The 108,994-nt window shown below is 29.4% G+C and overlaps 5 protein-coding genes and 1 long non-coding RNA gene across 11 annotated transcripts; 3 read left to right on the top strand and 3 right to left on the bottom strand.

The window, feature by feature from the left end:
* The first annotated feature begins 4,712 nt into the window (after positions 1-4,712).
* Positions 4,713-13,039, top strand: LOC140671213 (uncharacterized). The gene is made up of 3 exons (XM_072902410.1): positions 4,713-5,278; positions 10,861-10,992; positions 12,295-13,039. The coding sequence occupies exons 1-3, from the start codon at positions 5,179-5,181 to the stop codon at positions 12,321-12,323; spliced, it is 261 nt and encodes an 86-aa protein (XP_072758511.1). The 5' UTR covers positions 4,713-5,178; the 3' UTR covers positions 12,324-13,039.
* A 15-nt stretch (positions 13,040-13,054) lies between these two features.
* Rept (RuvB-like helicase 2 rept) lies at positions 13,055-16,523 on the bottom strand. 2 transcript variants are annotated; one of them, XM_072902405.1, is made up of 7 exons: positions 16,288-16,523; positions 15,696-15,803; positions 15,173-15,607; positions 14,652-15,084; positions 13,570-13,838; positions 13,387-13,492; positions 13,055-13,322 (listed from the first exon to the last, which is right to left on the bottom strand). In XM_072902405.1, exons 1-7 carry the CDS (start codon positions 16,291-16,293, stop codon positions 13,285-13,287), a joined length of 1,395 nt encoding a protein of 464 aa, XP_072758506.1. In that variant the 5' UTR covers positions 16,294-16,523; the 3' UTR covers positions 13,055-13,284. The 2 variants fall into 2 exon arrangements, with proteins under 2 accessions (XP_072758506.1, XP_072758507.1); XM_072902406.1 differs by having other exon boundaries at positions 13,056-13,319; positions 16,288-16,522.
* Positions 16,524-19,889: 3,366 nt separating this feature from the next.
* Positions 19,890-32,984, top strand: Nup98-96 (nuclear pore complex protein Nup98-96). 2 transcript variants are annotated; one of them, XM_072902389.1, is made up of 20 exons: positions 19,890-20,043; positions 21,390-21,450; positions 21,525-21,752; positions 22,242-22,484; positions 22,715-22,915; positions 22,995-23,078; positions 23,168-23,344; positions 23,627-23,754; positions 24,037-24,355; positions 24,444-24,624; positions 25,112-25,223; positions 25,324-25,464; positions 26,100-26,383; positions 26,509-26,741; positions 26,920-27,162; positions 28,166-30,440; positions 30,678-30,989; positions 31,190-31,287; positions 31,636-31,885; positions 31,958-32,984. In XM_072902389.1, the coding sequence occupies exons 2-20, from the start codon at positions 21,420-21,422 to the stop codon at positions 32,151-32,153; spliced, it is 5,736 nt and encodes a 1,911-aa protein (XP_072758490.1). In that variant the 5' UTR covers positions 19,890-20,043; positions 21,390-21,419; the 3' UTR covers positions 32,154-32,984. The 2 variants fall into 2 exon arrangements, with proteins under 2 accessions (XP_072758490.1, XP_072758491.1); XM_072902390.1 differs by lacking the exon at positions 19,890-20,043 and adding an exon at positions 20,138-20,344.
* A 2,664-nt stretch (positions 32,985-35,648) lies between these two features.
* Positions 35,649-90,368, top strand: Stol (voltage-dependent calcium channel subunit stolid). Of its 4 annotated transcripts, none has more exons than XM_072902396.1 (24): positions 35,649-36,917; positions 38,808-38,889; positions 39,191-39,301; positions 41,329-41,545; positions 44,836-44,967; positions 63,111-63,716; positions 65,787-65,923; positions 66,091-66,171; positions 66,370-66,450; positions 66,766-66,840; positions 67,122-67,136; positions 67,294-67,401; positions 67,480-67,551; positions 67,743-67,884; positions 68,020-68,241; positions 69,181-69,280; positions 69,866-69,898; positions 76,197-76,301; positions 76,466-76,578; positions 78,463-78,599; positions 79,071-79,243; positions 81,624-81,829; positions 82,137-82,431; positions 88,463-90,368. In XM_072902396.1, the coding sequence occupies exons 1-24, from the start codon at positions 36,817-36,819 to the stop codon at positions 88,755-88,757; spliced, it is 3,639 nt and encodes a 1,212-aa protein (XP_072758497.1). In that variant the 5' UTR covers positions 35,649-36,816; the 3' UTR covers positions 88,758-90,368. The 4 variants fall into 4 exon arrangements, with proteins under 4 accessions (XP_072758497.1, XP_072758498.1, XP_072758499.1 ...); XM_072902399.1 differs by lacking the exon at positions 35,649-36,917 and adding an exon at positions 36,924-37,394; XM_072902397.1 differs by lacking the exon at positions 67,122-67,136.
* On the bottom strand, positions 53,472-54,389 carry LOC140671214 (uncharacterized). The gene is made up of 2 exons (XR_012047690.1): positions 53,978-54,389; positions 53,472-53,874 (listed from the first exon to the last, which is right to left on the bottom strand). It is a non-coding gene; the product is annotated as an uncharacterized lncRNA (long non-coding RNA).
* Positions 90,369-102,532: 12,164 nt separating the features above from the next.
* LOC140671212 (uncharacterized) lies at positions 102,533-104,800 on the bottom strand. Its single transcript, XM_072902409.1, has 2 exons — positions 103,511-104,800; positions 102,533-103,430 (listed from the first exon to the last, which is right to left on the bottom strand). Exons 1-2 carry the CDS (start codon positions 103,609-103,611, stop codon positions 102,863-102,865), a joined length of 669 nt encoding a protein of 222 aa, XP_072758510.1. The 5' UTR covers positions 103,612-104,800; the 3' UTR covers positions 102,533-102,862.
* Between the last annotated feature and the right edge of the window lie 4,194 nt (positions 104,801-108,994).

Raw genomic sequence — 108,994 nt, 5'->3', positions numbered from 1 at the left:
CTTACATTATTACTGTTTATTGCATTAGATTCTAGCTTTTATTTTCATAAAGTAATTGTAAATACAATTTATTTCTGTTTATTTTTATTTCGTGTTTATATACTGGGACAAAATTAAAATCTGTAAATTTAATGAATTATTATTATTCAAATTTACTTAATAAGTTATTATTTTAAATATCATATTTAGTAATTAAAATTAATAAGGAATTAAATAAATCACCTTGTACATTGACCTGTGGATGAGTGAGAGGAGTATAATAAAGAAATTTCACTGTATGAGGAAGGAAGAGAAACAACAGTCGATGGCATTTCCCTTTCCCCAAGAAGGGGTGCTTAGGATCGATAAATATATGTATAGAGGAAGGAATATGGGAAACGTCTGACAGCGGGAAACTCTTAGGGATAACTACTAACAAGGTGATTCAACTCAAACGAACAAGCTGTACTTTAATCTCTATCAGTAAATCGACTATGCGTTTTTACGCTAAAATAAATTTTTCCGCGTCAGCGATCAAGAGATATAATTAACTGATTGTGAGATACGTTGATTAAAATTGTTATATAGATAAATTTATATAATTAATTGGAAACATTACGTCATTTATATTAAAATGTAAAAGTGGCAGGTAATTTGCGCAGTTTGCCTCTATCAAAAATTTTTTTTATGTACCAAATAAAAATGGGATGAATTAGGTGGTTTTTTTCCCTAAAATAAACTAGTTAAATAAATAATAATAAAATAAATAAATATACATTACATGCAACGTGTATTACATACAAATTATTGTATATGAAAAATTAATAAGACACATCTATACATAAATTCTGATCATTTTTAGAAAAAAAGTTTTAAGTTTACAAACTTTTATATATATATATATATATATATATATATATACTACGCAAAAAAAATTAAAGGGCTAAAACTAAAAATCTGCTCTTTAATACCCAATTAATGAAATGTTAGGATTTTTTTTTTAATTTGGTATTTCTTAAACAAACTTTTGAAAAATTTGTTTAATCGACGGACGTCACTTTCTTACAATATAATTTTGTAACGAATAGAAAAAATTAAAATTTATTTAAAGATTCTAAAACTAGAAACTTTGAAACGCTTTTTTATTGATCTTATTCTGATTTTCTAAAGAAAGTCACAATTACTTGAAAATTAGCCTTTTTTGAATGAGGAAAGTGGCCCTTTAATTTTAAAATAGGTTGACTTTTATATAACTTTGGAACGTTCATTTATGGTGAAACTAATATCCCTATCTTTTTTTTTTTTTTTTTTTTTGAGCCAAACAATTTTTGCCTGGAACATTTGTTATATCATTTAAAACAAGCAAGATATTTAAAATGATCAATTTAAATGAATCACCCAGAATATACGTATGTAGTTCATTAGCTAGCGTTTAACATACATACTATATTAGCTGAAGGAAAGGCAAAACCTTTAATATTTCTCTCATATATACATTTTTAATATAGGTATCTTTAAAAAATTAAAAGAGAAGATCTATTATATTAATGGAAAAGTTAGATAAGTTTTATTATTATTATTAATTTAATTTAATTTAGTTATTATTAGTTTTTGTTATATCTATACTTATATCTATATTATATTCTTAGATTTGAAGCTGAACATCATCAGTATCAGAACATAACAGTATCAGTTTTAGGTTTTAAAAACATAAGTATTTGGCGATTAGTTTACCATCGTAACCTACTTGTTGTTTTCTCTAATACAATATACCTAAAAAAATACTCATCATATATGTATAATTATCACGAACGACGAATAGATGAAAATATTTGTCTTCTTCTATAACCGTTACAAATGTGCAGAAACTCTTTCAGAAATTGAATAAAAATAGTTACATGTTGTTACATATAAGCGCTATGATTCAAATATAATTTAAGAATTCATCAAATATTCGACTAAAGATAGTCTAGGTTAATTTTTCGGCGACAGTAAAAATACTCGTCATATGATTAAAGATGAATATTTCAATAATGTGGTATAGACATTGATTTATTCACATTGTTAAATTGATAGATTAAATTCCGATATGGCATATAAAATTTTTGGAATATGTTATAATCAGTTCTGAAACGCGGCATTGATCATATATTTCTAAAATATAAATTTTTTATTCATGTGCATGTATGTGTGGATTTTCTTAATTCTTAATGAAAATTTAAATATCTTATTATGATAACATATTATATCAAAATTTATTATAAATTAAGTATTAAGTAATGTAAGATAATAATAATATATTTTTCAAGTTTTATTTCAAGTAATTATTTATAGAGTTTTAAGGGGAAAAAATTAATAATTTTAAATTTTAACTAATTTAATAATAAATAACTAAATTAATCATAAAATTTTAACTAAATTAATAATAAAATAATTATTTTTCAAGATCATATGAAGATCAACTATTTTTCATTATTCTAATTTTTTATATAAATCGATTCTTCTCAATATTTCGCGTAAAAAGTTAAGATAGGATAGCCAAAAATTAAATAGTTTACGAGAGTGTTTTATATTTTAATTTACACATGTCATAATTTTACATAAATTATGCAATATTTTATAAAATATTTATTTTTCAATAATTTTACCTCAATACTTTTATGCATAAAATAATGAAGAGAAGCAATATGCAAAAAAACACATGTTATTTTTGAGAAAAGCAGTATATAAGTTATTTTACTGGATAAATAAAATGTGCATTAAAACACTTCTTTGTACAATTTTTTGAACGAATAGTCTTGACCCTCTTTTTATCTTTCTTGAAAAATGATTTGTTAAGAGAGATTTTGTTAGCCTACATTATCAATTGGCCAATTGAATATTATTATCTTCATGTTAACATGCTCACTGGCATTCGTCGATATTTGGATATATTTGCGATGCGTGTTAATAGAATCTTTCTAATTTTTTAAAAGTTTTTAACTCACTTTCATTCAAATTGCATTTATAAAATTATAAACTTTTATTTTATTAAAATTATTAACTTTTATATTTTAATTCATAAACTTTTTAAAAATTAATATATTCTTTATATACAGGGTGTCCCATTTTAATTCCTCCAGTGAAATATCTCAAAAAATATGGAAAATTCGAAAAAATATTTTAGACAAAAGTCGTATGGTTTCTAGGGGAACATAAGATGGTGCCATTAGTTTGATCTTGAAGAGTCACATGAAGGTTACGCGAAGGTCATTTTGAATTTCTTAAGTGGAACACCCTATATATTTTTGCATATTCTTGTAGCTTATCTCGAGAGCTTTCCAAAACACTATGATAAAATGTTTTTTCATTAAACACTTTTCGAGTTATAAGACTTCAAAGTTGCAATATTTTGACATAAAATACAAGATATCTCGTAAAATATTCATTTTTCAATTATCTTACCCTAATACTTTTATGCACAGAATAACGAGACAAATCAATTGACGTAATTAAAACACATAATTATGTTAAAGTAAAAATGTATAACTGTTAGTTGCAGATTCAGATTTTTTCTTAAAGATAACTATGTGTTTTCTTTACACCAATTGATTCGTCTCATTATTCTGTGCATAAAAGTATTAGGGTAAGATAATCGAGAAATGAATATTTTACGAGATATCTTGTATTTTATGTCAAAATATTGCAACTTTGAAGCCTTATAACTCGAAAAGTGTTTAATGAAAAAATATTTTATTATAGTGTTTCGGAAAGCTCGAGATAAGCTATAAGAATATGCAATAATATAAAGGATGTTCCATTTAAAAAAGTTGAGGTAACTTTCACGTGACCTTCAAATGACTCTTCAAGGTCAGACCAATGGTACCATCTTATGGCCCCCTCGAAGCCATACAACTTTTGCCTGAAATATTTTTCTCTCCCAGGCTTGGTTTCGAGATATTCGACTGGAGGAATTAAAATGGGACACCCTGTATATATATATATGTTAAAGGACATTTGTTGCAAAAAATAAAACAAATGGCAATGAGTTTAATATCTTTTTAGATATTTTTTTCTTTGTTTTATTATATAAAAAAAACGCTGATAAGGGGCGGACTTCATTAGTTTTGTTGATAGTTTTGGTGTTTATTTTCAAAACTGCTTTCAACTTAATTATTTGCAACTTGAAAAAGTAGAAGAGATGTCTGCGAGCAAAACTGTCGTCACGTGAATAGAAAGCTCGAATAAAGTTATATATATATATATATATATATATATATATATTTATATACATATGCACCATCGTTTCACCTCCAAACTGAATCCTTTCACTTTTTAACCCAATTTTCATTGTTAGACCAAGATTGTGTTTCACGTCTGTTGATTACTGAACTATTTGTAATTAGTACGATATTGTTGATATGATCTCTTCTATTTTTTTATTATATTTTTTTTAATTAAATAAATAATAAGTAATTGATTCATTCAATTCTATCCTTAATAAAATTGTATTTTGAATTATGAATATACGTAATGAAAAATTAACAATAATAAGTTTAATGTAATTTATTTCTTTTATTTTCCATGTATACGTTGGCGGAGAAACGAATGACATATGATTAACACAAATCCTTGACGCTCCCTGGCCGTTGCTTACGGGCATCTTGCTTTTGTCACAGTTCACTTTCGAGCGGAATAAGCTGCGTAGGCGTAATGACGAATAACTGTTTAAAATAGTTTTTACTCATATTTTCGATCAGGAAGTCATATAAAGTAAATCGCGCAAGTTGCAAAAATATCTTTAGAGGGAGGAAGAAATGAATTTGTTTTCTTTCAATTTATCATGCAGCAACATTTTCCTTGATAAAAGTTACATTTGCCTTTCTCTTATGCGAGAGAAATATTTGTAAATTGTACGATGACGTTTCTTTGCGAATCTTCCTCCTCTTCATCATTATTTTCCATCACTGACGTGCCAGAATAAGATGCGGTGGATTTACCACAATCGCACAACCGCGATCTCCCATGGATTGCGCCAATTCCCTTATTTCCACGTTTCCCCACTCGTGTTTTCATCTGCTTGGGTCCATGGAGAGAACGTGCGCCGAGCATAGTATCGTATCAAGTACCAGCGTGAGAGGTGTCAAGTGCCTCGCGATAAAAAAATCTTTTTCGAGAAATTTCCTTGAATTCAACAATTAGTCGCGGTACATTTCAAATATGAGGGCTCCTTGGATCGTCGTTTTTCTTTGTCTTGTCGTCGCGATATATGCCAAGTCCATGATATACAAAAAGAACGAGGACAACGTCTTCGAGCCAGGTAAGCAAATAATTTGTCACTTGTTTGCGCGAACATTGCTAAAGAGAAACTAAATTTGACATAAAACATATGCAGATATTTCACAAAAACTAGTTTAAATATCTTCCTCTTATTTCTCACTTTCGCTTGAATGTACTATAAATATTTCCTGTGAAATCTGAACTTTCGTTAGCATACGAGATGTAATAACGTTGTAGTACATATGTATATGTACAATGCACGTGTTTTCTAATGTATGTATTATAATGTATGTACACACACGTCACTATAGTTTTAAAAGAAAACAATAAAAAAGTCCATTAGACGTGCTGCAATAAAAATTCCATGAGAAAAGTTATATAATAGCAATTTTGACGTTTCGTAAAACCTATTTATATTCAACGGAGATAAGAAAAAGGATTTTCTTAACTTGCGTAATTCGTGTTATTGTTCCAAAACCAATTAAATAGAACACAATCAAAAAAATAACATTTTGTTTCTCATATAATGTAAACGCGATGTTTAAAAAATAATGTTTTAATATTATGATAAATTTGTTTAAATATAAAAATTCATATTTTGTTTTTTAATTAAAGCATTTTATAAAATCATATAAGCAACATATGCATCTGTATGGAGAAGTGGATATGGAAAGAACTTTCACCGTAATTATCGTTAGAGCTAATTAATACAGCGCACTTTCCCGCGCAACTCTCATATACATACATTATTAATATCTTGTGTATCTTGACAAGAAATACATAATAATAAGAAAAAAGCTATTGTCAAAATATTACTAAATATTAGATTACGCAAAAAAAATTAAAGTGCTACTTTCTTCCATATAAAAAAGGCCAATTTTCAAGAAGTTGTAACTTTCTTAAAAATAATCGGAATAGATCAATAAAAAAGATCAATATTCAAAGCTTGAAGTTTCTAGTTTTAGAATCTTTAAATGAATTTCAATTCTTTCTATTCGTTACAAAATTATATTGTAAGAAAGCGACGTCCATCGATTGAACAAATTTTTCAAAAATTTATTTAAAAATACTAAATCTAAAAAAACATCCTAGCATTTTATTAATTGGGTATTAAAGAGTAGAGTTTTAGCCTTAAGTTCTTCTTTTACCGAATGTTCTATGATTTTTTTTGCCCAGATATTTATTATTAAAGCAAAATCGAACTATTTCCTTTGAACACTTATAACTAGTAAAAAATGATTATACAATAATCATTAATTTAAGTTTTTAAAATGTACAAAAAAAACTTAATACTTCAGCCTTTTATATGAGTAACTGGAATGTTTTTTACTTGTAAATGTAGAGTTCATGAAACTGTTAGTGTTTTTTTGATAACTTTTGTTGATTTAAATAAAAAAAAGATAAAAATGCAATTTTTACTTGATTTGTAAGTAACAATTACATTTTAAAAATAAATAATGATTGAAAGAACGATAAGAGCATTTTAAAGTGCTAACTTTTTTCTTTAAATTGCTTTTTTAATGATTATTGTACAATTATTTTTTCATTATAAGTGTTCTAAGTTAATAACTCGATTTTGCTTTAATAATGAATATCTCGGCGAAAAAATCATAGAACATTTGTTAAAAAAAGAAGTTAAAACTCTGCTCTTTAACACCCAATTAATAAAATTGTGCTAGGATTTTTTTTTAATTCGGTATTCTTGGACAAACTTTTCAAAAATTTGTTTAATCGACGACGTCGCTTTTTTACAATGTAATTTTGTAACGAATAGAAAAAAATGAAATTTATTTATTTATTCTAAAACTAGAAACTTCAAGCTTTGACACACTTTTTTATTGATCTTATTCCAATTATTTTTAAGGAAGTTGCAACTATTTGAAAATTGGCCTTTTTCTATATAAAAGAAAGTGGCCTTTTAATTGTTTGCATAGTATAAATCAATCATCTCTTGAGACTTCCAAATCCGTGTGAGCTGATATTTAACAGACGCAAATAAAAAGCTTTTTGAATGATTTGTTATTCGCGACAAAATTATGCCCATTTAAAAATATAATTAGAATTTAATTTGATTTTAATAATAAAATTTAATTCAATTTAAAATTCAAAAATACTACACATTTATAAATTTTATGTGTCATGTAATATTTGAACACGTAAAATGTAAATGAGAAAATATGTATCAGGATGTATATAAAGGGTGTCCCATTTTAATTCCTTCAGTAAAATATCTCAAAAAATATGGAAAATTCGAAAAAATGTTTCACACAAAAGTTGTATGATTTCTAGGGGAACATAAGATAGTGCTATTAGTTTGATCTTGAAGAGTCACATGAAGGTCACGTGAAGGTCGTTTTGAATTTCTTAAATGGAACACCCTATATATTATTGCATATTCTTGTAGCTTATCTGAAGACCTTTCCAAAACACTATGATAAAATGTTTTTTCATTAAACACTTTTCGAGTTATAAGGCTTCAAAGTTGCAATATTTTGAAGATATCTCGTAAAATATTCATTTTTTGATTATCTTGCCCTAATACTTTTATGCACAGAATAACGAGACAAATCAATTGGCGTAATTAAAACAAACAATTATGTTAAAGTAAAAATGTGTAACTGCTAGTTGCAAATTCAGATTTTATCTTAAAGATAACTATGTGTTTTCTTTACACCAATTGATTCGTCTCATTATTCGAAGTAAGCTACAAGAACATGTAACAAAAAATAGGTGGTGCCATTTTAAAAAATTGAGATGACCTTCACGTGACCTTCAAATAACTCTTTAAGGTCAGACCAATGGTACCATCTTATGGCCCCTTCGAAACCATACAACTTTTGTCTGAAACATTTTTCTCTCCCAGGCTTGGTTTTCGAGATATTCGACTGGAGGAATTAAAATGGGACACCCTGTACATATATATTTAAAACATGTGACGCATAAAATTATAAACAGAATTCTTGACTTTTGTCGCAAATTTAATCGTCTAAAGAAGTCTTAAACGGAAATGATGATGTCAGTCAGAATAACAAGAGTGTTTGATCGTAGCATATATTCAAATCCATATATTATATTTTATAAGATTGGAAGGCCTTTATATTGTACATTATCGATGCAAAATACTCAATGTCGCATCCGACACTTTATATTTTATACACATTATAAAATAATAAATTTAACGAATTTCAAATTTTCGCTCCAAGAGAAACTGTTCCCAACTTCAGTCACGTCAATATTTTCATTAATTACCGTAGTTTTTTGACAATAAATGCGATCAGGTTAGAAAGGTGAGTTATTAAATACAGTAATACATACATACATTTGCGCGTGGGCATAAAATATGCCAATAACATTCTGTATCATCCTTGACTTGTGTTATAATGAGAGAAAGAGAGAATGTAATGAGACAGAAATAGTCAATTTTTTACATAATTAAATCATTATTTAAAATTAATTGTTTAATACAAACAAAATATAAATTGGCTAATGAGAGCCCAAGCTCAGTAATTAGTGAGCGTACAAAATTATTTATTTTATTATTAAATATTTACTATTCTAATACATTTGACAACCTCATTAGCCAATTTATATTTTGTTTGTATGTATTTAATTTTACAAAATTGTTTAATTGTACCAAAAAAGGAAGTTTTTTTTTATATAATAAATTATTATTTAAAATTGTTTAATTGTATCAAAAAAGGAAAAAGGAAGAGAAACGATGCGTTTTTTGTAGATAGAAAAAAGTGTAAGTCATAGTTCAAGCGAATGATTCGTATCAGATTTCTTAAAATCTACATAAAATACATGTATATTTGAATTTTGTGATATTTATGCTTTAATATAAGGATGTAACTATTATATAATGTGCGTACTTATATGTTATTATGATATATGTGTAAACGCGACATCTATGTTTGCCATTTACATCAGATGCAAATGCCAGTGAAAATATATGAAACTCATAATCGTTATGTCACTCCCTCGCATACCACAGCGGTAATTAAATTCAATAGATGTTAGACCGATACTCAATATACAGGGCGTCAATTAATTCGCGTTCACTAAGTACATAGCCATATTTTTATCAAAAGTTGAAAAATCTTAAAGTTTTTTTTTTAATTAGTTGCTTTAATAAAAGAGGATTTATTAAATTTATTAAATAAGTTTCAATCAATCAGCTTTTTTAAAATATAAACTTCAATATGTCTGCGCGCCGGATAATATGCAGCCATACATGTTATCAACTGTGCGGCTCTAATGATATGCCCTGGTATGTCCATTGAACGAATGGCTAATCGCATATATATATATATATATATATATAAAAGAATATGAAGGAATATTTTAATGGATATTTCATATTTTTTGTCAAAAATATGTCAGAATAAAGCATAAAATATTTTGTAAATCATTCATTTTTCGACTCTTTTGCTCTAATAATTTTTTACGCCAAATATTGCAAAAAATTCATATAAGAAAACTATGATAGTTTTATTTGAAAAAATAATGATAACTTTTATATTACATAATTATAAATTTATATATAATTTTATATATATATATATATATATATATAAAATTATATATAAATTTATAATTATGTAATATAAAAGTTATCATTATTTTTTCAAATAAAACTATCATAGTTTTTTTATATGAATTTTTTGCAATATTTGACGTAAAAAATTATTAGAGCAAAAGAGTCGAAAAATGAATAATTTACAAAATATTTTATGCTTTATTCTGACATATTTTTGACAAAAAATATGAAATATCCGTTAAAATATTCCTTCATATTCTTTTTGTCTTAATAATTTTTTGTATAGATATAATGAGATAAATCAATTCGTGTAAAGAAAACACAGTTAATTAACAAAAAATTATATTAGTTACATTATAAATTGCAAATTTTTTAAAATAATAAGAGTACATTTTTTTACACTAATTTATTTTTGCCAAATATTACGAGAAATTGATTCAGGTAAAAAAAATTATGATTTCGTTTAAAAAATTATTAAGAAGCCTCTGAGAGTCACAAACAAAATAAAAAAGAATCAATCCGATACACCCTTCGGAAGACACCCTTATACTTATAAAACTTATCCTCGATAATTTAAAAAAATTCTCTCTTTGTCAAAAGTGTCAAAATTTGTTCTATTTCTCCTTTGGTACAAAAGAGCTTCTGAGAACCACAAACAAAATAAAAAAAGAATCGATCCGACACACCCTTCAGAAGACACCCTTACACTCATAAAACTTACAAAAAATTGATAAAATATTACTGTTAAAAAATGAAATTATTCTAAAAGTGCGCTGCACGACAAATTGTGATATTGCAATCTTTTAATGAAATTATTCTGCAACCTTCCTGTGGGATATAGACAATTTTCTATCATTATTTGTAATCAATTTTTCTTGTTAACGTTAAGGCCATTATAATTTTTTAGATATAAACAATTAAAAAAGAGAAGTTTTTAGTATGCGTATAAAATTTTAAGAAACAAAGGAAAAAGTATAAAAACAATAAAAATTCATTAACATGCTATAAATAGTGCTAATTTTAATTTGACATTTATACATTAATAATTAATAGAATTATTAATATAATTTTTTTTTCTCTAGTAATGATACCCGTATCATCCACCGTAATTCCATTACCTGTGTACAAGGTAGGGTATGGCTTAGGATTCATATCAAAAGATAAGAAGACCCAATTGTCGTTCAAACCGGAAAATAATATAAAGCTGATAACCAGTAAGTATTAATTTGTAGTGTATGTAAGTTAGATTACCAAATTTTGTTTTTGTGATGAAATTCTTTCCGTCATTTTTTTTGCAATATGGGTAAAATTGAAAGCTCTGAATTATAACCAAAATAGAGCATATAAATGTTTTTTAGATGTTTTGAGGGTATTTTTTCCGGGGAGCAAGTGCATATCATTTTGATGTGAAATGATATGATGACACGCATTTACTACCTGGTACTATTTAGAAAATATTTTGTTATATTTCTCATATATTTTTATAAGACATTCTAAGAAATAGCAAATAAATACTTCAAATTATCCTTAAAAATATTCTTAAACATTTTATTTTAAAATTTTATAGATGTCTACAAGACGTCTGTAAAATATCGTCATTCTTGAAAAATCCATAATACATCTAACAATAAATTAATCTAGAATATATTATTAAAGTATTTTGTATATGTTTTTCAAGGTTAAACTTAAGTTAAATTGAAAGAACGAAAAAGACATTTAAAACCCCACCCAATAATGGACATTATTTATCTACTTTATGTTATACATGTCTACCAATAAGATACCCTGCATATATTTCTCACATTTCTTCAAATTTCAACTCTTTAATTAAAAAAAAACAACAAATTATTTTTCTAATATTATTTTCCAATTATTTTTCTTATTATTATTAATATAATTTCCAGAGTAAAAGTTCCGGGTCAACTTTGAACCATGTGATATTTTTCAATTACTCTTTCTTATTTTTTTTTCGATTTGTCCATACAACTAGATTATTTAAGAGAAAGAAAACATACATGATCATATTTTATGTATAATCTATAATATATATATATCTATATTTATATTTGAATGTCTTTTTTCTCGAGTATAAACTTTATAACATCTGAAGAAAGTCTTAAGTATCCATTCTGGACATTAAGAATAACATATTGAAAATATATCCTGTAGTTATCAAATTTAAGCCACTATTTATTGGACATTTATAAGTCAAATATATATTGATGCTTTTAAATTAAATTAAATATTTTATATATAACTAAAAGGATGTACGCGCATTATAAATATTTGTAAAAATTTCAAAAAATATTCTATACATATCTTGTTAGGATATATATGTTTCGGACATATTCAAAATGATCCTAATAACATTTTGTGCTATCTGAAGTGTCTAATTCTGGAAAAATATTCAATTTAGATTGCATAAAGAACATGTGGATGCACGAAAATAAGTTTTCTACATTATTATGTAATGATTTTTCATAATATTTATGTGATTAATGTCAATTTTTTTCCAGTCAAGAAAGTCCAGGAAAAGAAGACGTAAATGTACTATTAAGCTGCATTCTATATCGTAGAGATAAATATTGCGTTTAAATCAGTAAAGTAAATGTACCTCATTCATTATATAGAATCATATACAATAAGATTTTCTTATAGTAAGATCCTATATGTTTTTCAATTCATTTTTAAACTTATTCAGCATCAAAGCAAATGCAGATTAAAACATCTAAGCAATGAAAATAAAATACATGTTGTATCTATTTTATAGTTAAGAGAAAAACTTCACACCAAAAACATAATATACCTCCTCTATAAATGTTATTAATAATTATCAATTATTAATTATACCTTTATTATCAAAAAATGAATTATTAAAGTGTAGCTATTAAATCAAAACTAATAAATGTAATTATATATCTAATTATAAATATGTAATATCTAATTGTAATATTTTTAACATTCGAAGATTCCGAAGTGTTTTATCATTTTTTTATTCAAAAACTGTACTAATTTTTTATAGGTTTTTTTAATAAAAAGAATTTTCATTATACCGCCATTTGTTAACGCAAAGATAGGCAATTTGCAGAATGTGTTATTGGCATCACCCACATTTCTGAATAAATTTTGAATAAAAAATGATAAAATACTTGAGAACCTTCCTTTGTAAGTATTATTTAAGCAAAGAAAATATTTACATCTACCTTACTAATTGTAAACTATAAAATACACATTCAAATTTATTTATTAAGAGATAGAGAAAATAATGCAAATATTTATTTTTGATAAATTTGTTGTTATATATAATTAACATACAAGAATAATAATACTCTTGTGCTAATAAAGTATTATAGTAATAGCATTAAGAAGTCGTGTAACATAAATGTTTTTACATTTAATAAAAAAATCTTGTTATAATTAATTTTGTAAATTATAGATGTGAATAGATATGTAAAATATAGAGAACTTGGTAAAAAAATTTCGAATTATGTGCTATTTTAATATCTCTACGGAGAAACGTCCATACCTTCCCCAGTTGAAGCTGCTGAAACAGTTAAACAAACTTTATACATGTACGATAAACATTACAAATAATTAAATTTACTTACTGAATTCATTGAATATAAAATCATCTTGATAGTCCTTTAAAAATTGGGTAGATCTATGTTCATCAAGAAATAAATTATAAACACGTCTTACGTCTTCAATACTGACCTGAATATAAATTAAAGATTACCATAATATATTGCTAAACACGTGATGTGATAAATTCTAGCACATATGCTACTTACTTCTGTAGCCTTTCTTCGACGACTAACAAGAGAAGCCGTCGTAATTAATTGTATTGCGTATCTTAATGACGTTTCCAAAGCAATTCTTGTTAATACCGTCAGGGCATCATCAGCCATTTCGCAATCTTCTTCTTCGCATCTTATTTTCAAAATTTCCTTCAGCTCTTTTTCTTGATATGGACTTGTTGGAACAATAATCATACGATCCAATAAGTCAATCGGAATACCATGAGGACTCTTATAATTTGTGCCTCTGATTCTCGTAATACCTATGCAATTATATCATATAAATGTATAGTATATATATAAATGTGTAGTATATATATATATATATATATATATATATAATATATTAACATATTATATAGTATATTATTATATATATAATAATATATAGTATATATAGTATATAAACTAACATTAAATAGTATATATATATATATATTATATATAATAATATACTATATACAGGGGTATCCGGTAATTGGTGAAAACCTTGTTAATGACAGATTCTTGAGATCATTTGAAGTCGATTTTTCCTCAGCGAAAATATCGAGAGACATCATCCTTTTTGCCAGTTTCCAATTTCTATTATTATATATCTTTATAATTAAGCTTGAATCTTGAATTAAAATTCTATTAGAGTAAATTATATCTGAAATTAACTGAAGAATGTAGTGTTGGTAATTTTTTAACTCCAAAAAGTTTAGTTTGCGAAAAGCGTCTCTTTTTCAATCGATTATAACTTGGAAATTATGATTTGTAGTGATGCCTCGAGATTTTTATTAAAGAAAAATCGTGTTTAAATAATCTCAAGAATCTATCATTAACAGGTTTTTCATCAATTATAGGACACCCAAAGTATATAGATAGAATATATCTATATTCTATCTATATATATAATAATATATTATATAATGTATACATATATACATATATATACATGTATATATATATATATATATATATATATATATATATATATATATAGTATTTGTAATAATATACTATATAATGTATACATAACAATATACTATATAGTATATTTAATAATATAGTTGATTATTTCAATTTTTTTGTACCTCTATTTGTTGCCATGATCACAACTGGAGCCATTTCATTCTCCAATGCTCGATTGAGAAACGAAAAACACTCGATATCCAACATATGTACTTCATCGATGAAGAGTACACCCGGCACAATTTCTGCCTTGCCCTCCTCCCGCCATTCGGCAACCTTAGCGTTTATTTGATCTCGTACTTCCGGTTTAATCTCTCCGGTATCTCCGGAGAAAAGCGCTAAGAATCCATGAGTTCTGCTATTTATTACATCAATTTCGTGTAAAGACACCGTGTGGACAACTTCCTTGCGCTTCTGTAATTCACCCTCGGGACATTGTACGAAACGTGTTTGCGCACCAGTTGCGTCATAATCTCGAGCTCTAGTGAAAGAACGGCCGAGCCTGTTGATCTTTCCTGTTGCTTTATCGATTGTTATAACATCACCAGCTTGTACCTAAAAATAATGCAAAATCATAAATTATTTAATATAAAAATTAATTATTATAAAAATTATATACAAAAATTATTTAATATACACTAACTTTTTCTTTCATTAAGCAATCAATCATTTTATTTCCTAAATCATAAATTGTTTCCATCTCAGTTGTTTTTAATGTTAATTTGCCAACTTTTACTCCAACTCCAGTTGCCGGCCTATCGACTTGGATCTCCACAACTTCACCTTCTATAATTTCTGTTTCTTCTTTGATTCTGACCCCGATAGATTTTCTAATGGCTTGAGTTAAGGCTTCCGTTTTACTCATTTCTAAAGAGTAAATTTCAGAACCAGCCATCGATGTAAAAGGAGTATCTATGCCTAAGGCTTGTGCCATTCCCATAGCAATGGCTGTTTTCCCTGTGCCAGGTTGTCCAGCTAACAAAACTGCACGACCTGCTATTTTGCCATCTTTTATCATCTCCAGAATAACGCCAGCAGCCCGACGTGCCATAAGCTGGCCAACCATACCTTGAGATACCTAACGTAGTATATAATTAAGAATTACATAATTTAGATTACTTTATTATTTATAATTAATAAAAATGTCTTTGTGCAAGTATAATTACATCACGAGCTTCTAAACTATCATTCAATCCTAAACCTCTGATGTGAGAATGAGCACCAATACGCTCAATTTTAGTAATTTCACGAACGTCTTGGACATTAGTAATAACCTGAAATAAAAAATAATAATTGAACACATGTAAAAAATTTTCAAATTTATATTATATATAATATATTTTATAATTCTATAATAGATTATTAATAATATATTATAGAATATGTACGTAATTGAGATGAAATTGATCAAATATTTAGTTGCTATGCCAACTGATATAAAGCATATAATTGATATTATCAATTCACATTAAGTTTTTATAAAAATTGAATTAAAACGAAACATATAAGTACACTAATGTTTTATACAAAGCAAAAAAAATGATATTTTAAATATATCAAGGCAACCCAAAAAAGTACCAACATCGCAAATAAAAGTAACCTGCATTTATTGAATTAAAAAAGGTTATAACATTATGAAAAAGTTTTTATTATTTATTTAAATAATCATAAAGTTAATTGTAAAGAGTAATAAATTTATTTAAATAATCATAAAGTTAATAATAAAGAGTAATAAACTTATTTAAATAAAAAACTTACCGCCATATTTAATAACAACACATGTACTTATCACTAACGAGACAAACGTGCATGAGCTGCACGAGTTACGAGCTGCTATTTTGATCAAGGAAGGAGTAGTCTAACTTTCGGGGAGGGGGAAAGGGCACTCGTTTGACATTGACCACAAATTCAATTGATGTTCCTAAAGCCATTCCATATCAAAGCCTTGTGTTCACGAGATAGGCCGGTATTCTTAGTCCGTTCTTATATTCAAGCTCGTCTTAAGTAAAGTCTTAAAATTCTATTCGGCCATCTGATTGGCTAAACGTAATCTTAAATCGACTAAAAACATGTCTTAAAATGATCTTATATATAAGAACAGACTATAAATACCGGCCATAATACTCGGAGAAATGTGTAGTCAATGGCCTTGTTTACACCGACATACTTTGATACGCGTACTAAATACTACTGGCCAATCATAGCCATTCCATTCTTTAGAAGACTGGCCATGATTGGCTAGTCTAGTACTTAGTACGCGTATCAAGTGCTCGGTGTAAACTAAATTAATGGCTGCGTTCAGCAGAAAAAGCAAATCAGTGAGCGCTTAGTGATTCTTTATTGTGATTGGTTCTTGCATTTAGATCTTCATTGGATTTAAGTGCAAAAACCAATCACAATAAAGAATCATTAAGCGCTCACTGATTTGCTTTCTCTGCTGAACGCAGTCAATAAATCTGCCGCTTTTACGTGAAAGCTGCAACTTGATTCGCTACACATTTCTTGACAAAAAAATTAAAGGTAATTATCCCGAAGAACTGCCTCACCTCGGATTTTGATCAAAATAGGCTTATTCGACGCGTTTTGGCTCGAAACGAACGGATCTGACAGAGATAATCGTCGCTTTACCCCGCGAACCGAGATATTAATTATTAAAAATGACAGATTTCACGATTAGAAAATGACTAAATCTAGCGATATGAGCATGCGCTGCGGTCACGAGCGCATGCGTTTTAGTAACTTACATAAAATTTTAAATAAATCCTTTTTAATTTCAATATGTAAATTTTTTTATGTTGCTATGCAAGTTGCAAACCCATGTGGAGTCGTATATGCATTGCAAAGTACATGCTTAGATGGGAGTGCACAGGGGGACGGGGGGCGAAGCCCCCATAAAAAAATATAACAAAACTTGAGAGCGTAGAAACTACCAACTGACAGTACTGTGTGGAAGTTTCAATGTAAAATTTTAATTCAACCTATGTCCGAACTCTTACACTATATTTATAATTTTTTATTCATAATCTTACAACATAAATACTGAATGCATCGATGCACGATTCATTGAACCATTTGCCTAGCAGCGCTTCAGTCAAATAGCATTTGCTTAGAAAAATAGCATTGAAACTTCTACACAGTACTATCCCTTGGTAGTTTCTACACTCTCAAGTTTTGTTATATTTTTTTATGGGGACGGGGCGAAGGCCCGTCCCCTTATGCACTCTAATCTAAGCATGTACTTTGCATATACAATTCCACATGGGTTTGCAACATACATAACTACATTATTAAAAAGGATTTACATGTTAAAATTTCGTGCACAGTGCTGTTAAGTTACTAAAATGCAGGGTTGGGAAGTAACGCGTTACTTGTAACGTCGTTACCGTTACAGTTACTTTTTTCGGTAACTGTAACGGTGTTACAAATTTTGTTTGTAACGGAACAAGTAACTTCGTTACATTTTTCGATAACGAGTAACAAAATTAAGAGTTACTTTTATCGTTACTTTCCAGACAGCACATATCTTTAAAAATGCTTAAAAGACAGCTTAAAAAAGTCTTATTATTTTTTAAATATTTTTAAGATGTCTTTTGACCTTTCTGTGCAGTCTAGAATTTTTTTCAAATATACTTGAATATACTATACTTTTCGAATATAATTTTCAAATAAAGAAACATAGATATTTTTTGTTTCATGCATATGCGCGCATTTTATATGGTACATGTAACATATACTATAGATACTTGTACGCATATGCGTGAAATGGAACTTAAGATTGATAAGAGTTTTGAAACGCAGTATCACATACTTAGAAACTGCTGGCATCTCTTTCTAGTATTTGTCTACTGTGTAAAAAAACATTTAAGTAGACAGATAATTCAATGATTAGTTAAAAATTCGATGTTATAAAAATTATCGTATCGTATTAGAATTTTAAAATAAAAAAAATTGAAAAAACGCGAAGAAAGCGATTTTAACCATATATTTACCAATCTATTGAAAGTAAATTAACAATAAGAAAATTATATTATTTTGGTTACTGTAAAATAATGTTCAAAAATTTTTAGTGCTTAGTGTAAAAATTTGATCTTGTATTAGTGTAAAAATTTTTATGTACAGTTTGTATTGTACACAAAAAAAGTAACGGAAATTGTAACGATTCGTTACTTTTTGAGTAACGGTAACGGTAACGAGTTACTTTTTAAAATTAGTAACGAGTAACGGTAACGAGTTACTTTTTGGAAAAAAGAACGATAACGGTAACGAGTTACTTTTATAAAGTAACATTTCCATCTCTGCTAAAATGCATGCGCGCGTGACCGCAACGTATACTCATATCGCTAGATTCAGTCAGTATGACAGATTTCCTAACCGTGAAATCTGTCATTTTTAACAATTAATATCTCGGTTCGCGGGGCAGAGCGACGATTATCTCTGCCAGATTCGTTCGTTTCGAGTCAAAACGCGTCGAATAAGCCTATTTTGATCAAAATCTGAGGTGAGGCAGCTCTTCTGGATAATTACCAAATTAAATAAAAGAAAAAACATTTCTCGGACAAAATTCTCGTGAAAACAAGGCTTTGGACCGGATTTACAATTAAATTAAGGCTCTAAGAAATTGATCAATGAAGGTGATTCCACAATAGCTGTCGTAAGTCGGATGTCGGAAGAGTTGACCAATCACAGTTGACTTTAGAGAAGAATAATCGAATATGATTGGTTAACTCTTCCAACATCCGACTTACGACAGCTATTGTAGAACCGGTCTTAACCCGCAAAACATTGATCAATTACATTTGAGTATTCTTCTCATATTCAACTATCAGGCTGGTTCCACAATAGCTGTCGTAAGTCGGATGTTGGAAGAGTTAACCAATCATATTCGATTATTCTTCTCTAAAGTCAACTGTGATTGGTCAACTCTTCCGACATCCGACTTACGACAGCTATTGTGGAATCACCCTCATTGATCAATTTCTTACGGCCTTAATTTAATTGTAAATCCAATCCAAAGCCTTGTTTTCACGAGAATTTTGTCCGAGAAATGTTTTTTCTTTTATTTAATTTGGTCATAAAAGTTGACCAATCATATTCAATTATTCTTCTCTAAAGTCAACTGTAATTGGTTAACTCTTCCGACATTCGATTTACAGCTATTGTAGAACCAATTTAAGGCTTAGGCTACACCTATTGTAGATCCTACTTTAAGGAGATTCTACAATGGAGGAGCAAACCTTAAGCCGTAAAAAATTGACCAATAACAGTTAAGTGTGAGAAGAATAGTCAAATGTGATTGGTAAATTTCTTACGGCTTAAGGCTTACTATTGTAAATGCGGCGTTAGTGATGTGACATATGGGAACACACATCATATGGAAGTTTGTCGGGCATGCCATTTCATGTGATTTCGTGAAATGTAATTGCGTACAACGGCTTGTGTGTCAAATTTGCGAGACAATCGTGAAAAGTTATGCGCGACGATCCTCATGCGTGAATTCAAGTGACTTTTATACGGGTAAGTGAAAAAATTGTCAATACATTCGCAACCGAAGATAACGATTAAGTCAAGCATCACTCTGCTAAAGTGATGTTCTCTAACAATAGAAGACACTGGGCTAACGAGTTCATAATCAAAGTGGGAGCTAAGTGCGTATTACACGTTCTTATCTCTGTAATTGCTGATAAGGATATTCTATCGATTTTCGAGAAACTGAAAATACTCCAAAAAAAGTTATCATTTACCTTTTTTTTTTTTCGTTGATAACAATAATTTTTTGCGCACAATATTGTTGTGATAAATATTGACATTAAGCATTGTAAGTATTTTGTTAACACAAAGAACGAGAAGATTAATTCTTCATTATTTATATTGATATGAATTGTTTTATACTTTACAAATCATAGAATGTTGATATTTTTTTATTTGAAAAGTTTTCTGAATATTAATAAAGCATAATATCTACCTGTTTCATGCATTAATGTTCAGAATAAATATAAATATTGTATTTATATCTGTTATTAAACTTTAGTACACACAGTGTTACTGTATATATTATGTAATTAGTGCATTTAATACAAAATTAAAAAAATACTTATACATAAAATATATGACTTTTAATACATTTATCAAACATATTCTAGCTGATTCTATTCATGTCAATGGGATTATATTATAATTATTTTATGTTAGTAAGCTTTATTGTAAAATGCATATATAATTATTTTTAAAATTTTAATAAATAAAAATATATGAATTTTTAATAAATGAAAAGGGATGAATTTTTATAAATAAAAAATATAAATTTTACTAATGTACTTTATAACACTTTTCTATTACTATTATATGTAATCGTTATCTTGCACATATAATTAGTAATTGTATATTATATATTATAACGTAACATCTTTTGAGATTTTGATTGTAATGGTCAATGTATTAAAAAGAATTTATGAAAATTATTTTAAAATATTACAAGTTTTATGAATAATGTAATTTGATAGTATATATATTTAATATATATTTATACTTTTTTTTAGTACTAAAAAAATTAGAATCTAAAAATGTTTCCTTAATCAATATTTTAAAATGCTACTCAAAATTTAATAACAATTTAATTAAATATTGAGTATATATTGCTAAATTATATTATTCATAAACTTGCTATAATTTTGTTAAATTAATAGCTAGCATTAACAAATGGGAGATTGAATTATTAAAATTATTGTGTATTAAAATTTTAGGGATTGACATAACTTTTAGTCTCTCTTAGAATACAGAAAATTTTTATAATAAATATAATTAGTTGATATATATATGAGTTAATTTAAATAACATTAATTTTAAATCTATGATTATTTTAGATTACTTAAGCAAGATTCTGACTGCAAAATATGTTTGGGCAAACTGGAAATACATCGTTCAGTATGTATATAAATAAATATCATCTAAAAGTTTTCATTAAAGGAGATTTTATTAAAATGTGCATTTTTTTTTAGGTGGATTTAGTACAGCAACGCAAAACAGTCCATTTGCTCAGTCTGCATTTGGTAAACCCATTACTACAACAAGTTTTGGTAGTGGCGCAGCACCTGTCTTTGGTAGTAACAATACTTCATCACTCTTTAGTTCTAAACCTACAGGTTCTACCACAGGTGGCTTGTTTGGCAATACCACAACGCCACCGGCATTTAGACAGCCAACTAATACGCAACCATCATTTGGAGGTAGCAATTTATGAACTGCTTCATTTGCATGTAAACTAAAAAGTATCTTTACCAAGCATATGCATTTGAAACATCAGTTGTATATTATATATCTTAAAAATATATTTGACTGATGTGATTTAAACATATATTTAACAATCAAATTGTGAAGAAATTTTCAAAAAATTTGGCAAAAACTCTAAAAGAGTATAATATAATAATTCTTAAATTTGTAAATAAATTCCAAAAATTATTCAAAACATTTAAAAAAATATATAACAAATTGCAAATGTAAACAATTAAAATTGGTTTAAAATAATGTTTATATTATTGTTTCTTCAAAATAATGTAAGCTTATTTTATTTTGGTATAAAAAAATTTCGCAAAAACTTTAAAAGAATATAATATAATAATTTTTGAATTTGTAAATAAATTCCAAAAATCATTTAAAACATTTAAAAAAATATAAGTATATTTTTGAAGTCTAATAAAATATTTTTATTTTTATAGGTTTCGGGACAACAAACACAAGCACTAATCTCTTTGGTACTCAACAAAATGCAGGCACAAATCTTTTTGGTACAAGTACAGGAACTTCTGCATTTGGTCAAACAAACAAACCTGGTAGCTTCAGCTTTGGCACAACATCAGGAACTAATTTATTTGGACAACCGCAACAGAATACTCAACAAACCACTCCATTTGGTCAAACTAACACTACTACAAATACAAATCTTTTTGGCACAACTGCAGGTAAATTACAAATATAACTAATTTTGTATATTAAATAGAAAACCTGTATATTTAATAGATATTAGAAATATACAAGATATACATATATATAGAAATCTACATTATAATTATAAATTAATCAGTATATTAATTATCTATATTATTAATATTAATTAATAATAATTATTATAATCTATAACAATAATATCTTTAAAGTTTAGATTATTATATTTTGATTTCTTTCTGTACAGGCTTTGGCAATACTAATACTACCACTGTACCAACTGGCACTGTAGTGAAATTTACACCTGTCATTACAACTGATTCTATGTTAAAAAATGGAATTTCACATAGCATTTCTGCACGTCATTGTTGCATTGCATCCATGAAGGAATATGAATCAAAATCGTATGAAGAATTACGTTTTGAAGATTATCAAGTAGGAAGGAAAGGTATATTGTAATTTATTGAATTCATAATTGTGAAAAAAAAAATGAGATAACTAGAATATTAAATTTTTTTCTTAAACAGGTCCGCAAACGGGACTTTTTGGAACACCCGCACAGACATCGCCATTCGCTAATACAGCAGCTGGTACTAGCACAGGTGGAACAGGTAACTTATAAAATATTTATGTTTACATATTTCTTCCAGTCAATACTTATTTAAAGTAAACGGAGCACTAATTTACTTTGTTGTTGAAGGATTTGGGTCAATGACTGGATTTGGCACCACCAGTCAATCGGGATCAACCGGATTATTCGGGAAACCTATTACTAATTTTGGAACACCAGCAACTACAACAACCAATAACTTTGCATTCAATTCCACACCTACCACAAACTTGTTTGGTACTAATACTCAAACAAAACCATTTGGTAGTAAGTCATATTATTTATCTCGGAAAATATAAATTATTAGTATATATTATTTTTATATATTTTTATATTTTTTTTTTATATTTTAACAATTTTTATGTATTTTTAGTATTAATTTTATATAATTGAAAAATTGAAGATGTTAGATTTATTTTGACCTTCTGATAGATGTACTATTCCATTTATCTTAATTAATAATATTTTTTATTTTATATATTAATATAAAATATGAAAACTATTTTTTTAAGTATACAAAATATATAAAATATAAAATTTTATTCACAGCAGCTGCCCCGACGCCGCTTTTCGGTACCAGCAATACTAATCCTACTACTGGTACAGGTTTTGGTAGTATTAATACTGGACAGAGTACAGGTTTTGCATCTGCATTTGGTTCTACACAACCTAACCAGGTAATAAATGATATATGATGTTGCATGTAAAGATCAAAATTATTCAATAATAAAATATTTTATAGCTTTTTACATTACAGTTTACATATGATATAACAAATATGTGACATTCTTTTAATTTCAATAATTTTTTTTTGTTGACGAAAAACAATTTGAAACATTCGTAATTAATATGAATAATTTGTATTATAACAAAATTTGCAAACTAATTACTATGCTTTGGCTTTTATTTGCTTAGTAAAATTATTTATATTATTTTATGCATTTTTTTATTTATTGCAGAGTATTGGACTATTCAATCAAAACAAGTCTGCTTTTAATATTCCATCAACATCGACTAGTACTGGTTTTACTAGTTTTGGCCAGCCAGCTACAAATAATACTACTACTCCATTATTCGGTAACAAAACCAATACAACTGGATTTGGAACCAATACAACGTCTACATTTGGTGCTGGTGCACCTTCCACATTCGGAACTAATACAGGCTTCAATTCTGGTTCCAATACCGGATCCTCATTGTTTAACTCGTCGTTTAAACCAGCTGGTCAAACGTCAGGATTTTCTTTTGGAGTTCTACCTGCATCTTCAACTGGACTTGGTAAGACTATATATATATATATATATTTCAATTAATTAATACTTTGCTACTTAATTTCCAACTTTATTAATATTTTAACATTATACAGGCACAAATACTTGCTTGAGTTTAAATAGTGGCTCTTCATTATTTGGTCAACAAAAACCAGGGAGTTTGTTTGGAAATACTGGAAGTAATACTTCATTTAATAATCCTGGGACTTTTGGATCTTCTACCTTTGGAACAAATTCTAATATATCTGGAACAGGAATGGGTTTGCTTAATGGAGGGTAATGCAATGTTTACATATTTATTTTTTAAATAATAAATTTTATTTCTTTGGATTAGAAAAGTTTTTTTTGTTTTAATTGCTTAAATTTTAATAATTATCTGTACTAATGTGCAAATATGTATAGAGTGCCTTTACAATTTGCATTCCTAATGTTAATGACATTTTTCACCTTAAATGACATGAAAATCTCATGTAAAAAAGAGGAAAATGTCAAATGACTATTATACTTTTTAAATGGGAAAAGTTGAAAGTTAACAATTTAAGAATACATATATATATATATACATATATATATCGTTTATATATTTTTTTAGTATTTTTTAATATATATTATATTAAAAATTAAAATATTGATTAATACCGACATAAAACAATTTTATCACATAAAAGAAATAATCTTTAATTAATCTTCTTACTTAATGTGTGTGCGTGTGTATTCATAATTGTGTGTATGTATATAAATTAAATAAACATTTATATTTTAGAATGGTATCTAATCAAACTAAAACAAATGGTTTAGTACCGGTGCATCAACAAATCTTAGCTCTGGTTTCTGCACCATTTGGTGATTCACCATTATTAAAGAATCTTTTACCAGTAAGTATTTTATCATTTAGAATGATTATATTGACAGCAAATAAAATAATGTTAAATATTACAGTCTGTACAGTATTTTCGATTTTTTTTATTTTTCTAGGCATCTGGAAAGACCGAAGAACTTTTGAAACCTACAAATCCAACATCAAAAATACTTAGTAGTCCACATTACAAAGTTACCACTAATAATAAATCTCCAAAAATCAAGGCGAAAGTTGTTAGCTCTGTACAACTATCTAAGGTAAATTTAATAACAAGTTTATTAATTTAATAAGTTACTAATTTATTAATATGAATTACTATAACAATATAAATTTAATAATAAGTTATTTTCTATTTTTTTTCAATCAATTCTTTATGATTTAGAAGAATAATTTTTGAGTTGTTAAATGTTACATTTAATCTCTGTAGAATGATTCTAAATTAAGTGCACTTATCTGTCTATAATGAATAAGTTTAATAAAATTGAAATTATTAGTTTCTTTGAACTTTTGTTCTTTGTTTGATAATTTGCGTTTCATTTATTTAAAATAATGACACTTTATTTTCCTGCTAGTGAAATTTACCTATAATAGTAGTTTTTATTTGATTATTGTCTTATCTTGGAAATTTTAGGAATAAAAAAAATGTTTATCAATTTCATCTAAAATTCAATATTCTTTTATAAATTTCTGAGGAAGCACGTAATAGATAACCATTTGAGAATTGAAAAAGGACTTTTATGTTTTTTCATTTTAGCTTTATTTAAGCTTATTTTTAATTACATTGATAAATGTATTATATTTTTATTAAAATGCAATAATTTATTTTGCCTATAAAATATTATATGTTTTCTATTAAATGCAATAATTTATTTTTAATAACTTATTTTTCTAGAAATCTTTGTTTGATGGTCTCGAAGAAGAAGATCCTGTGTTAACAGAAGCTTTTCAACCCCGGCCAAATTCAAAACGTTTGGTATTGCGACCAAAATCGACAACAAATTCCTCGGTTCAGTCTCTTACAGAAAATGGAGAATCTGTGGTGAAAAATAATTCCGTGGATGACAAAGCAGATACATCAGATATAGCACACAATAACAGTATCGAAGTTAATAACAAAGAAAATCACAGTCAAGATAATAATCGGATTGCAAATGATCGACGATTATCTACATCTTGGTGAGATAATAATATTTATGTATCTTTAAATTCTCTTTTTTCACATCTTTTAATTTTTTAGTTAAAGAAATTATTGTAAAGACACATTGTTAAGAAAATGTATAAACAATTTGAATAATTTGCAGGTTGAAGTCATCACTTCCAAGGAAAAGCAAAGTTCCAGACGATGAATTACTTGAAGCTCAACGATCACCATTTTCTGCAACAAATGTACCCGAAGAAGTGAATAACACGGTGGCGGAATTGAGACCGCAAAATAATACATCAAATCATTCCGATACGATTAATTCGATTGAAGTGCCGTTAAATTCTACTTTCGATGATAAAAGCTCCGCAAATCTTACCATGCAAAATGCAGGTAAATATTTTTCAAATTAATTAAATAGAAATTTTTCTAATAAAAGGTTTAAAAAAATAAAATGATAAAATATTTTAAATTAATAAAAGATTTTTTTTTGTAATAAAGAATTTTTATGATACAAGATCGCTTCAAATGTGTCTTTTTTTTTAATTTTTATTTTTGATTTTTTTTTCAGATTCAAGTCAGGAAACAAGTGAAAATTCATTTTTGATGTTGCAATCAAATTGGAATTTAAATATGGCTAAAGTTACATTACGACGAGCGGGTTATTATACCATTCCGCCGCTCGATAAATTAGACGATTTCGTTTGTGGTGAAACATGTATCGTACCAAACTTTACCATTGGACGTGAGGGTTATGGAAATGTCTATTTTCCAGATTCGTTCGATGTGTACGGTTTAAATCTCGATGAAATCGGTAAGTCGTACAGATATATTAATTTACAAAATATCTGTTTCCTGGAAAAGCATGAAAAACCTGAAATTCTTTTTTGGGATTTTTTTGTGTCTGGAAAGATGAGGCATTTTTCATGGAATTTTATTGGGACTCAGGAACTTAGAAAGAAAATTCTCCTTAGAAAAACATGGAAATTATATATATTTCAGGGATTTTTTGTATCTAAAAAAATCAGAGAACTGTCATGTAATTTTATTGGGATTTAAGGAATTTAAAAAAAATTTATCTTTGATAATTTTACTTCTATCTTAAGCAATTGACAATCAACCGATAAATTATATGTTTAAAATATATGTTAAAAATCCACTGATGAATTATATATTTAATATATATATATATATATATATATATATATATATATATATATATATATATATATATATATATATGTGTGTGTGTGTGTGTGTGTGTATGTATGTCTATACATATATATTTGTTTATATATTTAATGTCTTAACAAATTATATGTAATATATTAAAACATATTGAATTTGTAGTACATATTCTTAATTTAATTTTTAGTGATAAAAAAATGAAAATGTTATGCAAGAGAAAAATCCTTATTTTATGAAAATTATTCAATTTTATTTCAATACATTTGCAAATCTAGCACTTGTGGCTTTATGTTTTTTTATTAAAAATCCATATAATAAAACAACTTATTTTAAAAAGTTATAAAAAAATGCTTAACATATTCTTTTTACTTGGAACTTTGAACAAAAATATCTGGAGATCGGAGAGAATTTTCAGAAAATATTCTACAAGACTTGAATAGACCTTGAATTTTTTAACATATACAAATTACTATGATATAATATATATTATTCTAATTTTACCATATAGTTATCAATTAATTTATATATTTTATTACGATGTATTAATCTTTAATTATTTTGTTCTTTAGTTTAAAGTAATTTAAAGTAGAAATCATATTAAATGATATTTTACATTTTTTTTATTACAGTTCACTTCCGTCACAAGGAGGTAATCATTTATCCCGATGACGAGAAAAAACCACCGGTGGGACAAGGTTTAAATCGAAGGGCACAAGTTACACTGGATAAAGTATGGCCGCATGATAAATCACTACACGAGCCGATCACAGATCCGCAACGACTTGCCGTGATGAATTATGAGGGAAAACTGCGCAGAGTATCCGCGAAGCATGATACCCGGTTCCTCGAATATCGACCTGAAACTGGTTCCTGGGTATTCAAGGTTGATCACTTTTCCAAATATGGTCTCAGCGATTCGGACGAAGATGACAGTCAAGTTCCGCCAGCTTCGGAAGCGAAGAAATTAAAGGGCTTTCCCATTCCTTTGCAAAAAGGAAAGATTGCCGATCCATCAGCGGCAACGAACAAAGATGGAGCGATCAATGGAGCGATTAATGGAACGGTCGGTGGTGCAAAGGTAGACAACGCCAAGCATTCGGACATTGAAAACAATTTTTTAGGGGAAAGTCAGAATCGATTTGGTCACGACGATCGCGATAATTGGGATATGGTTGTTCGTCCAGCTAGGGATACTCCGGTCGGCCGTTCTGTTTTTATTTCTAGAGATTATAGTTACGAAAAACGGATGACCGTCAGCCCGGTCGGTGATAATGCTCGAGTCGCTGGTACGGACAGTCACAAAGTACAACTTATGAAGGCGAGTTTCTTCGACACAAACGATGAGGAGGAAATCAACCAGGATATATTTCCTTCCGTACAGAAAACTCTTACCCGATATTTTCCTGATGTTACGGAAACTAAGAACGACGAAACCCTGTGCAACGCTACAACACACGCGTTGCGATCAAGTATCATCATGAATGAGATACCATTTACCATGAGCCCAGAAAATATACTCTCTATATCGGGCAAAAAGTTGCAGCTGTCGCGTGTCAACGCAAAAGAGAAGCAAGCAATTATCGAGAGAGTAATTCCACCAACTGCGGTTACTCCAATCACGAGCGTATTGAAGTATCACTATGAAATTGTACCGCTCAAAGAATCAAGGTTGAACAAATTGCGATTTCGCTGCATTGCCGACACTGGTATACAGATGGGTAGAATGTTCCGGCCAAGTTGGGGAGCTGGCTTGACATTATTGTCCTTAAGCACGCAGGAACAGGCAACTAAGGTGCAACTACAAAGCACATTTAGTCAACTGAGCCATTATGTTTCCGGTCGTTTAGCCGATGATACTACATCAACGGCGATCGTTCAACGTTTACAGATTCTGAGCGGTGACGAGCACGACATGAGAATGTTCAAAGATAGCATAGAGCGTCACTTGAGGATCCAGCTGGATCATTGTGTGATGGGTCACGAGGGGGATTGTCCCATCTTCAATGTAGCGACCGACAGTGCGAATAGTGCGTTGCAATTACATTGCACGTTGGCTCAGGATCTCACGGACAAAGAACAACGATTGAACGAGAACGTCAATGATGAACATCGTAGCGTCGCTGAACGATCGTTTCGTCAGTACGCAAGTATTGTGTGGAACCTGTGTGTGGCACTCTGGGGAAATTATCCTGATCAGGATGTGACTGCCAATGAGGAACATTATACTGTCATGATGAGGAGGGAAGCGGTAAGCGAATGGTTGAAAAACGTGGTGCAGAAAACGGTCGAGCAGGAAATAAAAAATGTCGACGGCGAAATTAAGAATTCTCATGAGAAGATAATACTATCGCTGCTCTCAGCTTGCAAGCTCGAGGATGCTTGCCAGGAGGCACGAAGTGCTGGAGATCATTGTCTGGCGTTACTGATGGCGCAACTACGTGGCGGAATGCCGGTCAAGGAACTGATCAAGCAGCAACTCGCGTTGTGGCAACAGACCGACGTGGACGAGAATCTAACGGTCAATCGTCTGAAATTGTTTATGTTGGCGGCGGGTGAACCGCTCATCTCTAGCAAGCATGGAACTATCAATGTGTGCGAGGATCTTGATTGGAAGCGGGCTTTTGCCATTCATCTTTGGTACCTGTCGTCGCCAACATGCTCTATCACGGACGCCTTGGATCTCTACGAAGTCTCTTTCAATGCGACAGAGTATGCTCAAGTATACGCGGCGACGCCAGAACCTGAGTATAGAAAAAACGATTATGACGCCGAATTAAGTAATGGCAAGCAAATATACGATCTCTGCTTTCATCTGTTGAAATTATACTGTACGGGAAATCACGATCTGGGAGAACTTTTGAATCCGCTGTCCTACACCGCCAATCCTTTGGATTACAGACTAAGGTAACTTTAAACTGATGACATTATTTATATAACAACAAAAAATATATAATAGGTTGAATCATATAATAATTAATTCTAGCACGATTAACAGGTAAGAAGAGATCAGATATGGTTTTATTAATAGGTGCAATAGAAGTCTTAATATTGAAATATGTTAGTTAAATTTGGAAGAAAATGCATGGTTGGAAATATTGAGGTGTATCAGAAATATTTTTAATGTAGAAATATTTTTGGCAGCTGGTTGATACAACAGATACTCGTAGCTCTGGGTTATACGCATCTTTCCGATCATGTTGCCGCGTTAACGCATACCAATTTTGCAACCCAATTAGAGGCATACGGACTTTGGCACTGGGCGATCTTTGTCATGTTGCATCTACGAGATTCGTCTAGACGACAAATTGCTGTACAAGATCTGCTATTACGTCACATAGAGATAGACGATTCTCCGGAATATGTGAAACGTGAACAATTTCTGAGGGAAGAGCTTGGTATATCATCAGTTTGGATTCATCAAGCTAAAGCTATCAAAAGTAGCATTAACAAAAGGTATTTAGCATTCATATTTTATTATAGTCATATTAATCATATTTTTATTATAGTCATATTGCATCCCTAAAATTTGCTCCTGGGCGTAAAGATAGTACTTGATTAACCCAATCAGGATAAAAGAAATACACATATTATCGATTCAAAAAAATTTAGGATATATTTACAGAATTTCAACATGCAATTTTCATTTTTTGCAGATTTGGTGAAGCAGCTTGGTATTACATTCAGGCCGAGCAATGGACTCAAGCTCATGAAATTATTATAGAATATCTGGCAGCTGATGCAATAATAAATGGTAATATTATTTTATTTTCTTTTTTTTTTTTTATGTCGCGTTTCATAAACAAAATGATAAAATTAAATATTGGAGGGGCGATTTGACTGATTTCAATGATCCTGTAGTATGTTATGAAGTCAAGGAAGTATCCTCACTTGGATAAACATTAAACGTCGTTCACTTCTAATTTTCAATGCCTACCAATGTAGTACAGAGCTTGTTGATTTCAATTATGTCGATTAGACTATCGATCGACTATCAGCAGAACCTACGATAGAGCTTACATGTTTCTAGATCATTGAAATTAGTAAAGTCATGGTCTTTAATATTTAGTTTTACCCAAACAAAATGTTCTATTTTTTTCAGAAAACTACGACTATTTGAAATCATTGTTAATCACACTAGTACCAACCGAATGTAGCAGTACAATCAACAATTGGGCATATCAAGGGCAGCTCCTGTGGGAATATATGGAAATAACTAATGAAATTCAAAATCTGTTAAAGTCTACTCCGGATTATCATGGATTAACTTATCAACTGGAAGCATTAAAGCCGCGATTAACGAGCTTGTGTAATAAGATTGATCAATTTCCATGTCCAACTGCTAAACATAGGTATGTCGGTACATATTATTTTCAAATTATTATTTTCTCAGTTTATACTAATAGAATTTTTCATATTTTTAGATTATGTCAGGCCGAAATTGCAAAGAGGACTCTACATTTGGCTAGAAATCTGTTATTATTGCAGAAAAATGAAAAGAGATCTGTTACAAAGTTGTTAGTTCGTCTAATATCTCAACTACCGTTACCGGAGGATTATGCGCAGCAAGAACTTCGACCCATCGTTAATATGCGCGTAACTGAAGTAATGTCGCAATGAATAACACATATAAGTTAATTTATTGATTATATAGTAAAACTTTTACGTCCAATGTAACAGAAGCTACGATGATTTTTAATATTTTTTTTGTACACAATTAAGTTAATTATCACACAAACAAGTATAAAGTTTAGTTCAAAACTCTTTAACAATCCTGATACAGTACATATATATATATATATAACAGATTACGATATAAAATAAACTCACGTGATTCATACAGTAGGAAAAACTGAAAATTATAAAAACTTAGCAAAATATATTAACATGTGATACCATTTAGATCTTTTTTACATTTTTATTAATTCGCGCACAAAATTATTAAGTAACTTAAGAAGTGTATATGATGATATGTATAATGCAATCCAGTAGAATAGAATGTAGTTCAGGCTGAAAAATGCGCAGGAGAAATTCTGTATTCTTAAGAAAACTTTTTTCATACATATATTTTTTTGTACAATATATTATCATCTGATAAAGGAAGTTACATTGGATATCTTTTGAAACATTGTTCAAGATACAACTCTTTTGCAATGTATTTTGCATGTATTATATAACATGTATTAAATAATCATTACTTGTTCGTGTATTAGTTACTCATTATTAGATATTCAAGCACTTCTTTTTTAATTAACAAAATTTAGATAAAAGTGTGTTATGAACCAATTATAAATTGTTTTCTATTGATTTGTACATTATGCTAAGTTGGAAATATTGAAAGAGATGTATTTTGAAGAATTCTTGACGTAGTGTTATGTGCGCGTAAGAATTTTTTTCAATATTGGTGAAACTGATACTTTTATGAATAAAAAAAATTATAATAGTGAAAAATGATAGAATACATTTGTATAAGGAATATTTATATAAATGAAATTAAGTTTTTCACTCTTTAAAATTGAAATCAATAAAATGTCCTTACATACGCACACGCATACACACACCACACATCATATACAGAGTGAGGAAAAAGTATGGATAACATGAAAAATCTTAAAAAATAAAATTTTACAGAAAAATGTTTCAGACAAAAGTTGTACGGTTTCGAGAAAGACATAAGGTGGTGTCATTGATTTGACCTTGAATAGTCGCTTAAAGGTTACTTTTAATTTCTTAAATGGAATAACACCCTTTTTAATTGCATATTTTTATAGCTTGCCTTGAGGGCTTTTTAAAATAATAAAACTTTTAGTTAAGAATTTTTTGAGATATTTTTAAGTTTATTATGATATTTTTTAATATAAAATATGAAATAAATGAAAAAAGAAATGAATTGATCTTGCCTTAGAGTCTTTTCTGTAAAACTTAAATTTTTCGAGATTTTTTTAGGGTTTCCATGCTTTTTCCTCAATCTATACATGTATAGATACTCACTGCTTTTTCATATAGGTAAAAGTGTAAATGGAATACATTTTGTAGACAGAAATATAAATAGAGTACAGTATAGATTATATAAAAATATATAAGTGTTATACAATTTTCTCATTCAGATTTACTATTTTAAGATACATAACGTTTAAATCTGCTTTTGCATATTTTTTGCAATGAACTTGTCACTCTTCAGTACGAACAGATCTGTAAAGTATATACATACTTGAAAAATTTTCGATGAATATCTATTTTTTAAGTCTCTTAAACGTATATCTTAATTAATTTATTCCATTTATAAGAAAAAAATATTTAGACAAAGTTCTTTTTAAAAAATATATAATTAATATTTTATGTATAAAAATGAATTTCTTAACAAAATCTAAATACATATTTCGCTTTACTTTATAAACTCGTTTCTTTAATAAATTTTTAATTGTGGATTAAAAAAGCTCAATATCTCTTAAATGTATATTTTTAAAAAATATTTTGATATTAGTATTTTTTAATATATGAATTGAAAGGAGCTTACAATATCGAATGTGTATTTTTAGAAAATCATATATTTTTGTTCGGGAGAAAATCGGTATGTTTACCTTAATATCTATTCTATGAATTAACAAAAAATTTTTTTTCTACTTTATATAAGATTAATTATCGGATTTAAATGGTTTTAAAATAAAAGTTTTTATCCATGTGTTTTACAAGAATATTTGCATAAATTTTATCTATTAAAATCAAAATACAATATTTGTTAAAGTAAGTATATATACACATAAATAGTTTTATTTAAGAACCGTTTAAATTCGATAATTAATCTTATAAAGTAGAAAAAAAGTTGTCCATACCACACACACACACACACACACACACACACACACACACACACACACACACACGCGCGCACACGCACACGCACACGCACACGCACACGCACACGCACACGCACACACACACACACACACACACACACGCACACGCACACGCACACGCATATACATATATATATATACATATATATATATACATATATATTTGCTTATTTACTTACATAAAAATGTAATCAAACAGTTATTATAATTATTAAAATCAGAATTGTATTTAGTACAAAGTTATACAAGCTAATTATTTATTATTCTAATTACTATATCATAATTAAATATTTTGGGAAATTATTTTCTATAATGAAGAATCAACGAGTGGTCAACAATTAGTATTGCGCCGAATATAAAATATTTTGTTATATGTACATAGATTTTGATTCTGAATTTTATCTCTAAATAGCTTCCCCTCGATAAAAAAAGATTTCTCACGTCTCAGCTCTATTATTATACAATCTGCTCGCATAACGCTATTCCTGCCGTACTTGGACAAGTATAATATGATGTTACCTCACCTTGCCGTCAGGAAAAGCTCTCTCGCTGTCTTTATGTAAGATATAGATATATGTTAAATCAATGATACCGGGCTTGCGCCGCGTTAAACTCCCGTAACGTGGCGTAAGGTTGGGACTGCCACCCCCGCCAACGGAACAGTGCCGGGCAGCCTCTCCTCCCTCCACCATCACCACTTCCACCATCTTCTGCCGCTTTTATCCTTCCTATCTTCCCCCTGCGTGTTCCATATCCACCACCTGCCACCTATACTCTTTTCACGCAGCGTACTCCATTCTTCCCTCTTGCCTTTCCCATCCTCCGATACCGCAACTCGCGAGACTCTAAGCTTTTGCGAAACGAATCGCAAAGGCCGAGAGAGCTTCAACAAGTTTTGGCGATTCCAATTTAGCTTTGACCGCTACTAACATTATCGGCGTTATCGCTATCTCCAATAAGAAGTACAGATCGAAAAAAAAAACATTTATTAGATGTCTATTAAACTAAATTAGACATCTAACTATTCTTCCTGACCTGTCATTTCTTTGTGTCATGTGCGCTTCTAAAGATCAGTCCTTTATAACTTCTTGCAGCACTGCCGTAGAAGTAGTGAAAAGATTCACACTTCTCCTCCTCTTCCCTTTCCGTTGGAATAACGTACTCCCAAAATGCTACGAGCTGGCTTGTGTTGATCGTAGACATAGTAAAGAGTAATGTGCGCGCGCGCCGAGCTACTAGGAGGAGGGGGTGATGGTGGAGGTGGGATATGGGAGGTGGTGGCGGCGATAGTAGTGAGGGTGGAAGGTGGTGGTAACGGCGGAGATAGTAGCACGACGCACGACGTAATACGTCGCGGCGCGCGTTTCTGCGCGATTTTTTATATCGCGCGAGCCAAGTCGAGGTGGACTCGTTCATGTGTCGCGAAGATCGTGCGTCGAGATTTTGATGGTCGGTTTACGTTTCACTCCTTTTATTCACTCACGCGCTACTCGCCTTTTCCGCTCGCGCGGAGACTGCCACTCTCTGCCCGCTGAAGCTCCGCTCCAATCTCTCTCCTTTCCCGCCGCTTTCGACCTTTCTTTCGTTCTCTATTTCACTCTCTTGCATCCTCCTATCCCTTTCCGACCCCTATCGCATATACCACCCATCTTCCATTCTTTCTAGTTCTCTGCGCGTTACGGCGTGAACTACTATTGAATTCGCACTACACAACGCGGCGCCGCGAACTACCGGAATAGTGAGTGGTGAATAAATCGCGTCGTCGACAACGGAGGCAGCGGAGGCGTAAAGAGAGAATATGCTACCTTCGCCAAGCGCGATGAAATCATGTGGTCGCGCTCGGCTCCGGAGGAGGCAGTGACATTTCGGACGCACACGTTCCGGAACGATACTTATAGCCCGGAACGCTGCCATCGCCGCCTTTCTCCTTCCGCCTTCCTCCGTTGAAATGATCGAATCGACGGACGGACCTGTCATCGTGGCGCATGTAGCGTGGACCACTATTGGCGAAAATGGAAAAACATCGGGGATGAAGACGAAGCTTTATCACTGTGTGTGACTCCGATTTTGCGACTTATGCACATATATTTGTACACACGTGCGAGCGAGTGACAGGTCGAGAGTTACGAATTCGTGAGTATTAGTGAGTAGTAGGCTAGATGCGCTTGAGATTGATTCGGAGGAAGAACGAGAGGAAGAAATCCGAACACGGTGGCGACCTATGGACGATGCGCGAAGATCATTAAATCGACGAGCGTCGAGCCGGTACGTCGTTGGTCCCTGGTCCCTGGTTCGACGATCGATCGCCAATCACACGAAATTATCCCGAGGAAAAGGGGTTTACGCAGGCTACGCGCCAAGAACAACGAGAAAGGGAGGAAGAGAGAGAGGAATTCGAGAAATAATTGTTGAGAACTGTTGAAATAATGTTCCTGCGCATTGACGACAGGCTACTACGTTTTGGGATACTGTTTCTGTTGTGGATAGGGTCGAGTTGCCAGCAGGAGGAGGACATACCCCATAATGAGTAAGTGCTCGCGCGCTTAAGTAATTTTTTGTACCTAGCAATTAAACGACAGAGGGTATGAAAAATATCCGGTAAGCTTGTGCATCGTCGGACATCGATGACGTATGAGGGGCCTAAAAAACAAAAAGGGAAGATATGAGGGATGGTGGGAAAAGTGGAGGGGTGGTGGCGCGGTGGATGTGTGAGCGATCGGACGGATGGGGTGCATAAAGCTCGACGAGCAAAACTCGATAGGGAGTAGAAGGAGCGCGAGGGCAAAGGCGAGCAGGTAGATGAAGGCGAGAACGAGCATGCAGTAACGGGGTGGGGAAATAAAGGAGCGCACGAGGGAGGAAAGGAGGGCGAGTAAAAAGTAGTGAAGAGAGGGGAGGGGGGTGAGAGAGAGGAAGACGAGAAACGTTGTGAGCAATGTTAGAAGAAAGACGAATATGTAGGATTGAAGGGGAGAATGAGATGGAAAGAGAAAAGTAAAAGAAGGTATGAGTGTAAAAGGATATAAACGTGAAAATCTAAAAGAAAGATACGTTGGACTCTAGAGAGAAAAAAGAAATACGAAGAAATAAAGAGAGATGAAAAGAGAGCCGGATTATATGCAAAAGGCGTGAAAAGAGGCATCGAAAAAGGAAGATAGAAAGGAGGAGTATTAATCGGTTATTGGTTATATGCAGGGTCATTCAGATCACTCGTGTTAGTCGTTTTTTTTCAAAAATGAAACATCACAGGAAGTTAGGGAAAAATTTTTCATTACTAAAGGACACTCAAAATAATCATTGGTGATGGTTCCATTTTTGGGAACAAACAGAAATAGGTGTAGCTGGGGTCAACTTTAAAATTTTAAATAGGAACATGGCTCGAATCAGATATCATTGGATCGAGCTTGAAAAAGAAATAACTTTTACTACAACTTAATTTAGTTATCTCTCAAAGGTTTCGAGAAAAAAAAAAACATTTAAATGTATGGATCAGACAGCAGACATCTACATTCAAATGTTTTTCTCGAAAGAGATTCTGTAAGAGATTGAATTAAGGTTTCATAAAAGTTGTTTCTTTTTCAAAACTTTATCCAACGATATCCCACTCGATCCATGATTCTATTTAAAATTTCAAAACTGATCCTAGTTACACTTCTGGTTTGTTCCGAAAAGTGCAACTAATGATTACTTTGGATGCCCTTTAGTAATGACAATTTTTTTTCTAACTTTCTAACGTCCCCTTTTTGAGAAAAATAACTGGCACGGTCTGAATTATGTATAAATAAATGGGAAATGAGATATAGAATGAAAATAATTCCAGCGTGAAAAGATTTAATGTAAAAAATTAGAAAAAAATTTAATAATTTTATTTCTTAAGTTTAAAAAAACAGTTTTTCTCCAAGATTTCAGCAAATGACAAATGCGCAAATTATATAATTGTTTACATTGAAATTGCAATGGAAAATAAATTGCTGTATTCTTAATTATTTTAATTATTTTTTATTATAATTTATAAAATAAATTTTGCATGAAGGACAATATCTCGCAAATTTATATTTCTTTACCTCGAAGATTTTTTTATGTATATGTATCACAATTTTAATAAACAGAAATGTGTAGAAATATATGCAATATTTACTGCATGATTATGATTTTATGACATGATTAATTATATTTTTTACATAAATAAATGAAATCAGTGCTCTTTTAAATATAAATTAAGAACGATAAATAACAAACGGCCTTATATTTTTTATGAATAAGTTCCGATATTTAACATAAAACAACAAGTTAATATAGAGAGCGAAAACTTTCAATTATTTATTTCAAATATATTTTATTTTCTATTGTAAAGGTCTCAATTTTTGATGAATGTACATTTATTTGAAACATAATAATATTATCATAATTATTACAGAGTGAAAAACTGGGCCTTAAAGTTTGGCGTGGACTTATGGGAGTTTGGTAAACAAGTAACTAAAATGAGCGAGATACAGAGAGTAAGCTAATTATATATTATATATATATTTATATTATTTATTAATTATATGTATATTTAATATTTAACATATATTTAATTATAATTATAATAAATAAATATATTCATTAAACGAATCATGTATAAAGATATTGCAATGTTGTGTACTAAAAGTTTTATTTTATACATATTTTTATAAGATATGTATAAGAAGATAAGTTATATTTTAGAATTCTTTCAAATTATATGTATGTATACTCTTTAATGGAAATCCTTATGGTTTTATTTCTCTTATGCATCGATTTTTATTACTTCACATCTAGAAATATCATGAAATGGATGCAATCGTCGTAAAAAGGGATGGTCTCGTCCTTGTTCGGGAAATGGCCATGGAAGTGAAAAATATGATGGACTTTAAAATGAACGCTGTGATGGTACGCCAATACATACATATCTCTTTCGCATATATCTTATTTTTTCTTTAGTGCACATCATTTTTGTATTCTGTTTATAAATTATATTATATTAAATTAGATATGTGCTCGTACAACACTGTGCAGGCTGTTGTAGATTGAAAATTTTCACCTTATATGATGTTCTTTTTTTCTGTGAGATTCAGAAAACTATTCCGTAAGTCATTAAAAGTGAGATTTTTGTGACGAATAATATGAGAGTTCAAAAAGATTGGGAAAAGTGATAATCTTCTTAACTTTTGAATATATTTTTAACTTTTTAAAAATAAATTCATTGTCCGCCGATTTTGAAATATCTTCTCAAACAGCATAGCCAAAAAAACATTCATAGGACATCCCAAATATATTTTTGAAAGAAAAGATGTCTTCAGAATAACCTCTGAACATCTTTTGAATATGTATGCTGTCTGGGAATTATTTGTATGCTAAGAAAAAATGTTCAGTTTTTTACAAAATGCAGTAGCAGAATTTATTTGAATAAGCAAAAAACAAATCTAGTGAAAAATTATCTTTAGTAGAAATAAATTAATATAAACTTATATTTACATGTTTTATAAGATATGATAATTAATGGAGCTTAGATTATAATATATAAAAAATACACATTGAATTTAATAGATTATACAAGCTGATCTTTTATAATATTCTAAACTTTTTTAAAGGAAGTGAGTATCTTTGAATGCGAAAAAAGATGGATGCGGTAAATTGTTTATCATAAATTACTCGACATAAATATATAAATAAATAAATTTGTAGTAATAGTTTCTAGTATATAAATTTACGAAAAAAATAAGATACTTAAAGTTGCGAGAAAATTTGTTCATCAGGATATACATTTATAATAGAAAAAAAAATTTTTTTTGTTTTGCTAGAAATTTTAGAAAGCTTTGACGATTTTTACATAAAACTCAAAATGTATTATACAGTATTTTCTTCTTTAATACATTTTTTATCGATTATAACAAAAATTTATTTTTATTTATTAATATTTATTATATTTCTTCTTGAAAAATAAAGATAGAATTGAGAAAAAATAGAATTTTGAAAAAAACCCGTTTAAAATTTTACAATATATTTTCAACATAATAAAAAGTTTCAAGTTTGACTCATTGTCAGAACTATTCTTGATTTCAGAATGTGATGTGTTAAGAAGTTTTTCGATAACGGACAGATCCTTACCTGTTGATGATATAAAAATAGATCTCTTCTCAAACGAACATGTTGTTTCCACGTCTTGTTTAATATTTTATACAGAGTGATGGCTTTTTTATACGAATTGACATTTAAACTATTTATATTCAAATATATTTTTAGTATTTATGATGAAATGTTGCTGTATTTTTAAATATAAAAGTGCAGATTTTCAATTTTTGCTCTGGAACAGCTTGATTAATCAAGTAATAGTAAAAGAAATCTTTAATATATACAATCGATAAATAATCAATATATATATATATACAAGTTCCAGAGCAAAAATTGAAAATCTGCAGACACTTGTGCAATACATTTAAAAATACAGCAATATTTAATTATAAATATTAAACATACATATATTATAAAATTAATTAATTAATTAATAATTATAAAAATCTTAAAATAGTACTTCTATCATACACAAATTCCACTAAACTTCTCTACAAAAAGATTAGCTCGAATATTTGAATTAGATATCAGTTCTTGGTGAATATTTAAATAATAATATATATATTTAATATCACACAGTCTTAAACATCCTAATGAATAAACTTATAAATATGTTACGTTATATGATATAATAAAAAAATTAATAATATATATAACATATATGGAAAGGAATGCAAAACCATATAAACACAAAAAAAAAAAAAACATTGTGAAATAAAATTAAAATTTTTCTTTATATTTGATATACAAAATTTTAGATAAAAATCGATACATTTGTTGTTGTAAATATAGGCGCAAATAACTTGTAATTTTGTGAAATATAACGTAATCTATTACATTTACAGAGATTAGTGGAGAGCGCCGAGCAAGCCGCGGTATCGGTGCCAAAAGAAGGGAATGTATCACCTAAGTATTACGCTTCGCATCGACTCAATAACTTTGTTACTGATGGAAAGGGCGGCGCGCAGGAAATGTTCCTCACTGCAAATCGTCATTTTGACCATTTAGCAGTGAACGTTAGTTTGTCTGCCGTGCTTTTGCCAAGTGGAGTTAAAGACAGTGGTGAGTAATGCAATAGATAATTCTAAAGAATTAACAGGGTTGAAAAGTAATGCGTTACCTTTTTTTCGGTAACCATAACAGTAACGGCGTTACAAATTTTGTTTGTAACAGAAAGAGTAACATCGTTACATTTTTCGATAACGAGTAACGAAATTAACAGTTACTTTTATCGTTACTTTCCAGACCGCACATGTCTTTAAAAGATGTTTAAAAGACGTCTTATTGTCTTTTAAATATCTTTAAGATGTTTTTCGGGCTTTCTGTGCTGTCTGGGATTTTTTTGAATATACTTAAATATACTATACTTTTTTTCGAATATAATTTTCAAATAAAGAAACAGAGATATTTTTCGTTTCATGTATATGCGCGCAGTTTATATAATACAAATAACATATATTATAAATACATGTGCACATATGCGTGAAATGGAACTTAGGGATTGATACGAGTATTGAACTGCAGTATCACATAGACGCTACTGGAATCTCTTTCTAGTATCTTTCTACTTTGTAAAAAACATTTAAGTAGACAGATAATTTCAATGATTAGTCAAGAATTCGATATTATAAAAATTATCGTATCGTGGTAGAATTTTGAAATAAAAAAAATTGAAGAGACGTGAAGAAAGCGATATTGACCATATTTAAATCTATTGAAAATAAACTAACAATAAGAAAATTACTTTATTTACATTTACATTATCTAAAAGTGTTTAAGGATGTTTGGTACTTACAATCGGAGCAAAAAGTAGTCGAAATTGACGACTATATACTTTTCTCATATATCTTAATATATGATTATTATAAAGATTGCATAAAATCTTATTATTTATTCATAGCTAGAGTGTAGAAATGTATTTTCGAACTTCTGCTGCTTTTTTTCAAAGAATTTTTGTGTTTCTTAAATTATAATGAGAAACTTTTATCATTGACGGTACTTCGATTTCAACATTACAGCACAAAATTTGAATTATAAAAATAAAAGAATTTACTCGTACAGAGTAATTTAAAATGTTAGAATAAAAATTATAATAGTGAATAATGACAAAATATAGAAGATTTTTAACTATTTTTTTGATAAATTTAATAATTTGTCATTTTTCCGAGAAGAAAGAAATGTGGCAACATGGTAATTTTTCATAAGTTGGTCAAATTGCAAATTGATATATGAGGCCTAGTAAGCTTCTCGCTTACATGTTTGTATATAGAAGCTTCTTCAGATGAAAAGATAGGTTATTTAAAATGTCAAGTGAAGGCTCAGCTGAATGCTATGTTGCCACGTTTTCACAATAAATAATATGTCATCTCGGATAATAGGACGAAATTGAGAAAATTATATTCAATATCTTTTGAACTAGTCAGTACTTGACCAAAATTATGTGATTAAATATTTCCTCTATATTTAAATTAGACTTTTGCAAATTTTGCATAAATTCCTATTATTATTTCTATCTATTTTAGCTTTTAAATCAACACGATCACAGGTTTTTTATAAGATAGAAAATCTGTAATCGTATCAATTTAAAGGCTAAAAAAGACAGAAATAATTATATTTATACTTATTTATATAAATAATTATATTTATAATTATATTAATAATTTTACTTATAATTAGATCCACAAAATAATTATATTTATAATAATATCGACGGGTAAATTCATTGCAAATTAAAATCGTTATAACTTTTGATTGCTTCAGTGAATCAACTCCAGGTTTTTTTATAAGGCTCTGAACATGTTGCAGAACAATCTGTGCAAATTTTATTAAATTCCTATATTTTTAAAAATACGTACTAAACATCTTTAAGATAGCTTGTTTACACTTTTTTCAAAAGTTTCTCTTATTTAAAATAATTTATTATTATCAAAATTATTACATACTTTATATCTATAGCGATATCACTATCAAAATTATATCATTTTGATTACATTAATGTAAAATAATGTTTAAAAATTTTTAGTGTTTAGTGTAAATTTTTAATTTAATTTTTTTGATCTTGTATTAAAAAAGTTTTTATGTAAAGTTTGTATTGTATACAAAAAAAAGTAACGGAAAAATTGTAACAATTCGGTACTTTTTAAGTAACGGTAACGAGTTATTTTTTGGAAAAAAGAATGGTAAGGATAACGAGTTACTTTCATAAAGTAACTTTTCCAACTTTGAGAATTATGATATAAATAAATTAATAAATGTGGACATTCGCGAGAAAGTAGCGTACGAAGTTAACATTTAGTCTTTAAATAAGCCGTTTGAAATAAATGGTTTGAAATAATTGAAATAATAAGAAGTATGAGAAGACTTTAAGATGTAGTTACAAAGATACGTGAGGCTAAAAATTGGAAACTTGTAAGAAATTATGATTTTCTTGACATTTTCGCAAAAAATCTCCAAATTCTGATAATTTGTTATTAAGAAAAACATATGGTACATAATTTTTCTAAATATGTGTGTATAACTATACCCTTATTAACGTCTAATGTGATGGAACATCATCATATTGAAATCATTTATTTTGACATATTGACAAATTTATTTCTTCCAAAAGAATTGTTCTCTTATTTTGAAGGAATGTTATGTATATTTGAGCATTTATTGGATGATTAAAAATGAATTAATAATCCTGTCGTTTATAATTCAGATATTAATATCAAACATTAAGATTTTAATTTATTAATGTCTTTGTCGCATTTAGTAGATTATTTTTAGTCCAATAATGCATATTATTGTTTTAATAATATAAGCAAATTATTGTTTAAAATTGCTTTATTATTGAATATAATTTCATTAAATAACACATTTTATGATACTGTTATTCATTTACTCATGAAATAAATAAAATAAAGTGTAATAAAGATCTTAATTCTATTTCAATAATTTCCTTAAGTATTCCTGTAACATTGGATTCAAGATTATTTCAACTGAGTCTTTTAGATTTGTCTTCTTCTGCTTTTATGGCATTAAAATAAAAATATACTGCTTCATGTAAAAAACAAAATAATTTTAATATAACGTTGAAAAATAAAAAAAATTTTTTACATTATTAAATTCTACATAAAAATAACAAAAAAAGAAGTCTTTTTTTATTATTTTTTTTCTCAAATGTATGCAATACATTTTATTACTTCGAGGCCGACTAAACGCCATTCTGAAAAGACCATTGATTAAGAAATGGTGAGAAATGTTTGTATTTTTTTAGAAGAGCCTTGTGGGATGTAGCCACTCGCTTAGCATGAAAAAATAATGTAGTTTGGCTTAATTATTTTTAGTATAAATTGATCATTTGTTTTCAGAACGTGATGTTGCCTCAGGCATTCAATGGAGCGAATATTTAGATCTCTTGTTTGTTAATAATTATGAGAGCGACCCTACATTATCATGGCAATATTACGGAGCAACAGCAGGATTTCTACGTCGTTTTCCAGGTATTTATATATGTATACAGATTATATCAGAATAGGATGTTTTACAAGCAAACTGGAAATAATTCCTCATGCAAATGCAAATGGAAAATATAAAATAAATTTTTTTTTATATAATATCATTTTATATAATTTAATAATAACAATAATTTTATGTAATTTAACATAATTTATAATATAATATAATATCGTTAAACCGATTTTTCGTTGATGTGTGCAATTTGACTGGTAAAAATCGAATATCATTATACAAAACTCTTTTTGTTCGTACTTATAAACAATGTCATAACTTGGTATGGATCAAATAATAAATAATCACACAAGTTTGAATAATTCATTTATTTTATTAAATTACAAATTATTGAAAATGTCATTCTTCTGATTGCATACAAAGTATCGTTCGGTGAATTAAAAAAAACGTCAACTGATTGCAATTGTTTATTGTTTGTTTACAATTATTCTTATAATTGTCCTTTACAAATAAACGAACAGAAATGATTGCATGTAGATCAAGATCTTTTACGTCGATATACACTGTTAATTAAGTGTGCACGTATTTAAATCTTCAAAATCAATTTGTTCGAAAAAGCAAAGTTTTCGGTTTGAAAATATTTCATTCTATTCTTTCGATTTGTATTTACATGAGAAATCAATATTTCGCTTGTGCTATAATTTTCGATACATCATGTATATAAGTCATATTTATACTTATATGTATAGAGGATGTTTTCTTTAATTTAAACATTTATAATATTTTTGTTGCTTTTAATAATACAAAAGAATGTCGAGGGAGAAGATTGTTTATTTTAAAAATATTATGATAACAATTTTTCCCCTTTTTTTCGTCTTATAAGATTTTAAATTGTCCATTTTTTTAAAATAAAACGACACATTTTTTGACTCATTGTCAGTATATCGAAAAAAACAAATATTTTGATTAAAATATTTATTCGAAATTTGTTCTTTTTGTATTAATACATACTAAACAATGTTCGAATTTCGTTAAATGTTCGAAACAATGTATGAATCCGTCTTTGGGATGATCTCAATGACTCTTTATGAAGACTTATACAAGGTGCCCTGATAAAGATGAGCAATCTCTCGTGGGCAAGTAGAGCAGGTAAAAATAATCCCATAAGTTTCTATAAAATTTGTTTCCATAATGCATTTCCATCGAGACACTTGTCTCTAAAGTTCAAATTTGAGAATCATTTTTCTTAAATAATTTTGATATTACTTTGTAGATCTTAATAAAAATGTATAAGAACTTTTTTTATTATTAAGTGAAAATCTTTAAAATAGTGTGATAGATTTTTGATATCAGAACCAGAATCAGATCACCTGTAAATCTTTTAACTTACAAAAACTTTAAAACCGGCGGGATTTTTTATTTTTAAATTATGCTTTTAGATTTTTCACATATTTCTCTAAGAAAAAGATATTCTTGTTAACTTTCGTTAAAATTATAATTTCAAAATCATCGTTCTTTTTACTGTTATTTTAATTTCTGGGAATAAGATGTAGTCAAACGCTGACAAATTTAACGAATATGATGGATGTTAAATCATATATACTGGTCTTTTGACCAAATATTCCCGTCCAGCGATGATCTTGTGAAGCACATATGTGGCGTAGATCTTCCTTTTGTTGAAATTTTTCATCAAAATGTCATAAATTGTATCCTTGGACATGCTGAATTCTTTAGCAAGAGGTTTATGCGTTACATTTGAATCAACAGCAATAATAATTTTTTCAATGAGTTGGTCCATGATCACAATTTTCGAACAGACTTTAGATTGACATTTGATATCTTCCCTTTAAAACGTCTATATTATATGAAAACTTGTACGCGACAGATAATTATCATCACAAGCTTAACGTATTACAAACATTGTTTAATATTTCCAGTTCATTAAGGATGTTTCGTAACTATTTTTAAAAATATAGGAGTTTAATAAAATTTGCACAGATTGTTCTGATACATGTTCAGAGACTTATAAAAAAACCTAGAGTTGATTCACTGAAGCAATCAAAAGTTATAAGGATTTTAATTTGCAATGAATTTACCCGTCGATATTATTATAAATATAATTATTTTGTAGATCTAATTATAAGTAAAATTATTAATATAATTATAAATATAATTATTTATATATATATTAAATAAGTATAGATATAATTATTTCTGTCCTTTTTAGCCCTTAAATTGATACGATTACAGATTTTCTATTTTATGAAAAACCTATGATCGTGTTAACTTAAGAGCTAAAATAGATAGAAATAATAATAGGAATTTATTCAAAATTTGCAAAAATATAGTTTAAATATAAAGGAAATATTTGATCACATAATTTTGGTCAAGTACTGACTAGTTCAAAAGATATTGAATATAATTTTCTCAATTTCGTCCTATTATCCGAGATGACATATTATTTATTGTGAAAACGTGGCAACATAGCATTCAGCTGAGCCTTCACTTGACATTTTAAATAACCTATCGTTTCATCTGAAGAAGCTTCTATATACAAACGTGTAAGCGAGAAGCGACTAGGCCTCATATGTCAATTTGTAATTTGACCAACTTATGAAAAATTACCATGTTGCCACATTTCTTTCTTCTCGGAGAAATGACAAATTATTAAATTTATCAAAGAAATAGTTAAAAATCTTCTATATTTTGTCATTGTTTACTATTATAATTTTTATTCTGACATTTTAAATTACTCTGTACGAGTAAATTCTTTTATTTTTATAATTCAAATTTTATACTGTAATGTTGAAATTGAGGTACCGTCAATGATAAAAGTTTCTCATTATAATTTAAGAAACACGAAAATTCTCCGAAAAAAAGCAACAGAAGTTCGATAATACATTTTTACACTCTAGCTATGAATAAATAATAAGATTTTATGCAATCTTTATAATAATCATATATTAAAATATATAAGAAAAGTATATATTCGTCAATTTCGACTACTTTTTGCTCCGATTGTAGGTGCTAAACATCCTTAAATCAACAATTAATATTAATGAAAAGCCTATGTATGAACAACGATTGGATTTATATCAAGTAATATCAAGTAAAAAAAGTTATATAAAAATGTTCTGGCTAAAAAAAAGACAATTGAAGATTAATAAAATAATACAGTCAAATATTTTTGTTGATTCTATAAAAGTGACATAAAAAATCGAGAGTTTATTTTTTTCAAACCTCATCTACACGTGTCTGTCGAAACATGAAATTGAAATCACAGTCTCGATTCCATTTCTTAAGAAATTCTTTTACTTCTGTTGATTAGAAATGGTCCTCAATATATCTAATTGTAATATCCCTGAAGAAATAGCCAAACTATAGTTTAGAGACAGGTCTTTTGTCTTCTATTTAACAATAACAGAAAGTTATTAATTTATTACACCAATTGATTCATCTTATTATTCTGTGCATAAAAGTATTAGGGTAAGATAATCGAGAAATGAATATTTTACGAGATATCTTGTATTTTATGTCAAAATATTGCAACTTTGAAGCATTATAACTCGAAAAGTATTTAATGAAAAAATATTTTATTAAGTGTTTTGAAAAGCTCTCGAGATAAGCTACAAGAATATGCAATAATATATAGGGTGTCCCATTTAAAAAATTAAACATGACGTTCATGTGACCTTCAAATAATTCTTCAAGGTCAAACCAATGGTACCCTCTTATGGCCCCCTCGAAACCATACAACTTTTGTCTGAAACATTTTTCGATATTTCGCTTAGTTTACGAGAAAAATTGACCGTACTGTTTAAAATGGCCTACCCTGTATAAGATCACACAAAAGTGTGGTAACTATTCTATCTAATTTAATTTTTGATAGTTGGTACAAGTCCAATAGAAAATTTAGAATGATTGTAATTAGCAGGATAAATGAATAATTATTCGTTTGTTGTCTACTTGGAGCATATTTGAAAATTAAAGTTTAATTTTCATATAATTATATCTATAATTTTCATATATAATTATATCTATAATTACTATAATTATATCTCGAGTCTTATAAATTAAATTTATGTCTACATAATTTGTTTTATTTAATTAAGTTGAATTAATCCCGTTTGTTATGTGAGATATGTTGTGTTACATTACATGTTATATTTATGAAAGCAAAATAACAATTAGCCGATTACTTACCAGTTGTGCATCTGTAATATTTAGTTTCAATTTATTTATATAACATTAATATAACTGTATTCGTTGAAATTGATATCAAATATTAAGAGCTTCCATAAATACCGATTTACGTTATTATTCTATTTAAATAGCTGTAAATTTTATTCGGTTTTTATTAGTAATCTACCGTCAACGTCAAATTGTGCGCGCACAGATCCTACTCAGTTTCTGCCAATCTAATGCCATGTTAGCAGATCTTGCTCGGTTTTTGCCGCTTTAATTTGCTGTTAGATTCTGTAATTAAGCTTGTTAGCAGATCACAAGCTTAATTCGGACACAATTGATGTCAAATTGCTAGCAACTTTGGACAATGAGTAAATTTTTTAACAATTTTCCACACATAAGATTTATAATAAATATTTATAAATATTTATGAAAATTTATTTTTTTTAAATATTATATAAATATTTTATACATATTTTATAAAAATCTTTATTCGACATATTTTTAAAATATAGATGAAATATTTTATATAATATTTATGATAAGCCAAAAATAAATATTTATAGTAATTATTTTGTAAATATTTCTCAAATATTTTCTAGGATATTTATGGTAAATATTTATGATCTATTCAATCTAAAATCTTAATATTTATAAAATATTTTGATAAATATTTTTAAAATATTTAAATAATTGTTATAAATATTTTGTCTGGGTTGCTGACATATTGTGCACATTTTGTTCACTAGAAGTAGAAATTACGTATGAAACAATTATAAATAAATAAGCAAATAAGCACGAGTAAAAGAGAAGTAAAAAAAATTAATTAAATACCAGATAATATTTAATTTTATTATCTAATATTATCTAATATTATCTAACATAATTTAATATTAATATTAAATTATATTAGACGTTTTGGTTTAACTCATCTTCAGTATTAGGGGAACGTGGGGTAGAACGGCTAACGTAAGCATTGAGCAAGTTTTCAACATATTAAAAAAATAAATCGATCTTTTTTTTACTAAAAATATTCTTTGGAATATTCACTATAAGCAAAAACACAAGTTTATTATAAAATAATAGTCTAAATAGTTTAAATAGACGAGATTATTGATTTAGTAAAACCTACATTTTCGTGATATGCTTTTCATGCGGGGTATAATGGACTACCTCTAAAACTTGTTTATTTCATTAACATTGATGTCTAAAACTTCTTAAAAGTTATATATTATAATATGATATATAGAATATAAGAATATATAGATTTGTATTTTTAAATGATAAGTATGAATTAATAAATAAAAACAATTCTCTTATTGTTATAATAAATATTTTTCTCTTTAAAACATGGAAAAATATCCTTTAATGTAATAATTTTTGGTATTAATTTTGAAAGACAGCATCTATGTATACTCTCTTTCTTTCTCTAGTATAAAAATAAAAAGTACAACATTTTGTGGGCTAATATTTCATTAAGCCTCAAAACGTATTTATTTACTTTTGATCATATAAAAAATTATAATTAATCAATATTTACATAGACATAGTATGAAATTAATAAGAAAAGATCATTTTAAAACATAAATGTATTTACGGTAATAAAAAATAGAATTTTATCATTGTTTATCTTATGTAAATATATCGAAGAATTACAACTTAGTCGCGGAGAGCACAGCAAGTGCATTAAATAATTTATAACAACTTTCAACTAAAAATATTGCGACCACTGATAACAGTACGCAGAAACAGACACCTAATAGCAATAATTGCAACATATTTCATGATATGGTAGCATCTCTGTAAAAAGATATCGATTCTGCACCATTGTACCTCGCGGTGCCGTTCTACCCCACGTTCTCCTACAACAGAAAAAGAAAGAAAAATAATTAAATATTAATAAAAATATTAATAATTAAAATATTACATTAAAAATATAAAATAAAATATTATACAATTAGAAGGTATGTAAATAAAATAACTAAATCAAAAACATTCATTGTAAACTGTAGACTGTAACGTACAAAATATCCTGGAGTATGCCTCGTCTCCGTTATGATATCAAAACACCTTAAGAAAAGCATAAATACGATAGGTTTCCCTAACGATTTTGATCGAAAAAGTAATTCACAGGTAATTCAATATGATTTGCTGTCACAACGTGACAAAAACGCGACGAAAGTATATCACATGGAATATTGAATACTGTCAATGAAAACATAGCAGAATTTGAATATAGCTTGCTGTCACCACAAAAATGGCGGTAAAAATACAGCAGACCCAGTTATATTAACGTAATATATTAAATAAAACTAAAATACTATTATTATTGTATAAAAGTTACTAATAAATATCGGTTACTTGTAATTTCCCTCATAAAGGTAATATGTAAAAGCTGCAGCTACATTGGTCGTATCGTAGCATCGTAAGTCGTAAGTTGTAAGGAAGAACCAATCAGATTTGATTATTCTCTTCACGTTCAACTATGATTAATTTCTTACAGTTTACCATTTACAATACTACGATACGACCAATATAGATTTAGTTTAGGCAGGTTCTACAATAGCTGTCGTAAGTCCGATGGCGGAAGAGTTAACCAATCATAGTTGACTTTAGAGAAGAATACTCGAATACGATTGGTAAACTCTTACGACAGCTATTGTAGCACCAGCCTACATGTAACATATGTTATATAGGGTTATGTTTTAATTTAAAATATAAAAGGACCTGAAGAAAACAAAAAAATTTTTCTCTGGAGATATACCCGCAAACGTTTTGTTTAAGCAGTATTGACATTTAAAGTTATACGAATAAGAATGATAAAGTTATTGTACTGCTAATACGAATTTGTTTCCGTAACTATACGTGTCAATAATATAAAAAACAATACACAATATACCATATCGACATATCACTGAGAAACTTTTTCAGTGACATTTCTCCATTTGTTTGACGCTTTCGTGAAACTAACAGGGGAAGGTATGGAAATGTCCGTCTCCGATTTTGATGAGCTTTGAATATGTTTTAATTTAGGGCAAAATAAGAGACACCTTACACATATTTGTTTTAATTATTTCGACAGTTAAAGGGGTGAACGTCTTTTTGAAAAAAAACGGGTTTTTATATATTTTTAAGCGAAATTGTCAAAACTGTAGAAGATATAAAAAAAATGTTTTAAATAAAAGTTTTACGATTTTAAATGTACTTTATGATAGTGTAATTAAATTTTTTGAAAATTAGGAGGAGAAGGAGATTTAAAAAAAATATGATATTTTCGAAAAATCTAATTACACTGTCACATAATATACAATATTAAAAACCAAAAAACTTTTGAAACTTTTTCCATATCACTTACTGTTACGAGAGTATTCCCGTAGAAATACTGAAAACTGATTTTTTTTCAAAAAGGTGTTTTATTTAATGGTAAAGAACAAATGAAAAATATATGTGTCAAAGTTTAACCTACACTACTACATATTCAAAGTTCATATTCAAAATCAAAAACAATTACTTCCATAGCTTCTCTTGTAAGCATTATTATTAATATAATTATTATGTCTTACATTTATTCTAATGGTGAATATGTTGACATGGTGTTCGTGTACTGTTTTTATAATATTGACATATACAGTTACGGGTTACGGAAACAAGTTTATTAGCAATAACTCTTTATCATTCTTATCTATACCTTTAGATGTTTTTCTTAAACGAACCGTTTACGAGCATACTTATCTTCAGAAGAAATTTTTTCTTTTTGTGAGATCCTAAATTCATATTTTAAGATATTTACCCGGGAAAAAAAGTTGGCCATATATGGACTTTGTCAATATCTGATCATGTCTTACCAAGTATAGTCATATATGATATTATATGATAATTCATATGAAATCATATGATATTATATATGATTTTATTTAATTATCATATTATCATGTATAACTATATTTGGCAAGATATGCCCAGATATTGACAAAATCCATAAATGGCCAATTTTATATGGACTTTTTTTTGCCGGGTAATCTTAAAATACTCTGTATATAGTGACCATAATCACTCATATAAAACAAATGACTTAATTAAAAAATAAAGGGTCTATTTTTTGAAAAAAACATGGAAAATCTAGAATTGTCAGGATTTCTTTTGTACCGGGAAAATCTTATGAAATTATAGGAACTGGAGAAATTTTTAAAAAAATTCTCTTTTGTTTTTATGGTATAAGCAATAGGCAATTCACTAATAAGCCAAATTGTAAATTATGCATTTAAATAAGAAATGACAAAACTCTTCAACGCTCGTAATTCTATTTAAAAATAATCATTAAGAAAAACGGCCAATAATCGAGCAAAATTAAATATATGTTGGAAAAAATTATATAAAATTTATTGTTCTAAATTTTGAAACATATTAAAAGTAAACGTTTCGGCTGTACGCAGCCTTTTTCAATACCATTTTTACCTGTATATAGTGAAACATAACAAACCAAAAGCAAAGCTAGATAGCATGTCCAATGAGTCACATTAATATAAAAATTCTAACGTCAATGTACAAATAAAGATGAACCAATATTACAAATTCAACGCAAAACAAAGTCCACGCGAAACGCAGGTCTCACACAATAATTCTTTAGACAACACGCGACGATCATCATTTTTTCCGTAGGACAATCATTCCTTCTTCGGTAGAGGGCGAGAAACAATAACCGTCCAGTGATAACGAATCATGCGTTTTTTCAAAAAAGCGCGAGGCCGTGATTTCTATGAAAATGAAAAAAGAAAAAAGGAAGAATCTCACTGTAATGATCGCTCAAAACAATGTCGTGTTACAAATGTGAAGCTAAATTAAAGATTTCGAGCTTACTTTTCTTGTCCATAATGACTTTCAAAAAACTTCTCTTCTCACGAAACGTTCTTACAAAGATAAAGAAACAACTCATCTCCAACAAATTCGCAACTAAACTAATAATGCTGATCTAAAGGTCGAGGAACAATCTTTCTGATATTCAGACAAACATCCTGTTTTTCAAAAATATCATCGTCTAACAAACAAGTTTATTATGTGTTTTTTAGTTCCTGTAATATGTCAAAATACAATTCATTTAACAATTCTGTATCTTTATTTGAATTTAATCCGTTATTCTGATCCCTAATGTGTAACATTTCCGAAATAAGTCTCTTGTGATAGTTAGATTCATAATTCAAAATTTTCACATCGTCTCAATTAAATGTATGTTTCTCTTTTAGTATATGTTCCGAAATAACCGAATGTCTGTCTGAACTTAGTTTTATGTTATTAATATGTTCTTTTATGCGTGTCTGTAATTGTCTCTTAGTCTGTCCCACATATGACGCGTTACAACCATTGCAATTTATTTTATATATGACATTTGAATTCGTCATGAAAAGATTCTTGTCTTTTTGACTTTTATAAAGTTATCCAATTTATTCAAACATCGATATCCTATTAGGAATTCTGCTTTTTCAATCTTTGAAACTATCATTTCCGAAAGGTTTTTAACATATGGAACAACAAAAATCTTTTTCATCATCCTGTTATTACAATTATCGGAACAAGTTGTTGGTTCTATTTGGTTGTTTTTGACTAAAATTCTCTTGGAGATGAGGTTGTTGATTCTTCTGTTCATGAATTTGAAGATCATTTCAAGAGGATAACCGTTGCCTAATAATATATTGATTGTTAATATAATGTTCTTTTTATGAAATTGTGGGTGTGACAACAATAAAGCTCTATCAATCATATTGTAAATAATTCCGATTTTTTGGCTGAACGGATGATCGGAAAAGAACGACAATAATCTTCCTGAAAAAGTTTTTTTACGAAACCAATCAATGTAAATAGTATTATTATTAATCTTAATCAACAAATCCAAAAAACTCGAGCAACGGTCAACCTTGCACTCCAATGTGAATTTCAATCTATCATGATAACTATTAAAAGCGCTCACAATTGCCGATACTGAATTCATCGATGCGGCCAACACAATATCGTCAACATATCTGTAATATAACGATGGGTTAAAGTCTAACAAACCCAGTACTGATGTTTTCAAATCCTGCATGACTAAGTCGGCAATTATGGGTGATAATGGAGATCCCATAGGACACCCATAAGTTTATTTGTAAATTTTATTATTAAATGTAAAATATGTCGACGTCAATACAAAATTTACCGCAAACACAAATTCTTCCTGTGGTATGGGTTTTTATGTGATCCCAACGTTTTTTAATACTATTTATCGCAAGATCCAAAGGCACATTTGTAAACAACGAGACTACATCCAAGGAAATCAAAATGTCATTTTCATCAATTTTTTTGCCCGCAAGTATATTATATAAATCATAACTATTGCTCACGTGACTCATTGCAATCGGCACGCTGTTCAATAATATTTTATGTAAGAAACAGGCTAACGAATACAGAGCCGTGTTAATGGACGAGACAATGAGTCTAAATGGAAAGTCTTCTTTATGTATTTTTCGTAAGACCATAGGCTTTCGGTAGTAAAGCGTCATTAGAGTGCAACCAATAATATTCTTTTTTAGAAATCAATTTCTTTTTTAACCAGTTCTTCAATAAGTTATTAAGAGCCCTCTCTATTTTTAAATATGTGTTATTCTGAATACACGCGTAACTGTTTTTATCCTCCAATACCAACTCAATCTTTTTAATATAATCTGATCTATCCAATGCTATTGTGACATTATCTTTATCTGGGAGGCAAAATGATCCGAGTGAAAATGATGCTCGGGTTATCAATGCAAAATTTTTTAGTTGTTTTTAGCATCGCAAACAAATTTTGTTGTATTAGGTCTTTTTTATTATTATTATGTAAAAATTTCCTAAAATGATAAATGGCTGTGTTACGGATAGTCGATAAATTAATCATGTTATTTCTTTTTCCCCTTTCAATATCTTTTATAAATTCATGAATAGCTATTTTTTTATCTTTTTGTGGGAGGCAAAAATTACTTCCTAACTGTAAAAGATTCGAAACACTGGACGGTATATCAACAGTTGACAAATTGATAAACCATTTATTATTGGTTTGTTCTAAAGGATGATTATTACTCATAGAAAAATCTTTCGATTCGATATGTATGTTAAAAAAGGAATCTCCCCCAATTTTTATATTATTACGCGCGCATGATATAGGATGTATCCCATTATTGTCCATAGCGACACAGTATTCTATCGGCCTTATTCTCCTCATATCAAAAGAGGCCTTTTTCCTCAACAACCAATTCAACTTTTTTCCATGAGTATGATGTAATCTTTTATGGTATCTGCTGATAGAACCCATGTGAAAATAAAAAATCTTTTCCCAAATATAACCCGGAATAAACCACGTGAGCGTTTGTGTCAATTTATAAATCTTCCTGTTTGACATTTCAACGAATCTGTTTAGATCGAAAATTTCCAAATTTAGTAATGCCGTTCTGAATTTACACAACAATCTGTCTTTATATTAGACTTGTAATGATGCAAGTTGAATTCAATGTTACAACAATTTATCAGATGCAAAGGAAAGACGTTATGATTTTTACATGCTTTTAAGAAGTTAAGTTTTTCTAATGCCTTTATTCTTGCATAATTCGCGTCAATCCATTGCCTCAAGCAAACAACCATTTAGACTCATTGTCTCGTCCATTAAGGAGTTAAACCACTCTATGGCGTCGAAAAGAAACCTAATTTAAAAATTTTTTCCGGGAAAACAATGACAAATATGAAAAATATGTTTATGGGTCTTTATTGCTTATACATCGAAGTGTGAAAATAAATTTTTATGAGGCAATTAAAAACAAAATGGCGGTTGTGCAGCTGGTTGACGGCAACGCTCGCCGACACGAAGTGCTCCGAGGCCGGAAAAGTTTCTCCTCCAATTTTGAACCTAGAACAAAAATCAAAAGTTTTTTTAGTTTTACATATAAAAAGTTCGAGAAAGACGTACGGAATTTTTTTTATATCACTTTTTGCAAAAATGGTGGACATTTGAAAAAAAATTACAATTTTCGCCTAAAATAATAGGCACTAAATTATTTATAACTAAAGAAATATGCATCATAAAAAAAAATCCGTACGTCTTTCTCTAGATAATGTTGTTTAAAAGGTACAGTAAAAATTTCAAACAAATCGGTAAAGAATTGAGCGAATTATGTTTCCGGCCGGCTCGAAAAAAGTAGTTTTGAGAAAAATGCGTTTTAAGTTTTACTTATGAGAAAATCATAGAAATTTTTGATATACCTTTAATCTGCGATGCCTGCCCCATATAATTGGCCTTCCAAATTGGTATTCTCTTGTTCTTCTTCCTTTCTGGTTGCTGACCACTTAGATGAAACAGATAACTAATACTTTATTATCCTAGCAAGCATTCCAAATGGTAAAAATCGTAGCGCGTCGGGCCGAGTCTTATACCTCCGAGCGCGCAGCAGGTGACTTCGGTCGGGATTAAAATACAGGCACTTATAAAATTCTTTCCATTATAAATGATGTTGTATCTTATTTTTAAGACCCTTAGGCACCTTTTAAGCAAAAAAAAATTTTTTCGATTTTTTGAAAATTCTAGAGTGGTTTAACCCCTTAACACGGCTCTGTATTCGTTAGCCTGTTTCTTACATAAAATATTATTGAACAGCGTGCCGATTGCAATGAGTCACGTGAGCAATAGTTATGATTTATATAATATACTTGCGGGCAAAAAAATTGATGAAAATAACGTTTTGATTTCCTTGGATGTAGTCTCGTCGTTTACAAATGTGCCTTTGGATCTTGCGATAAATAGTATTAAAAAACGTTGGGATCACATAAAAACCCATACCACAGGAATAATTTGTGTTTGCGGTAAATTTTGTATTGACGTCGACATATTTTACATTTAATAATAAAATTTACAAACAAACTTATGGGTGTCCTATGGGATCTCCATTATCACCCATAATTGCCGACTTAGTCATGCAGGATTTGGAAACATCAGTACTGGGTTTGTTAGACTTTAAACCCATCGTTATATTACAGATATGTTGACGATATTGTGTTGGCTGCACCGATGAATTCAGTATCGGCAATTGTGAGCGCTTTTAATAGTTATCATGATAGATTGAAATTCACATTGGAGTGCGAAGTTGACCGTTGCTCGAGTTTTTTGGATTTGTTGATTAAGATTAATAATAATACTATTTACATTGATTGGTTTCGTAAAAAAACTTTTTCAGGAAGATTATTATCGTTCTTTTCCAATCATCCGTTCAGCCAAAAAATCGGAATTATTTACAATATGATTGATAGAGCTTTATTGTTGTCACACCCACAATTTCATAAAAAGAACATTATATTAACAATTAATATATTATTAGGCAATGGTTATCCTCTTGAAATGATCTTCAAATTCGTGAACAGAAGAATCAACAACCTCATCTCCAAGAGAATTTTAGTCAAAAACAACCAAATAGAACCAACAACTTGTTCCGATAATTGTAATGACAGGGTGATGAAAAAGATTTTTGTTGTTCCATATGTTAAAAACTTTTCGGAAATGATAGTTTCAAAGATTGAAAAAGCAGAATTCCTAATAGGATATCGATGTTTGAATAAATTGGATAAATTTATAAAAGTACAAAAAGACAAGAATCTTTTCATGACGAATTCAAATGTACAATAAATAATAAAGTCAGTGCTCTCTTAAATATAAACTATGAAATAGGTTCAAAACGGCAATAGAGAGCAAAAATTAAGTCGTGTTAGACAAGTTAGGTGTTAATTAAACATTCATATAATAATTAAAACGAATTAAGGTGTATTATAAATAGTATCAAAAATGTCAATAAATATTACATATGTCGCACCCTTCAATAATAAATTACTAATAGAGGTATTATATTTCGTATTATCATAACGCAAAACAATCAACGATATCGAAATTACAATTGTTAAGAGAATCTTTATATCGCATTTTCATAACTCTACTCAATCGAAGATATTTAAACGACAAATGTTACAAGATATTACAAATCAATTATATAATTATTAGGAAGCGTACGTTTCGAGCTCAATCTTTGAGTCTTCTTCAGCGCAACTAATTAAAATTACAATTATAAAAATTTTTTTTAGAACAGGAATATTTAATAATGTATTATGAGTATAAATGTAAAACGTCATTGTCATAGTTGTTAGGACCAACTCCGAGAGATGTTTATTGAAGTAACAGACAATCATAGTCAACAATGAAAGAAATCACTGACCTGATAATATTGTGTGTGAATGTCAATGTTCGTTGATATCTGTAAAAGTGGGTGATGTTTTAAATATAATTAATTAGATTATGTATTAATGATCACTGTTCAATAACTATTATGAAGCTCACTCACTCTTTAACAATATTAGTGGCGGTTGGTAACAAATTGTTGACTCGTATACTGTGGAGTTCGCTCGCAATTCAAATGTCATATATAAAATAAATTACAATGGTTATAACGCGTCATATGTGGGACAGACTAAGAGACAATTACAGACACGCATAAAAGAACATATTAATAACATAAAACTAAGTTCAGACAGACATTCGGTTATTTCGGAACATATACTAAAAGAGAAACATACATTTAATTGGGACGATGTGAAAATTTTGAATTATGAATCTAACTATCACAAGAGACTTATTTCGGAAATGTTACACATTAGGGATCAGAATAACGGATTAAATTCAAATAAAGATACAGAATTGTTAAATAAATTGTATTTTGACATATTACAGGAACTAAAAAACACATAATAAACTTGTTTGTTAGACGATGATATTTTTGAAAAGCAGGATGTTTGTCTGAATATCAGAAAGGTTGTTCCCCGAGCTTTAGATCAGCATTATTAGTTTAGTTGCGAATTTGTTGAAGATGAGTTATTTCTCTATCTTTGTAAGAACGTTTCGTGAGAAGAGAAGTTTTTTGAAAGTCATTATGGACAAGAAAAGTAAACTCGAAATCTTTAATTTAGCTTCACATTTGTAACACGACATTGTTTTGAGCGATCATTACAGTGAGATTCTTCCTTTTTTCTTTTTTCTTTTTCATAGAAATCACGGCCTCGCGCTTTTTTGAAAAAACGCATGATTCGTCATCAGTGGACGGTTATTGTTTCTCGCCCTCTACCGAAGAAGGAATGATTGTCCTACGGAAAAAATGATGATCGTCGCGTGTTGTCTAAAGAATTATTGTGTGAGACCTGCGTTTCGCGTGGATTTTGTTTTGCGTTGAATTTGTAATGTTGGTTCATTTTTATTTGTACATTGACGTTAGAATTTTTATATTAATGTGACCCATTGGACATGCTATCTAGCTTTGCTTTTGGTTTCTGTGTTTCACTATATACAGGTAAAAATGGTATTGAAAAAGGCTGCGTACAGCCGAAACGTTTACTTTTAATATGTTTCAAAATTTAGAACAATAAATTTTATATAATTTTTTCCAACATATTTAATTTTGCTCGATTATTGGCCGTTTTTCTTAATGATTATGCATTTAAAATATATTATAAATATATCTATAATATTAGAAATATATATAATATATATTTATATATATATATATATATATATATATATATATATATATATATATTTCTGTTCATATGTATATTTAATGTTTTAGCAAAATATTGAGAATATGTACATATTCTTTATTGCAAATTTTATTAATACAAAAATAATAAAAATATTATGAGAAAACTTTATTAAAGTTATTCATTTTTTCCATACATTTGCACTTGAAACTAAAGTAGCTGTGTTTTCCCTTCATGTAAGTGAAAAGCATTAAAACACAATAAATGCAATAAAAAAACTTATTTTATAAAGTGCATTTAAAAATTTTTTAATTTTATCTGGAATTTTGAATAAAAATTTTCGAAGGTCAAGGAATTTAAGAAAATTATTTTACAACATTTGAATAAATTGCATATTCTTATACTTGGTATCAAGATTTCTCCAATGATTTAATAAAAAAGATGTGATCTTGAAGGGTAATGAGAAATATTATTTATAAAAGATCTTTTAAATTAAATACTTATATTTCTTAATAAATGTCTATATATTCTTTAAAAAATATTATAAAATTAAAATACTAATTGAAATTAAATGCACACTAAATATAATAAAGTTTTTTAAAAATTGATAAGAATAATATTAGGAAAATAATTATATATAAATAAACATTTAAAATAACATTTTATATTACTAAATAGAATATACATATTGAATTAAATATTTTTTTATATCAATAATAATGATCTTCACAAGAAATTTATAGAGTAAAACAAAAAAATAATTTTATACAATATATTTATAACCAAAAATATAACTTTTTACTTTAGTTAGAGTTTTATTTTGTTATATGATTACACATATTGTTTCATTGTATTGCTGAATAGTGCGAAACGTTCAATCTTTTTCAAACATATTGTGTTACGAGCTCAGTAAACTACATAATGTATAAAAATGAAGGGATACTGTATAAGTGCTTTTTATTTGTTAATTGAGCAAGTTACAAACGAGAACTGAACTGGGTTAGAGAGATTTTCTTTCTGCCGGCTATATCAAGCAGATATATCATTAACAGCAAATATTAACCAATGAGGTTCGATATCAGAGGAAATAGTTTTCGGAAGAAGGAGTAAAATTGAAGGAATGCAAAGCTCAAAAAAAGGTAATAGAGATAACGTACGACGCAACGGACTTTAGTCGAGGGTCGGAAGTAGGAAAAAGAGGGTTAGGCAAAAAGTTTATATAAGGTTTAGTTAGGATTTGGGACGAGACATAATTAAGGTTTATAGAGGAAATTGTAAAAATCTAAGATATAGGTTGCGGCGCGTAACAGTTGTCGATACTCGACGAAAAACTATCGCTAATGAAAAATTAAAAAACATTTTAAAGCCTGAAATTTCAGCTTTAAAGTACTTGATAGTTTGTAAAAATTTTAAAATCTTTTTTAGCATTTATATACTATTAACAAAATAAGAAATATAGAAAATTTAAGAGTGCCTAATACTTTTGACCATGGCTGTAGGTTATATTAATGCATATTGATGATATCATTATTTTTTTGACACATCACTAATTTTTAGTCAATTTTTGATGAAAAAGGATGAGTTATTAGATCGTTGAGAATATCTTGATATCAACTATATTAATTATAAGAATCTGAAGAATAAGTAAAAATATATATTTCCCTTATAGAAGATGACCTATTTATGTGATCTTAAAAAAAGAACTTAAAAAAATGAATATGATTATTTTATGTTTCCCTCCTTCCAAAAAAAATGTTTAAAACATTTTTTCTAAAACCCCCAAAAAATCGTTAAGCGTAATAGGTTTCTAAAATGGATCACTTTACATACATACACATAATATATGGAAATTTTGAATAATGCAGTAAAATATTTAATACTGCATTTTCGAGAAAAATTGATTATTTAGATAAAAGTTAGAGAATTTGAAAAGAGAAAAGAAAATGATCAGATAAGCTCACTTTCTGTTGATCTTTGAAGTCATATCAAAGTCACCTTGAAAAGTTTAATCCTACTTTTATCCTTTTATCATTATTATGTAAATTAATGTTAATGTTTAATATTAATATTTATAATATTATATTTAACAACTATCACGAAGAAATAATCCACAGAGAATAGTTATGCTATGATTACAGAGAGAATATGTATTATTACAATTTCCTTTAGTTTGTGTTCGAGTCGAGAGTCGACATTTTAATTTTGTAATAAATAATTTAATACTCAATGAAAACTTCAAGCTTTATTTTCAAATAATATTCAATATATTACGAACATATATATATATATATATATATATATATATATATATATGTATATATATATATATAAATATACAATCGTGAACACGTTCCAAAATTTTTTTGATAAATTGTTTAAGAAAAATTGCGCGAAAATAAATAAGATCGTATTCTATATGTTACAGCGATATCATGGCCGCCGATGGAGGCTACACCCGGGAAGTTCAAATCCTCCTCGCACCATCGAGCTGTTCGTGACGTGTACGACTTTAAGATGTTGAATTGGTTTATCGGGGCGGCGAATAGTCCAAGGGATTTAGCAATATTGATCGATAGTGCGACTTACGCGTCTGATAAAATACGGCGGTTAACGATAACCACAACGAGAGTAATTCTAGACACCTTAGGACCGAACGATTATGTGAATGTATATCGATATGGTGAGAACGCCGAGGAAATCGTACAATGTTTCAAGGACAGCTTGGTGCAGGCATCACCAGAGAATATTCACGAAATGAAAATAGCATTATCTTATGTAAAACATGAGGACCCTGCGACTAACATTTCAGCTGCGCTCAGCACTGCCTTCGAGATCTTGCACAAATATAATCGAACCGGCCAGGGGAGTCAGTGCAATCAGGCCATCATGTTGATCACTTCCGATACTAGCGGCCCGCCTATGGAAGTGATAAAACGTTACAATTGGCCTCACATGCCTGTTCGTATCTTTACTTATCTCATCGGCGGTGATAAAAGTCCTGAGCTCCGAAACATGGCTTGCACCAATAAGGGTACGTTATTCGTTGATAACTTATAAATATATATATATATTTATGAATCCTAAATATCAGGGTTGGGAAGTAACGCGTTACTTGTAACATCGTTACCGTTATAGTTTTTTTTCGGTAACTGTAACGGAAAAAATAACTTCGTTACATTTTTCGATGACGAGTAACGAAATTAACAGTTACTTTTATTCGTTACTTTCCAGACAGCGTATGTTTTTAAAAAATACTTGAAAGACGTCTTATTGTCTTTTAAATATCTTTAAGATGTCTTTCGGCCTTTCTGCGCTGTCTGGGATTTTTTCGAATATGATTAACTATATATTATACTTTTTTTCGAATATAATTTTCAAATAAAGAAACATAGATATTTTTCGTTTCATGCATATACGCGCATTTTATATAGTACAAATAACATATACTATAGATATACTATAGATACATGTGTACATATGCGTGAAATGGAACTTAGGGATTGATACGAGTATTGAACTGCAGTATCACATAGACGCTACTGGAATCTCTTTCTAGTATCTTTTTACTTTGTAAAAAAAACATTTAAGTGGACAGATAATTAAATGATTAGTCAAGAATTTGATATTAAGAAAATTATCGTATCGTGTTAGAATTTTAAAATAAAAAAAATTGAAGAGACGAGAAGAAAGCGATTTTGACCATATTTAAATCTATTGAAAGTAAACTAACAATAAGAAAATTACTTTATTTACATTTACATTATCTATAAGTGTTTAATATAGCTTGTTTACACTTTTCTCAAAAGTTTTTCTTATTTAAAATAATTATTATTATTAAAATTATTACACACTTTATATCAATAGCAATATCACTATCAAAATTATATGATTTTTATTAATTTAATGTAAAATAACATTTAAAAATTTTTATTGTTTAGTGTAAATTTTTAATTTAATTTGATCTTGTATTAAAACAATTTTTATGTAAAGTTTGTATTGTATATAATAAAAAGTAACGAAAATTGTAACGATTCATTATTTTTTGAGTAACGGTAACAGCAACTTTTATAAAGTAACTTTTCCAACTTTGTATATAAGTATATTATAAATATATGTATATTACATATTATATGTATATACAGAGTGTCTTATAACTAATGAGCCAACGCTTGTGAGTGGGTAGAGTACAGTGAACTAAACAAAAAAGTATTAAGTCATTTTGCAATTTTCGCAATAATTATTAAAATATTAATTAAAAACGCTTAGCGAACAATATTATACATATCGACAAGATGTCCGGTAATAATCGCCCCACCTCTCTAGGGCAGATAGAGCAGGTCAAACTGAACATAAAAGTCCTGTATCATTTTGCGATAAGCGTAATAATTATTGAACTATTAATTAAAAATGCTCAGAGCATGCTGAGAGCTATATGTGGCGTGCGCTCATACGCTGAGCGTTTTTAATTAATATTTTAATAATTATTGCAAAAATCGCAAAATGATACAGGACTTTTATGTTCAGTTTGACCTGCTGTATTAGCCCTAAAGAGGTGGGGCGATTATTACCGGACATCTTGTACATATGTATAATATTGTTCGCTAAGCGTTTTTAATTAATATTTTAATAACTATTGCGAAAATCGCAAAATGACTTAATATTTTTTTGTTTAGTTCACTGTACTCACGAGCGTTGGCTCATTAGTTATGAGACACTCTGTATACATATATTATATATATATATATATTATATATATTATATATATATATATATATATATATATATATAATAAATTAATATATATAAATTAATAAATTAATTATATATATATACATATATTATAAATTAATTATGACTACAAGTGACACTATGTCTGTGAATAGATATTAAAACCGTTTAATTGCAAAAATTTATTATAATTGTGAAAATATCTGTTTAAAATATTTATAAAAAAGTTGAAAGAAATTAGGAAAAAGTCCATACAAAGAAATAAAGACTATATAAGAATTAGGAAATAAAATTAATATTTCATTAATGTTTGAGAAAAAGTTGCTGAAAGTTTTTATAAATTCTTTATATTTCAATAATAATCTTTTCATAGGATTTTATGCGAGAATAACAAATATGGACGAAATCCATGATAAAGTCTTCGAGTACGTAAAGGTTCTTGCACGGCCTATGGTACTTTATCAGCATGATCATCCCCTTCACTGGAGTCCTGGTTATATAGGTGGAAAAGTAAGCCATTTAATTCACAATAATAATGACATAAAATTATTATATAATTATGATATAATGTTAATTAATTTATATTTCAGGAAATATTTTTGTAAATATATTAGTCTTTTTGCTATATCACATACGCGATAATCTGACATTCAATAATAATAACGATTGATTTTCAGAGTAGTATGTATGGCAAAGAAAATCGCGGTCAACTAATGACGTCTGTGACGGCTCCAATTTTAGATCGCCGAAATTATACGGTAATTATTTAAAAATAATTAATAAGGTCTTGTTTTAATCTTGTGCGAGTGTTGTTTTAATGTTTTATGCTAAAATAATATTTATTTATTTATTCATATCCTTTACCTTGCGGCTTAAGATGGTTTCCGATTTATATCTTACTTTCACATTATTCTAAAATAATATGTACATATAATAAATGTGAAAAACTTTTCCAGGTAAAAACAGCCAATTTATTGGGTATCGTTGGTACTGACGTACCTGTTGAGGAGATTCAGAAACTCGTGCCGCCTTACAAGGTACAGAATAATGCTTCTTTTATTAATCATTCAATTCCTGTTGCATTAAGCTTGATCAAACTTGATTCTTTTTTTTTTTTTTTAAATTGTAATTTCGGTAAATATCCTGTTTAGGGGAGGATGTCTTTGTCCTTGACATATTTCTTATATTTTTTATTCAAAAATAAAGATAAAGGAGAAATAAGAAAAGTTGAGAAAATTAAAATAAAACAATTGTTTAATAAAAATTAGCTGGAGAAGATTAATGTAATCAATTTTACAAGTAATTTTTTTTGTTGATTATTAATATCTGAATATGCGCTGTTTTAATTGCAGTTAGGAGTTAATGGATATTCGTTTATTGTTGACAATAATGGCAGAGTTCTGTATCATCCTGATTTGCGGCCTCTCGTAAGTATTAATATTATTATACAATAGTAAAAGATAATCAAAATTACTCCAAGAAAAAAAAAATATATATATATATATATAATTTTGCAACTAATAGTAGCTAATTAAATAAATTTTTTCGCAGTATGCATTATTACACATAAATTTTTCAAATAAATCTTTGATTTTAATAATAAAATTATAATTATACAGAATAAATTTCTATTAGTTTTTTTATGTATATATTTCTTGCAAAAATGTAGTATCATGATATTATAATCATATAAATGTTTCATATGTAGCCTGGAAATATAGAAGTAAGTATGAAAGAGTCTTAAATATGTATATGTATATACATAATAATATTATATACATATACATAAAAGTATTATATAATTCTAACGCTATTGGATTATATATATTTTATTTTGAATATCTGAGAGTTTTGAAAACATATATATAAATTTTTTTCAGTACGAGGAAACGCTAAAGCCTACGTATATAAGTGTAGATTTGTCGGAAGTTGAACTCGCAGAATATGATGGCCCTTCAACCCCTCTAAACAATTCTCTCCTACTCGATGTAAGTCCGATGTCTGCGTGTGTTCATTATTTTATTGGTATATATAATAATAAGTAATGTTATTTTTTTTTCTTTTAGTTGAGACGTGACATGATCGATCAAAAAGAAGGAGAAACGGACTTTACAATCAAAATTCATTATGACAATATGGTAAGATATGGAAGATTGATAATTATTAGAGAGTCTTGAATTACGAGCAACTTTGAAATCTTTTCGTAATAATTACTAAAATATTATATATTTATTGTAAAAGCAATTATAAATGTAGTTATATGTGTTTCATAATATATCGTAGAATTTAAAAATTTTTATTTGATTATGCAATATATATTGCTTTGCAGAAGAGAGTTACGATTAGACGGCACAACTATTTTTACAAGCCGATCGAAGGTACTCCATTTTCTTTAGGCCTAGCTTTACCGGAAGGATACGGCATGTTCGAATTGCGTGCCGAGCACGAAATCAAACTCGCTATTATAAACGGTAAACTTTCCACTGTTATTGAACGATATCTGAATAGAATATAAACAGAGATAATAGTTGAAGATGACATTAAAATCTCTATTATTAATTTGATTATTATTTCTATTATTAATGTTATTGTTCTTGTTATTGTAGTAACTGAGTATTTCAAAGGGAGCAACTGGAAAGTGCATCCCGATTGGGTCTACTGCGAATATAATTCAGCTTCCGATAAGTTCTTTTCTTCTCCCGAAGAACGCGTCTTGCACTTTTTAGCACGAACGCGTAAGCCGGGTTGGAAGTGGATGTCCTTGAGAGCAAGGAGTCCTAGCTCGCATCATAAACAAGCGAGCAAGTCTGATAAAGATGCTTATTATTGTAAGTGCTTAATTAATTTAATATCATAATTAAAAAATGATTCGAGAAAATAACATGCTAAACTAACAGACAAACAAAAAATAACGTAATATTGTATATAAAATTTTCTAGGCAGTTTGCATTAAAAAAAAATACATTTTTTTATATATGTAATTTAAATATATATTATTATAAATTTATTTATCAGAAAATTTTAAATTTTAATCAATAGAAAGGTATTAAAAAATTAAATTAAAAATTAATAAAATTTAAATTGTGAGAAAACGATTTTGATTGGTTGGAGTGCGTGACATCACAGTGCAATAGTTTCAAACGTTTGTTTTTTGTATTCTGTATTGCGATATTCGGTCATTCTTGATCTCGAGGTACAAAGAAAAACAATTTATTAGGTGTTTTAATTGTTGTACTTTTATATAAAGGTATAAAACAGATTTTGTACGTGTTACCTTTGCCCATTTTCACAATAACTGGATATTTTAATAAATAAAAATAGTGTGTTGTCACTGTATATATTGGTTAGATTTGAGGAGACGCTATTTCACGCTATTTAGTGCTATTAGCTTCTCCCCAAATGCAGATATTGCACTGTGACGTCACATCGCGTTCGGGAGGACTCGGTCGTTTCCGGATCGTATTCGACAATTTTAAATAATGTAATTTTTATTATTGATTTTCTCGCTTAATTTGCATTAAAAATTACAAAAAAATAATTACATTTAAAACTATATATACTTAAATTATAAAATGCAATTGTTTTTCAAAATCATGCAAACTCCCTGTTAAAACATAAATTGTAAATTCGCGCCTTTTTTTTAAATTTATTTTGCGCCCTGAGTATTATTAATCAATCATGGATAATAAGTATATGAAGTATATGAAGTATGTGAAGTATATAAAGTATATAATGAAGTTCTAATGAATGCGACTGTTACATTTTAGGTGATAAGAAACTAGTGCAATCTCTAGTCTTAGATGCTCTAGTGACAGAGGGATTCGATAAGAGAGAAGCACAAAGAATGCACAAAGAGGAAAATGAAAAGTAAGTTCTCCGTCGGCAGTAAGCAAAAATGCACGTCCGTATATCTTACTCTCACCCATTCACACCACCATTGCAAATTGCGATCAAGCACAGCAATGCACAAGCACGCGGTTTCATTACCACGCACCGTATAATGCCGGTTACTTTTGCAAATTATTCTCAGCTGCCACTGCGCCTTGATTATTATACAGCCCGTCCTGGTTTGCATAATTGTTTTGCACAAGGTGTAGAAATAAACTTAAAAATGCAATATACCTCTAGTGTCAACTAGACGGATAAAGTTTCTGACAATCGCCGAATATTGCTCAGAACTCTTTGTCAAGTCTGTATACATATATACATAAAAAAAAAGTGTTTCATACACATACATACACAATAGGATATCAAAGGTGATAAAAATTGTTCATACGTTATTTTATATATGTATATACATATATAAAAAGAGATCAGTGTGACAAATTATCACTACTACTCGAAGTAATATGCGAAAAATACTTTGAGCAACCGTTCAACATTTCATTTCACAATATTATCTTTTATTGCATATTTTTATTACATTTTATTATTGTGTGTCTCCACCGCTAGCCCTATTGCCATACTGATGGCTCTGCTGCACAGGTAATCCATTATGCACAATTATTTGTCTAACACGTTAAACACGTTTATCAATAATGCACGGTAATACCACTTTTTAATAATCGTTTATTGGTTGAAATGTGTTTATTACTTCTGATGGATAAAAATATAAAATTGCAATTGTTTTTTTAGCAATTTTGTTATAGATGTAATAAATATGTTTTTGTGTATAAAATAAGCGCAAAAAACATATATCAAGTTGTACGCGTTCTGGTGATAATATAGCTTCTGTATATGTATATGTGTGTGTTTGTATACATATATACTTACATACACATATATAAAAGTTATATTATACTAAAACTGATGGTACAATCGAAAAAATTCTAATTCTTTATGAAGAAACATAAGTAAATCACACAAGAAATTAAAAACTTATAATCTATTTAAATATTTTAAAATGTATTAAAAATTTATATATACAATATATTTTGTATATTTCATATAGATTGTGTATAATATAATCAGAGTTGGGAATGTTATTTTATAACAGTACCTTGTTACCATTACTGTTACTTTTGAAAAGTAACTTGTTACCGATTTTGAAGAATAACTCATTATTGTTACTAAAAAACTAACGGATCGTTACTTTATTTATACTACATTTAATACTACATATTAATATTATAATTATATATTAATATATTATATATTAATATATATATATATATTAATATATTATAATATCAAATAATATATATTAATATTTAATACTATATATTAGTAACTTAGTATATTATTATTAATATTAATATAATATTTCATTAAATCTTAATATTAATTTAAGATAAAATACAAAGTTTAAAGTTTATATTTTGTTATAATATTATTAAAATGAGAAGTGTCAGAGGTCTTCAATATAATAAAATAATTAAAGATTAAATGGACCTATTTAATCTTTAATTATTTGATAATATTATTGTATTATATAATATTATTATAATATACTATATTTTATTGTGTGAGAATTAATGTAAACTAGTAGATTGAAATATATAAAGTAACGATAAAAATAACTTCAAATCGTTAGCGAAAAAATGTAACTGCGTTACCGTTACTGTTACAGACGAAAAGTAACAGCGTTACAAGTAACGCGTTATTTCCCAACTCCAAATATACATAACACATAATTTTTGAACAGATACGTACATATACATACAGAGTAAAGCGTATGACAGGTAAATATCCGCAAAATTATTGAAAATAAAAGAAAATGTTATTAATAGGTAACGATAAAGTGCCTTAAAGAGTTATATTTTTTGGATATTATTTTTTCCAATGTAAATACGCCTATCATTATTATTGACTTTATCTCGATGTGAACTACAATTGTGCATATTCAAATATGTATATGTAATGTTATTTTTAAAAAACTGATCTTGAAATCTACTTGAAGTATTTTCATAAAAAAACATAAATATATCTCAAAAAGTGTGATCTCTAAAATACTTCAATTTTACTAATATTTTCTTTTATTTTTAGTAGTTGTAGCGATATTTACCTATAACACTTTATGCGCCTCATCTATAAAATTTTATAATGTAATAATATATTAAAAAATATATTAATTTATTTTTATTATTTTTTTAATATACACGTACGCGTGTAAATATTACATATGTATACACATATGTATACGTACGGAATATTATAAAAAAAATAATTATTTATATTAGAATATATTTTTAATGCTCTTGATTTTGACATTAAAGAGATCAAGATACTGATTAAAAAAAACATTTGTTTATGTCTTGATCGGCGGTCTTATATAATTTTTGAGATATTCAAATGTAAAAATACAATAATGTTAAAAATATATGTGGATGAGAAGAGGCTTCACATGAATTTGCAACTTTCCAAGTAAAGTACACTTTATTTTATGGTACTTATAGCAAAAAATTTATAATTATACGATTCCATAAATATAACTGTTTGAACTAATCTCGTTTTGTGCACTCCTGATATAAGTTGAACATTATTTTGTGTGAAATTGCAAATTAGTGTAGAGCTTCTTCCTCGCTTATATATTTATATGAATATCTCAGAAATTATATGAAACATCCGATTAAGACAATCAAATGTTAATAAAAAAAAATTAATTTTTCTTGAATCTGAATAGTTGTACACAGAGTACAAATTTTTCTTGATGTAACACCAAGTGATCTCACTTTCAGATTTATTTTTAATAAATTGTTTAGTGAGATTTATTTAATTATTTGATATCACATTTAAAAAAATGTACCATATGTACAATTATTCAGTTTCAAGGAAAATTAAGTTTTATTAAAATTTACGCATCATTATTCACATTTGATTCTTATTAGCTAAATGTTAATCAGTACCTTACCTTTATAACATATATCAAAGAGTTATCAAAAGTGTGTCTGTTTATATAAATAATTATTACAAACAGGTTTCAAGACTTATGATAGACAATACTCACTAAATCGAATATGCTTACATTAGTAAACATAAAATTCAAAAAACTAATCGATTTTGATAAAGGAAATAATCTGTTTGCAAATTATCGCGTGTGATGTGAAAAACAATTTTACATAATTTGTTTTGTTTACAATGTAGATTTTCCACGTTTCTACATTCTGTTGTATTTACTTATTTACACAGACAGTTTATATCAACAAATTTAAAATGTCTGTCAAGTTTGAAAAATTTAAGAAATTTTTAAAGTAGCTTGTAATGTTTTGTGAATATGAAAATATCAACCACGTAAGAGGAAAAGGAATATCTGTTTTAAACATTATAGTGAGAATGTATAAGATAATTGTGTTTTGAAATTATATACGATAAATAGAAGAAAACAAATCAATGATTTTATACCAAAACTGAAATAGCTTATAACTTTGACAAGATTTATTCTTTAATCTATTTTTTTATTTATTTATGATGCATTTTTATTCAATTTAGTGAAGATTATATATCCTATAAATTTTGAACTTTTCATTTTTAATTTCTTGTATTCTCTCTCTCTCTCTCTCTCTCTCTCTCTCTCTCTCTCTCTCTCTCTCTCTCTCTCTCTCTCTCTCTCTCTCTCTCTCTCTCTCTCTCTCCCTCTCTCTCTCTCTCCCCCTCCCTTCCCCTCCCTCTCTCAGGCCCCCTCTCTTTTCTCCCCTCTCTCAGGCCCCCTCTCTTCCCACCCTCCCCCTCCCCCTTTCTCCCTCCCTCCCTTCCTCCTCTCTCACTATATATATATGTGTGTATGTATATATATATATATATATATATATATATATATACATATGTATATATATATATATATATATATATATATATATATATGTATATATATATGTATATATATACTATACAGGGTGTCCCATTTTAATTTCTCCAGTGAAATATCTCGAAAAATATGGAAAATTCAAAAAAATGTTTTAGACAAAAATTATATGGTGTCCATTAGTTTGACCTTGAAGAGTCATATGAAGGTCACGTGAAGGTCATTTTGAATTTCTTAAATGGAACACCCTATATATTTTTGCATATTCTTGTAGCTTATCTTGAGAGCTTTCCAAAACACTATGATAAAATATTTTTTCATTAAACACTTTTCGAGTTATAAGGCTTCAAACTTACAATATTTTGACATAAAATACAAGATATCTCGTAAAATATTCATTTTTCGATTATTTTACCCTAATACTTTTATGCACAGAATAACGAGACAAATCAATTGGCGTAATTAAAACACATAATTATGTTAAAGTAAAAATGTGTAACTGCCAGTTGCAAATTCAGATTTTTTCTTAAAGATAACTATGCGTTTTCTTTACACCAATTGATTCGTCTCATTATTCTGTGCATAAAAGTATTAGGGTAAACTAATCGAGAAATGAATATTTTACGAGATATTTTGTATTTTATGTCAAAATATTGCAACTTTGAAGCCTTATAATTCTAAGTGTTTAATGAAAAAACATTTTATTATAATGTTTTGGAAAGCTCTCGAAGTCAGCTACAAGAATATGTAACAAAAAATGGGGAGTGCCATTTAAAAAAATTGAGGTGACTTTCAAATGACTCTTCAAGGTCAGACCAATTGTACCATCTTGTGGCCCCCTTGAAACCATACAACTTTTGCCTGAAACATTTTTCTCTCCCAGGCTTGGTTTTCAAGATATTCGATTGGAGGAATTAAAGTGGGACACCCTGTATATATACTGAAGCTTCGTTAAGACACATATCCCGCAAATAAAGATGTAAATCGTAATTAAATAACTATTATGAATAATCTCTAGTCATTGACTATAGTCAATATACGAGTTAAAATAAATGTTTGGCAGCCGTCGACTAGTCTTTTTATTTTCGGAAAGAATCTGCTGTGAAAAACAAATGAGTTGAAAGATCAATAGGAATTTATTTAGTAAATTCAATTTCATATGATGTATTTATTTTTTACATAATTAGTTCGAAACAAAATAAAAACAGAGGTCGTCTCTGAATTATTCATAAATATAGTAAGTATAGACTGCGCATTTTGATTAAAGGTAATAAATAAAAAGAGTGCTTTGATGAATAGGTTTTTTTCTATATATTCTCATCTAGAGTCAAATTAAGATTCTTCACTGCAGCCATTGAATTATGACATCAGACGCGAGAAAAATCACATATGAGTTTTTTCTTGCGAAATATTATATATCAAAATAAATAAATTTTTTTACCAATCATTCGATAATATGATTATAGTAAAACATGCCAAAAATTTTTTTTGATTCGTGAATTAGTAAATATAACTATAAATATATCTTGGTCAGTCATTATAATTTTCACTGAAAATTAACACATGCATATGAATTGTACATGCATTTATTAATACAAAAAGGGAATGCATGGGATATTTTACTAATTTGCATTAATAAAGATAAATGTATAATGAATAAAAAAACTTATTTATTTCAATGTATTTCTTAAGAAAATTTATACAATTTTTTGTTTCTAACTTTAATTTAGTATGACGTTATAAGGAATCAGAAGCTTTAAAAAAAGAGATACATTTTTTAAATATTATCCTTGTTCTAATTTTGGCATAAGCGCCGATTAGGACAGCAGATGTTTATACTTGTTATATCTATACTTACTATATTTATGTATTATAGAATTCCATGTTCATTGCCAGAAATTAAATATGTGTCACACCAATTTTAAAAATATAGTGTTTGAGAAGAAGTAATTACTATAACTATTTATTTTGCACCAATATGAGTCAAATTTTCAATAAGAAATGATTTTTTCCGATTATACCATCATGTACGAGATACTCTATAATTTATATTGCAATTATTCATGCAGTGATATTTAATACGAAATAAAATATATCGTTGCGTCTTTTTGCACGCATTTATGTAATAAATAAAATGTCGTTGTCTCCAATTAAATTCAGAAATCATTAAATTATACCAAACATCAAATTTGATTACTTGATGATAATTACTTAGGGATATAAAGAATCTCAAATCTCTCGAATATATCGTCGAATATGTACGTTTTGTGAGTTTTGTTTTATATTGTACTCGATTTCCCATTTAAAAGACAGCTTATGAGAACTATAGATAAATATTGACAAAAGAGATTCAAATCCGATGATTTTGATATATGTCAAGGTCATCATCCTGAATAATTCCTAAAAGATTTTAACCGTCGTTCATTGTTTATTCGAAAGATATTAATAAATAAAGTTTTCCATAAAATAAAATTTTAACAAAAACTGGCCATAAACAATTCATTATATAAAACAAAGTTTATAGAAATATCATCATCTGTATTACATGTTCTAACACCATAAGTGTAATGAACCGATAAACATACATTTTGTATTAGTTGCATATAAGCATATTTAAATGAATGAGGGAGAGGGAGGGAGAGCTTGCCTTTTTTTCAGCATCCCCACCTCGAAAAAATTATAATCCAAACGTATTGCCGATTGAAAATTGTACATGCGTATGCGTGCGTGTATATGTGTGTCAATCTATTTTTAAACCTTGATTTCCACAAATCTTTATTAATAACTTTTTAATAATAAATGAACAACTGCTAAAACTTTTTTAAGACTGATAAAGCACACATTAAGGTCAAGTTAGGATTGGGTCTTCTTTTGTCAATATTTATCGAATTGTGAGCTATTAAGCGGAAATTATTCTACGATCAAAACAAGTTAGTTTGACTTGCGATTCCGTTTTTGAATATGCAAATAATTGCGTACCGGTGGCATATTTGTTATTTTGCCAAGAATACTATTTACATAGCTCATTATGTACAATTGCAGTCAAGGCAAGGGTAGATTCGGCGTCACTAGAAGTTTCATCGCAACCAGAAGTGGATTCCTGCGATGGCGTGAGCATCAGCAAACCGATGACAGCACTGATGAACCGTGAGCTTATTTTAATAATAAAAGTATCGACTAAATATAGCTAAGAACTGTATAGATAAAACAATATTTTAAATTGTTGATAGAAAAATTTGAAATATGACAGATATTATATAAATCGACAAAATTAATTAAACATTGTTGGCTTTCTGACGACTTAAATGCAGGCGATTCGCGGAAAGGCATGCGAGAGCTATGGATTCATCGTGGTACAAACGCGCAGTGGATCAACATTCCATAGAGCCAGAAAGTTTCGTCTTCAGTGTACCATTTGATGCGGGTAAATATGCCTATTTAAATATACAAACAGACTTAATATATGCGTAGAATGTCCCACCTAATTTGTGCGCTTTAAATGTCTTTTATTTTTGATAATAATACGAAAAAATATCAGAGGAAAACAATATTTGTTTGGAAGGGGCATATATTGTGATAAGCAAAACATTTTATTCGTAAACAAGTACAAGTATTTGTTACAAGTACAATTAAAATTAAAAAATATATTTACAATTTATTATAAAAGAAGGAATGTTTACAAAGTGTTTAATATTAAAACTAAAAGAAACATGTTTATTAATATTATTCAAAATTCAAATAGTCATACATTTTTGGAAACATAAAAGCTTAAACTTTTACATGTATAGTATTCCTTCTTATGTAATTAATTGTAAATACATAAATTGTGTAATTAATAGTCATACATTTTTGGAAACATAAAAGCTCAAGCTTTTATATATTATAGTATTCCTTCTTATGTAATAAATTGTAAATACTTGTAAATTGTGTAATTTGCTTTTAAAGAAAGTATTAGAACTGCATGTGCTAACGTTAGTTAAAAATTGCAGAGTTGGAAAAGTTACTTTATAAAAGTAACTCGTTACCGTTACTATTACTCAAAAAGTAACGAATCGTTATAATTTCCGTTACTTGTTTTTTGTATACAATACAAACTTTACATAAAAATTGTTTTAATACAAGACCAAATTAAACTAAAAATTTACACTAAAAAGTTTTAAACATTATTATACATTAAAGTAATCAAAATGATATAATTTTGACAGTTATATAAAGTGTGTAATAATTTTGATAATAATAAATTATTTTAAATAAAAAAAACTTATTTTAAAAATCTGACTTCAAACTTTGTTGTTAGTAGCCAGAAAACCTTCCGAGTACGAAGTTTTAAATTATCGGATAGATAAAAATTCGTGATTCAAAGGGAATGAGCTGACGCGTTAATAAATTTTGACTACTTTGACCTCCCATATCTCGGAAACCAATTATCACTTCAATTTAAAAATTTTTTGTGATTGATGTCTCATCATAAGCTATTATTTGGCACACAGATTAGTTCCAAAATCGTGGGACCAAAAATGAGCGATTTTTGCGATCATTCTTCGTAACGCCGTTACCGTTACAGTTACTGAAAAAAAGTAACTGTAACGGTAACGACGTTATAAGCAACGTGTTACTTTCTAACCCTGAAAAAATTGTAAGGAGGACTTGTGAGGATTTTTCATATTTAAAGTCACATAAAGGTCATACTATTATAAGTTATTGAATTGGTTTTTACCTTAGTTAATTACAATGAAATAATAAAAACATAATCTTATTTAAAAAATATCGTTGACTTTAAAATCTTGAATAATATAAATTTGAGGAATATTTTTTACTTATCATAATACTATTGTTTTCCTCTGACATTTTTTCTTATCATCAAAAACAAATAATATTTAAGGTGTTCAAGTTAGATGGGACGTCTTATACAATATTTTATATATTATGATATATTGAGACGATCTGTGTTAAAATTAAAATAATAACGATATAAAGGATACTGAAAGTAAAGAAAGAATAGGTAAGATATACGAGTACATCGATGTAATATCGTAATATAACAACCTTTATTTTTATGCAAATGGATTGTGTTCTGTTAGGTAATAGATTATGTGCTTATAAGAATTATCTTTAACGGTTATTGATAAAAATAATTTCATTATTAAATGAAAAAATTATAAGTGCTATATTTTAGAATAAGCTATGTATCAACACAAGCGATATAACTGACAAATATTATTATCACGTGAGTTTTGCATAACATTTCAAGTATATGTAAAAGAATTATCTTTGATTATTGTTATTTCTTTGATTATTGAATTATTAGCCGAAACGGCCGATCCACTTGTTACCGCCACTCATGCGATATACATCGGGAAAAACCACAAAGCTCCGGCGGCAGTAGTGGGTCTGCAATTTCAGCATTCGTCTCTGGCAACTCATTTCGTCAATATCACTTCTACGGTAAGTTAAGACAGAATTTTTGTTCTTCGTGCATAATTATATACATATATACAGGGTGAGGAAAAAATATGGAAAGTAATGAAGTTTTACAGAAAAATCTTTCAGCTAACAGTTGTATGGTTTCGAAAGGGACATAAGATGGTGTCATTGATTTGACCTGAATAGTCGCTTAAAGGTCACTTTCAATTTCTTAAATGAAACACCCTACTTTTAATTACATATTTTTATAGCTTACTTTGAGAGCTTTCCAAAATACTAAAATAAAACTTCTTTTAGTTTTTTGAGCTATTTTAAAGTTTGTCATGATACTTTTTAATATAAAATATGAAATAGATAAAAAAAAAATGAATAGATCTTGCCTTAGATGCTTTTTCTGTAAAACTTAAATTTTTCGAGATTTTTTAGGGTTTCCATACTTTTTCCTCACTCTGTATATCCGCGATATATTTATATCAAATACTCGGATTTTAGTGCACCGGTATGACAGGATGCAAAAAGAATTGCGCGTCGGAAGAACTAGATTGTTATATTCTAGATAACAACGGATTTATCATTATAAGTGAACGTCACGAGCATACTGGAAAGTTTTTCGGAGAAATAGATGGGACAATAATGGATTCTTTAGTACAAGATAGGATATACAGGTAATATGACTACATATACAGAGTATTATAAAAATAATACTTATGTTAGTCAAAAATTTTCTGTACTATATAAAATAAACAACTTTTTGTGAATTTTTGGAAATAATAAAATATTAAATATGTTTTTTATTTAGTTTTTAATTTATTAATAATATATCATGTAATAATACATTTTTATTTGATTTATTTATGGAATTTTAATCATAAAATTTAATTTTTTAATTTTTTAATACACTATATGTATACAGGGTGTCACTTAATTGGCGCCCACTATTTATATAGCGATATTTCTCGTGGAAACCTGAGTCGAAAAGTCCTGAAACATTTTTTTCTATAATGCATAATAAAGGAGTAATTATTGAGTAACGTTAATCCAATCAGCGCGGACCTTTAGCTGGACGCACGTCAGTGATCCGCGCATCTGGCAGTGTGCGTGAGCGACACTTTATTATGCATTATAGAAAAAAATGGTTCAGGACTTTTCGACTCAGGTTTCCACGAGGAATATCGCTATATAAATAGTGGGCGCCAATTAAGTGACACCCTGTATAAATGTATAAATTTAATAAAATAAATCGTTTTTTATTTTCTTATTTTTTTTTTGCATTCTAAATGTTGCCTTTTTCTTTATATTCTTTCTTCATATTTTACTTTTTTTGCTTTTTATATTTTTTCTTATCATTTTTTTACACTGCTTATATCAACAATTTTTTTTCATTTTTTCCTGTCTCTTTATTTCTTATTTCTATCTCTATTTTGCTTTTTTATGCCTTCTTACTTTAACTTCGAAAATTCACTTTCTTCAAAATCTGTTCTTTGACCGTTTACATATGTACAACTTTCTTGTATTCTTAATTTTTTATATTCTACTTTATCTTACTTAATTTTCTACATCATTATTTATATTCTCCTTTTCTTGTCTTCTTTTTTTTATCGTTCTTTCTGCTATTTTTCACTTTACTAATTTCTTTTTGCTTCGTGAAATTATAACCTATAAATATTTTTTCTCTGAACTTATCTTTTTCTTTATTACCTTTTATTTTACTTTTCAATTGTTTGCATTTCCTTATCATATTATTAATTGTTCTCTCATTATTTTTAGTACCTCTTTCTTTCTTTCTTCTTTTGCTTGTCTTCTTTTCACTCTTAAATTATTATTTTTTTCTTTTATTCTAATTGTTCAATTGTCTCTTTTTCTATTTTTATCTAATCTTTTCTTGTCTCCATTTTTCCTTTTATTTAGGGAAAGAGAGAATTCTCCTCTCTTCTCTTCTCAATTTTTCTTTCATCTTTTCTTTATGTTTTTTTTTACTATTTCTTCTATTTTCTCTATTCTTTTTTCCTTCCTTTTTCTTCTTTTTTTATTTCTTTCCATCCTTTTTTTTATTTTTCATAATTCTTTTGTTATTTTTCTCCTTGCTTTTAATTCCTCCTGTATACCTTTTAATCCTTTCTACAGTAACTCAATTCTACTCTTTCTATTCTTTTGTGTTCTCCATCATTTCTTCATTCCTCATCTACTCTTCATTCTTATATTCTTTCTTCCAATTTAATTGGAGTTCTTTCGTTTTATTACTCTTTTTGAAGACGTATACATTTTCTGATCTCCTCTTTTTTCTTTCTCTATTTTCTATCTTTCTGTTTATGAAATTTAGAATATTTATCAAACATGATCGTTCTTCTCCTTTTCTTTTTTTTCTTTTATTTCTGTTTTCCTTCCTAAATACAGTAAACTATTTCAACTTTATCATTATCTCTATATTTATTTTTTTTTTTCTAACAGCACTAACATTTTTTTTTTAGTTTTTTCAGCACCGAATTTTTTCATTGATGCTTTTTTTCTTTTATTTTTTACTGGCCGCAGTTTGCCCCTTCTTTTTTTCAGTCTAAATTTTCCTAACCTACTCCTAAAATTGTCTCTTCTATTCTTTAATTCCTATCTATTATCTGTATTTCAACACTTATTTTTTATCTTCTCTTTTTTCTTTCCCTTTTGCCTCTTATTTTTTACGTGAAAATACAGTCTGACTATTTAATTCTCGTCCTTACACTTTCGCCCTTCTCCTTTATAAAGTTAAATTTTAATTTATGAATGTTATCAAGTAATTTGATTTAAAAAATGTGAAACTTCTAACTCGAAGTAGAAAATTCACACTCTTTAGGCGTGGTACTACTTGGAAGAGATCTGCTTTTATGTCTTTAAATATTTATAGAGTACGAACTCGTCGATATCCAATACTATTTGCTTTTATTATTTTGAAAGTAATCATAGAGAGTTCAAAATTATACATCTCCCCCCTCTTTTCTTTGACAGATTTGAACTAAATTATAAGATACTTAAACATTACTATTAATGTGTTTCATTTATGCGATGTTTCAGGAAAGTAACTGTTATTGATTATCAAGGAACTTGTAGCCCTCAAGAATCTCATCAATCGTCAGCGCCGAGAACTCTATCCAACTCTGTTATAAAAACAGTGGCAGCATTCGGCAATTTTCTCTGGACTTTGGTTTTAGGCCTCAATATTCAAGATTTCTGGCGAACTACATTTGCATTCGCTAACGATGCAATGCATTCGTTGGATGGTAGTATCTCATAAATGCATTTATAAGTAAAATGTTTGTATTCTCAATGCATATGTATTGAGCTTAATCTTCATACATATGTAGTAGGTTCAAAAAGTTTCTGAAATTTATTAAAATGTTCAGCAAAGAATATAACTATCTAATAGCAGCAATAAAAATTAAAACATGGATATTATTAACAAAAAGTGTTTTAAACAGATTGAAAAATTTCTATATGCAATATAGTATTTGTTTTATAGAATAGAGCTGATAATTCAGGCTCATTATTATTTGCACTAATTCAAGAAATTATATTTATCTTTTCCAGACGATTTGATATTCACCGACGACGGTGAAACGCATGATCTCGAGTCACTTACGTCTGCCGATTCGACAGAGGAGGCAACGTCGGACGAGAATAATATGTATATGAGATTTCCGATAGTTGCACCAGCCTCGCCACCAACCACTCGAGCCACTTCCGCTCATTATCCCCGAAAATTGCGTTCCTGTGAGAAGAAAACAGATTTGTACATTTTGCAACCTGAACGGCTTAATACCAGCGGGCAGAGCAATCCTTTGAAAGGGAAGCTCACTAATTGTCACGTTACTGGATGCGAAAGGTAATTTATTACGATTGTACGCACAAAGTTAAATCGTCATGTTTCTAAATATATATATATATATATATATATATATATATACATATATATGTATATACATATATATACATATATATATATATATATATATATATATATATATATATATAAGAGTGTTTCATTTTAAGTGATATGGTCGATTATCTTGCGAATCGATGATTTTATTGCGTTAAAATGTTTCAGACAAAAGTTGTTTGGTTCGAAGGGGGACATAAGATGGTATCATTGGTTTGACTTAGATAGTCGTTTAAGGGTCACGTAAAGGTCATCTTTAATTTGTTAAATGAAACCTACTATTTTTCATTACATATCCTTGTAGCTTACCTCAAAAGCTTTCCGAAACACTATAATAAAATATTTTTTCATTAAATACTTTTCGAATTATAAGGCTTCAAAGTTGCAGTATTTTGACATAAAAAACAAGATATCTTCGTAAAATATTTTTCGATTATCTTATCTTAATACTTTTATGCACAGAATAATGAGACGAATAAATTGGTATAAAGAAAACACATAGTTATCTTTAAGAAAAAATCTGAATTTGCAACTAGCAGTTACACATTTTTACTTTAACATAATTATGTGTTTTAATTACGCCAATTGATTTGTCTCATTATTCTTTGCATAAAAGTATTAGGGTAAGATAATCGAGAAATGAATATTTTACGAGATATTTTGTCAAAATGCAACTTTGAAGCCTTATAACTCGAAAAGTATTTAATAAAAAAACATTTTATTATAGTATTTCGGAAAGCTCTCGAGATAAGCTACAAGAATATGCAATAATATATAGGGTATTCCATTTAAAAAAATTGAGGTAACCTTTATATGACCTTTAAATGAAAATTCAAGGTCAAGCCAATGACACCATCTTATGTATTTCTCGAAACCATGCAACTTTTGTCTGAATGATTTTTCTCTAAAACGCTCTGTTTCCGAGATAAAAGGGGTGTACGGGTGGTCTGCGACACCTTGTATATACAGGGTGTCTGGTAATAATCGCCCCACCTCTCTAGGGCAGATAGAGCAGGCCAAACTGAATATAAAAGTCGTCTACCATTTTGCAATCTTTGTAATAATTATCGAGAAATTAACAAAGATTGACAAATCCGCGCAAGTATAAGCGCGCGACGAGAAGGCCCATCCCACTGCTACGCGGTTACTAGGGGCGCTACTCATACGCATCCATTTCCAGTCGTAGACCGCTCTTCCTATCATTCAATGAGCGCCTAGTAACCGCGTAGCAGTAGGATGGGCCTTCTCGCCGCGCGCTTATACTCACCCTGATTTGTCAATGTTTGTTAATTAATTTCTCGGTAATTATTACAAAGATCGCAAAATGGTAAAAGACTTTTATGTTCAGTTTGACCTGCTCTATCTGCCCTAGAGAGGTGAGGCGATTATTACCGGACACTTTATATACATATACAGAGTGTCTAATAACTAACGAGCCACTGCTCGTGAGCGGGTAGAGTACAGTGAACTGAACAAAAAAGTATTAGGTCATTTATCGATTTTCGCAATAATTATCAAAATATTAATTAAAAAAGATCGGCGAATGAGCGCGCGTTTCGCGCGGCTAGACCATGGGCCGTACGCTCTAGGCGTGCCAGCGACGAGTGTCGCACGAGTTGCATAGCAACAAAATCTGTTCGCTCGTTGTTCGTGCGTAGGTTAGGTTAGGTCGGCTCTCCTCGCGCGGCCATACATTTTTAATTAATATTTTACCTAATACTTTTTTGTTCAGTTCACTGTACTCTACCCGCTCACGAGCGATGGCTTATTAGTTATGAGATACCCTGTATATATGCAGGGTGTATCCGCTTAAACGGCCAAACTTGAAATATGAATTTATATACCTTAAAATAAAAAAAAATTTCCATTGAAAGTATTCTCGCAAACGCTTGGTTCAAAAGATATTGACTTTTTAAGTTTCAGAACTATAGGAATGAATAATGTCGAAATAATGTAGGTTTATTCTCTTTATGGCTTTATCATAAATGACTTATTAAATATTTTGTTCAAAATGATATCTTTCAACTTGGAGACAATTGCACCTATCGATGAGAGAATGAGTGGCTAACCAGCATTGTGCGTCCGTAATTTCTTCGCACGCTTACATATACAAAAAAATTTAATGGTATTAAATCTGGTGAACGCGGAGACCAAGTTATAGGTCCAGCACGATCAATCCATTTCCCGGGAAAATGAATATTAAGCCATTGTCAAGGACTTCTACCATAGTGAGAAGGAGTTTTCTTTGCAAGAAAACAAAAGCATATCAATGACCTTTTATCTTAAAACAAAAACAGAGACATTTCGACATTATTCATTCCTATAGTTCTGCAACTTAGAAGTCATTATCTCTTAAACGAAGCGTTTGCGAACATACTTTTAAAGGAAATCTTCTTTTGTTTTGAGGTCTTAAATTTATATTTCAAGTTTGGCTGTTTAACCAGAGAATACCCTGTATAATAAATATATTATATATTTATTATAATATATAATATATATAATATTTCATAAAATGTTAAAATAATAAAAAATTCAAAGACGTATAAAATTAAAATAGGAGAATGTAGTGAGGCATTGAAGGAGCCGGTTTTTTATAAGTCATAACATTACGAAAGTTTAATATATATTTAAAATATGTGGGATAGTTTACAAAAAGCAATTAAATATATACTAGTTTGATTATGATTATCAAATGGTTCAAAGACATTAACTTATATAATAAGCAACGCAATAGACGGAATATACGTGAATAATATAACTAAATTAAATTATAGTAACGGATAATAAATGAAAATCGCATGTAAAACGAACGTTTCGACTTGATGTTTCAAGCCCTCCTCAGCACAAGAAATTGAGTTAAAAATTAAGTTAAAAATTAAAAAATTAATCAAGTTAACGCAACGATATATAATGTAATAAAACGGTATTCATTAGTTCGCCCTCTCGTATAAATGTTGGGTTTTTTTATATACAGTATTGTTTTTGATATGTTGATAATAAATTTGACCGTCTAAAAAGTAACGATTGAAAAAAAAATCATAATATACTGGATATCGGTTTAATGAAAAGAATGAACATATTAAAATTGTGTATTTTTCAGAGTACATAAAATGTAGTAACTTACATAGTTTTATTAAGAATAGTCAACTGTATAGGTTTTCTCGTCCATTGCGAGTAGATTTCCATATTAGAGAGACAATAGTCACTGGGTATAAAAAGCAAACTAATGTGATGATACGCAATTAGGCGCGTTATTTATACTTGTCGACTAGTGTCGCGGAGCGGGGAGCTTTCTAATCACATTACTATAGATTTCGGGTAAGCATTCCATATCGGTCTGCAAATTCAAACTATTCTGTTGCGTTTTGATGTGCAACATTTCTGAGATTAGACGTTTACTGTAAAAAGGTTCTTTATCTAGTCCTCATTTTTTACGTTTAAAGGAAACACATACCATCAAACATACGGCACCTCGATGGATTCCCCCCTGTCCCCCATTATAGCGGACATAGTTATGCAGGACTTAGAGGATAAAGCACTGCAATCTCTACTCCTTTACTCCACCATTATATTATCGTTACGTTGATGATATAATTTTAGCCACTCCATCGGACCTTATAAAATACACCTTGACGACCTTTAATTCATTACATCCCAGAGTCCAGTTTATGTTAGAAACAGACTTGAACAACAGAATAAATTTTTTGGACACGACTATAATTGTTGATAACTATCACATTGTATTCGACTGGTTTCCAAAACCGACATGCTCCGGTAGGTATCTGAATTTTTTCTCCCAACATCCTATAAGTCAGAAGAGAGGCACAGTCATCGGTTTAATTGACAGAATCTTTTTGCTCTCACACCCACGTTTCCATTATAAAAATATTCGCTTAATGATTAACATTCTTCTGGATAATGGATATCCTCTAAAATTCATATTTGACAATATTAATCATCGGCTACAATTCTTAACACATAAAACAAACGATATCAACAACAATAAAACAGAATGCAATAGAGAAAATACTTCCTACTTCACAATCCCGTTCCTACCAAACTTAACCGAGAACTTTAAAAATATCGTCAGGAACACGTCTACGACCATTTCACATTTTAGTGTAATAACTTAATAAACTGAATAATTTAATTAAAGTACAAAAAGACACGATACCAAAATTTGACAATACTAACGTTGTTTACAAAATCAATTGCAACGATTGCAACGCGCCTTATGTCGGACAAACCGGCACAAAAATTGAAAACGAGAATTAACGAACATCGACAACATATACATAAAAACACCACGAATAAATCCGTTATAACAGATCATCGAATTAACTTAAACCACGAATTTGACTGGAATAATGTGGAAATTCTAGATAAAGAACCTTTTTACAGTAAATGTCTAATCTGAGAAATGTTGCACATCAAAACGCAACAGAATAGTTTGAATTTGCAGACCGATACAGAATGCTTACCCGAAATCTATAGTAATGTGATTAGAAAGCTCTCCGCTCCACGACACCAGTCGACAAGTATAAATAACGCACCCAATTGCGTATCATCACATTAGTTTGCCGTTTATACCCAGTAACTATTGTCCCTCTGATATGGAAATCTACTCACAATGGACGAGAGAACCTATACAGTTGACTATTTTTAATAAGACTATGTAAGTTACCACATTTTATGTACTCTAAAAAATACACAATTTTAATATGTTCATTCTTTTCATTAAACCGACGTCCATTATATTATGATTTTTTTTTCAATCATTACTTTCTAGACGGTCAAGTTTATTATTAACATATCAAGAACAATACGGTATATAAAAAAAACCAACGCTTATACGAGAGGCGAACTAATGAATACCGTTTTATTACATTATATATCGTTGCGTTAACTTGATTAATTTTTTAATTTTAATTTTTAACTTAATTTTTAACTCAATTTCATGCGCTGAGGAGGGTTTGAAACATCAAGCCGAAACGTTCGTTTTACATGCGATTTTCATTTATTATCCGTTACTATAATTTAATTTAGTTATATTATTCACGTATATTCCGTCGATTGCGTTGCTTATTATGTAAGTTAATGTCTTTGAACCATTTAATAATCATAATCAAACTAGTATATATATATATTAAACTTTCGCAATGTTATGACATAAAAAAACGGCTCCTTCAATGCCTTACCACATTCTCCTTCATAAAATATCTTCTCCACTCCTCTTTATCTATATTATTTTCCTCTCATTATCTTTTTCTCCTCTTCCTATCTATATATTCTCATATATCATATTTTCTTTTTCAGGCTTCTTAATTTCTACTCCTCTCTTTTCTCTTTTCTTTTTCTCTCTAAAAATTCTTTTATCTTGCTTTCCATATATTTCTCCCTCATGCCTTTACCTTTCCTCCATTTAGAGTATATCCTCTTAACTTGTCTTTTCCTCTTCGTACAACTTCTATCCCACCAATCTTTATATTCCAACTCTTTCTTCCTTTTCTTCCTTTTTTTACATATAGAGTTTTTAATTAATTTCTTTCACTTTTTTCATATTGTCTATAGTTGTCTCTTCACTGTCTGTTACCTATCCTATTTCTTCTGTATTATTTTATACATTTCCTTTGCCCCCTTACTCCAGTAAATTACTTCTTTATAATACTTCTTTATAACTGATTTTCCTTTTCTTTTTCCTCATTCTTTCTTCTTCTTCTATCCACTTCTGATTTCTTCTCTCTCTTCTTCTTCTATAATATACAATATATTTATTATAATATATAATATATAATGTATTTTTAATAAATATATAGGGTACACAAATTTAGACTAAAAGAAAGAAGGAGCAAATTACGGACAGCATATAGAATAGAAGAAAAAAGAGCATCGGTGAAAAAATTTGGTGCTAAAAAGTATATTTATTATAATATATATATTATAATATATTTCTTCTTTTCTTGCTTTTGCTTCGTAGACCGTTCAGCGTTCAAAAGATTCGTCACACCAATTTGATATTGCTGGTGGTTGACACGCTGTGTCCATGTGGCAGTAAACAGTTGAGTATTGAACCTATCGAAGCATTGACAGAACCCGGAGCGTGTACGGCAAGGAGAGAACGCTTGTACCGGCGAAGACCACCGAAATGTATAAACTATCACCCTGAAGAGATGGAGATTAAATTCTGTGGCGACGCCGACCGTCTTGTTAGTTTCTCGTTAAGTCTTACAGTTCTCTTATCCATCGTTACAATGCGGCTGTTACTTGCGTGACTCTTTATCGTCATTAAATAATATCGCGCACACACATGCGCAAATACATATATATACATATACACATATCACACACATATCTCTCACACATCAGACACACACACACACACACATATATATATATATATATATATATATATATATATATATACACACATGTTTATAAATTATCTTTTTAAAATGAATTTAACGTTATTGTTTCTATGAAACAATTATAAAGAAGAAGATAAGTAAAAGAAAAGGAAATAATGTATTAGATTCGCGGATTATCACGGAATATAAAGGTGGTAATATCCATACACACATACACACACAAAACACAAAACACACACGCACATATATATACATACCCAGATAGAAAAATACTAGTAGTATGCTAGAAAGTTTAATCATGATTTTATAGCAGATTTTAATGGCCTGCTTCCTCAGTAAGTTCAGATTCTCGTAACATAGTTTGCTGATATGATGACGGAAAAAAGGCAACAAAAATTTAACATTGTTTGCTATTATGTTGTGGCAAAAAAAAACATAGCAAATATGAAATAAAACTTGCCGCAAAAAAATAGCCGAAATCAAGCATGATATATTATCATGTTGTAAAATGTAATAAGAAGATAATACGACCTATCATATTAAGTACGAGTACTGACGAAGTAGAAACACAGCAGAAATAGAATGACCTGCTCCTACGTAATGGCGAAACATGATAAAGATGGAGCACGCCTGATAAATATAATTATATCAACATTTCAAAGAGTAATAGAACTGAATATTATTGTATAAATAGTTATTGTATAAATGTAACATATATTTCCTTGCAGTTCAATTTTACATAACACAAACGATTGACCACATTAAATACTTAATGAATAAAACGATTAAATAAAAGTAATTAACTAATTTATTAATTATTAATTAAATACAATTAATTAATAATTAATTAATATTTTAATTATATTAGAATTCTTATTTTGCATCTCAAGTAACTAGCAAACGGACAATTTTTCATTGATTACATTGATTACTTTTTGATCAATTTAATTTTCTATTGGAATTGCATAAGAAATTAAACTAATCGAAACAGATACTACTAATTTTATACTTCCATTTTTATTGACGTTGAGTAGATTTTATATCCGTTATAAAAACATGAATGCGAAATAATACGTCGCATAGCGGTTAATAAAAGAATTATAACTCGATATTATTATAATATATCTTATATAATCGCTCTGTTTCTATTATTATTATTTTAAACATTCTCGATTTCTGCTGTGTTTCTGCCGCCATAATGTGCTTACAAATAAACCTGGTATTTATTTACATTTTGCCAACATTCGATGACGTTATGTTTCATATTTAATTTAAATTAATTTTATATTATGTCAACGCGTAATGTGAATTTTATTATTTTATGTCAGCAATTTCTACGCAATTCTTACAGCATTTTCTTTTATATGTTATGACGCAAGGCCTCCTCGATTTCTGCTGTATTTCTCTGACACTAGATAAAATGACAGATCATGATCGGCTACTGCTACAGTTCTTCCAACATAATATGTACCATACAGTTTGCAATACATGCTCTTGACAGATTTCGCTATCTGGGAATATATGTATTATATATATTATATATATATATATATATATATATATATATATATATATATAAAATATATATAATATATATAATATATATATAATAGTTATATATGTATGTATGTATGTATGTATGTATAAATGTATGTATACATATATGTATGTATGCATATATATACACATATATGTATATATACATACATATATACATAAATACATATCCATATACATATCTATGTTATAATATTCAATTATAAGTTAGGCGAGAAAATCTTGTATATTTATACGTATCATACGTCAAAATTTATCCTCCTACTAAAAGCAATAAATGCCCCATGTATTATGACTATCTTGAGAAAAAAAAATGAAAGATTATATTTGAGTAACAGTTGATATTACATGAAAAAGAATTTGGAAAGAAAAAAAGATTACTGGCATAATATATGTTATGCAGTTGTTTCCTTAGACTTTAATTTGAACAGTAAAGACGTTCGGAAATATTAATTTTATTCATTGAAAATGGTTTTGTCGCGATTTGCAAATTATTTTACTACAATATAGGAAGTTAACATTTATTCTGCAATGACAATTTTACTGCAATAGAAAAATGTAGTTGAAGATTATTTTGTTTAGTAATCAGTAAATTGGTGTATTTTTGTCATGAAACTTACTCGCAAGATTTTTTTTTGTTTCACCAATAAAAAATAATATTACAGGATATTATTATTTAATATTTGCTTGAATAATTTGTGATAATGGATAATTAGTTGTAACGAAGTGAAATTTAACTACTTTTATATTAAATATTTAATAGTAGTTTTTGAGAACAGTTTCCAGCAAGTTTTTTCTCGCAATCACAATGATTCTTTCAATCTTCAAATGAAGATCACACCAAGAATATTTCCTTAAATCTTATTTCTATTGTTGTTGAAGCTTTTTGCAATTCCTGAGGACCTAATGTCTATATGAAACTATTTAAGATTCTGATTAGTGACTTTTTGATCGTGACTTTTCCCTTTTCGGACTATTGTCTTTTTTCAGATTCGATCTATCATCACTATGCAATACAATAAATAGTAGCAATTTTTACCAGTTATGTGAAGACTTTTGAAATATTTTCCATTTATTCAGGGATATTATTCGAATGGTCATAATATATAGTAACTGATGAAATAATAATCGAAATTTTTTTGTACGCTGAAGCTTTATCTTCTAAATCGTAAGCACTGAGATATCTCTCTATTTTAAAATTTTCTTTTAATCTTCATCTTTTTATTTGGGTCTTTTATTCTACATATGATTATGTAGTAATGTAACAAATATGTATTAAGAGAGCAATGCAAGGCAAGTGTTTTAAAGCAGAACAGTTTTCCCAGAGCAGGAAAAAATGGAAATATTAAAAAAATATAAAAAATTGAGAAATTTAAAGAAAGAGAATATACAGAATGCCTAATAATTGTATGATAGTCTTCTAAATATTTCTTTTTTTTCAACTTTTATATTTTTTATTTTTTCGTAAATTCATCTTTTCTATTAAGCTATATTAGACACATGATTCCAAACAATTCATGAATTTTCTCATTCTTATTAAATATGATATCAATAATTCTAAAAATGTAGTTCTCTCTTTTCTTTGATATCATGCCAGAATCACGTCAGCAGGATTGTTATTTTTATCGAAGGTGAGATTCGCTTAAAAGTCTTCCTTTTCCGAACCCTGTCGTATATCCGTATTTTGAATATTTTTATTTTTCTTATAAAGTTATTAATATAAACTCCGATACATAAAAAATTTATTTAAAATATATGTGTGAATAATACTAAATCAAATATGTAAAATAAAATAATAGCGTAATAAAACAAAATGAGAGATTGAGTTAATTACTTATCAGATGACGTCGGTTTCTATAATACGAGTATTGATGATTTTGTCCATCGTCATGGTTATTGAAATGCCTAAAATCATACTGCTCAATATTGTTATGTAACACCAAAAAATATGATAGCTCATTACATATAGTAAACTAATATTTTATTAGCTCAATAATTAAACGCTAGTGAATTATTTGCAGTTGTTTTAATGTCACCATGCAAGAAAACAGTCGATCGGGTTCAGATCCATCAAATTCGATGATATCGGCTTACTACAGTGATATTCGCTGTCAAGTATTAATACTATTGAGTCCCTTATTTTTGTTCTTTGTTTTGTTTTTCTTTATTATTTCTCTTCCTGTTTCATATTTGCATGGCCATGTGACTATACATGTTTCATTCGCTTTTCTTCATTTTATACAACACGAAAGCATAAGAAAGCGGTGCAAAAAAATAATAAAGAATAAGAAAACAGAAATTAAAAAATATAGGGACTTGATTATAATTGTTTTATAATATTATAATTAATTCGTAATATTTTTCGTAAAATGCTAATTAGTGACATATCACGTTTATTCTTTATTGAATTATCTACTAAACTAGTACGCCTAAACAAGTGTAAAATTTGAGAGTGTAAAGCACTGTACTGTATATCTTTTGGGCTCGTATCGCGAAGGAAATTCCATAAAACAATCGTTACACAATTTTGCGAATCACATGCTTATATTCGAATTCTTATTGAAAGAATTTTCGAAACGATGATACAAGTTTTGGTGTGATTTTTTTTTTAATGAAGATAATAAATGACGATAAATAATTGATCTATAGAGAAATTTTCCATCCGGTGTCACAAACGCACATATACGAAAATTACGTTACTCCAAAAAAAAAGTATTTTGCGACAAATGTACAGTGTATTAATTATTTATTTCGTAAAGTAAGGTGTATAAGCGCATATTAGTATCATCTTTATGATCTAATAATGTTAAAAGTAATTTTATTCCCGTTATTGCTTCTAAAGCAACATTTTCTTCCAAGGCAAAGCTTTCTTCTATAAGTTTTGTGTGTGAGTGTGTGTGTATGTGTGTGTGTTTGAAGAAAGAAAAGAGAGAAACTCTGTGTTATCTTGTACCTTGTATTCCTGAGTACACGTCAGAAATAGCCGCAGAATTGCATAGCTACGATTGATTGAATAACAAAGTTTCTATGGAAATATAGAAAGTGCGACACATGGAGCAACGAAATAATTGATAAGGAAGTAAAAAAAAAACAAACAAACAGAAAAGAAAAGCAAATAATTTATAATATTCACTGTTTCTCATTTGACAAAACAATGAGTAAGATAATATTCTCGTGAATAAGATACGCAAAGAAATGTCCCGGTAAAAAATTTGTTATGTATAATCATATATGATATATGACCATATAAAATTATATAGAAATATATAAAATTTTATATAAGTTATGTATAATTATATATAATAATATATGAGTTATTGTATAATTATATATAATTTTATATTAATGTTGGCTAGATGTCAGTCAACGATAATACAAAATTATGCATACTATACATAACTTATACAGAATTTTATATATTTATATATATTTTTATATTATTATATATAATTATATATGAGAAATTTTTTACCCGGGTGTAGTTTGATATAACTCAAAATCAACAACAAAACAAAATAGCATGTATTTCATTAATTCCAATTAACATTTTATTATCATTTTTATCAAAATATACCGTTTTTAATTTAATGTTATATAAGCTTCACGAAGAAATTACGGTCGCCGTAACAAAGCGATGACTATTAACTATAATATTACTAGCATGATTATTAGCATAATTAATAGTTGTTGAAGTATCATGGATAGTAAAATATAAATGAGGACAAAAATTTTGTTTATCAGGCTATCGGTCAAACCGAGCCTGAGATTAAAGATTTCCTAATTATAGATATTGTTTCCCCCAAGTGATCTTAAGAATTTTCTAAGAGAGAGAGAGAGAGAGAGAGAGAGAGAGAGAGAGAGAGAGAGAGAGAGAGAGAGAGCTAGCTATAAAGTTCGAAAAATTAATATAGTACAGAATAATTTGTAACCATCATGCGCGCGCGCGTACGGAATATTAAAATCAAATTTTTCATTAAAATTTGAAATAAAATAAGGATTTTTATGAAAAAGTAAGAATATTGATTTTAAAAATAAATATAAACATTGTTTCGATTCCAATCTTTTTAGTTGATTACTAAAATGCTTAATATTGGAAATTGAAGATATTGTAATAAGAAATCGCAATAATTATCTTCTAATTTTGATTTTAAATTAAAATAACGAGTTTGATACTTTTATATTATAATTATGAATTTATTATATTATATTATTATCTAATTATATACGAATTACTTTATAAATTCGCATTGCGTTGAACGATCTATGTTTAACAAAAAGAATCCATTGTAACGACGACCCAATATTTCTTTGCAAATAATGTTGTCGCGTTGCTTACAAAATAATTAAAAACGAAATTACACACAACACACAACACACATGTATCTTTAATATTGTTCAATTTATTTAAAGTGATCAATTATTAGTGAAATTTGTATTTCTTTATGGTTTGTTTATTATATTACATATATATATTGTTATATATTTTGTCATTAATTTTAATATATATATATATATATATATATATATATATATATATAAGCTAATTTATACACATATAAATTTAAATATATTAATATATATATATATATATATATATATATATTAATATATTTGTATATATATTGATATATGCATATATATACTCAAAAAGTACACAGAACACATTTTATATGTGAAAAATGGGCTTTTTTAAACTATTGTAACTTGACGAAAAATCATCATAAAAGAAAGTTTTCAAAAGAGTATTTTAAAGCTTAATGTTTCACCTTTAACGCAATATCGATAGTTTAAAAATTTTTTTTCATTTTCCTTATTCTGTGCTTTAAAAAGAAACAAATTGTTTTGTTCCTTAAAATTACGTATTTTTGACATTTTGCAGCTTGATAAGAAAAATTCTCTTGACGAATTCAAGTCAAATTCCATAAAGTATATTTTTTAAAAAAATTTAACTATAAAAATATTAAACTACAAACATTAAAGGAATTTGTAAAACTATCGATAATGCATTAAAGTTAAAACTTCAAGCTTGAAAGTGCTTTTCTTAAAACTTTCCTACGGTGATTTTTCACCGAGTTACAACGGTTTGAAAATGTCCATTTTTTAGCACAAAAAGTGTTCCCTATATTTCTTGAGTAGTGTATATAATTATATTATTATACAGTATACTTTCTCACATTTTTATATAAAGGGTAAAATGTTACAATATAAATTGCGATAAGTAGATACCTTTATAAACACAAATGAAGGTAGAATTATATTCAAAGAAACATGACTTATTGTCAAAATTAAGTAGCCAATATGTCATTAAATAGCGGCCCGACCAGAGTGATTTCAATGCGTGGATTACAACGGACTAAAAAAAACCACATTTGTTGAGCTTAGTTGGCTATTTATTTGACTCAAGTAAAAAATGTTATATTAATATTATACAAGGTAATATATATATATATATATATGTATGCGCCGCAAAACGTCACAAGATTTTAATCACAGTGACACAAATTTTACCAATATTATTAGAAGTGAAATTTAACGATATGTCAGTGAAACATAATTGCTGTAATGTTGCGATTATACTTTGCGGTAAAATCATGGGTAATTCATATAGAATACTGAGCATCATGAACATTCCTTGAAAGAAAGATTATCACGTCGTTTAGATATTTGTAATTAGAAACATTTAAGACACGTTTAATCTATGAAATCAAAATCTATTATTAATTATTTTTATTAATTTATTTTATATAAAATAGCTTTTATGTATGTTATATGTTTATATATATTATATTATGTTATATATTACATAAAATAATTCTTACCTGTATCCTTATATGTATATTATATCTATTATGTCTAATCATATCTATCTTTTGACATTATGCAAGGCATTGTCTATTTTCTATTAATTTCATGTTTCTGTGATTTTTAGTTAACGATTTTATTTTTCATCGATTTTTAATTTAACGATTTTATTTTTCATCGATATGATAGATAATTATTTAAAAATAATGCGTTTTATCAAAAAATATCCATATGATAATGAGAATATACATATATATGTGTGTGTGTATATACAACACACACATAAGCACACCTGCGCGCGCGCGCGCGCGCACATACACACGCACACAAAACACACACACACATATATATAGATATATAGATATATAAACTTAGTATATAATGCGAATAAAACGCGTGCAATTAAATCACGCAAAATAAAGATAAACGTTAACTTAAAATAATAAAAAAGTTCTATAAACGTGTTAGATAAAAGAATCTTTCGGCACTTTTAGTGCTGCCATATGTCTTCCATTATTTGTATATTAATTATTAATAAAATTGACTATAACGTATTATATAAAATTACACCTTCATGCGCTCACAAAATGTGCGCGCGCGCACACACACACACACGCACACACACGCACGCACGCACGCACGCACACACACACACACACACACACACACACACACGCACGCACACACACATACGAAAAATAATATTGCAAAACTTATTTAATATTGTCTATGAATAAGAATACGATGTAATTTACGTAACAACAAAAATGTGAACGCAAGAAAAGTTGGTATTTTTCACAGGATTTTTAAGATTGGAGTCGTTTATTATTTCTCTTTAGGTTTTGGTGAAGGATATACTTTGTGCTATATTCTGCGTACGTTGCTGAAATATAGTTTGCGCGAAAGAGATCAAAAGAAGAAAAATCCGTTTTTCCGTGATTTCCGTTTGAAATAATGTTATGTTCGCTAGTAATATTTGTTAACAATATTTGCATTTTTATAATAGAATTTCGAATGCGAGATACGTATAGATAAGATTACAAATTTTGCTCAATTTGTATTTGTATATACAATGAATTGTATACATAATTGAAATTGTCCTTCTCTAGATTTATGATTAAAAAAATAACGTAAAATAATTAACTGAATTTTGTTTATTAATTAATTCAAATGGAGATTTAACAATTTTAATAAAAAATTAATTTAATTATTAAGAAAAAAAAAATGTTTAACTACAAATGCATTTTTTAAATTTTTTTTGAAAAAATTTTTTACTTTTAGTAAATTTATTAGGCCTAATCAAGCAAAATACGCGCAATATACCAGCAAATTGGCGACAGATTTTTTCACTCACAAAAAGACATTTTTGGCAAATTAACGCCAACTGTGTCCGCATTAGGTTTATGATCTGTCAGAGTCTGTTCACAGATCCTGACAGTAAATTGGCGCCAAAAATGTATGCGCGTGCGCAATTTGAGAGCAAAAATCGAGCAAAAGCAGATTTTCCTGACAATTCCTGTTTAGTTTTTGCCGTCAATCTGTTATCAGATTATATTAAGAAATTCCGACAGTCTGTCAATATAATTGAAATTAAAAAACTCTGTACTAAATGTATAACCTTTCCGCTGACAAAAGTTTGCAAATACTTGATAAAATTTGTAGAAACAGACTTGGTTAACTAGGAAATTAATTTATTAAAATGATGTAATAGTTTCGAGTAATTTGTATTGTTTAGATATAAGTATATGTATTTATATATATATATATCGTTTAAAAATGGTAGGACAGTATTTAATTATAATAATTGACGTTATTTTCGCGTTTGCAATTTTAGAATAAAATTTATATGTGTAAGCGAAAAAAATTGTTGCAAAAAAACACTAGGTATAACAGTCATGTTTAAAATTTTGTAACCATTAAATTTATTTTTTATTTAAATTTCTTTCCAGTTATTGGCATTTCGATGGATAATGAGTTATAGCATATAGAAAAAATTATGAAATAGTTTCAGAAATAAAACTGTGGAACAGAAAATAAAATGCGCAAACTATCGCGATTCAACGTACGCATACTATAATTCTACAATTTAGTACAATACAATTTACGACTTTGATTTTGTACAATATTTAATCTTTAGATAAGAACGAAAGCGATAAGAATATTAAGAATAATGAGAAATTCGTGTTATGGTAGCGGTTAAAGTGACACACACTCCGCGATATTATATAATCGATACGATATTATATAATCGTATAATATACATTATACACATCATAACACGCTTTAACAGTCGGAAAAAAGAAAACTTGTCAAATAAAACCTTTTACTTGATGTATTTATCGGACATAAATACAATGACGTCTAATATATTGCAATAAAAAGGACTAAAACCACTCATAAAACCAGTTGTTTTTATATAAAAGAAGAAGATGAACACACATGTTAGAACAGGATAGAACTATAAGGTATAATAGATGAAAATAATATTTAAATATATAGATTGATTTATTTTCATACAGCATTAAAAATTAGCAATAGCCAAATCAAATTATTAGTATTAAATTGTAATTGAGAATATTCAATTCATTGCAAGATGGCAAACATATAGATGCGACAATAAAGAGAAAATACGAATTTGCAATTAGTAGTTACATATTTTTTCTTTAAGACAACTATGTAATTTTTTACACCAATTGATTCTTCTCATTATTCTGTGCATAAAAGTATTGAGGCAAGCTAATAAAAAAATAAATATTTTAGGAGATATTTCATAGTTTATGTCAAAATATGAAATATCTTGTAAATTAATCAATTTTCGGTGAACATACTCCTATAATCTTTTACTCAGAATATTGAGAAATCGATTTATATAAAAAAAAATTAGAGTAGTTCCATTTTAAAAAATGAGTATCAAAAATTTGTTCAAAGATTCTCTCTTATTGTAAAACCCTCTTCTATGCATTGATGGAAAGTCTAGTGAAAAGAGGATGTTAAAAAAAGATCGATTTTTGCCTAAAGAGATGTAAATAAAGGAATAGTTTTTTTTATAGATTTTGATTTTCTGAGTATGATAAAATTATTAAAAAGTGAGCGTTGGAAAACACCTTGAAAATTGAGCAAGAACATGATATATTTATAGAAATTCGGATGATATATGGAGCCATTCATAGACCTAAAGTATGGACTGCGCAACGTAATTCAAAAGTAAGTCCTAGTGTGAAAAAACGACAGTACAAATCTGCAGCCAATATCTGTCTTTTTCTAGTCAATATCAAAACATATGATAGACAGAGGTAATCCGCGGTCACTTGCTATATCGCTCTTTTTTGTGGAGTCTGTTTCACCTACGGTTAAAATAGGGATAACGGAGTCCATACTTTAGGTCTATGGAGCCATCACAAAACGCATTCATATGGGTTTTTTGAAAGGAAGGGAAGGAGAAAAAGAAGGTATGTTTGTAATAACCACTTTAATAACCTTTCTTTTGAAAAATTAAAACAGATTCTGATTTCTTCTCCAGTGTTATCTTTTTCTACGGAAGGAAAGTTTATTTTGGATACTGATACTTCTGATCAAGGAATTAATGCAGTTTTACCTCAAACGTAGGAAGAAACAGATAAAATCATCGTTTATTACAGCCGAGTTTTAAGTAAAGCTGAAAAGAATTAATGTGTAACTTGTTGGAAATTACGAACTACAGATAGATAATATAAAGATAAGATAAAGTTGTAGTTGAAAGGAAACTGATGTAACACACGATTAAGAACATTTAAAAAGCAGTAATCGTGAAAAGCTGAAGATTTCGCAGGGAGACGAGCCAATTTATGCATAGCAATAAATGGAGACTATTTTGAATAATCAATATGCTAAATAAAATGTTTTTCAATTTTCCGAGCATGCACAGCTTCTCGATTACTGCTTTTTGAATGTCCTCAATCGTGTGTTAAATCGATTTTCTTTCAACTGCAATTTTATCTTCGGAAAAAAAATAGTCTAGCGGACATTTCCGTCGCATTCAAACTTTAAAATAAAACTTAATTGCAACACGTTGCTCCATATTAATATTCATTTTACAATGAGTATAACGCACCGTCACAAACATCGTTCATGCAAAACGTTTGAACACTGCTTGAATTTGAATATCGCTTGCTGAAACTTTACACAGAGTGCGCGATAAGTTCCCTCAACATACTCCCAAAAGTACAGGCAAATCGCGCCACTAATATTGATTTTAAAAATTCAGTCCGGGAACTTTTGAGACACACCGTGTACATTAGGTCATATTGTTTTTAGAAAAAATAATCTTATTAATTGAAAGATGATCAACTTGAAGATCCTATTGTTTCTTTGTTCTTAAAAAGAAAAGAGAAAAAGACAGAAATGTGTCCATCTTGGCAGAAAGTAATTGAAAAAGACTCTTTAGTTAAGATTTCAGTTCTTTCAGTTAGGATTATTGGAATCTATGAGATACTTTAGTTTTGCAAAATAGAATTTTATAAAAAAAAATCGGAATCTCCGACATTTAGGAAACAAGTTTTTCAAATAATTGTAGCTTCTAAATGAAGCTTTCCTGTGGAGCTTAAAGCGAATGTCAAGGCGGGAACTTGGGCGAGTCCTGGAAAAATTGTTCCACGAAAAAATTTCCTTTCCTCGTTCTCAAAAATTGGGAAGAAAAAAAGATAATTAGAAAATGACGACTGCTAGTGTCATTTTTTAAGGAAGAGGTAGTATTGTGTCTTTTTCAATGGAATTTGATCGCTTGATATTGGGCAGTCGATGTCAGGTAGATGATGGGTCGATTGATATATCGATCACTTTAACAAAACACCGCGGCACGTTGCGTGGCAAAAAATGCCAGGGAAAAAAAAGTCCATATAAAATTGGCCATATATGGATTTTGTCAATATCTGAGCATATCTTGCCAAATATAGTTATATATGATAATATGATAATTAAATAAAATCATATATGATATCATATGATTTTATTTAATTATCATATATCATATATGACTATACAGGGTGTCTCATAACTAATGGGCCAACGCTCGTGAGTGGGTAGAGTACAGTGAACTAAACAAAAAAGTATTAAGTCATTTTGCGATTTTCGCAATAATTATTACAATATTAATTAAAAACGTTTAGCGAACAATATTATGCATATTTACAAGATGTCCGGTAATAATCGCCCCACCTCTCTAGGGCAGATAGAGCAGGTCAAACTGAACATAAAAGTCCTGTATCATTTTCCGATTTTTGCACGAAACTCTAAAACCTGTGTATTATTAATTAATGTGGAAGTAGATTGTCCATATATCATATTTGAAACCTATTTAAAATCTGTTATATATCATACTGTCATATTATAATAATTCTGTAACACATGGGGGCAACTGGTATATATTGGGACATGGTACATATTGGAACATTGAAATATTAATTAAAAACGCTCAGGATATGCTGAGCGCTATATGCGGCGCGCGCTCATACGCTGAGCGTTTTTAATTAATATTTTAATAATTATTGCAAAAATCGGAAAATGATACAGGACAGTAGTGTTATAGGGGGGATTCTAAGCCATGGGGCGCTGAGGGGGGTGCGGGGGACGGGGGTATTTGAGAGGGGCGAGGGGTCTGTTAGGGAAAGGGGGGGGGGAAGGGTCCTACACACGTTCGAAAGTAGATGTTAGGGGGGGGGGGGGGTATTTTAGAAGTCATAAAACTGTTTTTTTTTTCTAGTTTTATGATCATTTTATGACCATTAGAATATTATGAAAAAAGAGATTTTAAGCGCCGACGTTCGGCAGCTTTGTACCCTCGCGGAAAATCTCCCATAAAAAAAAAAAAAAAAAAAAAAACTGGAGCAAAAAAAATATCTTCCATAATTTTTAGGGAAAGAACTGCAACTTTTTTTTTTTCTCTTTTTTTTCCCTAATTTTTTATGATTATTTTATGACCATTAGAATATTATGAAAAAAGAGATTTTAAGCGCCGACGTTCGGCAGCTTTGTACCCTCGCGGAAAATCTCCCATAAAAAAAAAAACTGGAGCAAAAAAAATATCTTCCATAATTTTTAGGGAAAGAACTGCAACTTTTTTTTTTTCTCTTTTTTTTTTCCTAATTTTTTATGATTATTTTATGACCATTAGAATATTATGGAAAAAGAGATTTTAAGTGCCGACGTTCGGCAGCTTTGTATCCTCGCGGAAAATCTCCCATAAAAAAAAAAAACTGGAGCAAAAAAAATATCTTCCATAATTTTTAGGGAAAGAACTGCAACTTTTTTTTTTTTTCTCTTTTTTTTTTCCTAATTTTTTATGATTATTTTATGACCATTAGAATATTATGGAAAAAGAGATTTTAAGTGCCGACGTTCGGCAGCTTTGTACCCTCGCGCTATCTCTTTCTTTTCCTAGCACTTACTCTCTCGCTCTACTTCACCTCGCGCTATCTCTTTCTTTCCTAGCACTTACTCTCTCGCGGTCCCAGCATGACGTCATTCCCCGCAACGAACTACATATGAGAACTGGGACTGTTTACGGGTGGGAGGAAGCACGGATGGGAAATGCGTGCGAGTAAATTATATCATGATTTAAATTTAAAAAAACTTTATTCTTCTCTTTTATATATATATATTTTTTTTTTTTTTTTTTATTACATATTGTGACTAAAAACTAAAGCTACCAGTTCGCAATCGACAAGTTGATGTTTATTGAAGGCGTCGCTGGCGCATATTACATTTGACACTTTTTTATTATCCGTTATAGTGGACGCGATATTGGAGAATTGTGTAAACTTAGTATCGACGGTCTCGGTGATTCTAACCAATCGATCAAAGGTTACATCGATGCATTGATCGAGATCAAACATACGGTGTAACGTCGGTTCAATCATCATCATGCGTACGTTTAAAGATTCGAGACTTATAAGTTTAGTATCGTTAATCGTATGAACTCGCACTGTTAACGGTCCAACGCTTATAAAATTATAGGTATCTTTAGAGTCCTTTCGCAGTAAATCGTGAATATTGCGACGTTGCTCGTAGAGTCCCTTCCACGTTTCGAGAGATAATACCAGTTCCTTTCCTTGATGATCTCCTATGACAATTTCCACGTAACTCGGTGTACCCACGTTGATACCAATTTCAAGGAATTTGAATTCCGTGGTTGTCAATGCGTATCGTCTACTTAGTATACGAATCGCACGACGCTTCAACGAAATGCTGTAAAAAAATAAAATAAAAAAAAAATTAGTTTAAAAACAATTTGTGAAAAAATAGAAAGAAGTTAAACAAAAACTTACTTGTCACATTTGTTCTTAAACGATGGAGTTTCATAACGATTCGGTACGTAATTATTCACGCTTCTGCTGGGGCCGCCACTGCTTCTTTCGACGTAGTACATATTTCCAGATTTCAAAAGTGGACCACTTTCACGAACGGTTAACGCAACACTGACCGTATGAAGAATCAAATATACGTGACATCCCGTTTTTCAAAGTAGTGGGAGATTAGTGGTAAATGTGGTGGGAGATTCTAGAATACTTTAGTGCTCTGAAATTTTTAGAAGGGAGAGAGGGACGATACTCGGATAAAAAGAATTCTTAAATGACTCGTGAGGGAGGGAGGGAAGGAATGAGGAGGGGGAATGAGGAGGGGGAATAAGAAATAAAACATATTAGTGTTTAAATATTTTATTTTTCCAAATCTTGCAATTCTTTCTGGCGTTGCGACCACCAGTTAAATATTTTGAATACATTTTGTAATGCGCAATTCTTAACATGTTTTTCACATCGTATAGTATTTTTAACATCTAGATTATTTAGAGATTCGATATCGTCGTAATCAGCATCCAAGGTCTCAATGATTAAATTTTCTCTCGCATCGTCGCCGAGCATATTAGCAAGCCATTCTCGTTTCTGGCATCCTTTAACGTATACGATACACTGCATTTTATCATCTTCTTCTTCAACTACAGCTGTTGTAATCAATCGTTTCGCCATGCTGTACGCAACGATTCCATCCTCCCATTGTAGTCCATGATGATTCGCCATCAACCATGAAGCTTGACACTTTTCGGATTTTGTAAGGAGATGCCATGGTATAGGACTCCGAAAAATGTAGTGTGCGAGAACAGTTCCTCTTCTCAGCACCGCCACCTCCTTTGCGATGAATTTATTCGAAACGACAAATCCTTGCAGATCGACAAACGTTGGTACAGACATGATGAGATCTCTTTTCGTCAGTTAAGAAGAATGACAACCATCTCGTAACACTCGGATTTATATCCAGCTTTTCCTCTCTCTAAATTATTGTCGCAAACACTTAGGTAATTTTGCGCACAACGTTGGTCAACGGGTTATACTGGATTACGCGATCGTGTATGATGAGACAGTACGCAGTCGTATTATTAGCCACATTCTCCTTACACTCAAATTCCAATCGCACATCCACGGTTGCACTCTTGACCGATTCGTTTTGTCGAGAACAATCGATGATCACAAACGGACCGTACTGTAGAAACAGTGAGACAGTGAGACTCGGTTCGAGGTACTCGTATCCGTAATAGTTTTTGCAGAAACGCGCGTACGTGTCGTAGAGAATCGACCATCTGTTTTTATCGAAATCCAGATTCATGTCGTCGTACGGATAACATTCCGAGTTCAGATAAAGCTTCACGTTCGTTAATTTGCAGTCGTCGAATTTACTCATATCCTCGAGCATAATATTCTTCCGGCCTGTCTGCAGAGCAAAGATAACGTATCGTGGTTTCTCCAGCTGAGTCGCGGTCTTAATGGCCCACGAATGTTTGGTTGTACGCTGCAACAGCGGAAACTCGTACAGATCCCACGAGCGAAAACCCATGCTGAGGTAGCGTCCGCTTTCCAGAGCGCGCAGCATAGACAGCTTTTTAATTTCACTCAACAACACATGTGGCATTCGCCATTGTATCTTGAATATGTTGATCACAGGCTCCAGCGTCGAAGCTCCAAGCAGACAATTGTTGTCATTGCGCGATCGTATTAAGATCAATTCGTGACGAGCGTTAATTACTATGCGTCTGTAATCCTCGCAAAATCCCAATAACATGTAGAGCGGTACGCAAAAATTAAAGTGTCCATCCCACAATAGTTGGCTCACTCCAGCCAGCATTTCTCATAATCACGCTTCTATCGGATGATATTGTTACATAGTTTTTGAGCATACTTGTTATTCCCACGTTTCTATTTCGATCAATCTCCACACCATCGAGTTCATATCGAATCTCGTCAAACATGAATGCAACGCAATTATTTTGCAGTACCACATTGAATCCTCCAGCTGGCTTCTTTATCTTTAATTCTCCCTCGATGTATAAGAAACTCTCGTACGGCAATGTATACAGATCCTGTTGTTGTATGGGTATTCTTATCTCATCACTGTATCCGAACGTTGTGTTGGCGAATGGGTTATAGGAGTGAGTCTCAATCTTGACGATGCGATCGTCAAAGATTGGCTCATCCGCGATGTCGAGAATGTCAGTCATCGTTTAAATGTTTCGCACCACGAATCCCAAAGATTGTAAAAACGCAACGTTTGATGCGTTCAATTTCTTTTTCTTAGTGCCGGATGATTGGATATTAGCAAATGTCGATGTTGTTGTCGCTGACGTCGTAAAGATTGTATTGTCTCTCACGTCTTTCGATCCGTTCAACACGAGCATCACACGCTAATTTTACCGCCGCCGCCGTACATGCAATCTAATGGTGATCTCTTCTCCTCGAAAATCGAGTAATCGTCCTTCCTGGTCGACAACGCGTAACGTTAAATCCGTAATGCACCGCACGATGATCGGTAGGTAAATGATGTGCGCCGGTGTTTCCGATATCTTATATCCTGGTGGTACCCTCGGTGAAAATTCGTGTATCGTATGAACGAGTTTGCCGTTGTTGTTCGCACCCGCGGTCACATTACATTCGACGCGGATAATGTTCACGTTGATAATGTTAATCGGCACGTCTGACTCGTACCATTTTCGCGGCTGCAGTATACGGTTCGAGAATCCTAGCAGCGATCCAATATTGTTAGGCTTGCTAAAATTTAATCTGTAGGCGCATTTGATCTCGCTCCTCATCGTATTGTAATTAGCGCGGAGCACTATAGGCCATTCTCCAGGCTCAAAGTTATCGTCGTCGTCAGTGTGTTTTTTATCACCATCACGAACTGTGTGTTGCGAACGTTTTTGTAAAATTGTATGTTTCAAAAATTCCTGTATCGCTTGCAGCTCGTACGATCCCTCGGGAATCGTAATTTCCGCATCGTCTTTGCCAAAGTAAAATTTATTATTCGAGGAATTCACGTTCGATATCGTGTGATAACTTTCAAAATCCGCTAGACCAAGCTCGTATTCACCGTCGCTTAAATCTACGTTGGGAAAGTAGTTTGCCGCGAGAACGCTGCTCTTTCCAGTCAGCGTGAATGTCATAGACATGTTGGCCAAACTGTTTAACGAATACTAAGTTAAATAGCGCAATGTATGTCTTTAAATTCGCGTGCATCGACCGTTCGGAGAAACTGCAAGCACAATTGTCCACAGATGCTTTGATTATAAGTTTGATAGGATGTGTGATTATATTCTATTTTTGTCACATTTAAATATCGCACCAATTCATTCGGCGGTCGAAGATTGCCGAAACTGTCAAAATATATAGCACAATTCCCCCTCTTTGCATACGCTACCCAGTGAGTACCCGAGCCTTTAGCGTTATCCAAATTTATGATCCCGCTCTCGTTTCGATATATACCGCCGATCGGTAATGAGTTACGCATAAAAACACCTCTAAAATATGGAATGTGCATACGTTTTGCTAGTTGCAGCAATTGTACGTTGGTAGTTACGCCCTCTGGCATTTTTAGCGTCTCTTTGACGTTTTTTTTTTTCTTCTTTTTCATTGAGACTCCTCGGCCGTATTTGTATGGTGCGAGATACAATCCGCGACCTTCCATGGCATGATTGTGACGTTGCATTTCTTGAAACTGACGTTGTGTAGCTTTTCCATCGTTCACCATCTTTGCTACACCAGCCGCTCCACCAATCAGAGATCCGAGAGCGCCCAACAATGGTAGAATCGGTAATACACCCCCGCGTTTCGCTACCGGAAGTATTCGTTTTTTCACCATCTTTTTCTTCGTTTTCGTCTTTAGACCCATACCGAACTTCGTTTTGGTTTTCATCGCTGTCCAGACAGCTGTGGCTGCGGCTCTCTCACCGAGAGACGAATCTTTCGCAGTGATGCGAGTTTGCGCCTTTTTGGCGAGTATCCTATCCGCCGCGTGTCTTTCGGCAAGATCGTTACTCCGAAAGTACGCTATATCGTGTTCACGACACGCTGCGTCCAATGGGTTGATACCTCGATCACCTCTAGCCAATCGTTCTTCTAGCCGCGTGCCCGGACCGCAAAACTGGTATCCAGGAATATGTAATTCGATAGGAAGCGCGTTTATTGCACGATTTAATAAACCTCTGCCTATTTGCGGTGACATTCACGACAAATTTATCGCACGATTTAATAGACCTTTACTTATTTGCGTTGACATTCACGACAATCTTTTATCATTGGCGCTGGACCGTCAATGTGCGTTTGTTGCCACGGTTGATTGTAATGTTCGAAACAGCGACGATAGGTCTGAACCTCCGAATCCGCCTTTATGTATTCCGGAAGTTTGTCCCACACGTAGTGGACGTGATTGCCACACATTCGCAATAAAACTGCTTTAGATACAAACTGTAGCTGTTCGGCACTCAAATCGAGAATATCGTAAGGACTTGATAGCAGGACAAACATTTTTTCGTTACTGAACACTTTGTAGTTCCGCGCAGCTATAAATAGACAGGCGTGCGATCCGAATCGGAAGTGGGAAAATGAAATTCGTGCGACAACCTTTCGCGATACGCGTGACAAATTACGACGTCAGATTACGCTCGATGGGTGACAATGCGGAGATGCGTAGACACGGTACGATGCTGCCGAATACTATACGCGCAATCGTTTGCGGCCCCTCGAATTGCGGTAAAACTAACGTGTTGATTAGTTTGATAGAAAGCCCGCACGGCGTCCGCTTTGAAAATGTGTACGTGTATTCAAAGTCACTGCAACAGCCAAAATATCAATATTTGGAGAATTTGTTAACGTCGATCGATGAAATCGGCTATTTTACATTCTCCAATAACAGTGACGTCATTCCACCGAGCGAAGCACGTCCAAACTCGATTTTCGTTTTCGATGACGTGGCGTGCGACAAACAAAATACGATAAGAGAATATTTCTCAATGGGACGCCACTCGAACGTCGACTGCTTCTATCTCTGCCAGACATACGCGAGAATACCGAAACATCTTTTACGCGACAATGCGAACCTGCTAATCTTGTTTAAACAGGATGGCACCAACTTGAAACACGTGTACAACGATCACGTGAATACCGACATGTCATACGAGGATTTCAGTGAGTTATGTCGTACTTGTTGGCAGCAAAAGTATGGATTTCTCGTGATAGACAAGGATAGCTTGCTTACAAACGGGCGATACAGAAACGGATTTAACGTGTTTGCGATACCACAAAATGATTAGTCGTTGCCTACATTCTGTCGTGAGGGGTGAAACGCGAGCGTTCAACACTCTCTATCGATATGGCTGGGAGCGATAATATTCGCGAGCGTGAAAAGATGGCGAAGGAGATTGCGAAAACGAGCGAATCGATCCGCAAGAAACATCGCGCTTTGAAGACCGGTAACATCGATGACGATAT

Source organism: Anoplolepis gracilipes, chromosome 11, assembly GCF_047496725.1.
Source record: "Anoplolepis gracilipes chromosome 11, ASM4749672v1, whole genome shotgun sequence".
In the NCBI taxonomy this organism is placed as follows: domain Eukaryota; kingdom Metazoa; phylum Arthropoda; class Insecta; order Hymenoptera; family Formicidae; genus Anoplolepis; species Anoplolepis gracilipes.
The sequence above is the reverse complement of the archived record's forward strand: the minus strand, read 5'-3'. Positions and strand labels throughout refer to the sequence as shown.

Bases quoted from the DNA above. Each gene is read 5' to 3' on its own strand.
- LOC140671213 (XM_072902410.1), top strand. From the start codon at position 5,179: ATGAGGGCTCCTTGGATCGTCGTTTTTCTTTGTCTTGTCGTCGCGATA. The intron at 5,279-10,860 runs GTAAGCAAATAA...TTTTTTCTCTAG, and splicing joins GGACAACGTCTTCGAGCCAG to TAATGATACCCGTATCATCC. The intron at 10,993-12,294 runs GTAAGTATTAAT...ATTTTTTTCCAG, and splicing joins TAATATAAAGCTGATAACCA to TCAAGAAAGTCCAGGAAAAG.
- Rept (XM_072902405.1), bottom strand. The intron at 15,608-15,695 runs GTAATTATACTT...ATACTACGTTAG, and splicing joins ATAGTTTAGAAGCTCGTGAT to GTATCTCAAGGTATGGTTGG. The intron at 13,323-13,386 runs GTAAGTAAATTT...TAACTGTTTCAG, and splicing joins TTTTATATTCAATGAATTCA to CAGCTTCAACTGGGGAAGGT.
- Nup98-96 (XM_072902389.1), top strand. From the start codon at position 21,420: ATGTTTGGGCAAACTGGAAATACATCGTTCA. The intron at 23,345-23,626 runs GTAAGTCATATT...TTTTATTCACAG, and splicing joins TCAAACAAAACCATTTGGTA to CAGCTGCCCCGACGCCGCTT. The intron at 30,441-30,677 runs GTAACTTTAAAC...TATTTTTGGCAG, and splicing joins CCTTTGGATTACAGACTAAG to CTGGTTGATACAACAGATAC.
- Stol (XM_072902396.1), top strand. From the start codon at position 36,817: ATGTTCCTGCGCATTGACGACAGGCTACTACGTTTTGGGATACTGTTT. The intron at 44,968-63,110 runs GTATTTATATAT...TATATGTTACAG, and splicing joins ATTTCTACGTCGTTTTCCAG to CGATATCATGGCCGCCGATG. The intron at 63,717-65,786 runs GTACGTTATTCG...ATCTTTTCATAG, and splicing joins CATGGCTTGCACCAATAAGG to GATTTTATGCGAGAATAACA.
- LOC140671212 (XM_072902409.1), bottom strand. From the start codon at position 103,611: ATGTACTACGTCGAAAGAAGCAGTGGCGGCCCCAGCAGAAGCGTGAAT. The intron at 103,431-103,510 runs GTAAGTTTTTGT...ATTTTTTTACAG, and splicing joins TTTAAGAACAAATGTGACAA to CATTTCGTTGAAGCGTCGTG.